Source organism: Parasteatoda tepidariorum, chromosome 9 (assembly GCF_982258835.1).
Source record: "Parasteatoda tepidariorum strain Cologne lab strain chromosome 9, Ptep-v5.0, whole genome shotgun sequence".
Taxonomy (NCBI): domain Eukaryota; kingdom Metazoa; phylum Arthropoda; class Arachnida; order Araneae; family Theridiidae; genus Parasteatoda; species Parasteatoda tepidariorum.
This window is the reverse complement of record NC_141763.1, coordinates 1,381,233-1,525,411: the sequence shown is the minus strand read 5'-3', so window position 1 is coordinate 1,525,411 and position 144,179 is coordinate 1,381,233. Positions and strand designations below refer to the sequence as shown.

Below are 144,179 nucleotides of genomic sequence, written 5' to 3'. Positions count from 1 at the left end.
ACAATGCCCATTCAAATCTCTAAGAACTTCAGAACTATTTGTGCTACTGAAAACTATTATAATTACTATTTTAACTCTTGAAAACTCGAAGGTATTAATTTAGTCGCTTATACTAAAATTCGTTTACAAATTTTAATTATTCCGTTAGGCAGAAATGTTCGGAAAATGATTTTCTTGCATGACTTCAGCATTAGCCATTGCTACAAATAAAATTGTAGACTGTTCTGTTTCAACTTATACTGCACATTCAATTATTTTTTACTAGCTCAAAGATCACAAAGCTTTCTGAAACCCCATGTTTGCTTTTTATATGTTTGTGCTTTTAAAACGCGTTTCTATAAAGCAAAACAATTTTAAATCAATGGTAATTTAAATAATAAAAAATAAACTAAAAATTAAAATAAATAGAAAAAATTTCTTTTTCGTGCAAATCCATAAAACGTTTGATAGTAAAATTATATTATACGATTATATTATAAAATTATATTATAATATTCATCCGAATTTAAAAATAAATAAATGTCCATAACTTTCAAAATTAAAAATAATTAAATAAATAACAACAATTTTGCAAAAACATTAGAGAACAAAAATATTATTCAATAAAATTTTAGGTTCGATTTCCTAGAAATTTACTTTTAAATCGTTACTTTGTTTGTTTAATACCTGTACTTTTACTTGTACTTTTTACTCGCTACTTTTTAAAATAAGAACTTTTACTTTTTACTCGTTACTTTTTTTAAAAATACTTGTACTTTTACTCGTTACTTTTTAAAAGTATCGTTGCCATATATGGTTCTAACATTAGATTCCTAGGAAACCATGATGGAAATTTTCTGATGGCTTCACATGACCAAACTATCAAAACAAGTAACTACTCATATATTAGATCGTCATAAATCAGTCCGAATTCCTACACTGGGGTGATGGTTACTTAAGTTGGATACCATCAAAAATATTCATGATGGAATTATTGATGATTACCATCAAGATTATGTTGTTCCATCAATGGAAAACCATGACATCAAAAATTTTAACTTGGGCACTGACATCAGAACAGAGCTTGTTTCGACAAAACTAGAAAAAAATAAAGCATCGCAGTCCCAGTGGCACCACAATCTCATCATGTGCGCAACTTTTGAACCCCAAGAAGACTTTAACTGTTTAATGGTAAAAGTGTGCTTAACCTTTGACAAATTTCTAACCTCAATACCTTCATTTGATCATTTAAAACTAAAAGAAAAATAAGATTTTGAGCTGTGGTAGAATCGTTCCACGAGTTGAGCGATGCCATTGTAGGAGCTTATTGTGAAATTTTGTCAACAGTTTTGAAAAAAATTTCGCACGGGATTACTATTTGTAATCAAGTGAATCAAAATTATCAGTAAAATAGTTATATAAATCAAGATAAATGCGAACATTATAGAAGTTTTCTTTTTCTTTCAGTGCTTAACCCTTAACGGTTTAGAAGTGCATACAATTTAATTCCCACTATCCACCAAGAATACTTATAATGATTAATTATGAAATTAATTATAGTTATATAATTAATAACAATTAAATTTGTTACGGCTACAATAAATGTGATAAAATGATCTTATTCATCATGTATGTGGACTCATGTATGTGGTTACTCTTTGGGTTTAAAAAATTCCTCTTTTTCTTAGTGTTTGTTTCACAATAAGCTCCACAGGGTTTATAACACGTGATTCGTAACCCCTTTCTTCTTAACTCTTCCTTCCTCCCTTACCAGTTTTAGCATCATAAACTACAAAACATATCACTGATGTACTCTAGTTTAATATTTTTAAAATCCTACATAGTAGTACATGGACATCTAAAACTCCTTATAACATTATTAAATGTTCAGTTAAAGATTAAGGCAACGGAAATTACAAGATAAATGTTAAACTGAAAATATAAGAATCAATTGCGAATGTTCAAGCACCAATGCGACATTATTTACTTCCAATTTATTCATTTGAATATTTTACTACAAGAAAACCATCTCTCAAAATGCAATAAAAATTTGTGTTTTTATGATTAAGTATAATTGTATACATAAAGCGATGCGTAATGAATTGGGTTCATCATAATCCATGCACAATAAAAAAAATATTAATTAGTATATTAATTTTCCAATATTTTTTACGTTAAATGTCGTGAAATCGGCTGGAAAGTTACTAAATCTGAGCTGAAAACTTGGATTTATTTAAAAAGTAGTCGAAAATTCCATAACATTAAGACACTTAGAAGAATTGCCAAAAAGTACTTAAATTGAAAATTATAGGAAATACAGAGGAGAGAGAACTTATAATTATCGATGTATTTGATAAGTATATAGTAAATACAAGTTCTTATTTAAGAACGCAGCTTATCATTGATAAAGTTTTAAAGAAAGATTGTTAAAAATAATTTTTACAAAACTTAATTCCTTAAAATTTCAAAAAGCCATTCGCTCATCTAAAACTAGTTTTTAGCCCTGTGGCAGAATATTTTCGGGCTTTCTGCAACTAACTTCCCAACCACTAATATTTTGCTTTAAGATATTTTTAATTATAACAATTACTAATTTAAAGTAACGGAGACTTTGTGTTTACAGAAGAAAGTATAGAATAAAAATGTATAAATTTTTTTAATTTTGATTGTAATATTTTTTTAAAAATTTTTATATTATAGGCGATGTTCCCGCATTTTGTAGGTAGAAAAATGCATTAATTATTTACTCTTTCGAATTTTGTAAATCACACAAATTAAAATTCGTAAATAAATTAAACGATAATAAATTAAAATTCGTACATAAATTAAAAATGGTAAAATCCTTGCAGTAAATAAAGATCGATGACGAAATCACGTGAATAGGACTCATTATAAAAGAGATACTCAAATAACTGTATGTAAGATATAGTAATCTTTAAAGAAAAATTGAAAGAAAGAATTTCATTTCCAGAGCGAAATATCTTTTTAACGTTTGCGATTTCTAAATTTTTTAATTTTATATTATTAGTTTGAAATTTGAGCTGTAATCAGCCATTACCGATTTTTTTAAAAATCTCAAATGAGAAATTGAAAAATCACGATTATTTCTTTCCTCACTGATGAGCTTTGAAAAAAAATTCTGCACGAAAAAACCATTTTTTGCAAAACTATGCAGAAAAGAAAACCAAAATTTTTTCAATTCCCGAATGAAAAATCTTTCTGCAAAATCTCTAACGTTCTGCGACAATGTCACCGCAATTCTGCCACAGGGTTTTTTTTGATAGAAAATTCGGTGCTTAGAGTTTACTTAATTTTTTTTTTTCTAATTTCAATGTATTAATAATAATGAAGCACCACTGAAAATAATAATTTTAAGTTATTTTCCTGCCACGATGAGTTAGTTGCTGATACGGAACATAATTTTAAACCACTTTTATCTGAATGCAACCGTTTTATTTATGCTTAAAAGGATTTTTTTCATAAGACGTTAAATGTCTCCGTCGCATCTCCGAAAACTTTTTTTTTACTTTGAAAAAAACATGTAAATTTTAAACCAGTAAGGAACAGGATTTCCAACATAGTTATCAAGTTTTGGAAATCAAGTTCTAATCTCAGACGAAACATTCAGTAAAATAATTTCATTTTTGGTGCAATACGCATCGCTTTATTTCAACACTGAATTTAGTTTTAAGCAAAGCTTAAGGGGTTACAAACTTGTTTTCCTTCTCACACCCTGAAAAAATTCCATTTCTCCTTAAATGATGAGATGGAGTTACTCGATCGAAACAATTACAATCGACAACAAAAAATATTTAGACTTTAAATACGATGTAAATTTCCCTAAGCGTGATCGTAAATGTAATATTAATTAAAAATTCATGTCTAGAGTAAATAAAACACAAGAATATATAAGATGAAAAGATCGTGAGAGATAATAGGGAAAAAATTGAAAATGCATAATCGATTAGAGAGTCATTTAACCTTCAATTTAAAAAAATAAAACTGTCTTTTTATTAAAAATGCAAAACCTCTTTACTACGCTGTCTACTTATTACTTTAAAAACTGTCATACAAATACAGTTTCACTACCTCTCATTACAATACATGTCTTATTTTTCTTTCTAAGAAATACACGCACACATTATTCAAAGAATGTAATATTTTATTCAAAAAAGATGCTATTGCATAATACAATATGCTTAATTCAAACCAGTTGTAAGGTGATCACGGAGCTGACTTGACCTCAAGTCAGGAAGTCTCGAGTTCGAATCCCGGTTCTTCTCTTCTCTGCATTATCTGTCCATCCTACTGTGAGAGCAATGTTAGCCCACACAATATGGTACCCTTACGAGAGTGGCCCACAACACTGCCCTACTGATACCGACGAAAGTCAATATTCGGGTGGGTATTAGAAAACAAATACGTTCAATGGAATCTTCTTTTCCACAAAGTAGACACTTTTGTCATTAATCACTGTCTCTTCCATTAGTTTTTTTTCCAAAATGCAGTATTATTCCAATCGACAACCACACAATTCCAGCTTAAAATTTAATAACTCTCATGTAAATATCCAAACTTTTCTTAAGTCGTTCAACATAGCAGAAGTCTGAATTTAGGAATGAGCCAAACCTTACTTCGAGGCACTCGATAGTGTTCTTTTTATTGAGTTCATTAATTCATGATTTTTTTTCACACTTCTGACTTTCTTCACCCATTTGCTATCATTGTATTTGTAGTACAGTTCATTCACCAGGAGTTGGCACTTGGCTCCGCCTTCATCACGTGGTATTCGGCGATACTATTTCGCTATTTTTGAGAAAAGGATGTGAACAATCCTGAACAAGGTTGTTATTTGGAGATCGACTGAGAAAAATATTTATTTCTCTATCTTCATGTGCATTTTTTTAACATTAAATATTTCCTAAATTTGATGATATCTCTCTCTTTTGAGTGGATAGCTTGTACTTTGCGATATTCTTCTGGGAAACCAGCAGTTTTTAAATTTAAATTTTTTTTGATTAGATAGAGTAACGAAAAATATAATAGCAGATGATAAAGCTAAGTAAGTGACCGGACAAGATTTAACTGTTTGCGTTTAGCACACATTACAGGTTGGGTCATTTTCAAGAGCGGAGATGTTTCTCCTCTTACTCCCGCTCTGAAATGAACTCTGCGTCCGAGGAGGTGGATGGAGTCAAGCGCCAACTCCTGGTAAATGAATTATAGGTAGTCTTTCAGTTTCCGTAGATTGAACCTCGGGCCAATAGTGATAAAAAATTTAGTGCTCAATATCTCATTTATTTCGCGAAAGTCAACAAAAGAAAGTCTCTCTAATTATAATGGTACCCTTTCAAAGCTTGATAGTAAGTCGAGTAAAAGCTCATAAAATGGGCTGATCTACAGAACGACGAGGTATTATCTTTCTGACCCAGATATTACTAAATTTCTCAATTCGTCGATGTAGCTTCTATCAAAAGATCACGGGTGCAATCCTTGTGTTCCACATTTCAGTTAAGACTTCCTTTCTTTTGTCTGCTATAGAAGTGATTATCCTTGTTGAAGTATAGTTCTCTGAGATAGTGGCAAAGTTCGATTATAGATATCGATAAATTACAGTTTCCTTTCGCTTCCATAAATTCAGCATGAATTTGAAAGGATGCTTTGAACTTTTGGATATCACTTTTATAAACTTTTTTCCTGATTTAAGTTCTTCGAAAGATGTAAATGTTCAGACAAACCATCTTGATAGTTCTTTGAAAATTATATCGGAAAATTTCTTTCAGTAAGCGATAATTCTGAAGCTTTAATCATAGAAAGTTTTGCTAATTAAGAGCTTGGAATAATATTTCTCTTATTTGAAATAGAAACAGAGTCTACCTCTTAGAAATTCTTCAACGCAGTCTTCATAATTGTTTTCAATAACTCTTTGTGCAGCGCTAGTGTGACGTAAATAAAGTTTCCTTAATAATCAGTTCTGCTCGTAACCTAAATAACAAAGTTTGTCTAAAGTAAGAACTCCCCTAGCCATTCGTCTGGGCCAATGGTGGTGATTATGGTAACGAGCTATAACTATTTTAAGTAGGGGTGGGGGGTTCACTGTTCAGGAAAGGTTTTGGTTCGGGTCGGTGAGGGAAAGGGAATCTTCGGTCTATTTTGGTCTATTCGGTCTATTAATTCTGTCTATTTCGGTCTATTAATTCGGTCTATTAATTCGGTCTATTTCTTCGGTCTATTTCTTCGGTCTATTTCTTCGGTCTATTGTGTCATCCCTAGAGTGAAGAGAAGCTACCCTCCCTGAGATGCGCTATTCTTGTTTCCATAGCAACACACAGCCTCAGACTTTGTGGAGGGGCGGAGGTGTTCTTACTGCAGACAAACTATACGAACTTTCGTCAAAATCACGCCGAACAACTTGCTACAACACTCCTGTTTATGATATAGCTTTCAAATAAACATACTTCTCTACAATTTCCAATTTGAGGAAACGTTCAAAAATGACTTGCCTCTTTTCACGACCAATGTTCAATGCGCGAAATAAAAAAAGATATCACTAGGAATAATTTTTGTTCCATTGATTGGATTTTCAAGAACTAATTTCCAACCATAATCGCTTAAAGGGGTGATTTTAAATTAGGGCTAGCAAATAAATTACAAAATCAGACACAAAAACATAGCTCCTCTGAAAAAACACTTTTCTCGATCGATTTAGATTTCTGACTCTCAAAATATGGGGGTACCCATATTTGGGGGTTTATCTGGCAAATATCATCCAGATAGTCGTCAGGGAAGCGGTTTGAACTTCAGGTCCTTTAATTTACTTACTCTCTTAAAGTGCATTTAGCCATATTTAAGAAAGTTCTTAAGCAAATCTAAAAAATTTTGAGCCCAATTATAAAATAAGTTTATCCATACTGCATATTCTACGTTTTAATTTTTATTTCTTGCTTACATTATTAAAATAAATTTTAAATAATATTTTTTGTTGATTCGGATTTTTTATAAAACAATGTTTCCGTTAACTAAGTAAATTTAAAAAAATTTTGCATTGAAATAAATGGTTTTATTTTGGTCGTTGACAATTCGCTATTAATCAGCTTCGCCAAGCTTCTAGTACAGTTAGAAATGAAAGAGTGAATAGTATTGTTTTCATTTTGCTAAATTTCTTACAAATATTACTTAAAGTTAAAAATATTATGTATTATATTTAAAACTTTGAAGAGTCATTATTAATTTCTTTATCCTTAACACAGTGGCACGGTTCCCAGCAGAACACCGAAATCAAGCATCACTGGCTGCAGTCAGTAAGCTGGTGGGTGACAACTAGGATCAGCCTGTGTAGGGACCGAGAGTGCGTAGTATTGGTCCTCGTTAAACTGTTCTACCATAAATTGTTAAACTTTGAGCGGCTACAAAAGCAGGGGAGCCATCCCCTCTGAGAGGATCAAAATTGCTATGGTATATATTCGGATCATGCTCAGGGATGTTTTCTAGACCTTCTCCAATCGCCCATTGTGTAGCTCCGTTGCGACATAAATAAAGTACCCACCTACCTTAACTCAGTCGATCAATGGGCTCATTGCGATGGATTAGATCGGTTATGCCAAATAATCAGCAATAGCACTTACCAATAAATTTGGCTTACTTTTATTTTAATCACGTTCCTAATTAAACTAATACTTGTCAGGGGTCTGTTTAGAAGAAATTTGGGTCCGTTAAAGGACCCTTCACAAAATATCTTTTCATGAAAACGGAACCTTCACAAAATAATTTATCTTTTAATCGGACCCTGCACAAATTTGTTTATCTTCATTATTATTTTGTTAATCGAATAAACCCTTCCCAGGAGGGGGGGAGAGAAAGACAGATGTAAACGAACTAAATTTTGTCTTCGGTAGACGCTTCTTCCTTTATTCGTCCGAAATTAATGTTCTACGCTCAGCACTATAGGCTAAATACCAAATATTTATATGTTGCATCACTAATTTAGTAGCTGCAATTGCTGTTTATTTTTTAAAATTTAATTTTTTTAAATTATAATATTACAGTTTTGAGCATAATTTTGTATGTCTTTACAATTCAAAAACTCCTTGAAAAAGTTTTTTTGCAATAACGGATCCTATTTGCACAAATTCACGAAAGCGGACCCTGGTTGAAAGAATGTGACTTAATGTTTATTTTATATTCACAAATTACGAGTAATTTTTTCATAATTTTACAAAAAACAGACCTTTCACAAAATGTCTGGACAGACCCCTGCTTGTAATTACTATCTACACTGGTGGACAAAATTAAGAGATGGAAAGCATTTTCGCACATTTCTATGACGCTATATTCGTCTATGACGCACATTTTTATGACGCAATTTGTCGACGGTTATTAATATGGAGGGAACCTGGAACCCGATACCATCCCACCAACATTATCGAAAGGGACCATTATGCAGGTGGAGGACTCGTGGTTTGGGCAGGGATCATGTAAGATACCCGCACACCGCTCCATGTGTTTGACAATGGTTCCGTGAATGCCCAGATGTACAAGCAAGAGGTCCTAGAGCCCTATGTGCGTCTTTTCAGGGGCGCTGCTGGCCCTGAGTTCATTTTTATGGACGACAATGCGCGACCACATAGGGATCTCATGGTTGATGAGTATCTGGAAAGCGAGGATATTCAACGAATGGATTGGTCAGCCAAATTCCCTGACCAGAATCCTATTGAACATGCTTGGGATGCTCTTGGGAGAGCTATTGCGATGCGCCAATCTCCCCCCCAGAACCATTCTGGAGTTAAAAATTGCTCTGGTGGAAGAATGGGAGGGTCTTCCACAAGTCCTCCTTAACTCCCTTATTAACAGCATGCATACTCGTTGTGCATGCTGTCTGTCAGGGGTGACCATACACCATACTAGAGGCAACACACACTGTACAAGCCTCACTTTTACTGTCATCTTTTATCCTTAAGTTCAGACTACATTGGATTTATTGGCAATAGGTCTTGCCAGTGAATGGCACTTTCATTTTTGTTTTGCATACTTTATTATCATGGAATATGCTATATCCATACCAAAGTTCATTTATTTATATTCAGTATTTTTTTAGATATTTGGGAAAATGTCTTCCATCTCTTAATTTTGTCGACCAGTGTATTTTAATTGTTTTTTCTAACATTTACAAATAACACCAAGTAATTCTATATTTCAATAATCACTATTTCAATATGTGAAACTCTATTTAAACCCGATCTATTTCTCTTTGTTACATATGTTCATTCAGAGAAAATGCGTTTTTGTGTCTGATTCGATAAATTAATAGTTAGTACAAATTAGGTAGTTTAGACAGTCGTTTAAACCAATGTAATCGGCATTTAATTCGTGAAAATTCGATCATTTTACCACTAGTTATTCAGAGTGATATCTTTGTGCACTGTACAACAAAGTAAGTGGAGGCAGACTTAACGAACAGCTATACGGGACGTAATAAGATATTGCAGGTACCGCATCTTGCATTCTATTCGAAAAATAAACCGAGATGTATTGAAAATGAGAGGTAGTGTACATAACGTAAATGCAAAAACTAATCACTTTGATATTTCGGGGATAACTTTTTCATATCAAATTTCTGTGACAGAGCGATGAAGAAGATGAAATGGATGAAGAAAAAACTACAGTTTTAACAACAAATTTTAACAAAAATAATTAACAACAGTTCATGTGGTAACCCAGCGCTAAAGAGAATAGAAGGGCTGGTTCACTCCTTTGAAGTAACTCTCGCAGCACCAATCCTCCGATTTTCTCTAGTGACGTCACTTTGGCGCAAAGCTCGCACTTTTACTTCAAGAACGGAGCGTTCAGCCTTACTAGCTCTAACTAATATTGGATCTTTTCTTTTTGCGAAATATTCTAAGACATTTGTTATTTTCTATAATGACTTTCCTCAGTTTTTGCAGTGAATTTACAAGAATTTAAAACTATTATCGAAATGCCAGTTTGCGCGATTGCAACTTGCAAAAATTCTGATAGAAAAACAAAAGGAAAAAATATAATTTTCCGCGTGTTCCCTAAAGTAAATGAACAACTATGTAAGGAATGGATTCCGAAATGACACAGTTAATATAAAACAAGCAATACGTTTATTCTGTCGTTAAGAACTCTTATAAAAATTCATTATATAAATAGAAACCACCTCGTTACTTCAAAAAGAAAGGCAGGTGAAAAGAATTAAAAAATGGATAAAGTCAAAGAAAATTAAAATGTAAATAAAAAGTATAAATAAAATTATAGTATATAGTTAAAATTCTCCTAATTTCATAACATATTCTTTAATGTAGTTATTCCAAATATTTATGATTTTTTTTAAAAATTATATTCTCTTCAATTAAATATCTATAAATTATATAGTAAATTTAAATATCTGTAAACAATTGTAAAATTTCTAATGTCATTATGAACCTATACTATTTTGTTTCAGTAATTAGCGTTTAAGGTTGATGTTTCCTAATAATTAAGTATGAACAAATTGCTATTAACGACATATTTTAAAATCAGGGATTCTAAATTTAACTCAACTTATCGTTATAAAAGAATATGTAGATAAAAAAGTGTCGATATATGCTTTCATTTTTCTTAATAATTAAAGTTAAAACTGAACTTTTTAAAATAAAGTATTTATAGTGTCATTTTCGCCAACTAGTAAAAATTTTTTATAAATTTTAAAATAGCATTTTTTTAAATATAATAACCAAGAAAGTTTTTTTTGAACTATGTTTATGAACGGAAATAATGTGTCAATTACGTAAAGTTTGAAAGCTAATAACCAGAAAAAGTCCAACTTATTTTTACAAAGAGAAAGATGCAAAGTTATCATAATATCTTTGCTTGCGATCTCCGAGATCTTTGGACACAGTGACGTCATGAGGAGGGAAATAGTAGCTTCAACTCTAAGAGCGGAGTGAACTAGCCCTTCTATTCTCTTTAGCCCTGGTGGTAACCAGCACAACTATAAAGAATCGCCAATGACAGAATACTGATTCCTTAAACCGCTTGCGTATTGGCTACACACGAAAAACTCATCAACAGCTTTTTCTAAATGAACCAGAAGGCACCAATTGTAAAGAACATTTAACTGTTATGCATATTTTAATCGAGTGTAGAAAACTTAAAAACCAGAGACTACGTCATTTTGGTAGCTTCCATCAGTCATTGTTTTCATCCATCACTCAGTCTAACATTTTCTCATATCTTAAGGACATTGGTATTTATACATCTAACTAGTTTTAAAACCAAAACAGATTTGTGAACCTAGTTGTAAAATGTCTACCCAGTTGGAGGCGCAATATAGCCAAAACTGGCTCTGGCTCAAAAAACTCAAATCAAATCAACCTCAGTGAAAATTGGTGACAATATAAGAACTCCAAAGTTTCTGTCGGAGCTATTTTCCACGGTGACCTGAATATTTTTATCGAAATGCGCCTTAATGTTTTGTATTCCAAAGAGCTTAATTACAGAGGCTTTACTTCATCACGCTGCTCTCGAGTTTCCTAGCAAGTGGTGGGAACATTTTTCGTATCGCTGATACACCTGCCAAAATTATCACCACGCTTTGGTGACTTCCGGGGAGTAGTTCACAAGACACTTACAAAAAGTACAAAAAAAGAAACCAACTCAAAGAGCCATATATCCGGCAGATCTCTCTATATATTTTTTTAACTTTGAAATACCTTTGGCTCCTTTGCAATCGTAGTTGGCGTGAAAAGGTACCAAAGCGTGAAAGAATCAAGTGATATACTCTAACTCATTCTACGCGAATGATGATAAATGACGGAAGCAATGATAAATCATTTTTGAAAATGTAAAAATGTGTAAAAATGTACTTATCTATTTCCGGCTCAATCCTCTGCTGTGTGAAGTCAGTCTTGCCAGCCCGTCATATGGTTTGGCCTGGGTGTCTTAGGCCATTGTGGCCCCCCATTAAACGTGGTATGATGGAACATGAGATGATATACTTGTGGTCCTTGGATCCTAGAAATGAAGGTGGAAAATTAATACGTGGAGACATTACCCAAATAAACATCATGGTTAAGATTGTACATAGAACTTGAAATAAGAGTATAGGGGAAAAAAACTATAATTCATGAGAGCCATAAATAAAATAATGACGTCTTCGCTAAACGAAATCAACGAATAAATTGCTAATATACAGTCGGACTTCTATTTAACGAACTTCCATTTTGGGAATTTCTCTATTTTGTGACTTTTTTCTTTTGAGGAACAAAGAACATTTTGGAAATTTCTTCGCAAAATAACTTCCAAATAGCGAAGTGTTTTCTATTTAACGAACTTTTCTTTAAGATCCGCTTTCCCTATTTCCCAAAATATTTCAGAACATTTCAAACTTATTAACGTATTTTATGGGGGAAATGACCTTGAATTGATTTTCACAGCCACTTAACTTTCAGAGAAAGCAGTAAGGTCCCTTTCTCCTTTTATTCGCATTTCATACAGGAATATATACGAAAAATCAATTTAAGAGAAAGCATAGCAAAAATTTTTAGAGCATGGAACTACGATGTTACAGATCGTACTATTCATAACAGTTTTGCTAAAGAAGAATTCTTAGTCAGAGTGGAAAATTTAGAAAGTGCGGAGGGCTAAGATGACATTCCTTTAGAAGAACTTTAAAAAAATGCAGGTACTGGTAAGAGAAAACCACGAAATTAACAATGTTGTACTAATTAATGATTTTCTTTTTATTGATTCTGTAGTTGCAACCACAGAAACATTAATTGAATTGGATATTTTAGATAATTTAAAGAACAAAAACAAAACAGCAATAAATTTTGAGGAATAGGAAGATGAAGACGGAAATGATGAAGAAATCACCAAACCTTCCCATGATGAAATCATTTGAAATAATTCGATAGTGGATATTAATTTACACGATAAAGGTGTATCAATTGTTATTTTAATTCTGTATAGTGTTTATGAATTTAAAACATGTTTTGTGTTGTTTAAGTAATTCTAATGGTGATTATTCTATTTAATGAATTTTCTACATAACGAATTTTTGACCGGGATTTAGCAACTTCGTTAAATAGAGGTTCGACTGTAATTTTCATTTCGTATTCAATGTAGATTGAGTCCTCCATAAAATGCATCGCTTATTCAAATATTTGTTCGCCAACAAAATATATCGTCAGTTCAACTTTGGCCGCTTTGTTATTTTGCCATAAACAGTTTCACTATTTACGCACCATTGAGTTTTACTCAAATGGTCATTATTGCATCACTTGTAAAAAAGATTGATCTCAGGGAGAAGTTTTACAATAAGATCATTCTTTTCTTTATAAAAACACAAAATATAACAAAAAATAAATTTACAGAATTAAAAAGACAAACTATTTTTTTTTCAGTATAAATAGGGTTTATATTTGGTTTATTTAAAATACGGATTAAATAATTTACGTCCCAAACTTAAACAGAGTGCGTAGCCAGATTTTTCAACAAAAAATAAGCACCTTTTAAATACTTTTTAAGCACAAAAATTTTTTTAATCACTTTCTGAAAAGAAATTCATAATTAGGATCTGTGCTGCAATAAAAATTATTTTTTTTCTATCGTTTAAAGTTCTTAATTTAATAACATAACATCAATAAAATTCACAAACATTTCACATAAGATTTCTCAAAAAGATTTCAAACATCACAAACTCAGCTAATTGACTAGTTTCTATAATAAATAATAATTTATTTGAAACTATTTTCGATAATAAATAATAGTTTATTAAACTAGTTTCTATAATAAATAATTATTTATTTTAAATTAGTTTCAGTAATAAATAATAATTCATTTTAAACTAGTTTCTATAATAAACAATAATTTATCAAACTAGTTTCTACAATAAACAATAATTTATCAAACTAGTTTCTATAATAAATAATAATTTATTTTAAATTTAGTTTCTATGATAAATAACAACTCGTGTCTGATAAATATTTCAGTGAACATTGCGAAAATCATGCATTTTTTGTAATTTCGAGCGGCAATGAAAACACGGCAAGGAAAAAAACCTTTGTCAAAAGATAAAAAATTAAACACTTTTTACAGACCCTGAATAAAAAAGAACCTTTAAGGGCTTTTAAAAAAAATGTAAATCAAAAATAAGCATCTTTAAGCCCTTTTTCAAAACGCAACACAACCTGATAAATAACTAAACCTTTGCAAAGTTTAATGATCATTAACGACCATTTTCAATAAACAATTCAAAATATTGTCATTTCATGTCAGATCAGGTTTCATCCGTGCCCTTCGATTTTAACAAAATTTAGTAGATGTGAAAACACATAATTAAGTAAGTAATTCCAACGATTTTTAATTATTTTTTTTACTTGAAAATCATCTAAGTAATGAACTCAAGTACAAAGTTCTTTCAAAGCTATAAAATGGCAAACTTTCATAGATATAAATGATTGCAACTTTTTTTCAAGGGAAATACCGAGTACCGAAATATCGTTGGGCCGCGGAAAAAATCGAATCTTCTACCGAACCGGTTCTGGGTACCCGGAAAAATTTTATTTGTAACCGGACCGATTCCGTGTACCTAGTCAAATTTTAATTTATAACTCGATCGGTTCAGGTTACCCGGCTTCTCATGAAAGCATTTATGCATACAATACACATCAATAAAGGGTCGCGGAGGCTCAGGGGATAGAGCACTAGCCTCCCAACGAGGTGAACAGGGTTGAAATCCCAGCGGTGGCTGATAGATACGAATTCCGCACCTGACTCACCCTTACCACAGTGCTAACGTAAAATATCTTGATTGGTAGACTATCATGTATAGACTAGAGTCCCCTTGACGTCAAGCCAACCGTGGGAGTCTTTAGTGGTTTTACTCTCCATGAAACGCAAATGAGGGTTAGTTCCATCAAAAAAATCATACGTTGAAAGCAAATTTCTTCCAATACTTAATCCAGGAGTTCCATTGTTTGGGTTCAAAAGTACAAAGCTAAGGAGTTGAACATTAGTAGTCGTAAACTGTTCAACGACGGTTACAAAATAAAATATAAAAATCGTAGAATTTTCTGTCGAATTAATATTTTTCAAGATGGAGTTCTAAGGAAGTTTATCATGCACGTATATAAAAAGGAAAAAAAAAATTCTTAATTTTTTTAAAAAATTTATTTTAAAAAAAATTTTCTAAAAACATTTGAGATGACTGGATGATAAACCTAAATCTTTGCTTTGAAACAGAGACATTTCTACTTAATGATTACATTTTTAATTAAATTTATTTGAATTTTCAATAGCATTTTTTATGCAGCTTCTGCTAAACGTAGGATATTTTAAAAAATATTTTAATACTATGATGATATATGAAAGGAAAAACGTTTCATTTGTCAGCGTTTAATTTTTATCAAACTATAACATCTTATATACTTATATACCTAACTTAATAACAATCTCTAACTTTTCGCTACTCTGTGAGAAATTATACGTGACCTGATGTTGAACAGAAAATTCCTATTGTAGTTTCATAATTCCCAATGTTGCATAACATAATTCTGTGCCCCATAATTTGAACCCCGTAACTTGAAATCCCATAATTTGAATTTTAAACCCCTAAAAGTTAAATCCCTGATCAAGCAACAAACAAGGGATAAATTTACTTGATTAAAAGCTTCATTCGCATCAAAAATATATGATTTGGAAATATAATAGTCGACGTGCTTCTCAAAAATTGGTGCCCATTTTTAAGACTTTCCAGACGTGAATGAGAAGAAACAAAACTGATCTTTGAACTGACAGAGCGTGGAAATTCATTTTAAACTGAGTTGCCTCTCTCGGTCACTGCGGTTTTTCTTGCTCCGCAGGGGTCTGTTTAGAAGAAATTTGGGTCCGTTAACGGACCCTTCACAAAATATCTTTTCATAAAAACGGACCCTTCACAAAATGATTTTTCTTTTAATCGGGCCCTTCACAAATTTGTTCATCTTCATTATTGTTTTGTTAATCGAATAAACCCTTTCCAGGGCAGAAAACAAGAGTGATAGATGTAAACGAATTAAGTTTTGTCTTCGGCAGACGCTTCTTCCTTTATTCGTACGAAAAGAATATTCTGCGTTCAGCAGTATAGGCTAAATACCAAATATTTATATGTTGCATCACTAATTGAGTAGCTGCAATTGCTCTTTATTTTTTAAAATTTAATTTTTTTAATTATAATTTTACAGTGTTGAGCATAATCTTGTATGCCTTCACAATTTAAAAACTGCTTGAAAACGTTTTTTTTTTTTTGCAATAACGGACCCTATATGCAAAAATTCACAAAAGCAGGACCCAGGTTGAAAGAATGTGACTTAACGTTTATTTTATGTTCACAAATTACGAGTAATTTTTTCACAATTTTACAAAAACGGACCTTTCACGAAATGTCTGGACGGACCCGTTCTCTGTTTTCCTCCTTATTTTCCTAACTCTACCATGGTTTCCTCAGTTCTGTTTTTCACTTTTATTTTTTTACTTTTCTCTGGCAACTTTATATTTTATATTTCAAATTACTTCTCATTCACGTCTTGAAAATGGGCGCAATTTTTGTGAGCTCCGAACATGCGACTATTACTTCCGATTTGTGTATTTTTGAACCAAATGAAGTTTTTAATCAGGTAATGTGCTTCAGCTTCTTGGGATTATTTATTAAGTTTGTTTTCATTAAAAACATTTTGCACGAAACTAACGTAAGGGGATGGTATCTTCAATATAAATGTAAGCAACAAACTATCTCGAGCTCTTGACCTGCTCTACTTCCGGTTAGAAAGCACAGAGCTGCTTACTACAGCTCATTCTGCAAGGCGATATTTTCAAGCAAATAATTTTGTTTTTGATAAAAAGAAATAAATTGTATAATTTCTGAGCTCAAATCAGCAGTATTTCATAAGATATTAATGATATTAAGCAATTCTGGGGAGTTTGAAGTCAAAATTTGTTTTAGTTATTTAGAGATGTATTGTTAAAAAAGATGACATGATTGAAAGATTTAGAAAGAACTAGCCTCTTGGCAGTTCTGATTTGACCACTTTTTACTTGATTTTGACCACTTTTTACTTTGTATTGGGAGAAATTTACCTTCGCGGAGGACATTTTAAAGGAACTAATACGCATTTGCGTTACATGGAGGAAAACCACGAGAAACTCCCACGGTTAGCCTTACGGCAAGGGGACTCTAATCCATAATCCGTCTATTACTGAGGATATTTTTGCGTCAGCACTGTGGTCGGGGAAAGCCGGAGGCGGATTCATATCGGTCAACTGTCGCTGGAATTCGAACTCTGTTCACCTCATTGGAAGGCGAACGCTCTATCCCCTGAGCCATCACGCCTCTAGTTAGTTTATTTTATTTTATTTTACAGCCGGCGTTGAACAGCTGACCCAAATTTTGGGTTTACGACCCCTAACCAGCATTTGCGTTACATGGAGAGGAAAAGCACGAAAACCTCCGATGGATAGTCTGATGGCAAGGGGACTACCCTGGATCCGTCAACCACTGATGGTATTTTACGTCAGCACTGCGGTCTTTGCGAGCTGCGTGCGGAATTTGTATTGACCTGCCATGGCAGAGATTCGAACCCGGCTCAAATCGTTGGAAGGCAAAAGCTCTATCCCCCGAGCTTCCACGGCTCATACCCGTTTGATTTGATTTTATTTTATAACCGTCGTTGAACAGCCCGACCCAATTTTCGGGTTTACGACTACTGTTGCTCAACTCCGTAGCCTTGTAATTTTGAACCCAATCCAGAAGACAAGGGAGCTCCTGGATCGAGTATTGGGAGAAAAAATTTGCCTTCGTGGAGGACCTTTTGATGGACCGATCTCGCATTTGCGTTACCTGGAGAGGAAAACCACGAAAACCCCCCACGATTAGTCTGACGGCAAGGGGAATCTAGCCCGTGATCTGTCTACCACTGAGGTTATTTAACTTCAGAGCAGTGGTCGGTACAAGCAGGATGCGGAATTCGTATCGACCAGACATCACTGTGATTCGAACCAGATTCATCTCATTGGAAGACGAACGCTATGAGTCATTGCGACTCTAGTTCGTTTAGTATTTAATTTTATTTTATTACCGTCGTTAACAGCCGACCCAAAAATAGATGTTTTTAAATGAAAAATCCCCAATATCGAAAAAAAATTAATAAATAAATTTAAAAGTATGGATTTATCTTTCCCAGTACACGGCCTAGTAAAACTTTCAACTTACAAAATCGCATACTTGTCTAAAAAAAAATATAAACTGCCTTTAGATTCCATAGTTAAAATAGCCAAAAAATATTGAATTTTCAGCATTAAATTTAGATGTCAACAGAAACTAAATGTTTGCATTTTTTTAAAAATTCGTTCTATTTTCGTCTTAGTTTTAAGGTCAACTTTAAGCAGTAAACTAAAAATTGAATCGGCTGTTCAACGACTAATATAATACTTCCAAAAAATATCCTAATTCAGTAAATGTTCAGGTATATCCTCGCGTTATTAAAATCCGAAATAAAAATAAATCTTTAACTGAAAAATTATTTAAGCATTCAACAAAGTCAGGAAATATGAGAAAAATAAAAGATTACTTACTTGCAAATGGAAGATAAACTACGGATAAACTACTCCCACAAAACTACGGATAAACTATTCTCATACTCATATGTGATGGTTATCTTAGCATCAGCCCCCCTAGGGGCTCTAACTAATTCATCTGAGTGGTGATAAACTATTCCCACAAAATTACGAATCTTTACTCCTTTGGATTACTCTAGCAGCAACTGAAAAGAAAAAAGATTTTTTTTTTTTCAGAACACGGAACATCCGAAAGATTTAAGAGAGAAAATGCAAATTAAGTTCTTTGCGGGTTTTCGATTCGCTGAGAGTTAGTGACGCAATATAGCCGTCACTCATTAGAAAATGAGACCACCTCCTTCCCCCTACCTACTGCCTTCTTTACAATCGTAGTTGCAAAGAGAATTAAAACGTTAATTTTGAAATACGAATTTTAATACATCTCGCCAAATCTAATTTAAAAGGGAAGCAATCTTACAACTTTTAAACAAAATTTCTTTTAAAATTCTCTTTCTTTGAAAAATTTACAAACTGTTTTTTAAGAACTTTTACTCAACGTGTGTTTCATTAAAGTTTTTTTAAAATAAAAATAGACTTCATTTATTAAATGCTTAACTTATTTATTTTTTCTTTCTATGATAGAATTATAGATTACAACTTTCAAAACTAGACGTGTTTTGTGCTAGAAATTAAAATTTATTTAGACCAATGTTTTAATAAATTTTATGAAGAAACCTATCTTATACAACACTAGCTACTTTTTTAAATGAACAGTTGTACACACAACTTTTTTTTTCAAGTAAAAAATGTATATAATTCATTTTTATTATTCAAATGTAGATAGCATTAAAAGTAAATTGTTTCTTTATTTTAAAGAGACTCGTTAAATTGTTTCTTTCTCTTCTTAATATACAATCGGACTTCTATTTAACGAACTTCCATTTTGCAAATTTCTCTATTATGCTATTTTTTTTTTCTTTTGGAGGAACAAAGAACTTTTTAGAAATTTATTCTAAAAAAAACTTCCCAAATTGCGAAGTGAATAACGAACTTTTCTTTGATATGAACTTTCCCTATTCCCCGAAGTATTTCAAAACATTTTAAACTTGTTAACGGATTTTATGGGGGAAATGACCTTGAATTGTTTCTCGTAGCCATTTGACTTTTAGAGAGACAAGTAAAATCTTTTTCAACCTTTGTTTGCATTTCAAACGATAAAAACAGACAAAACTAGCGGATTTTAACAGTAATAATTAAACTTAAGAATGCATGTGGTAATGAACGTTTAAGATTACTTTCGCAAAAAATGCAGCTTTAATTTTATACATAAATTTAACTTCTTTGCAGATTTCCTTTATGGTTATGATTTAAATAATAAATAGTAGTTACTAAAGATAAAGATGTATCCTTTGTTATCTCACTTATGCCTAGTGTTTATGAATTTAAAACCTGTTTTGTGCTGTTTAAGTATTTCAACAGGTAATTTTCCATGGAACTAATTTTCCATGTAACGAACTTATTATCGGGATTAAGAGACTTCGTTAAATAGAGGTCCGACTGTAGTTATATTACGTTTAGTTTTTTTTTTTTTCATCAGGTTTCAGAACAAAACGGTAACTAAACAAAAAGGCTTTCCTGATAGATTTAATATTTTCAAAGAATAGTTTCGAATATTAGATATTATAACATGATCAGGGACATTCCATAAGTCAGTTATTCAAAACATACTGCGTGTTTAACTATATTAAAACAAACTCTAGATTAACAGTAAATTAATATTCGTATCCTTTTTGGCTCGGTTCTATTAATTTGTTTTTACAACGATTTTCTGAAAAATATTTTTTTTTTACAACGATTACTTATAAAACAAATTTGTTTTACAATTTTTTATAAATAAATCCAGGAGAGAGGGCTTAAAGACGAGACATTCTCCTAAATTTAATAAAATTAGCATAGAAATAATTAAACTAAGTTGTCGCTGAAACATAAGCATGGGAGTGGGGGACATTGGTTAAGAGCAAGTTCCTCCTAAATATTTAACTAACTTTTTCCATATCTTTTCTCAATCCCTCAAAAAAAAAAAAATAATAATAATAATTTTTATTCAATAAAGAAATTAAAAATTCCAGATACTTTATTTACAGTCCCTGGCAAAATTATTAGACGCACTGTAAGATTCTATATAAAATCTTAATTATCAAGTGATACAGCTTTATTGTTTTTACGTGACTAAAACCGGTTTTCACTTATTTACGTCCCTGTATCGTATTGGTTAAATTAGACGATATATAATATAAATTCGACGACTGGATAAACTAGACGATATATTATATAAATAAAGAATATTATATCAGGTATTATACTAATATATTAATAATAATTCGACCAAATCATGAGACACAGTGTAGTTTTTTAATAATGACATGTTTTGCAGTATAGGCAATACTTTTATATTTAAACATACATGCAATGAGTTTTATTCATGAGATTTTTTTTTTTACATACTTCCTTTCTGTATTTGTTTTTAACGTATTGCATTACAATGCTAACCAACTGTTACACGAACGTAAACAAGTGCAAACCGGTTTCAGTCGCTTGAAAACAATAGCACTGTATAGAGTATCACCTGATAATTAAGATTTTACATAGAATCTTACAGGGCGTCTCATAATTTGGCCAGAGACTGTATGAGCAAACAACTGCACACATTGATTAGCTCCATAAAATTGAAAAATGATATGAAAAGTATGTACCGAGGGCAAAAAAGTGAACATCCTGAATAACTTTTGATCCAATAATCAAATTTCAACGTACTATTAGTCACTTATGAATTCGGATCTCAATCTTAAATATGCAAATGAATTCGTGCAGACGATGTTTTTTGTTACGAAACCAGACACAAATAACATACTTTCTCTAAATAAACATGCGATGCGATGGGTAAAATTAAAAAAGTTGAACAAAATCGGTCGAATTGTTCCTAGAAAAACTAATTTAAAAATACGACGTTTTTTTAAATTTAGTTTTTCAGGATCTACTCGACCGATTTCGCTATAAGTTTTGTATTCTGCTAAGAAAAATTTTATTTTTAAAAATAATGTAAAATTTGTATTCTTTTCTCTTCAAAATATTTTTTAACTATTATTAAATAAAATAATAAAAAATATTATATCTTTACTAGCATTTATTTTTTGCATCTTAGAATACCCATTGTGCAGCTCTAGTGCGACGTAAATTAGCAACAACAACAGCATCTTAGAATAAAAGAGGGGGATATCTTGGGATATTGGACATCTTAGGACATTAATATATCTTAGGATAAACAAATTTTTCCGCAAATGCGGATATTTGATCCCGATATTTTTGGGGATATTTTTTTATACATAACGTCGTTGAACTGCCGACCCAATTTAGGTTTTGCGACTACTAATGCTCAACTCCGTAACGTTGTAATTTTGAACCCAATCTGGAAGACAAGGGATCTCCTGGATCAAGAATAGGGAAAAATTTGCTTCGTGGAATACTTTTTGAAAAAACTAACCCGCATTTACGTTATGGGGAGAGAAAAACCACAAAATATTCCAGCCTGACAGCAAGGGGACTTTCACTCATGATCCGTCTACCACTGAGGACATTTTACTTCAACACTGTGGTCAGTGCGAGCCGGGTGCAGAATTCAAACCGACCAGCTATCGTTGGTATCGAACCAGAGTCACCTCATTAGGAAACAAGCGCTCTATCCCCTGAGCCACCATAGCTCAAATGTAAGGGATAGTCACAATTTGGGAAATATTATTCCCATAGTTTAATCAAGAGAGCGATCCAAAGTGTGAATTTTAAAGTAAATTTTAATTTCTGCTTATTTCGTCATATCTCGAGAAGTTTTTAAGCTAATTGAAAACTTTTTGCTCACTATTATAAAATTCTTTTCCATGCTAAAAATAACTTATATTTATTATTCGATATTTACTATTCTTTAACATTTAATTTAATAATAGGAATTGTAATTTAATTTTGAACTATAATTTCAATCAAAACTATTGATATAAACATATACAATTATTAACTTAACCAGTTATAAAATAAAAATAAAATAACAATTTTAGATATATAAACAATTATAAAAATCTATGATAATTGTAACAATGAAAATGGAATCTTACTAGTACATCGCCAGTTTCATCAAAAATTTAAAGCCAACCTTGCAAATGGAATTTTGTCATTTGTGAGATTTAACATATTTATGAACTTACTGATTATCAAATTTTTATGAAATTCCCACGATTACAGTAATAAATCACATAATTATCACGTGAAATAACTGAGATTTAATATCTTTAAACTAGAAACTATCGAAGCTTTTACAATTTACTACTCAACTAGACGAGAGAGAATAATAATTTGTTTTCCTAGGGTTGCTATAATCTAATATCATTTTCTCCTAATTATAGTTATTTCGAATTTTCCGGACGAAAGTCGCCAATTCAAAATTCGCCAACTAAAAAAGTTTGAACTAAATATTACAAAACATATTTTAAAATCTAGATTTTCTTGAAGTATATTACAATAAGTTGCGAAACGCTTTACCATTTTAAAAAATACTGACCTAAATCAGCACTTTATACAATAAAGATATATTTTTCAACACATTTTTATTGTATTGTTGAAAACATAAAGCATTTTTTAGAAACAGATGATCACGATTTTTCTAAATATTGTTCTTTATTTCCAAATTTTAAAACCTTCTTATTGAATGAAATATAATCTGTTCAAATTTCGTTTGACGTTTTTCTTTTAGTCCTTGTTCTTTTAATTTACTTCCTGCTTCATCAGAATTACAAAAACTCTTTCTCGTTAGTAGATTTTTTAAAAATAAATTTTGATATTTTAGAGGGCATCGGCAAGACAGGGTTATATCGGTTAGAGGGCGTTATATCGGTAAACTTGAGTATGAACCCGAGAGAAATTTTTTAAATCATATTTCCATTTAAAAGATTTAATCTATACAACACATCAATGAAGAGTAGTGGTTGCTCAGGGGGTAGAGCGCTAACTTCCCAATGAGGTGAATTAGGTTCGAATATCAGTGGTGGCTGAAATGAATTCTGCATCCAACTCGTACCGAACGCAGTACTGACGGAAAATATTCTCAGTGGTAGACGAATCATAGGTTAGAGTGCCCTTGCCATCAGGCTAACCGTAAGAAGTTTCCATGGTTTTCTTCTCCATGTAACTAAAAGCGGATTACTTCCATCAAAAAGAGTTCCACGAAGGTAAATTTCCCCTGATGCTTATTCCAGGAGTTCTACTATCTTCTGGATTTGTTTCACACTTACGAGGCTACGGAGTTAAATATTAGTAGTCGTAAACTCAAAAATGGGGTCGGCAGTTCAACGACAGTTATAAATAAAATTCATCAACAAATAGCTGTTTTGGATCAGGGAATATAACTTGCCTCCCAATGAGATAACCCGGGTTCCAATCCACAGCCGGTTTGCGCCGCTGACGTAAAATATTCTCAGTGGTTCAAAGAATATCGATAAGTATCCCCTCACTGTCATTATAACACTGGTAAAAGCATACTTAATGTTTATAATAATTATTCTTAATGTTGTTGATAAAAATTACTTTACATGATATTTACTATTTTAGACAATGTATTTGTTAGCAAAAAAAACTGAAATTTCGATTTATGTATAAGATGCATTCCAGTGTAATGTTATTGATGTGTGTGGTTTTAATTTTTTATGTCGATAGAAGTCAATGAAAACTGCATTTATCTAAAAACAGAGAACTTTAAATTCAATTTTTTTAATAATATTTATTCATGCAAATAAATTCTAGTGAAGTTTCATTATATGTGTCCCAATTTCCGTTTTTTATTCTGCGCAACTGTCTCTTATTTCATAACATGTGTACCATAACAATAATTATGCAAATGAAAAGTTCTATTTTTCCCAAGCCACATTAAGTTTTCGGAACACTAAAAGAATAGCAGTCCCATTGGTCTACTAAATTTTTCTCGTTTGGTGTGACACTAAAAACTTACAATACTATAATTTATGCCTGACCAAGTTCTACTAGACAACGGAAAAGTCTGAAGTATCTGAAACAGGCTTCCCCGACCCAGGGGTGACTATTTCCTCCAATCAGATAGCTTATTCTAGTCACTAACTAGGCTTGTTATAAGAGTGGGAAAAGAATAAAAAAAGCTAAAATACACATATCAACTCGTGAAAAAATAATTTTAAAAAAATGTAAAACTAATTTTCATTATTTACATACTTATTTAAAGTTATATTTAATTTGTGCACATTAACAGTCTAACAAACTAAAGATTATCATGATTAAATAGGATTACAGAGTTAGGAAAAAAAAATAATGTAGAAAAAGAAATATTAAGAAAAATAGATACTAGAGAATTTTTTTTAATTCATGAATTTTTTTATAAAGTTTAAAAAGTTTGAAATTTTGTCCAGGGACAAGTCAGATGAATCTCATGCCTGGCTATAAAAGAAATCAGCTATAAAATTGAAATGTGAATTGAGATAATCTTCAATTAGTAACAATCTTTAATAATTAAGAGTTTAAAAAAAAGGTTGGTAGATTTTGACTTGAAAATATTTCGTATTTCATGCAAATTTTGCACTTAATACACAATAGAATTATTTACTTAATGGACAGAAAACATTGAGAAAAATATTATAAAAACTTTAAAATGGCGAGCAAAAATTATTAAATTGATCATTAATTTTTGCAAAAGATAAATTGATCATTAAATTTTGGCTGAAGCAATGTAAGAAAAGCAAAATAACCATTAAATAAATTGTATGTGAAAACTAAAAACTAATCTATAAAAATAAACAGACTTTAAATAAAATAATTTCATCAACAACAAATAATTTGAATGAAATGTTTATTATTTTACAATACTTAGTCAAAAACTATAATTTAAAAGAAAAACAAAAATTTTAAACATGGAAATGTTTAATAAATACAAATTATTATATCTTCCTCTTACAAAGCAAATATCATGTTTAAAAAAAAAGCCACAAAATATAAATAAACAGCAAAAAAAGCAGAAATAATTACACCAGCATAAACCAATATTTTTGGCGAAAAATGTAGACCTCCAACTTATAAAAACACATAAAAGTTAAATAAAATAATTAAATTTATTGTGCCAAGCAAACTGAAAATTTAAGAGTATTAAATACAAAGAATTAAGAGTATTATTTTCAACTGCAAATCTTTGCAAGAAATTTCGACCCAAGACGAAGCTCCTTTTCCTCCAGACCGCATTAAACAGGTATCGACTATGCAGATCCTTTTTATGTGAAGAGTATTAACGGAATGAAAAAAGCTTACATTTTGCTTTTTACCTGCGCTGTCACCAGAGCCGTCCAACTTGAGCTCACTGAAGATCTGACTACAAAAACGTTCCTGCTTGCCTTTAGAAACTATGTATCCCGCAGAGGACTTTGTAGAAAACTGTACTCTGACAACGCAAAAACTTTCAAGAGAGCAAAAGTTGAGATAAATTTATTGTGGAAATTTTTAAAGGACAAAGAAATTTTGCCACCAAAAACATAGAATGGAATTTCATCATTGAAAGAGCTGCCTGATGGTGGGGCGGATTCTGGAAAAGACTGATAAAATCTACAAAAATTTGCCTTAGGAAAATATTGGGAGGAACATCTTTGACGTTTCCGGTATTAGAGACCATAGTTATTGAAGTTGAAGCAATTATAAATTCCAGACCATTGACCTTTGTCTGCAGTGATATTGAGAAACCTGAGCCGCTTACACCTGGACATTTGCTCATAGGCAGAAGGCTCTCCCACAGCTTCGACTCAATCAACTTCTAGCAAATCCAATCTAGAACAGGGATGGAAGCAAAAAAATTCCCCCTTAGAAAGAATATGGAAAAATTGGAATTCTTCGTATCTTCTAGAACTAAGAACGGCCCACCAGTTAAAGAGACAGAAGGAAAATGTTCAACCAACCAAAGACTCAACCGTCCTAGTGTACGACGAGAAACTTACTTCCTCGACTCATGTGGAGAATGGGGATTGTCACCTTTGTCCATCCTGGACGTGATGGAAAGACTCGATCGTGCACAATTAGACTTTTTAATGGAACTAATTTAAAAAGACCAGTTCAACTTCTATATCCTTGTAAACTTGGCTAAGACTCAAAAGGACCGAAAATTGTTTGTCCAATGGTCCTTTGGGGCCGGAGGATGAAACAGATTAACTTTAATGCCAACAGATGGCTCGCAGAATGAATGAATATTAATGTTTTTATTTTGTTTCAGTTTGATTTCTATAGCTTTGATGAAAGATGATCGATTATGTCATGTCCGTCCTTTTTCTATTAAATTTGTTTTATCATTAGAGTTCGTTTTGTTGTAAAGACAAGCGATGCAGTATCGAAGTCTGGTAAAAAGATAAAACCAGGTAGGAAAGAATATTTGAATTATTTCTACTCTATTTCTTCAAGGGGTGCAGAGGTACTGTTTAGGGATGGTTTCGGGTCGGGTCGACAAGAGAATCTTTTTCCACGGTCTATTGTGTTAGTCTTAAAGTGAAGAGAAGCTACCCGGCCTCAGATTTTGTAGCGGGGGAGGGGAGTTCTTACCGTAGACAAACTATAGTAGACTTAAGTTTAAACATTTATTCAGGTTTTTATCTAAATTTGAAAGTGAAGACAATGGATGAAAACTTCCGAACTGAATCACACGGAGGTCATTTCCTGCTCGACGGAGCATCCATATCAGGAAAATTAAAAGTTAAAAAAAATATCGGATAAGTATTTGGTGACATAGATCTGTTTTATTAAAAAAAATAAGTATAAAGTAAGGGGTGGAATACTCCTGAGTCAGTGATCATATGAAGATCATTTAACCCCTCTGGAAGTATCCATAATCGTGATAATGCTTGGAAAGTATTCCTTATGAGAGGGGAGGAATGAGATTATTGGGTTACGATCCCTCATATAACGAGTTGATCTCTATTTAGTATTCCATTAAATCCTGCAGTCTTTTGCCTTACTAAAAAATATGAGGTAAGGACAAAGGATTGTTCATTTATATGAGAGAGATTGTTTCATAATCTGGATTGAAAGCCAGGGCCGGATTACAAATTAGTCCAGACTAGGCCATGGCCTGGGGCCCCCCTTAAAATGGATTGTTTGAAAATAAATTTGAAAAAATTAAGAAAAACAATGATTTTTCAAAATGTTACGATTAATTTTTAGTTCTAATTTAATAAAATAAAGTAAAATTTAATTTATTATTATTTATTTTAATTTCAAATATGCTTTCTTAAATGAAAAGATCTGTAAATACTTTTATATTTGAATAAATAAAAAATATACGAGAATAAAATGTAATCTAAGGGTCCCAAAAATTTGAATGGGCCCCGCGTGCGCTTAATCCGGCTCTGTTGAAGGCTTTTTGGACAATTATAATGTTAGTTTAAATTCTTTAAGACTTTTCATACATTCTGCGAGAGTAAACCTTTTCAAGGAAGTGTTTCTATATTTCTGTGTACATAAAATAAATCTTTCCTATAGTTTGTCTACGGTAAGAACTCTCCCCTCCCCAAAGTCAAGATTCCCTTTCTCTCGCCAACCCGAGTCAAAATATTCCACAAACAATGATCCTCCCCGCCCCTGCTTGAAATAGTTATATCTCGTTACTATAGTCACCGCCGTAGGTCCAGACGAATGGCTAGGGGAATTCTTGCTTTAGATAAACTACACAATATAAAAGAAAACGTTTATTAAATGGGATTTTTCATTCCTTTTATCTACGCAGTATACACCGAAGTGCCATTACTTTATGACCACCCTGCTAATAACATGTAGGACCACCTTTAGCCCTCAAAACTTCTAGCACCCGCCTTGGCATTGATTCCACAAGGTGCTGATAGGTAGTCTGAGTTATCTGGTACCAAGAGCTCACCAACTGGTCCTGCAATTCCCTCATATTGCGAGGGGGAAGCGTGGCAGCACGAATTTGATTTTCCAAGTAGGACCACAAATGCTCTATTGGATTAAGGACATGACTTGAAAGTCACTGGAATGTTCCTCGACGATTCAACCTTTATGACATGGTGCCCTGTTGGTAAACACCATCCCCCGCAGGAAAAACTGTATTATTTAATTTATAAAAAATTTATTAATACTTAAATTGCTTGAAAGATGATATGTTCCCTACTAATGACAACGAAGTTTTTTGTTTTATTCAGTCATTTATTTATATTTATTATGTCCGACAATGTAAAAAAAAAAAAAGAAGTGCACTTTGGGCTTCAGAGGGCTCCAGCCCCGAATAAAACATTCAAAAAAAGAGGGGGGAAAGTAGGATCTGGGCGCCCTTGTCATCTCGGGGCCCCAAGCTACAGCTTATTTAGTTTATACGTAAATCCGGCCTTGAGTGACAATGGCTTTTTACAAATTGAGTATGTCCCGCAGTGGACTGATCGTTAAGACACGGTTCCCAGCAGATCACCGAAGTCAAGCATCACTGGCTGCTGTCAGTGTGCGGGTGGGTGACCACTTGGATCAGTCTGCGTAGGGACCGAGGGTGTGCGGTATTGGTCCTCGTTAAACTGTTCTACCGTAAAGTGCTCGACTTCGCGTGCAGGTCGTCGGGCTACCGAAGCAGGGGTGCCATCCCCTCTGCAGAGGATCAGATCAAAATTGTGATGGCATGTCTTCGGATCATCCTCAGGGATGTTTCCCAGACCGTCGCCAATAGCCCATTGTGCATCTCTAGTGCGACGTAAATTAACAACAACAACAGCAACAACAACAAATTGAGTATTTCCATTTGAACGGGTTAGTAACATGTGCAGAAATAGGCAACCGGATCCTTTACATAATTATGAATTTATGAAATCAGTTCGTAAACAAACAACAGACTCTGATGAACATTTTACTAAGCATACCCTTAATTATTTAATGAAAATAGTTTGAAATATTCCAGTATGTGCATCAGCATTAGTCAATGTCAATTAAGAATGGTGTGAGTTCTTTTTTATTTATTTCTCATAGTAATAAGCGCAATAACGTGCTCTTAATTTTTCAACATAAGAATTATTTATATAAAAGCTCAGCAATTTTGTATTGCACATTTAAATGCAGCTAATATTTTTCGAAGAAAATTTTGTGTAACATTTTTTTTACATTTGGGCCGTGAAAATTTATCAAACCTAGGCAGATAAATGCAGCTGCTTTATCTTTATAATTATACAAGTTCAATGAGTCTAAATTGCTGTAATAATCGTTATTCTATAATCTTTTTAATTCCTTTTTTCTCCCTTTTTAAAATTTGTTAACCGTAGTTTTTGCAACCCTATTAAACTTTTATTTCCTTTATCACTTATTGCAGTAAGTTTATTTTACCTTGCTGTGTCCAGTAGCTCATTATGGGAAGATTTCTGTATCGTGATCTATAGCTGAATAAATGCCAAGTTTTGGCAGCTTTCATGCAGTGGCCCTTGAGAAACTAGAAAAAATAACATAAAAGGGGGCCTACTGAAAGGATATTACTCATAGCCATCCTCAGACAGATTTCTACTTGTTTTATTTATTTTTTTTTAGTTTGCAAATTTGAAATAATTTTGTTACCTTATAGTCGGCATGACAGATCAGGATACGGAAATATTCCCCTCATTATTACTATATAGAAATTTAACTAATGATTGTAAATAAAATTCTGCTTTCTTAGTTAATCTGTGTGAAAATATTACACAATTGTTGAACCTTATGTGAGGGTAAATTAATCAAGGGTAACCAAGTTCATGGCTGTTGGAGTATAACTACCGGTACTTTTTGCTTCACTGGGCGCAAGCGAATAGTCACTAAAAATGTATGCATGTGCTTGTCTTAGTTGTTATTATGTGTTTGTCAGAATATGTACTAAAGACCTAATAAATATTGACCAGATCTGAAAGTGCAAGCATGTAAGAGGCAAAAATTAAATCCACAGTTCCTAAAGCGATTTGAGTTTGTAGTTATATATTGTTTTGATTTTGGATTATAAATCTCAAAATAACTGAAACTCTACTTTTTTAAAAGGTATCTGGTATAAAATCTAAGTAAATATGTGCACTACTTATAAATTCGCTTTTGTTTGGACCAGAGGGGTCATTATATTGAGCGTCAACTGTATTTATATTATTTTATAGAATATAACTCAGCTAGAGACTGAAGCTTTAAGTGGCGTTAAGTGAAAACTCTAATATAACATTTCTTGTTCTTATAAAACAGAATAATCTTTGTCTTTTTAAAATTTCTAATACATGTTTACTAATTTTGCCTATGAATAATTGCAGTCCTTACAATTTAGCAAATTCTTGAAAATATTTAAATTTTTTTTTATAGAATTGTTAAAATTGGAGGTGAGTTTTATCATTGAATAGCTTTTTCTGGAGTCCTAAAGCATGGCAAGGATACCAGTAATGAGTGTATCAGCACCCATTAATAATGATCATGTTGCTGTTATGAATACTTACCGCTCATATGTATCAATGCTCAAAAATCCTGTCGCAAGTGAGTTTAATAATTAGTCATTGGGAATTGAAAAATCAGAATTTATTTTCACTTGAAAATTTCTCATAGCAATTAAGTATTTGAGATTACATAGATATTATATTTAGTACTAAGGATGTACCTAATGAACAACTATATACTTATGGCGCATGTTACTTTGTTGGTAATGTTTACAATTCTCATACATTGATATTCACGAAAAATAAAATAACCAAAGTAATATACTTATAAATAAATCTTACTTATCTACTTAAATCATACTTATTTAAAGATAACTATATACCTATAAATAAATCATTGTATTTATCTGCACCTGATCAAAAATCATACTTAAATATTCTTACTTCTCATTTTTAATTTAATCAAATCCACATTTCTTTTTAAAGCAAAACCTTGATCAAATATATTTTATGCATTTATTGTAGTAACCTGTAATTATAGCTCATTTTATTTTTTGTTTATTTATCTGTCATTAATTCACTTTTCCTATTGATTTTTATATTGCAGAACTTTAATTTTCTCTTTTCTTTTCTTTTATAGAGGATGAAAGTAAATTGAAAGCTTTGCCAGAATTGAGTGGAGAGCTTGAAGTAAGGTTTAAATTTAATATAGTAAAATTCTATATTCAGAATGTCATTGTATGGGGAATTTGAAATTTATTTTTTCAGTTTCAGAAATGACAGTTCATTTTTCATAATTTCGCAGATTATATATGCCACAATTAAAGTCATTGTGCCGTTAAGCCCAGCATTCAATTCAATTTTGACTATCGAATTACAGGAACCTTTTTAAACCCCTCCCTATTTATTTAAATTTGCCTCCTATTTTTTGGTTTCATTTTTCACTTTTTTACCAATTTTTTTTCTTTTACATTAAATGCAATTGGCAGTTTAGTTTCCCATAAATTGATAAAATTTTTTATTTAGAAATTAATGTTTTAGCACCAATTGTATGAAGATCATTGAATTTAATTGAATGGCAATTAAGAATTTAAATTCTAAGAATTGAGGAGCATTCAAGTGATTGGCTCAAAAGCTTTTTAAAAACTGTTTAAGCAAGCTGAGACATAAAAACACTATTTATCCTCCCTCCTATATTAGTATTAATAGACTATTAATGATAAACATGTTATTAGTTTTATTACTCTAATGAAGAAAAAAAAAAAATTTTGTTTTGATACATTACAGTTTGAATTTGAAACCTAAAGACTAGAGGCACACCACTGAAATCAAGCATACAATATTTATAAAAATATTTTTTTAAATAATAAATAAAAATAAAAGAATTTGAATAGATGTTTAACAATGATAAAAAGAATATTTTAATAAAATATTTGTGTTTTAATTTTATAATAAAAGTATCCTTTTATTTTTCAGACTATTGTTAGTAATCCACAATCTCCTTCATTTTTGGATCAGGCTATAAAAATTTTCATCAGAATTTTAGGAAATGAAGAACCACAGTTCATTGCTGAAAAAGCCACTCATGTATGTATTTTCATATCATGCCAATGGGTAATTTTGTATATTTTAATGTACATATTTTTATATATATCCTGTATTATTTTTTATGAAGATAGCCAATCTAAATTTTTTTCATTTACTCTTTTATAATTTTTTTATTCATACATTGTCAATTATTTAGTTTACATAACTGATGAACTTAATGATTACAGTTAATAGTCATTGATATGGGTTTAAGATAACAAAATTTTAACAGTATTTAAAAAATAATCTCATTGTTGCTAATGTCTGTAGGTTATGTAGTGTGTGTATGAAATCAACCTCATTTTAATGTCTTGGCAGAATAATCAGGTTTTTTCTATTTACGCTTGATCTCACTTTGTGTTTATATTCAAGACTGCTGTTTTTAAAAATTAGATTAAATCAGGGTTAGTAATTGTCCTGATGATCTTGATGTTCCTGATTTAAAGTATTTTATCCGTATTTGTCCTGAATTTTTTGTGTGTATTGAATATTCGATTTTCCAGGAATGAAAATGCAGATTTTTGAGAAAGTAGATTTAAAGAATTGAAAAATTTTGATCCAATATCCTTTTTCTTTCTTTTTTAAATGCTTGTCATAATCACAATATTTGATAGTTCCAATATAGGGACTGTCTATTGATTATTTACATGGTTTAGGTATTTGGAGTCTTACCCAGAGGATTCATTGTTTCAACCTCTTTGGGAATTAAGTCATTCAATGGAAAGGAAAATTGATAAGCAATTTTGCAACATCAAATTTTTATGATGTCGATGATATGCTTATTTAATTTTTTCACCAAATGCAATAAAAAATCTTGTAAGATTTCTGTTTCACAAATATTGATTGTTTTCTTTCATGTGATTTCAGTCAACAAGCAGTCATAAAACTTTTAAATGATGAATTGGGGGATTGCTTACTAAAATTAGTGTTCTATATAAATGTAAAGCGGCATATTCATTGCATTTCAGTTTTGAGATTATTGAAACCCTACATTAATTAGATTAAAGAAATCTTCAACTCAATTACTCATTTGAATTATATATTGGTATAAGTAAAATATTGATGAATTGATACTGTTCATTTTTTTAATGCAGTCTCATCAACAGTCTCATCAAATTTTTCCATGTTTTGATTTGGAACTATTATTTGTTGTTCTGTATTGATAAAATTACTCTGGAAACTGTTAAGACTTTTTGCTATGACCAAGTTATTTTTTTGCTGTGAAATTTTATTTTGTTACTATTAAGTAGAGTAAATTATACTTTTCAATTAACTGTTCTAAAAAATGTTCCAAATCTGTTCTAATTTTGTCCTGCTTTTTTATTTTTAAATTGCTGTCCTGATTTGTTCTTTGGCCTGCTACAAAGCTTGCTTAGTGTTTTCAGCTTGGGCAATGTTTGTATTTTATTTAATAATAATGTACATAACCTTTTTTTTTTATTTAAATATATTTGCAGTTTTTTGTCTATTCAAGTTTTTAGAGATTTATTAAATGTTTTTAAATTTACTAGCAAATAGGATATTTCATATTTTCATCATATAATTTCAAAATTAAATTTGAGAACTCTACTTTTTGTTATATAATATTTTAAACATGAAAGTCTGTCTGTTGTCTAATATTTTATTGACAATTTTTTTAAAAGGTAACTAATCGGACCTAATTAGAATTTTAATATTATGATATATTGTCATAAAACATACATATTTCACAGTGTATTACAATATTTTTAAAATTTAACTGTTGACTTAGGTCAAGTTTTTGTTAACCAAACAAAATATAAAATTCAGCTTAATGTTATAATCTATAACTATCAATGTCAATAATACTCCTGATATTATCACATTGTATATTTATCATTTTCAATAAACAGTGCAATTTTTTGATGTTCAAGAACTGTCATTGATAATTGTGTTTTTGATATTTATCATTGTTGAAAATTATAATATACTCAATATGTATTCAAATTTACTCAATATAAATCAAATATTGTTATCACAATAGTTAAGAATTAATGTTTTGTTGCTCAACTCTAGTAACTAATAATGATTCTTGTGAAGTTCATTTGATAAAAGTTTTGAATAGCTGAAAATATTTTTTAAAAACTAAAAATTTTCTTTGCTAACATTTTAAAATTTACTTCTCTACATGTTATAATAATAAATAAAAGATAAACGTTTGTATTTCCTTCATATTGTGGGAAAAGAGTGGTGCTTTTTGTTACAGAATTTACTGTGAAAATAAAATTTGACTTACTGTGCTTCATCTCAAAACTTAATTTTTTATTTTAAATACTTGATGAATTTTTTTTAATTTTTTCAGAAATTGCCTTACTACATTAGATTGATGTTTACATCTGAAAAGATTAGCTAATAAAATGTTGCTATTTATAAACTTAGAATTTTGTTGCTTTCATAAAAACTTAGAGAAACTATGCAGATATTTTTCTCAACTTATATTTCCTCTATATGTTTAATGTTGGAATTTTAAGACTCCTCCTATAATGATTTTATTGATGTTTTATTTTTATTCATATTTTAGGTGGAAAATGAGGAAAACATATTAGTAGTTTTAAGAATAATCATAGAATTTCATAAGACCTTCAGGCCACCATGCAGCTTCGAAGTAAGAATGTGTTATTTATATGATTTATCTTTTTCAATGAATTTGCTTTTGTATTAATATATTTCACAAATGTACAGATTCATGGAAAACTATTTTATTAATCAACTTTTGTAAATTTTTGCATTACATTGATTGGAATGGGTTTCTGTAGGTTTATTAACTTACATTTGCACGGGGAAAAGAATATTGACTTGAGTGGATGTCATTTAATAGGATACATAATACTACTAGTTATTTATCATTTTACACTACTCTGGCTACTGTTTTTTTTTATTATATATCTTATAAGAGATTTTTTTTTTTTAGATTTTTCACTTGTTTGTTTAATTAGTTATTTTGCACTTAAAAGTTTAAATATAGTCTTCCATTACAATGATAAATGCTTCTATGAATAATTCTTCATAAAATGAAAGAAGGAAAGAGAGGACGATAATAGTTCTGCTTTGAATCAATTTACAAATAAAGTTTATAAGCCTGTAATTTGCGATATAAATGTCAATGATCACACAAAGTTAGCTCATTTTAAATTCTCTGTACAGAAATTTCTTGACAAATTGTTCCTAAAATGTTCTTGTTTAAATGTCTCAAGGTTTTTAATAGATATTGGTTAAAAGAATTCCATATTGCTTTCATTTAATGAAAAATTCTGAGGAATATCGATGAGTATTGTTTTCTCAATCCAAATTGCTATGATCCTTAATTATAATTATAACGAGTCTTAATCATAAATTTATTTTTTAAATATTATAAAATGTTATTTTTGCACTTAATTTAAATGAAAGTCTTAATGAAAAAAAAAATGAATATATTGTGGGTTCTTTTTAATTTTAGAATGACTAACTCAAAATATTAGGGGATATGAAAATATCAATGATTCCCCCACAACACAACAGGAAGATTTTATTAGTACTTTGAATTATTTATACTTTTTTGATTATTTTAAAGTCCAGTGTGAAAGAAATCTTTAAAATTTTCATGATTTATTAAGAAGAGAAAAATAAATTAAAAAAAGAATTATGGAGAAATATAGAAATTTTCTCCATTCAGTGTTTATAAGTTTCTCCATTCGTTGGTAATTTGTTCTAAATAAATCTTTTTAAAGTAATTAAAACCTCTTTTTTTTTAAATTTTTTTATTTCCATGGTTTGAATACTTTTTTTTATTCACTTATTTTATATTATTTGTTTTGGTACTCTTCACCTGCATGGCCTGTTAAACTTCAATATACCAAAACATCAAGCATCTTAAAATAAAACTTAAGTGAATCTAAAGGTTGCATTCAGTGATGAGAAAATAATGATATATTTAAAGAAAAATTTGCTATTACTAACACCTCTTCAACTTACAACAAATAAAAAAAAATCATGAAGAATAGTATAATCAACATGTGACTTCAAAGCAAAGAGAAAACATGTGAAATATTAATAATGATATGGTTGTGTTGCTGAAAAATAGGGTTCAACAAATTTAAATCTATGTATTAAAATAAAGTAGATTTCATCATAAATTTTATCACTTGTAAATATTTTAATTCAATACAATTTTCTGTAGTATTTTTTTTTTAAAAAACTGTATATTCTATTTAATTTGTTGAAATTTTATGAAACATTTATGTGTTTTTTTTTCCCTTTAAAATTTTAATTAAAAATGATTGACTGTCGATGCTTTTTTTTTGTTGTGTGTTTATTTAATCAGAATTGGTTTATGACAAACTTTTTATTGAAGACAAAAAAATATGGTGTATAAATATTTAATACTCTGCATTATTCAATATGAATACAGTTTTGTGATATATAAACAAGCTCCACCTTTATTGTGATAACATATGAAATTATAATAATTATATGATTTATTTACCATATTGTATAATTATCATATCATATAACATCATGATATTAATTATGATTATATTAAAAAAGGCAAAATATTTGAAAGAGCATTAATATAATGTATGATTATTATTAATATGATTCTTAATAGCATCGTGAAATCTGTTAGTTACACTATCATGTTACATACCGATTGAAAGAAGAAAATATATTCTAAATTGGAAAAAATAATTAAGCTTTTGTGATTTTCCGATTATTTTTAGATACAGATGTTTCTGCTTTATGTAAAGAATATTTACAAAAATCTGCCTAATTACTTGCATCTTATGTTTGAACCACGGCCTACTCCAAAAGTAAAAAATTTATCAGCAGCTATTTTGGAACTGTTATTGAAAGAAACATTTACCATAACACTGATTCAAATTGAGAAAAGTTAAAAAAGGGGCCCAAATTCAACTACTCAGATCAGAACTTTTTATTAGTTACTAAAATAATTATTAGTTTATATTATATGAAAATTTCAAGTCTTGTGTTTAAAAGTCTTTTTAAATGCATGTAGATAAGATTATTGTATTTTTTCTCTTTCATTTCTTGAGTAAGCAATAAAAATAGTTATTTGGCTAAACCATTATAAAATTTAAACTATTTGTCGTAACCTTTGTAATATTTAAAAATTAGCTTATTCACAAGTATGAAAGGGTTTCCATTCCTAAAAAAGCCTTAAATTTAAATATGGTTTTAGGAGCCCATTAAAAGGTCTGTTTCTCTTTCTAAACCTTCTTAAAGCTCATTCATATTTTAATTTTGAAGACTTCAATTGCAATTTATAATTGATTTCATTATTATTCTTGATGCTATTGAATTTAAAAATGATATTCAAGTAAAATTAAAAAAAGTTATAAAGTAACTTCATTAAAAAATTTAATGAGAGGAGCATTTTTTCGCAATTTAATTCTAAAACGTGCTTGGAATCTTTTTTCTTGCTTAATTTATTCGAACTTTAGGTCAATTTTTAGTGGTATTTACTTTAACATCTCTTGAAAAAAAAATTCATGTATGCATACTTTTAATCAATTATTAGTTGTATTAACTTTAACATCTCTTGAAAAATCTTCTCTTGAATCTGTATAAGCCTTCAAAGTTAGAGAAAATTTTAATCCTTATAATAAGGGTGCACTATCTTTTGAAGTGAAGGGCCACATGCACAGCAGATTGACTTATGAAGGGTTGCATGCCCAAGAATTTAGACAGGCATGTTAACAGCAATTATAGGTAGTAATTGTTTTATAAACATCATTGCTCTCGGCACTAAATTCTTTTTATCGGGTAACCTTATAATATGTTTGCGTAAAATTAAATAATTTTAAATGTTAAAAATTAAAAACTGATTACCCAGGGAAAAAAAAAACAATCAGAAAATCAGAATCAATTTATGAGAAAAGAACAGATTAATAGAAATAAATTTTTAAAAAAATGGGGAAATTCATATTTTTTTTATCACATTACATAATGCAAAAGTCCATTTAAACATTAAAATTTTAACGTTCATAGAATTAAATTAAAAATAAATAAATAAATATTCTAGTTAATAAAACAAATGCAGGTTAAATTCTTTTGTTTATAGAGAGTTTGTAGGGTTAAAAATGATTAAAATTAAAACAAAACCCTTTCAGTGCAAAATAAGATTCTGCATTTAGTAGGGAATATACTCCAACTTTAAAACATTAATTTTAAATAAATTACAAGAGCAGGGGCTGGAAGAGAAAAGAAAAAGAAAACATTATTTTTTTAATTTTGATCTTAAGAATCTATTTTTTAATTATTATTAATTAGTATCAATTTAATCTATGGATTTATCAACTTAATTACATGAACTTACGGAGCTACCTATGATTGTAATCATACTAACTTGTAATTATACTATTTTGGAATAATTAGATATAGTACAAACCTTAGAAATTAAACTTTTTAAAATGTTTTATTTAAGAGTTTTAATCCTTTGTTTGATGTCCTATCCCACAGTTTTGAATTACATCTGCTTATTTAGCTTTTTTTGTTGCATTTTTAATACACAGTTTTTAAGAGTAAACTTTTTCTAAATTAAGCTGAAAATATTTTAATTTTAATGATAACAATATTATAATAATATTTTAATTTTTAGGAAAATTAAAGTATTGTTTAGAAAGTCAGGCATTGTTAATCTTTCACAGTATAAATATTAAATTAAATAAATGTGAAAGATTTACATACAATTTCTTTTGACTACAGATTGCATAAAAACATACATTGTGTGGTTTTTACATTTATGATATTTTATAAAAAAAATTTTTGAACATGCAGCTGACTTAGCTATCTTTAATTACATATTCAAGCTAAAAAAAAAAGAAGTTAAATTTAGAAATAGGAAATTTACTTTTCAAGCTAAGTTTTTATTATGTTTCAATTTGAAAGACTTACAAAAATTGAAAAATAACCTTGTTAAGTCACTGAAAAGACACTGTACTAGTGTAATATTTATTTAACTTACAGCATTACCTGTGTCCTTTTACATTGGGTTAGTTCTCTGCCTTGGAGATTTTAGAACTTGCTCTTAAATATTCTAGCTATATACTTCAAAAACCGAATATTTTTTTTATTTGCTTTAATTTTGAGATAAAGAGTAGAGTTATTATATTTTTTTTAATAACAAACAATTTTCTATTGAATTAAAATATTTTAAAAATAAATTTTATTTTTTATGCAAGTATTTTCAATGTTACACAGACAGTTTTTTATTTTGTCCTTTTCAAGAAAATAAAAATTCATATGAAACTTAGAATTTGAAAATTTGATTGATGCATTTTAAACAGAAGGATCAATCAGTAAGAATGTTCCTTAGGTTTCCAAAAATCGTGATTTGTATTTTTTAAAATTTTGACTGTTTTTCTTGTTGTTTGTTTTTCTTGATAGAATTGTTTAAAATATTGTTAAAAAAATTATTAGATTAAGAAAAATGATGTCATGTGAAAAATATGTACTGGATCATTCAAAAACTCATCTTTCAAATTATTGTTTACTTTTCAGAAACCGAAGGGACTTTGAGCAAGCTCCAAAAGCTCCCTGTCCCTGAACTCACCCATCCTTTTATAAATGTCATACTTTGTTGCTTATAATGCATAATGAAGGCATAACAATTTATTGTATCAATAAAGTTTAACTGGTAGTTCTCTTAACCAAATTAATAGCATGGTTCTCCAGTTTTATGTGTGTTTAAAGAAAAATGTTAAACTGAAAATTACAAAATTACTTTCTTCTATACTTTCTAGCATTAAAAATTGTTACTTTGTGATTTTTCTTTTTTTTTATATTTTTCATATATTTGATTTCTTTTACAGGTTTATTTAATCCCAAGAGCTACTATGTCCTTAAAGGCACTGGCAGAGCTACCTATAATTGTTGTCTTGATGTACCAGCAATATAAAATGAGTGTTCATAAAGATGTCGAAGAATTTGTGCCATTGATAATGACAACTAATACTTTACAACCCACAGCTCAACAGAGGTAACTTAATTTTAACATTACTCAAATATTATTTTCCATAGAAAGTTTAATATTAGTGACTGTACTTCAATGTTGAAATAGTCTATGAAGTGATAAATGTTTTAGTAAATGTCTCTTTGTTTGCCAAATTACTCTTAGATGATAATATATCTATATTTGATAACTAAGAAATCTCTGGAAGTATTAAAAATGTTGCACTTTAGATTACAGAAGTTGGAAGCAGTTTTCAGTTGATAATGATCATAGTCAGTATTTACATAACTTTTGATTTATCTAGCATTGATTCTCATATTTGCTATAATAGTATTTGTTTTATTAAAATTTTCTTGTGTCTAAATGAAAACTAATTTAAATTTAGCAATGTGAATTATCACAAAAATATATAATTTTGATTAATTTCAGAACAGTCATGAAGAAATAATTTCTAATTTTATAGAAAAAGTCATACATCCAATAAAATTTCAATTAATTCGCAACATGTCCTATATAAGATAACGATAAAGTATTCTCTTTGATGAAATGCATCTGAATGTGGATATGTAATTTTCTAATTCTTATTCTGTTTGGATCAAATCATCTAAACTTAGAATATAATTTTTTTTTAAATATCTTACAACCAGCTCGTAATTTAATTACAAAATAGTTAGCCTGAGAAATATTTGTCAATATCACAAAAAATTTGATATTTTGTAATCTTTTTCAAAAATAAAAGCTTGCTAATATTTTTTTAATTAAAACAAATGTTGTATCCAAATGAAATCAGATTTATTTTATTGGTCTCAGTTTTTATTCTTATCCTTGATTGAAATTCTTATCCTTGATCCTTGATTGAAGCTGGGATGTCTTTTCTTTTTCTTAGAAAAGGTTTGCAGCAAAAATATTGCAAAGTGTGAGTAAGTTTTTCTCTAAATATCTTAAAACAATGTCATATATTCAACTAAAAAAATAGTCTAAGGAATATTGATGATATCGTGTATAACGTATTTTATTACTTTGTTACACTTATTAAAAATAAAGCTTTCTTAATTGAAACAAACATTTTACTATTGAGTTCAATGTAACTTATTAAGTTGATCAGCCCACTAGGTATACCAAGACTATAATTAACACCACTCTTGTATCACCTTTTAATATACTGACCACTTCTCTAACTAGGCCATCAAATTGGTACATTACAAATGGTCAACTTGCATGATTTTTGCTGTAAAATCTATTTTACTGATTTTGATCTTGATTGTTGTTTTATCCTTGACTCCCTTGTCATTTTAATTTTATTTTTATAATGTTTGCAGTCAAAATATAGCAGAAAATATAGAGAGAAACTTATTAAATTAACTACTTGCATGTAGGATATACCTTAAATGTCTTTCTTTTTGACTTATTTTATATTTCATACCAAATGATCAAGTCAGAGTGGTTTTATACAACTCTTCAGTATTGTTTTTTACTTATTCAATTGTATTCTGTGAAAGAATTTTATGTTCAATGACTCTGTGGGACAAAGTTAAACATTAAATTTTATACATTTAATTTGTTCTTTGGGAAAAAAGCAGACAAAATACAGAACGTTTACAGAAATTTTATTTTTTGTTTTGTTTTATTTTAGGAGCAATCCATCTCTGCACAAAGAAGTTTATGTTGACTTTATGCCTGCACAGATAAAAACATTATCTTTTCTGGCATTTCTGGCTTACCTAGTTAGAATATATCAAGTGAGTGGGTTAATGACTAATATATTAAGAATCATTCTTTATTTTTTTTTAATAAATATTTTTTATCCTGTATTTTTAAGGAAATCCCTTTGCTGCTTAGAAGTACTATAATGTGGTATAACAATGTTGAGCACTCTACTAACAAATTTTAAATGAAGAAAAATGTGACAAAATTTTGTAATGCTTTTGTTTAAAAGAATGAAAAACATTGCTTTTTCTTGTTTGAATGATTAGAATTTTCTATATTCTCAAGTTTTGAATACATATAAATAATAAATTTTTATCTGTTCTCTGTGAACAAAGTTATTGGTGTTGATTGCATTTTGTGTTGAAATTGGAGGGCAAAAGTTTAAAAAATTAGGAAAAAGGGAGTCTAAAGGAATCCAAAAGAAAACTGTTAATGTACTAAGAAAAATTGTAAAATGCCTATCATTCAATGTCATGGATCCTCAATCATTCAATAAGGTAAATCTAACTTCAATTGATTTCAGAAGAACTCTTGATTTATTAAAATGAACTCTACAAAATAGAAAAGGATATTTAATGTTTTAGAAACTCTTACTATATGCTTTCAAACTATAGTGAATATTTAATTTGAAATTTTACTTATCAAATATAATATTTTAAAACCCTCCTAAGTTAAAAAATGTAGCTCATGTTAATGTCAAATGTGGGTTTTATTTTAATAAAACATGCATGTAGTAATCAATTTAGTTTTTAATCAACTTAATTTAGTTTAAAATTCAACTTCGAAATGATTTTTTCCTACATTTTGGTTTTTAAAATTTGTCGCTTTTTAAAATCGAGTGTTCTCAAAACGGATGTGATTTTAATACGCAGCATGCACTGTAATTATGTTTATCTGAGTAATATTATCCTAAATTAGTTGCAAATTTAATTTTAATTCAAATTTTGATAATAATTTAACCCAGCTGTGATTTTAATTTGATTATCTCTTTGTAGTATGTTGTGAATGAACATTCCTGATAGTTTGCTGAAGGAATGATAGAATTGTTGTATCTATGTCCTCAAGAAGTGGCCCACTTGTGCAAAGAATTGCTCGTAGCAGCCCGTCATATTTTAGCCACAGAGCTAAGAGATAGTAAATGCTCTTTTTTTATTACTTAAATATGTCTTGTTTTTTTCCCTTTATTCTGAAACGTGTTTTTTTTCTCTTTATTTTTAAATAAATGACTCATTTTTTTAAAAAAATGTTTACTTTAGATACCATTTGGAAAATATTTCTGTTTAAAATGCTCTCTGTATGTACAAGCTCTCCTTATTTTTGAGAAATTCTTTAATTTTTGTGCCATTTTTCAGAATTGTGCATATCCTACTAATTATATCTGAAAATTCATGACTCTAAGAAAAGGAAATTTGTAGAAGTGTTTGTAATAGCAGGATTTTTTAAAAAAAGAATAGCAAAATTATATTTTGAAACAGCTTTTCTCAGCCTAAAACAATTCATAATTTAAATACTATTTTTTTAAAAATAAACTATGTTATTATATATCTTTCATTTGCTAAGATGGAGTAAAATACTTTTCATAACTATGAGCAAACAACTAAAAAAAGATTTTACTCAATGGCATAATTGCTATTAATGTTTAAATTAAAAAATATAATATAAAAAATGTTTCATTTGAAAAAATATCCTTGTATAGTTCTTACGATATTCCATATGTTCAATAATGTAAAAGTCTTACAAATTTTTCAACATTGATAACTATTTCTTTATATATTTATACAATGTGAATTTAGTTTTCCTCAAAAAAAGTCTTACATGTCTAATTAGAACAGTAAAAAAAAATTCATTTTCTAAGTGAGTCAAGTTAATAAACCTTAAATATCTTATAAAGAATACTAGATTAAATATGTATTATGTAATTAATAAAAAATTTAAAACTTTTTTGTTTCTTCTTTTTGCTTTTAGTTTATTTTGGTTTGTGGAAGTTGGAATTCAAATATTTAATTATTAGTAGTTATAGATCAACTGCATTTACCAAAAAAAAGGGGAGGTGAATGCATTATTAACATTAATTTATTCTAGCTTTAATATTTAATTGGTTTTTAAACGTTTTCAAGAATGTTCTTAGCCGACCAAAGGTTGAGCCTCTCGGATAAATATACCGAAATTTCCTTTCTACCCACTTTTCTCTTGAATAACAGGGAGAAAACTGATTTTATGATGATTTTATTATTTTCAGCTTACAATTCAAAAACAGACTAATGCTCAAAGATGCTTTGAAAATCACTAGTGTTTAGAAACAAAGATTTTTCAACACTAACAACAAGATTTTGTATTTTGCTTGAAAATTAGGGGTCTTCATGAACTGCTAGTTGCTATTTAGAGCATCTCATTTCCTTGGAGCTGAGCTTACCAAACTCACAGATTTCTCCTATTCTTAAGTTTCACTTTAAACATAATTTCAACACAATTTACTATTGTTTTAAAGAAAATCATTCTCTAAAAGAGTTTACGATGACAAATGATATTTATTTTAGAATATTGAGTCTTGTTTATCATCCTGTTTTACTGTTGAAAATATACAGTTGTTACAGTTACTTCTTAGAGTTTTTGAAAAAGATTGCTAGCCTTAATTTAACGAATTCCCATTTGTTATCTGGAATTTTTTTTTTTAAATGTTTGGTTTATTGTTATAAAAATTTATATAAAACTTCAGTTTATTTTGAGAAAAACTTGAGTTCAAACTAAATATTTTCATAAGTTTTTTGAAAGGCAAAAAAAAAAAAAAAAACTGTATGCTCTTTCCAAAAATCTAAACTCATTTCCTCTAGTTATTTTATCAAGCACTTTTTAAATCATATATCAATTAACAGGTTTGTTTCTGCCATGTCAAGTACAGTATCTATATTTTAAATGGGGGGGGGGGGGAGTTACAAAAAAAAATTTTTTAATTCATTTTAACCATATTTTCAAGTAAAGTTAACAGTTTTCTATTTTCAGAATTTGTGCCATCCCTTGAAGAGCTTTTTGATGAAAATGTATTAATTGGAACTGGATGGACATCTTATGAGTCATTAAGGTGATAGTTTTGATTCTTGTGGCATTAAATTGCATTCTTTACACCATTCCATTCTCTAACTATTCAGAAGAGTAGAATAAGAAAATTATATTGAAATTGAAAGTTTCTCGAATCTTAAAACCAATTTTTATGATTTTAATTGTGAAACTAGTAATATATTATATTAATACAATATGTTCACTTTTTCTTCCTTTATGTAAGCCTAAGAAATTTTTAGGATTATTTATTAACATTTCTGTTTCACAAGAATTGCATCACTTAAAAAAATCATACCTTATGTCAAATTTAGATTTTTTATTAACAAGTAAATATCTTCTTTTTTTTTTGTTGTTGAGATCTCTGAAAGCGGGGAGCTGTGTGTTTGATTCTGGTGTCCATCCAAAAATCTAGTAAGTATAGATAGCAACTAATATGTTATGACTAAAGATCCTTCTAATTTTGTAAATATTTGGAAAAGGGGGTGCCAGCTCTATCACTGATTATCCTTCACTCTACAAAATTCTGTAAAACTTTTACCAAGGCTGTTACAAAGCACTTAAAAAGGTCCAAGTTTTTTGGCTATTTTTAGATTTGTGGTTAAAATGGTAATTATGATAATTTCAAATTTAACCAGAAGACCTTTTAGGCAAACATGTTGAATCAATAAATTCAAATACAGTCAAACCCCGTTAACGCGAAATCGCTTATCACGAAATTTCGCTTAACGCGAAATAATTGTTAGGTCCCGTCGATCGAGTCTGAAGAATAATGTTAATTAATTCTTTTAACGCGAAACCCAAATCGCAAAATACCGCTTAAGACGAAAAGAATTTTTTTCACTCCAAGTCAAAATTTCTTCTTTTACAAGAGTTTGGAATTAGTGTTTTGAAATTTCTACTCCTACCCTCGAATCGAGGTCCCATCCTTCCATAATTATCTCTTTTGATTGGTTGCTGCTATTCTGTTTCGGAATGTTCTTTGCACGTGCGTGGAAGGGGGTGGAAAGTAGTGCATAAGCACACATGATCGTGGTAGAGTCCGACTGTCAGTTGCCCTTGAAATTTCGTAAAAATGAGTCGAAAACAGCAATCCTTGTCCTTAGAGACTAAACAAAAAATTTTGAATGAAGTTTGTGATGGAATATTAAAGAAAACAGAGATCGCGACGAAATATGGAATTCCCAACAGCACGCTATCTATGATTATAAAAAATCGTGAAAAAATTGAAGTCGCATATGTTATCAATCAATTTGAGCCAGCTAGAAAGCGAATGAGAACAGGGGGAAATGAGGAGATCGAAGTAGCGCTTTTGCGATGGGTGCGTGAAGCAAGGAGTCAGAATCTGCCTTTAGCGGGTCATGTATTGCAAGAAAAAGCAAAAGTTTTTGCGGATGCTCTCGGCGTGACAAATTTCGCATCTTCAAACGGTTGGTTAACACGATTCAAAAAGCGTCATGGAATTGTGTGTCATAAAATCTGTGGCGAAGAAGCAACTGTAGATAAGGAGACTGTGGAATCATTTTTGTCTGAAAAGTGGCCTGCTCTTAGGAAAAATTACGCGCCACGTGACATTTTCAATGCTGATGAAACGGGACTCTTTTTCAAAGCATTGCCCTCCCGTACATTGAGCATTAAAGGAGAAAAATGCTCCGGCGGAAAATGCTCTAAAGAGAGAATTACTGTTTTGGTCGCTTGTAATATGGATGGGACCGAAAAATTGCCCTTGTTTGTCGTAGGTAAATCAGCGAACCCACGTTGTTTTAAGAACTTAAAAACTTTACCAGTTGTATATGCTTCAAATAAGAAAGCCTGGATGAATAAAATGCTTTTTAAGAAATGGTTAACAGACTTGGACAGGAAACTATTTCGGGAAAAAAGAAATATTTGTTTGATGCTTGACAATTGTAGTGCTCATAATGATATTCACGGACTAAAAGCGATTAAATGTGTTTTTTTACCTCCTAACACCACAGCAAAACTTCAGCCGTGCGATCAAGGTATCATTCATAGCTTGAAGGTGCAATACAGAAAAGAAATGGTACGCAAGATGATCCATTGCTTTGATAATAAAATTACATTTTCTGTAAATCTATTAGACGCAATGAGATACTTAAAATGTGCTTGGAACAATGTTTCTTCTGAAACAATTATAAACAGTTTCAAGTGCGGTGGGTTCACAGATGGAAAAGAAATGAATCTTCAAGAAATAAGTGAAGCAGAACCAGAAACGTTGACTAATTTGATCGAAGAAGCGGAAAAACGCGGGATTCTATCAGCCCCTTTGTTCAAAGACTACACCACTATAGACGAAGATTTGCTAACATCGGATATAACCACCGATCAAGACATAATCGCTGAACTATCGGCGAAAAATGATAATGTCGACATGGATACAACTGATGAAGAGTCCGATATTGAACAAGAAAATCCAGTTACTTTAAATGAGGCGACATGTGCAATGAAAGTAATTAATCGTTTCCTCATGCAACAAGAAAATGCTATGGATGCATTAGATAACTTAGAACATATAAATGACTTTATTAATAAGTGTTATCTTAAGAAATTAAAACAGAAGTCAATAACTGACTTTTTTCAACCTTGATTCCGTAACGGATAAATAAATTCGTAATTTGGCGTTCAATTCACTTCATTATTTCTTCTCCAAATTTCAAGTTATTTTTAAATGTTCATTGTTTTTAGTATTTTTAATTTTATGTTAAATTCACTTAAATTTGCAATATGTCTTCATTAGTAACTTTTAAGAACTGTAATATATAAGTAATTGTTTAGTAGTTCAATAATTGTTGACTAGATGCCGCCACTACCTAAACGGTTAACACGAAATTCGGTTAACACGAAAAATTTCGGTGGTCCCGACGATTTCGAGTTAACGGGGTTTGACTGTAATACATGGTTCATAACATTTTTAAAAGGTACTTAAAGGTACTTATTTTCGATTTTCATTTTTAAAAGCCCTTAAAGGTGCTTTTTTCATGAGGTGTTCTTGAAAAGTGCTTAATTTTCCCTTTTCGAAAATTATAATTTTTTCTTTACAATGTCGATTTTCACCACATATTATGCAAAAAAGTGGTTTTCATATTGTTCTAACGTTTTTAACAATTCATTTGACCACAATCCATTTTGGCTTACATTCGATCCGTAGCGTTTAAAAGCGCCAATCGTTTTACATGTTCGATAAAATACTTTAAATTCCACAAGTGCGTCTACTGAGCTTGGTCAGGTGAGATTATAGCCCTCGCATGTGCAACGCTGCTGCATTTTGCAAGATATTTTCAATTTAAGGCTTCAATTTCCACCCTCTGAAATCGAATCAATAAATATCTCGATATTTTTATGGTGGCTAATATAATCAGGAAAAGAGTTCTTTATTTGTCTGAACTAGTTATTTTATCATGATCATGTAATCTGTTTGAAAATTATTTTGCATTTTGTTAATGTATATAGTGCTAAAAAATATTTCTTGAGTGCTTAAAAAATATTTAAAAGGTGCTTATTTTTGGTTGAAAGATTAGGCTACGCACCCTGTATTATATAAATCGATAAATTCAATTTTCCTTGTTGCCCAAAATCTATTAGATTATATAATATAGTTATAAATTCAATAGCAAGAGGGTGATAATTAATTTTAATATAGGTTCCTAAGTTTCTAATTCTAACATATTGGTGTTTCGTTAAAAATTTATATAAAATTAAGGTATAATCAGTTCATTTTTTATTTATTTTACTGCTGTTTGAAATGGATAAATCATAATATACAGAGATGCTAAAAATATCTACAATATAACAGCATGAAAAAATTACAAAAAAGTTTAATTAAAAAGATTGTGTCTTTTTTATTCTGTTTTTGCTTTACTTAAAGTGCCAATATTTAATGAATTGTTTTATTGCTAAATGCTAATTTGTCAATTATGTTATTTTTAATTAAGTGTTCTATTATGTTTACTTGGCATCTAATTTTATAATCTTCTAAGCCTCTGCTTCAAATGTTGCATTGCAAGTTATCTGAAATAATTTTCTTTGTACAAACTTTTTTATTTTCCTATCAAATTGTTTTAAACTGAATGTGATAATTCAGTGAGACACAAAAACATCATCTGTTTCTTGTGCTGAAAAACCTTAAGAGTTCACAGTTGTCCTAATATTCCAGATTGACGGGATGAAAAAAAATTTGTTCTTGTTTTTAACTTTTTGATCTAATATTCCCAATTTTTTTTGTGTATTTTCTGATCCTCCTATTTTCTACAAGCATGAACTTTAAAAGATTTGGTTTGTAGAATAAAAGGATTTTTATTTTCAAATTTTTTATTTTATTTATTTTAATATAAATTGATAATGCTATTAAAATTTCAAAATTTAGTAGTTCCAACTCAGAGACTGTCTATCAACTACATATATTAAAGATATTTTATTGTGTGGTCTGTGGGCTAATAATAGCACTTAGATTTTAGTTGCTCTTTGAATTATCTAATTTTGTTTAAAATACTAATAAACTGCTTGGAAAGAGAAAAGGTTTATAGTATTGCAATTTTTGTATTGTAATGTAAGTGTTTTTCCTTTCTTTTTGCAAAATAGTGTATTTAGTATCTAAGTATCATAGTAATTTTGCCTATGCATTAATTGATTCTACTCTAACTTTATGTGAATTTTTCACAACCAACACTTAGTAACATTTAGTGAACTTTGTTTTAGTAGAGAAAAATACACCTTTTTACTTTGTCTTTTGTATTTTTCAAAATTAGTTTAACCCTGTATACTGTTCCAAAAAATATCTTGATTTTTTTTTTTTTAATTGTTTGAGTTTTTCTTTTTTTCATTATGAGGCTTGGAAAATATATTCTAAATTAAAATTTCTTGTCAAATGTATTATATTTCACAACTCTTTAATTGCCTTTACTGACTGTGGTATTACTTATTTTAATGTCAGAATCTTGTACATTTTTAGGCCTTTTGCTTATAGTACTTTAGCTGATCTTGTGCATCATATGAGACAATATTTATAGTTGAAGGTTCTGGCTAAGGCTGTAAATGTGTTCTCAAGAAATTTTCATGATGAATCTTTAGTAACTACAATTCAAACAATGTCTTGCATGAATTTAGTTGAATGCATTAGAATATGATCTGATCAAGAAAATGTCAATGTAAGTACTTTTTTTCTCATTAATTAAAATATAAATTTTAGGTCACAGATTAAATTTATTGTAATGCAAGGCAATAATGCTTTTAAATTGTGAAGAATTTTTATTGGGTGAATAATAGTTGCATTTTAATAAAATCATGAGAGTTGCTTGTGCAGTTAAATTTGTTTTGTTACACTTTTTATGTCTATAAAAATATGATGTCAATAACCATGAGAATCTGGCAGCATATCAAAGCCTTGTACTTTCAGCCTTTGAATAAATTGTATTTTTCACATTATATTCTTCTAGCTAAGAATTTCAACCATTTTTGCACCTTAACTATTCTTAAAGTGAATTTCAGTTCAGATTATTTCATGGTATTATAACTAGTTTATAATTCATGGTATTATAACTAGTTTTGTTGTTCTGGCAATGAAAATTGTTCTTTGCTAACTATTAAGTCTATTGTAGAAATTTTCCAAGTTTTTTTTTTCTTTTGAAAATTAGTAATTTCCATAAGAATAATATTTGTAGCAACAGTAGCTCTGGTATAATATGTAAGAAGCAGTAAAAAGTCATCTATGATGTTTATTATATTTTGAAAAAAATTTATGCTTTATTTATAGCCGTGAGTTGTTAATGAGGATGCTTGAAGTTTTAGTTTTAAAACTACTGCAAAGCTGCAACTGCCTGTTCTGCAGAAAAAAGCGTAAGCATACATTTACTTTCTGTTAAATTTATATAGTTGCTTATAGTGCTTGTATTCACAGTAAAACTTGAAAATGTAATAACTCCTTGAAGAAAATAATAATATCCACTGTTTTTAACATCTTTTGACTAGTATTAATCATTTAGAGTAGGAAAAAAAACTTGAAGGATATTTTCAATTGTCTTAAAGAATACTAATTTTAATATTGTCTATATAATATATATTGTCTAATATATATTATATAAATATTGTCTTAAAGAATTTGTATCTGTTCAGTGCGGATAACTGCAAATGCATTTTAGAAATCATTCTTGTCACACATATTTATAATTGAAACACAAAGAATGAAACTTTTATTTTACTAAAAGGCATCCACTTTATTTTTTTATTTTTTAATGCAAATAAATATCTATCTACATATAAGCAATCTATCTATCTATCTACATACAGCAAATAAGAAGGATGGCTTTAATACCGAGCGCTTCCGGATGATCCCGAACTACCCCGAAAACTTCCGAATAGCTCTCGAGCGTTTTTATTTGCTTTAAAGACACACTTTTGGAGAAAACCAAAATTTTTACAATTTTCCGGAGCGATGCCGGACTATCAGGCATTCCGGACTGTTGGATGCCGGACTAATGGACTTCTACTGTATATCATTGCCAACAGACAAAGTTCAAACATAACAAGCAATTTCAATGTTAAACACCTAGTCACCAAGCTTTTTTTTTTTTTCGTTCTAGAAATGAATTTTATACATATCAATCTTTAAATTCTTGACAAATTTTTGAATTTATTTAGTAAGATTAAAAAAATAAGTGGTGTACAAATATCTATTTTCATTTATTATTTTTCCCCCATAAAGAATTTTCATACATTACAATTACCTTAACCTTCGGTAAAATAATTTTTTTTATAGTCACTATTAGTTAGTTAAAACTAAAGATTCTCAAAAACTGTTCCTTTTACTCCTCTCTCATCAAGTTTTGTGATTGGGAAAACTATCTCTGTTAGTACATATCTGTACTGTTTTTACTTAAAAACTCTCTTAGGGTATTTTGCATATTTTCAAAGCACAAATATGCTGTGCTATAATAAAATGGTCTTTTTTCTAGATTTAAAATTCTAACTCTGATGAATTAGATATTTAGTAAATACTTGTCCTATATTGTGTCATAGGATTTTAAACTCATTTACTACTTGTTTAAAGTTACATTTATTAAAATAAAAATATTCTAAAAACATTGAACAATTTTTGAAGTTAATACCTGAAATTTTTGAAAACATTAAAATGTTTAATTTTGTTATATTCTTCTTAATTTTAGTTCTCAACCTTTAAAACCTCAAACCTTGGCTATTCCTGCCTCATACTCTGCCATAGTTGCCTCTTCAAGTTCTTCCCTTTCAAATGTAACACCTTTCGTATCTGCAGCTCAGCATATCACCACACCACATGTTAATCCACTTAGTTTTGCTCCTGGAGTCCTCCTCGGTGGAGTTAAAGTAAAGACTGAAGTTCCATTCAGGTGGTCTATTAGACCGATGAGATAAAAAAGTAAGATTTGAGAAAGCAGTCATGTTTACGCATTTTAAGGTTTTTATCATTACTGTTACAGTTACTTTTTTTATAAAAAAAAAAACAGGGTTCCCACGGTCCTTGAGAGTCCTTGAAAGTCCTTGAATTTTTTTTTGCTAAATTTAGGTCCTTGAAAGTGCTTGAAAAACGTCTTAGGTCCTTGAAAAACTTGATAGGTCCTTGAATTTGTCCAATACTGGCGGCGGCCCTTTTTATAAAAAAACACCCGCGGATCTTTCTCGTTCTTTCTGTTTTGTTCCCGAGCTCTCTCACGTGGTTTTTAACGCCACCGTTTCTAACCGAGCCTAGCGTCTTGGTGTCTGCTAAGCGCGCGGAGCACAGCAGACAATCAATGCGTTCGGGGCGAGACTCCACTTCATCTTCTGTCGCATATGCTTAGATCTTCTTTTTTCTTATCGAAACTGGAATACTCTCGAATTTCGTAACAATATGTACCTTGTAGTTTTCAATAAATTTGACGTTTTACCATCCGCACTTGTCCTTACGTTTGCGTCATTTCAAAACTTTATTGTAAAGCGTATTCGCAAAGGCACAGCTTCGTATTTGGGTTATGTAGTTTAGACTAGTTATGCCTGGGAAGTGCTATTTTAATCCCCAATGGATGAATAATCAAGCTTATAAAGAATGGATTTTATCGATGCCCAAAAAGAAGTTCAGAGCCAAGTGCCGATTATGCATGAAGGAGATCGATATCGCAAAAATGGACGAATCTGCTCTGAAATCACACATGAAAGAAAGGTAAAACAAAAAAGCAGTCTCATGCCCTGAGTTCTCTTTTTCCAAAGACATCAACATCTAATTCATCTGGTGTAAATACTCCTTCAATATCGTGTGCCCCAAGTGAAACAGAAACTTTAGTGGCCGAGGTAACATTGTCTTCTTATCTGATCAAAAGGAATGGGCTTGATGCAGAAATTCTCTGGAGTCAGAACTGCATCACTAGTAATTATTCATGTAACTCCTGTGAAGGGATTAGTAAATTGTTCTCCAAAATGTTTGCTGATAGCTGTATAGCGAGACAATTTTTTTGTAGTGCCACAAAGTGAGCCTATTTGGGCTCCTTTGGATTGGCACTATACTTCAAAGAGATTCTTATAAATGAGCTGAAGAATGTTGATTGCTACACTGTACTCTTTGATGAGACGTTAAATCAGTCTCTACAATCTAAAATGGACATTATGGTAAGGAATTGATAATAAAATTTGCACTAAGTATCTTACCTCCCAATTTATGGGTCATGGAACTGCAGAAAATATTTCTGTCCTCTTTTTACAAATGCATGGATGATGGTTAAAAGCTCTCTAAATTACTTCAATTATCCATGGATGGACCCTATGTCAATTGGAAATTCTATTAGAAGCTTCAGTGTGAATTTAGAGAGAAATATTCCCACCAGGTCATATTCATTGGCAGTTGTGGATTACACATAACGAATAATGCTTTTAAACATGGTGAAAATGGGATATGTTCCTTCTAATTTTTATTTTCAGAAAGAATTGTTGCTGCATAACATTTAGAGAAGGTTGTGTAAATTATGGATGAATAATTTCAGAAACGATGTTTAATAGAGGAGAGGAGGGGGTTATGGAATAGTCATGGAATATGGAATACCTAAGATTTAGCTCTGTCTTTCATGCAGCCTTCACATGGAAATACACAGGATTAAAGGATTTCACCATTAACACCTCATTACCATTTGTTATAGATTGTGCTGAAAATGATTTTGTGAATTAATATCTAAAACCAGTAGGGTTGTTTTTAAAAAAATATAAATTTTAGTCCATAATACATATACTCTCTTCTCTCTATATAGGAAAAGCATTTAGGTATTATATTTGAAATTAATTATTGCCACAACAAGCATTGTTGCTTCTAGTAAAATAGAAGAGAATAATTTTTAAAATTGGTCTTAGATTAAGGCAGTGGCGTAGCGAGGGGTGGGCAAGGGGGGGCATCATGCCCCGGGCGCTACTCACAAAGGGGCGCCAAATGGTCCGCAAAACAAAAAATTTCTGGATAATTTTTTTTTTATTATAATTGATTTCTGGAAAATATATTTTAAATTAGTGCCAGTGTAATATAATAAATGTTAATTCATAAATATTATTCATAATATTTAATTCATATTATATTAAATTCATATTAAATATATTTCAATATTTAATTCACGTCCTTGTCATCGCGCTCTGCTTAGAATAAAAATGAAATGTTTTTAAATGTTGTATATAAGTTTAATGTCAGCATAAATTATATTGTTTATTTCACTATGTTATTACCTTTCAAGTTCAAAGCATTCTTGGTAAGTAATAAATCAAATAAGATTACTTACTACATCTATTCGACGATTCTATTATTAAGTGAATAGAGTATGAAAAAATTTGTTAACAGGAAAATTTGTTGTTCTCATATTTGTCACCACAAATGAATTCATTCATCTTCTGGCGTCCCGCAGAGGACTGATCGTTAAGACACGGTTCCCAGCAGATCACCGATGTCAAGCATCACTGGCTGCGGTCAGTGTGCGGGTGGGTGATCCACTTGGGTCAGTCTGCGCAGGGACCGAGGGTGTGCGGTATTGGTCCTCGTTAAACTGTGCTACCGTAAAGTGCTCGACTTCGCGTGCAGGTCGTTGGGCTACCGAAGCGGGGTGCCATCCCCTCCGCAGAGGATCAAAATTGTGATGGCATGTCTTCGGATCATCCTCAGGGATGTTTCCCAGACCGTCGCCAATAGCCCATTGTGCAGCTCTAGTGCGACGTAAATGAACTACAACAACAACATCATCTTCTGGCATCTACAGTTCGAAATCAACTAATAAACGATATCAAACGAAATAAATATTATGGACTTTTGTTTGATTCAACTCCTGATCTCTCTCATCGAGAACAAATGTCCCAAGTCGCTAGGCCGATGCTGATTTTATCAATAAGAAATTTTCCATCAAAGAATCTTTTTGAGTTTTATTGAAATACATGCTAAAGATGCAGCCTCGATCGAAAATACAATTTTCGAGAAATTAAATTACGATGAAATTTCATTAACAAACTGCAGATCACAATGTTGCGATAATGCTGCCATGATGGCAGGTCACACATCTGAAACGCGATGGAGCGCCACCGGAGCGGTTATCGTTATCATCTATGGGCTATAGAATATAAAAGAACTAATAGAAAAATTAGCAGAGCACACTACCACTACAAGTGACAACAGAAGTGAAGCTACAATTCTGTTGTAAAATATACTAACCTTTAGTTTTGTAACTTTAGTTCATTTCTGGTACGAAATCATAAGAAGGATTGATCGTGTGCAGCTCAGATTACAAGATCCTAGAATGAATTTTAGAGAAGTGTTCCATGATCTTGAATCATTAGCGACTGAAATTTGAGACGAGCTCTGTAAGGAGGCAATAGAAAAAGCAGTCTCTTTGTGAAAAATGGGATATGGATACAACAATACGTGCCTGGAGAATTGGCTATGATGGTCATTCAGCAGAAAGTGAAATTTCCCCGCGTTATGGAAGGAAAGCACTTTTGATCGTCTCCATCAAGAAATGTGTAAACGATTAAGTGACTTTAATTTCAAATTTGGATTTCTACAAGACGTTGAAAATTTATTAAACAAGGATAATGTTGATAACGACATTGAAAAAAAATTGTAAAAATCCGGGTGAATTTTATAATACAGATTTCAATGTAATAGAACTTTTTATCAAAATATATGACAGCAAAATGTTACTCCGCAGTTGAAAAGAAATTAAACCTAAAACTCCATTAGAATTTCTTACTTTTATAATCAATCTCGAAAGAAGATGTTTTTCCAAATCTGAGAGCGGCATTTCAAATACTCCTGACTATCTCAGTACCAATTGCTAGCTGCGAACGTTCATTCAGCAAATTAAAATTAATTTTGACAGATAGCCTAAGTGACCTAGCATTTCTTCATCAAAAACACGGAAAATTTAGACATAGTAATTAGTTTTATTAATGTATTATAATCATATGATTATTAAATATATGTATCTCCTTAGAGATAATAAATATTTAATTTTTTATTGTTTTAAACTGCGTGTTTCTAAAATATTTCTTTATAAATATGTAAAATAAATACAGTACAGAACCCGTTATCCGGAAATCAGAAAACCGGAAAACCAAAAAACCGGAACGAAATTCGATAAATTTTCCCACCATTATAAAAACAAAAAAAATTTTTTCCTTATAAAATTTTAGGATTTGTCGTTCTTTTTTGAAAGATGTTTACCTTACCATCATTTTGGAAATAATCATTAGTGTATTGCTCCATCGTTTTTTCTTCTTTTTAAGATTATTTCCAAAAAAAAATTTTTTTTAGTTGTGTTTAACAATAAAAAAAAACGGCTTTTTGTAGCGATTCAGAAAACCGGAAAAATCAGTTATCCGGAATGGCGAAGGTCCCGATCGTTCCGGATAATCGGTTCCCTACTGTAATAGATATCTTTTGAACTAATTCTAGATGATCATATACATTTCAAAATCTAGTCTTGTTCTCTCAACTACATTTTTTGTCTCAAATTTAAAGCCTAGCTTGAGTCTATAACTTTATTTATTTTACTTTGTTTATTTATTTATTTGCGAGTATATTTACATATAATATTATATGGTTTTCGAATGGGAGGGGGGGGGGGGCGCTAAAAGGGTATTGTACCCCGGGCGCGAGTTAAGCTCGCTACGCCACTGGATTAAGGTCCTTGAAAATTTTGTTGAGGTCCTTGAAAAGTCCTGGAAAGTCCTTGAATTTCAATCTCATTATAGAGTGGGAACCCTGAAAAAAAATCAGAATTGTATTTTCATATAATTAATACAGTTGAACCCTGCTACGAGAACAATTGACTTGATATTTGCGACTGCGACATTGTTTTCCTCACACTGTTGCTACACAGCCTTGATCACACACAACAGCACCCACACACACTCGACTGCTAATTTCAAGGCGACAGCGACCGCTCTAACAACCGGGATTTTAATACAACTCTACTGGACTCTGGCAAAACAGCAAGGAATCAACTATTGGTATCGGTTTATTGAATTCTATCACAGATAAAATTCTGGTGAGGAGTATTGTAGCATAGCCACCACTACAATCATTCACTAATATATATGACATGCTAACTCAATTCCATCTAGAGGTACCTTTAGATAGATGACAGTTGACATGGTCGGTAGCTTATCCCCTCACTGGATTAAGTTTTAAATGAATTATAATACAAAAATGATAACAGTCATCAATGAACCCAAGGTCAGTCTTCTAGTGTTAAAGGTCTTTGTCAGACAGAAAAAGGATTTCATGTCAACGTCAGAGAATTATATAAATGTAATTTCTGAATTTATTTTAAATATCGAATCAATATTTTGGAATATCTTTTTTATTATTCATTGAAAAAATAGTTATGATCAAATTAGTTAAGGTGAAGGTAATTAAGGTTCCGTTGAATATAATTACCTTCAGTTGCAAGTCAGTTTTTGCTACAATTAAATAAAATTAAGCAAAAATTATACCAAAATATTTTTTAGTTATTTAATAAATGGGGAAATTGTGTTCAAAATAATTATCCTTTATTTAACAATAAATGAAGTACTCTTTTCCTATGTGAAAATGACCCAAATAAGGTACTGCCTGGAATGTTATTTATTCCTATTTATCTCTTAGATAATAAAAATTAAAATGTGGTGATACTAATAACTATAAATTTTTCTAATAACAATAAATTTTTCTAAATATTAGCTTAGTCCACTTGCTTCCCTATCTGTTTTTGGTACAGTTCTTAAAGTGTATCAGAAACTCAGCGATAGTTTTTTTTAAAAAGAAATTAAATAGATATAAATTATTTTTAAGTATCACATTTTAAGGTATATAGGCATATATACCTTTAAAGGTGTTTGGCATATAGCCTTTTCATGTTTTTTAGATTCACTTAAATTTTTTTTCTTGTGTCCAGAAGTTATTAAGCTGTTAAATTTATTTATTAATTGATATTCAGAGAATATTTTAGTAAAGTAAATACAAGTGTAGCTTTTCTTGGATGCCTTCTTTTTAAAGTTGAGCATAATTTTAGATTAAGATATTTAACATTTTGCATTACATCACAAATTTTTATGAATTATTTGACTTTTTGAAACAACAAATAAGTGTTGATGAATTTTTTTCTTAATTTTCCTATTAATTTTATTATCAATACATAAAATGTATATTGAACTTTCAAATTGCATGGCAGTTTCAAAAGCAGTAATTTATTTTTATCTTAATTTATTGTCATAGTTAAACTTTCTATTTTATATATATTTTCAAAAAAAAAATATTTGGGGGAAATTTTAAGTTAGCTTATATTCTGTGTGATGTGAATTTAAAATCAGAAATAGTGCTTAAAAATAGATTTTTTTTTTAAGTTAAATATTTTTTTCAGGTGATTTTTATGGCTTTTTTTTTAATTTTATGATTCTGTTTATCATGAAATGCATGTTATGTTTAACAGAATTGTTTCTTAATTTCTTATAATTTTTTTTTAAAATTTCAAGTTGATTTTTAATATTTAAGAAACAAAATTATTCTCATTGATGAATATAAACCTTTACATGTAATTTTCTTCATATTTTTAGGCTATATTTGACTTATTTTAATGCTTTAAAAAAATAATATTAATTTTAATACTAAAGGGATATTTCAAACTGTTTTACATATTCCTCAATGTACATGCTTTATTGGAATTGCATTAAAGCATAGTTTATCGAAACTATTTAAACAAATTATTTTAAAAAAGTAGTTTTTTAATTTTTGTTAATTACACTGAAAAAAATATGGTCAGAATCATTCCTTTTTCTATATTAATACCATTAAAATTGCATGTCTCTATGATTATATCAAAATATCACTTTGATTAGTTTTTTTCCCCTTTGCTGTTCGCTGTTGTAACTCATAAAAAATGCAGCGTATAACTAGTGGCATACTTTCTTAATCTTTTTGTGCTATGTTGCAATGCTTCTGCAGTCACCATAGGGTGTAAGTATAAAATTTGATAGTAAGATATTCGTCTGGTAAAAATTATATAGTTTTCAAAATTATAAAAGAGTTTCTAAGGTTACATTCTTCTCAAAGAAAAAGTGAATGTTGTTCGTATTTCTACTATCATGCTATTCTCATAAAATTTGAGTTATTTCTTTTATCATTATAAAAATTAAAAAAAACAAAAAACTGCATTATTTTTTGTGTTTTATGCTATTTTTTTACAAATTAAATACTATTTTTACCTGAATATTTGACTTTGCTATTACTATTTTTTTAATATGTGTTCCCTATCAAATTATACATTTAATTTTGTTCCTTTATTTAAATTGTTTCAGATTCAAACACTAATCCAAGTAAGCAGTACCAACATAAAGAAACTCTAGTTTTTATTAGATTGATGTATGCTCTACAATCTTTGGATATTTATACATTAACAGTCCCTACTCCTGGACAAGTTGTTCAGCAGCGACCAATGACGTAAGCATTGTGTCAATTTGAATGCTTCTCTTATTTTAAATTAATTTTTCTCCCATAAAATTTAGACCATCAATAGCTCTGCTCATAGAATAACCTCATTCTTACTTATTATCTTATCTTATTACTTATGTGCTTTTATTTATTTTTATTTGATTATTATTGTATTATTGTTATTATTATATTTTTTTGGTACTTTTTCATTTCACCGGCTCAAGTAAATTTGATTATTTTTTTAATTTGTTTATTTATTTATTTGATTTTTTTTTTTTTAAAAGCTGTAAAATAAAAAGAAGAGAAAATTGTTTTAAAAAAACAGTGAAAGAAAAAGTATATATATGTATATATATATATAGCATAATAAATAAAAACAAAAAAAACACAAAGAATATTAAGAAAAACAAAAAGTTTCATTTATTGTGCATAAGCTGCGAGTAAATAGAACTTATAAAATAAGTTCAAAATGTAGAGAAAACAAGGGAAAAATTACAGAACAATGAAAAAAGGGGAAAAAAAAAGAAAAATAATAATAAAAATAAAAATAACAAAACCTGGGTTTAAAATTTTTATGAATATATTTTTTAAATTGTTGCAGTATTTTTTTTTAAAACCAGTTAGCTGCTGACAGCCTCTTTACTTTTACGCAAAGTTTTTTTCATATGTTACTTATGCAAGCAATGTGCTATTCAATTGAAGAATTAGTAGTATGGTAGCTAATCAGTATAAGAATTAAAAATCATAATTAACATCTAGTTTAATATAAAACCTCTTAGTGTCATTTAATAGGGAGTTTGAAATGGCTCAAAAATTTGAACGGTTGATTTTTTACAAAGAGAAGTGTAGTTTTCTAATAATTGCTCTTCTGTTAATGGCCTGAATTCTTACTTTTGGCTTGCCATTTTTATCTTACTTTACTCTCTGAAAACAGCAACAACAGTGTAAAAGTGGGTACCATGAAAATTTATTCTAAATGAATGTCTTCATTTTTTTTCCATTGTCCATTGTGTTTTTATTCTGTGGATCTGTGAGAGAGGAGAAAAAAGGTTTTTTTACTTACCGTATATTCCGGCGCATAACGCGTACTCGTAATTTCTAATACTTTTTTTAAATTTTAAGATATACTCTTCCCAAATTTAGTTTTCCAAAAGGTATTTTTGTTCATGTTTACGAAAAAGGCTGGATGGACGAAAATGGTGTTAAATTGTGGGTAAAAAATGTCTGGCAAATCCGTCCTGGTTGTGTAAGAAAACCAGAAAGCCTTTTAGAGTGGGACATGTTTAGGTCTCACCCTACAGATAATACAAAAAAATGGTTGAAGGAATGTAACACCGATATGGCAGTTATTCCGGGCGGAATGGCACCACTAGTTCAGCCATTGGACCTCTGCTTAAACAAACCATTTAAAGCCAATTTAAAAAAACAGTGGAACACTTGGATGTTGGAGGGCGAGAAAACCTTTACGAAAGTAGGACTTATGCGTCATGCAAGTTTGGAAACAGTGTGCGAATGGATATTAAAAGCATGGGATGAAATTAAGCCTGAGATGGTTAGAAAATCATTCAAAAAATGCAACATTTAAAATAATCTGGACGGATCAGAAGATGACTGTTTATTTATGGATGAGGGTAACACAGATGATGAAGACGAAACAGATTGTGATGACGTGCCTGAAGAAATAACGGAAGACGAATATAATGAACTATTTATGTAATAACGAAAATCAATAAAGTATATAGGTAAAGGTATGTTATTTCTTTAAAATAAAAGTATTTTTCTACATTTAAATCCTTTTAATCTATAAGTTTTTATATTCGGCGTATACCACGCACCAGTAAATTCCAATGTTACTTTATGTATTAAAAGTGCGCGTTATACGCCGGAATATGCGGTAATTGTTATATTTGAAACTGTCGGGACAAAGTTTATGGCAGATTTTTTTCCATGGTAATAAAGATTCAAATGTTAATTCGATTTATTGAGCTTAGCATTCTTCAAGGAATGTACAGAGAAAATAGACTCCTTTGCTAGTGACATGAAGTTTTTAGAAATTGACGAATCTCAGGTGAGCGATAGAACTGTGTTTGTCGAACCTCCTGAGCCCATTGGCCTACCTTCTGGCCTAGAGTACAGGTACAAACAATTTGGTACTCTGAAACCTCAGTTGTTTCATAAAAATCCAATGAAATCTGTCCTAAAGCTAGTCCGATGCCAAATAGTCCAACGGCGCGGCGAAGCAAACAAGAAATCAGAAGTGCACAAATTCTCTTTTTCCTACATTACTTATTTAAAGTGTAAAAAAAGTGAATTCAAACAAACGTAGAGTAAGCCTTAAATATCGAATTACTGAGAAGAAAAATTTAAAATATACAAATTAAATAAATTATAAGATGATAACTTAGTATCATGCAACGGAGAAGTTCTCTTCTAATAATTTGTTTGCATTTTAATATTTTGAGCATTCGGTATGACACTCTGTGGTATGGCATCCTCATAATGAAATAAAAACTTCAAGTTTGTCTGAACTTTTTATTTCGATTAAATTTTAAATAAGTACTGAAGGAGAAAGAGAATTCGCAATGAACATTTTCTTCTGCGGTATGGCATCCTAATAATGAAATGTTACATTTAAATAAAAATAATTTAGCACAATTTTTTTTCTATTTTTATTGTTCAAAAGCAGAAGAATCAAGGAGTTTATCACAATATTTGAAAATGGTTGACTGAGGGATCGTCCAGAAATAGCTTTGTTAAAAGAAATAATAATTAGTGTTGGTTTACATTCAAAATTATTAAAACATTTCTTTAATTAAGAACAGTTTGTTTTGATTAAGAAGTATTAAACCAAAGTACAATTTTTAATAGTTGAAAAGGTTTTCCACAGTATTAGTTTCGGTTCAAGGTTTTTAAAAGTCCTTAATTTTCAGTATCCCTTAAGTTAATAGGAATAATTGTTTAGTCTTGTTAAAATATTTAAAACAAAATATCGTTTTTGTATCACTTAGAACAGGGATGGGGAACCTTTATACACCAACGTGCCATTTTTTCCAAAAAATTGTTTAATGAGGTCACAGACGTGCCGTCAAATAATTTTCCCTTCGTGATTATTGGGAAAATAATAATGCTAAATACTGTGAACTCAAAACTCTTTAATTACATTGAGGAAAAAAATATTTTACAATGTCTCAGTTATACGCGTAATTCAACTTAAAGTAACATCAGTGTGACTTCTGTTGTTGCAGATTAGATGACAAATAACTTATATTAGGTTGTAAGATGTTAGTTTAAGCAGGACTGTTTATTTTTTTTTTGTTATTCATTTATTGTTAGCTTGTTTTTTATGGTTATTAATTGCTTTTTTAGCATTAATTGTTAATTTTTTTCATTAATAATTGTTTATTATTTTGCGTGTTTTTTGTGAATTTTAATTTAATTGTTACATATGCTTCATAGTGTAATAGCATTTGAGTAATAACAATTCATAGTGTAATAACAAATGTGATCGGTGGCATGCCCAAAATATTGTGTTGGGTGCGATAAATGGCACACGTGCCATTGGTTCGCCATCCCTGACCTAGAATGAGACCATGTAGGGTTGAGCATACATGAAGGGACGTGTGTGAGAGGGCGAGGGGAAGAAATCGTGTCCTTCCTTCATTAATATATTGACACTTTCATTAATATTTTCTTCCTTTTGTTTAGAATGGTACCTCATGATGTAAGTGGAGCGTTCTAAAAGTAAAGAATAGTATTGGTTGAGGTCGGTAGTTTTCAGGTATTTAAGTAGAAGACCCACACTGACCTTCGAAATTGACAGAGTTCCAGAAATTCAGTTCTATTGGTAGTGCTTATGTTTATAGGATGAAGTAAAACCCTAAGAAAAGAAGTAATACAAAAAAAATTGAATTCAAATCCATAAGGAAAACTAAGCAGATTGTTACATGAAGCTCTTTGTATGCAGATTTCTTAGAGAAATGACTTTTTAACACTCTTGACTCCATCGTAAATCTGTGTTACAATCTTTTTTTCTTTCTTTTACTGTCAATTTAGTTAATTTTCTCAGGTTTTTTTAAAATTTTGATATAATTACGATGCCTAACATTGGAACATATGGATCTGGCTTTTTTTGGCAGTTATTACTGTTGATTGATTTTTGAAAATTCTGATAATATTATAATACAGAATATTCAAATCTCAAACCTAAGTATTCTTTATTTGATGCATTAATTCTATCGTTTTCTTAATAAATATTTCCACTGATATTATTATTGATTGATTTCCGTATTTATTACAACGCATGAATCTCGAAACGTAAATTTAATTAACCCCTTTTTGATGCATCCATGTTCACGATATTATCATCTGTCTTCATGATTTCACATTTTTTAATTTTTCTTTTCTTCTAAACGACTTGTAAAGTGTATAAAAGAAGGAATGCGTAAGTTTTTTCAATGTATATATTCTTTTGTGTGTTGATGAGAAAAAATTTATTAGCATCTGCAGTTTATTTTTTGTCTTAATTTTATTTTTAGAAAGCAAACAAGAAAATGGGAGAAATCCATGAGAGACTCCCTTTTAAAGCATCTCTAAATCAGTTTCTAATAAAAGTTATAAAATTTCTCAATTTATAAATTGAGAGAATCTTGCAAACAAAAAAAAATTAACGAACTTGTTTTCAGTTCCTTGATTACCTATGCAGGGATTTATTCCATATTTTTAATATCATTGTATAAAATTCAAGTTTGTTACGAATATATTAATTTTGCAGTTATAAACTTTAACTTTAGTCACTAACTGATAAAAACGTTTATCAGAAAAATGACTACAGTAGTAACTATAAACTACTTTTGAAATGGAGTCACTACTTTTTTTCAAACTTTGTTGGAAAACTTAAATAACACCTGTGTTCAAAATGGTTTTGAATAAAAAATTGACTTATTTTAACATAAAAAATTATTAAGAAATATTTATTTGCACTTACGTGAGCCAGTTTCATACAAAACATTTTTTACACATTTGTTCTTTTTACCATTCTTTAATTTTGTATGTTGATCATGTTGTTACTCATTAGTGCTCAAACTTTTTAATATTTACTTGCTTTTTTAGATTGATAGAAAACATTCTGAAACTCCTACGATGTGGATTAAGTAATTATTTACTTTATGCAATTTAAATATTCTTAAATTTATTCACTAAGGACTAAATATAATATATATTAACTAATGTTTTCTTTATCAATTATTATCTATGCATATAATATATTGACAATACAGAGAGATCCCTGATCCTAATATATAATTTTTGAATCCTCGTCAGAAGTGGAAAAAAAATTGCAATTTAACGCAATCAAATTAATATTCAAATTATTGATTGCAAAAAAATTTTTTTTTAATTATTTGAACTAGTAAAAAAGAAACAATTCGATTGTAATTAGCTAATCATTGGCTGGTAAAGATATATTAAAAATATATAACCTGTTTGATTATCAAAGAAAAATCAGAGAAAGTGAAACAAAAGTATCAGAAACACCTCAATGTTTTTGCCTTGCCCCATAGTTTTTAATCCAATTGTCTTAAATGGTGATCCATCATATCCTGATAACATTTTGTTTCTTTTTTTTAAAATATTAATTTATGTCACCTAACATGCATAATTCTTTTTAAAATAATTTTTGACAAAAATTTTAATAATGTATATTCAGGGTGGTAATAACTGAGTATCCTACTTATTAATTAGTTTATATTTGTAAAACTATTATAAAAATACAATTATTGAGTTTTCATTATTTACTATGAAAGCTATCAAAAGTGGTACTGCAGTAGCTTCTAAAACTTGAAATCAAATAAACTTTATTTCACCATTGTTATCCAGTTCAACATTTTAATCATTTTGAAAGGCACAATATCGAAGTGTGTATCTACTGTTCTCCCTAAGAGTTTTTAAACAGACGACCTGCCTCCCTGTACCCTATAAATGCTCTCTTTTTCTAAGAGTAAGCCGCCTTCTCTTAAAACACTGCCTTTTTATTCATATTCCATTTTGAAAAGAATTATTTCACTATTTAAATAGTAATTAAACACTGGTAAAATTATTTGTTTATAGTTTTAATTTTGATTTTTATTTCAAATATTTACTTTGTTAAGATTATTTTCAACTTACTAAATTTTTAAAGGTATCTTCTTTTTTTCGGGTTTGGTATATTAATAAATTTTTTAAGTAATTTTTACATTATTTTTTTAAGTAAATACCTTTTAATACCTGTACATTTAAATATTTATTTCCTCATAATTTCAGTTGAAGTTATGGAAAAAAGCTTTCAAGTTAATCAATTAGCAATTTTTTTGAAAAAAATTTATGCGCAGAGGTTGTCTCTTAGCCTCAGAGAATGCCTCTAATTATTTTTACAAACTACACATTTTGATAATAAGAGAAATTATATTTTGAAATCTACACATAAAATAGTATAAGCGGGATTGTTGAGGATCAGATTCAGTTATTACATAATATTACACATTTTGATAAATTTTTACGTTGCTAAGTGATGCCAGGGAGTATTCTGGTGTATCCTATCAAAAAGGATAGCATATAATATATTTGTGCAACATATGAAGTGATAAATAGTAATATTAATAATATAGTCTTTAATAATAGTCTTAGTAATATTAATAATAGTTTTTAATTAAATTAGTAATAGTCTTTTGTGTTTCTATAGGTGCCTGGTGAATTACTGCTTTAGTTTATGGTTTATTCATTTATTACTAAGAAACTCACCATCCAAAAGCAGTGCACTTAGACTTTCATTTGACGTTCTGGCTCAAATTCAAAAATATAAAATTTGCCAACTAGATGAGGTATTTTAATTTCTTTTAGAATTATTCCAATTTATCATCATTATTTATTTGATTTCATTTTTTTTCTCCCATATTTAATCATGTTGTTCTTTAACTATATTGTTGTTTTTATTTTGGAAAATAAGGGCTCTTAAAAGTACTTAATTTTGGTACAAGGTTTTTAAAAGTCCTTAATTTTTTAGCATCACTATAGTTGATAGAAAAAATATTTCAATTCAATTTTTTAAAACAAAATGTCCTTTTATCACTTAGAATTAGACCATGCATTACATTTACACAAAGAATTAGACCATGCATTACAGGTAAAACATTTTAGAGTTATAAAACTTAATGTGTGTAGGGGGAAACTATAGGTAAGGGGAAGAAAGTATGTCCAGTTATTAATATATTGGTTCTTTCATTAATATATTCTACCTTTTTGCCCAGAATGATACTCTATGAGGAGAGTGAAGCATTCTAAAAGAAAAGAATAGTGTGAACAAGGATAATACTTCACATGGAAAAGATAGTGCTTTTTTGGGGGGGGGAGCAGTTTTAAGGTACCTAAGTGAAAGACTCACACTAACCTTCAAAATTGACAGAATTCAAGAAATTCAGTTCTACTGGTAACGCATCTGCTTGTAAGGATTAAGTAAAACTCTAAGAAAAGAAGTATGACAAAAATTTTTGAACAAGAATCCATAACTAAAACTATTTCCTAAAATCTTGAAGAATTAAATAAATTTGTATAATAATTCAATGTGTAATAAGTAAACGTAAATTTACAGAAAGCATAATATATTGCATGTATAATCCTAAGCATATATAATCCTAAAGTCTTGAAGAATTAAATAAATTTGTATAATAATTCAATGTGTAATAAGTAAACATAAATTTACAGAAAGCATAATGTTTTTTTAAAATTCATGATTGTACTAATAAGTAAACAGATCTGTAAGAAACAGGGTTTGAAAAATCCAAGCCCACCTAGATTTTTCATAAAAAACATGGAGTTCTTTGGGGTTTTTGATGAAAATCGCAAGTTTTTTTTTAAAATTTTAGATTGTTACGCTATTTTTATTCCTTAACGATAAGCAAATTGTTACATAAAATATAAATCTACTCAACGGAATGATCCTTAGATTTTAATAATAATTTTATGCAGTTAACATTGCAACTTAATATACTGTTTTTAATTTTTGTTCAATTTTAGGTTGCTTTAAAAAATTTTCCTGTTTTTCGCCAGAATATTTAGTAACATTAAAGTTAATTCTTAATAACTGGTTTGGCTGGAAATAATTTTGTTAAAGTTCATCATAAAAGTAAATCTGACACATTTGCTGACCTAGTAGCGGAATATAAAAACTTGTTGTTATAATTATTTCAATGTTCTTGCCAAATTTTGTTACTTACTCTTTTTTTTTAATATGCATGAAAAAAATTTCAAATCTTAAATTCTGCACTTAATTTTACAATTAAATTTCAATGAAATCATTAAAAATGGAATACAGGTTAGTTTCGTATGTTAACTTTTACAATCTGAAAGGCGTTAACTTTTAACTGTCTGAAAATGTTTTATAAAAAATCTGACCCAAGTTTGCAAAAATTACCTAGTACTTCTTTGGCAAGCCCTATAAATTAATACAATTATATCAGTTCTTAAATTATAATAAAATAGTTTTTTTATTATTTTTTTATTTATTGATATTTTTAAAAAGGTAAATAATTTGCACTCACTGGTGACATATGTATATTCGATGATAAACAATCATACTATCTTTAAAGTCCTTAATTTTTTTAAAATCAGTGCTTTATTTTTTCAAAATATGGTCCTTAAAAGTGCTTAATTTTTGCTTTGTTAAAAGAGTAGGAACCCTGCAGTAGAAGTTACAAACTTCTTCAAAATATGCACGTAATCAAAAAAGGAATCTTAAGTTTTTTTGTGTCAATAAGTATCTCTTTAATGCTTCCCTATTGACCAAGGCTTGTGAAGCTGTGGGTAAGTTTTCTTCTGAACATTCTTCATCGCCGCTGCTGTCAAGAAGCGATTTTTCTTTGTTTTCTTGAATGATAAGAACAATATCATGTTCTGTCAATGTTCCACATCTTCTAACATCATCGTCCGCAGTAACATGAGTGGGTTGGGTTTAGTCTTTACAGAGTGGCTCTTTCCGAATGATTCGTCTTTTTTGACATGTCCCTTAAATATCTGAAACTTTTTATTTTGAAGATGCAAAAATATTTGAATTCTGCGAACATTGTTTGAAGTATGGAAAAGTGTTTTGATCATGCGATAAAATGAGACTAGTTGCTTATTTTCACCTTTGTTAAATTGAATTACCCATTTTATAAAATCAGTATTTTTAATCAATGTTTTCTATGGAGATTTGGAAAATATTCGATACATAAAAATTTTCGCTTAAACAGGATTTGACTAAAAGGACAAACTCTGGAACCAAAGGACGTCTCATACAGTCTCCAGAACTCGCAAAGTTCAATCTCGAAACTTTTGGAAATATTTAGTACTGCCATATACAAGACAACAAAATCGAACAAAAATTTTTTGATATTTAATATAATTCAATGATAAGAACTGCAATGAGGAAGAATTATTTTAATGTTATTTCTCTTCATTTATCTCAGAGAAAAGAACTACTTTTTTTCATTTGAACTGACAAAACTGTAATACTTTTCCCATATATACCCGATATATTATAAGGCCATTATATATAAAATCATTATGATATTTTCATGTATTCCATTGGTAATTACTGTAGATTTAATAATTTTTGTTTTTGTCACAGGTTTGCTATAGAGTGTTGATGTTGTTATGTGGATAGTCAGCCAACCTTGGCTGTGAAAATTTTATTTGAAATGAAGCAATATGGTGTACAGCCGAGTGCAATAACTTATGGTTATTATAACAAAGTATGATTTAGATTTTTGTTAAAATGCTGCCTGTTTTTTGTTAAATGCCTGTTTTTGTCTTTGACATTAAGTCTACTGATAAAATAAGTTTGCCTTGTTAAATTCGAAATTAGTTTGTAGTTTCCAGGTGCCCAGATACCCTGAACAGAGGTACACAACCTATGACTGCTTGTTAATATTATTATTTCCAATATGCTTACAGGACTGTAGGATGCATGAAGCCAAGATGTAGAAACAATGCACAAACAACCAATTAAGCACATAGGTATGTGCAATACGACAATATTGCCATCATGAATGATAACAATGCATATCGAATATTTGATTTTTTTACTCCATATTCTGAAAAGTATTTCTCCACAAAATTTTTTGGGGATTTAAATTTGAATAGATTTAATGAAGAATAATGTAAAATCTCTTTTTTTTACTATGTATTAAGAGAAATAGTTTTAACATATAATTAAGTTCTGGATCTTGTAGTTTATATTCTGAAATACAAATAGAAAAGCAAAATTTGAAGAATTACCAGATATTCGGCCAAATCACGACTTGTTACATCCCTAATTCTGCAAATAACTATCATCCTTCTTTGCTTTAGTATTTCTATCAGCAAAGTAGTTTCACAGAATTTGAAATGACTTAAAGTAGGTTTTACCTATCTGAACAATGACTTTGAGTTTATGCAAAAAAGAAAGAAGGAAATTCTTTAGAGCCTTCTTTTGTAGTAGAGCAAAACAGAATATCATTTGAATAACGGTTAAATTACTTTAAATTTTGCATTTTTATTTGCTTCAGCATTTTTTTAACACACCAGTTTTATAAAAAAATGAAATAACTTAAGAACCAATCCCATAACATTTGATTGAAGCAGATTCTCTAACATTTAGTTTTAAAACATTTACACATGCGTTACATGTATGGAAACCAAATGCAACAAAAGAGGCCACTTGAAGGTAGCATATCTTTCTGAACAATAAATTTGTATTTGGGCAAAAAAGAATAGGATGATTTCTGCATCAGTATCTACGCTAAAACAATCATCAAGTTTTGGTCACTTACAAGCAGTAGCCAATGAAGAATTAAAAAAAGAAGAGCACCCCAGAAGATGACCAACTCAACTCGAAAGGTATACCTCTTAGCCACAACTGGGTATGCCTCAACATATATATATATATTATTTTGCGCAACTTTAAATTTTTTTTTTTGGTGCCTGGGTGATTGTAATTGGCATAATTAGAAAATATCTCACTTTCTCCCAAAAAGATTTCAAATCATAAATTATTTAAAACCCTATTATGGAGTACCGCTTTGCAAAACATAATTTTGAATGAATTTCATGTATTATTTACTCAACAGCTAGCAATATTTTTGTTACAAAGCTGATTTCATGAGATTCTTAATTATTTCAATTAAAGTAATAAATGTATTATGAATTATTAGCTCGTCTAATCAGACTGAAAAGTAGAATAGGCAAAATTTGAATAATAGTTAAATCACTTAAACATTTCTTTTTTTTCGTAAGCTATTTTTACACGAATTTAAATGACTTATGGAAGGTAGCGTATTATCCTTCTGAACAATAACTTTGAGTTTATGCAATCGCTTTATAGCCTTTCTTGCATACTTCACATCCTCTTCCCTTACGTTAACAAAGCTTTCCTTATCGTAATATAGTTTTCTGTACTGATGCGCTCGACTTGAAATTCTGAAATGTTTGTTTAGAATAAACTTTGTGCAACTCGACCAAGTGAACTTAACAGTGGTCGGATGAATGTTGTTTTCCTTTCCCATAATAAGATCAACTTGTTTATGTGCAAGTTGATTCAACACTATTTCGGCTGCGACTCTGCATTCCGATTTGAATTTCTCGCTAATCGACCGATGACACACCTCGGTCAGTCTCTCCCTGACCCTCGTCCGAAATTCAGTTTCAGAGAGCGACGTGAAATCACTTTTCAAGACTTGAAAGATTTCGCTTAAATCGAATCTGACATTGTGCGATTGAATATTATTAATGGTGGCATTTTACCTTAAGAGTTTTTTTTAAACTGTATTTTTATAGTGTTCTGTTTGTAAATTAAAGTTTTAATAAAATAATTAAGTTCAGAATAAATATCTTTTTAAGTTTCTCAATATTTGTCTTTAATCAAATGCAGGTTAAGAAAAAGACAGTGTCTTGCTGGTTAATATCTTTCTCTTTTATTAATAAACAATAAATGTATTAATATATTGTTTTTTTATATTAATTATTTAAAAAAATTATTTCTTTTTTTCTTTATGAATTTTTAAAAATTTATTATTTTAGCATTCAATTTCTAAAAATAGGGAAAAGTAAAATTAATATCATTTTTAAAAGTATTTAAATCTTACCTCATAATAAATGATGAATTATCATGTATCAATATTCAGTATAGCTGATTTTGACTTATAAAGCATTCAAAATAACATAAGGTCTCTCTTTTTCACCCTAAATGAAATGCAGGCTAAAGAGAAAAAGAAAACTATGCCTGGAAAGTTAATAAACTTTTATCATTAAACCATATTTTTGTTAATATTGGTGGGATGCTTTAGTTATTTTTTGATGATTTATTTTTTCTCCTTTAAGGTTAACATTGTTCTTGTATCAGAAAGTTAAGTTAGTTGCTTATGTTAATTTTTTAAAAAGTCAGTTATTTCAGCCATCAGTCTGTGAAATTGTCTGTTCTAAAAGATCAGAATAAAGAATTAAGTTTGTAAGTTGTGAGATATAAGAGCAGTCTAAAAGAAATATGGATTTTCTTGTTTAATGTTCTATTTAAATTTTACTTAATGATGTAGTAAACTCTCTTTAGCATAATTCACAACACAAATATTTATCCTATTTTTAGATAAACTTCAGTTACAGAGTTTGGTCATAGTTATCCAGTTGCGCATTTTATTACTAGCAGTTTAGATTCAGAAACCATTTAGTATTTCTTTCTCTTAAATCTAAAATTCCAAACCTAAATTGTAATTGACCTTAATGACTAATAATAAAGTTCAGGTAAGCCATTCAATACGATTTTTGAAAAGATTTCACATTTGCTATGTAGATGGCACATTCACAGGACCTGGCAAGGACAATTATCAGCTAAGGTTTACGATGTATATTTACAACATGAACTATACACAGGTTTATTATCTCTTACAAAAGCGAAATCTTTCATCATTTTTAAATAAACTTCAGCTGTTTATACAAAAGCACAAAATTGTTACTGTTATTTTGTACAAAATTATTGCTCACCACAGTTCTGCAACTAGTTTCTACGGTAGGCAGTGCACCTTCCAATCAAGCAGTTGGCCGTGTCATATGTACATTTATGTCATATGTAAAGAAAATAAATTTTAAAAAATCTGTGCTGTGACTAACTATTAAATGTTGTGATGTAATATCCTGTGATTGTCTTGTTCTTTAAATGCTGTTATTTATGTCTAAACTCTGATGGATTCTACAATAGAAATAATAAATAAGATTAATCAGACACTACCCCTCTCTTTTAGACGTAAGTAACCTGACTAAATTAGAGACTTGCAAAAGAATTGAAAATAAGAAACCGAGCAGCAAACCTGTTATAACAATAGTTTATTTAATTTTAACAATTTAACTCTCAATGTAACTTTGTAACCCAGTAACCTGTCAACACTTAGTTCTCATTGTTACAATTTTAAGTTATATCTATCTTCCTTTAATTTTTACTTCTTTTACTAGACTGTAACTATGGGATTCAAAAATTCATTTTTGCAAAACCCATTATAACTATAATACTTGAGTGAACACCTGAATGCTAGAAGATTGAGTTGAGAGAATTAGTTCAACTTCATGACAAGTTAAACATGTATGGAGGAATTGGGCCAATTTTTTATTGTTAATAAAAGCTTTTTGGTAGACTAGCAAAGCACGAGAGCGATTGCCTAATTGTGGATGTGTGCTCCAATGTTCTGTTAACTGCATCAACATGCCTTCAGATATTAACACCCTTTTCAACTCCTTTTTTATGTTTTGATTTTTTAAGGGACGAATGCACCAAATCCCAAAGTATGAGTTGGAGTAGTGCTTCCACCCAAAAGAGTAGTGAAACTACTCTGACGGTGTCGCAAGTAGTCCCGGAAGATGTTGGATGAGCCAGATTTAATAAATCGTGGGCTTTTTTTATTTTATATATAATTGTATGTGTGCATGCTTATAATACTTTCCTGGTTATTAAAAATTTTCTCTTAAAATGTATACTTCCGTGTTAAATGATCCTCTTTCACTCTGTTACTCAAGTTGATTCGAAGTAATGTTTTCAATCCTTTTTAGATTTACAATTTAAAAAACTGTGCTTTAAGTTATATACTTAGCCATCGATTGAAATTTTCACAAGGTATCTTGAGTGCAATACTAATTTGAAGCAACTTGTTCTCTTCTAGCTTTTACCTGGATTATATAAGGAATTATTCTTTAAATATTTAATATAATTTGATTTTTAATAAAAAATTGTTTTTAGTATTTACATTACTGTTCGTTCTACTGATGATTTACATTTGTCCCGGAGAATAATCTCACAGCATTGTCTGCTTAAAGCTTTTCTGTGAGATATGTTTACCAGGACTTCATGTTTCTACTATGATTTATACAGATACTCATTCGCTTTGAAGAATATCTCTGTGCCATAACAAGTCAAAATTTAGTCATTAATTTTGTTATATGTATTAGATATAATTGTAAATTTTTTAAATTCATAAAAAATAATTAAGATCTTTATTATTTGGCATAGTTGTCAGATATTAATATAATTTATGTCTTAGATTAGATTCTGACTTACTGCAGAACTTTAAGGTAACATGATTTCAATTTTTTTATCAAGAAAAATGCTTCTATTTTACAGTTGAATAAGCAGACAAGACTTTTAGCTGCTCCTTTTCTCAGGATGTTGCCACTAGTAGCTGCCATAAACCTTATGTGATTGCACCATCATAGAGTGAAGCTGTCTACCAATACTCTTTGTCGATTGTATGAGAACGGAAAAAAATAGACATGCTTCAATGTGTCCTATTTTGTGCTTTTTACATATATGCTGTACTCTTACTTACCACTAAAAAATAATTAAAAAGGTAAAAATAAAAATTATCAAAAGAAAATGTATCTCATTTATATATCATTTCTTGAAGATACATATTAAGGGAATGCTGCTATTTTATAGAATATCTATCCAAGATACTTAGTTCACTTTATATACAAGCTTACTACTGTTTCACTGCAACTGTTTCAGTTTAAATAAATTTCAATTTAGAATTTAATGCCACTGTATTTAATTAAAAACTTTTTAAATTTAGAAAATATGTCCAATAGTACGTTAGTAGAAGTCATTTGATTGATACACTGGTAAGTATTGAACAATAGAAGCTAGCACTTGACTTGAAGAAAAGCCACAGTTTTCGGAAACTAACTTTTATTGAAGAACACAACGATTTTGTGTCACTTTGATGATTGTTCTCTCTCTAAAAATTAAATATTGTGCCCTCTTTCCCTGCCTAAGACCTGTTTTCATCCTTCCTCTCGGCAACGACGTTATATATATAAAAGAGTGCATCAACGTGACACATAAAAAAAAAAAAAGCAGGATACTAAAAGAAAGAGACAGAACAGATTTAAAAAGACATATTGTTAGCTCAAAAGACATAATATAAAATTTATCATTTAATTCAGTCACTTGAGCATAAAAATATTATACAATTGTATAAACTTAAAATACAATATTCTGTTAATCTTTAAAGACATTCTAATTTATAAAATTTGAAACACTAAAAAGATTTTTTTTTTTAAAGTAGCTGACTCAATTTTAACTGTTAGTCTTTAAGATGACTTTGATGTGCAAGACATTCCAAAGATTAATATTTTTCAGAAATATTATTTCAATGCCCACCACTTTTGGCAACATATGGCACGTAACAGGCACTATTGTTTATTTCTGTTTTGTGGGTCCCATTAAGGTGGATCAACGTCACCCTTAAAAGGACAGATAGATTACACCTATGCATTAAGCGGGATTCGAATCCAGAACCTTCCAGGTACAAGACCAATTACAGCGTGATCAACACTTTAAAAAACATAAAACACCATATTTGAATTAATTTATTAACACAGAAACTGTTCTACACGAACAGTTTCTGTGTTAATAAATTCGATTAAATACACAGTGTGTTAATAAAATCGATAAAAAACACAATAAAATTGGACATATATCCAAATTTTAGTACAGTATTTATTTCAAATCAATGCTTGAAATTGGTTAGTATCAGTGACTTTGATTTTGTCCCAATATGAAATTTAAACATAAAATGCCAATTCTATACATGCAATTATATTCTTCTCAACAAAAATTACAAATTCAATAGTATACAAATCTTACTTTCTGTCTTAAATTAATTATAATAAAAAAAAAGTTGTGTTACCTGCCATAGTAGGCAAAAAAGAAACGAAACTTGATTTGCAGCATTTTTGAAAACAATGTACCAAAACAGCTCCTTTTTTTAAATTAACTTTTATTGAGTACACACTTAAGTACATTAATATTGATCAAAATGATTCAGAAATTAAGCATTCAATGTACTTTTTATTCCCATTTAAAATATAATTGATTTATTCTAAGAAGAAAGAATACAGTTTTCCACTTTATTAAAAAAAACAAAGCACTATTAATTCAGGTTATAAAGTAGCAGTAAAGCATAAGCAAACACAAATAATTCATATAATGAGTATTAAACGGTTCAACTCTATTTAAGTTGATTTGAAATGAGGTCAGGAATCTCCAAAGACAGTATTTGCCCGCTTTTAATCAAATAGTTAAGGAATAGAATATAAATGCCCTTTTAACACAAAAAAGACAGTCTTACAGTAACAATATTTTATGAAATCAGACACAAAAATGCACTTTCTCTGAGTAAACCAGCATTTTTTCTTTTTAGTGATGTAGATGTCTGACCCCCAAGATATTGGGGGCAGCCGGAACTCTGGAAATACGGTTCCAATAGTTTGGGCAGAAGAAAATTCCAAAATTTGGATCTCTTCATTAAAAATTTTTTTTCGTTGACTACTTTTTAAACGAATTGAAAGATTTTTGTTCACAATTGTAAAATTCGTTTATTTAAATTTAATTCCACTCAAAATATATCTTTTAGTAAATGATCATTGTTTTTTTGTTTAATATAACTCTTAAAATTTTTGAATTGTATAGTAGAAAATTTTTTTACATCATTTTAAGGAATGCAATTTTAAATAGCAAAATTTCAGTGAAATCGGTCAATAGGTGAAAAGTTAAATTTTGAAAAAAATTTCTACCTTGCTGTTAAATTTTTCGACTATTATTAAATAAAATAATTACCATTTACTATAAGATATATTTTGCATAGAATTTTCATTCGGATAAACGAATTTTATAACTGAGAGCAAAAATGTTTCAAATTCTTTTTATAATTTTTCGAGATATGGTGAAATACACAAAAAGTAAAATTAACATTAATTGTTCTAAACTTTTGACAGCTCTCTTGACGAAACTATTGGGACATTACATCCCAGAAATACAACGTACTGATGTGCTAGTTTTGGAGCTCCGTCTTTCGATAGCGCTATGCATACTCTCCAGAAAAACTTTAGTTACATAGCAGATAAATGAGAACGATAAAGTGTAAGCTCGGTCACATTTTCATTATTTATTCATTTTGTACACGAAGCTAGCGTTAGGGTAATATATTAAACTTTTTTAAATGAAAATGTATAATCCGATCCAAAAAGCAGAAGGGGGCTCTTTATGAGCAATTTCAAAGAAAAATTTTTACTTTTGAATAATTTTTATTTTTAAGAAAGTAAAACATTGATATATTATTATAAAAGCTTTAAATACATTATTTTCAACAAAAGTTTAAGGTAGCAATACTTTTTGCGCGTTTTCAGGGGTGAAGCCTTCTATCACATTGCTAAAATCAATTTCCAGTACATCATTTTCAATGCTCATAATGACTCATTCTTTCTAAAGTCATTTTTTAGTTCATTTTTAGTCAAGTTCAGTATGGAGAATAAACATGCGCCACTACATCTAGCTATCAAGAGTGACAATTGTCCAATGTCACGCTTGAAAAAAATATGACAAACGTCAATGTAAGGAAAAGTGTTTTCGAGATTGTTGTTTTTTACTATTTTATGCATCTATTCCAAATTTATCTAACTTATTGTCCTAGGCCGAATCATGCTTGAAATGTTTTCATTATAGCTCTAGTTCTTTTCGTGTATATCACTGGCATAAAATGTTCAAAATTTGTAACGGTGAAGCGTTACTTCCTTGGACTTTATTTTTTATTCCATTATGCGATCTTTCACTAAGAAAGACCCTTGATTTTAAACACAGATCACATTTCGCATGCTAAACTATCGTGAAAGTATTGTAAAAGGAGTTTAAAAAAATAATATAATACAAATAAACTAATTTTCCTGGATTTTTCCAGTTTTTAAGCATTATTTGAAATTTACCGAATAATAAAAAAATTATTTTTTACATATAGGATCCATTAATATATCGAACAACACATTAAATAAATAATATAATATAAAAAAAACAAAATAATTTTTCTTTAAAGTTTACCACAGCCGGGTTTCGAACCCTCGCTTAAGGCGTAAGTCACTAGCACGCGGTCTTAGCCGTTGAACCACGTTTATACGGTGATCGGGCTACTACATAGCTTCAAGTACCCTCTCCCGATGAGCTAAGCAAAAGACCTAAGGGACGTTTGCAGCCCCCCTAATAGGTCTATAAAAAATTTTCTTTGGGGGTTGGTTCGGCTCATAGAGGATAACTTTGCGTCCGAGTTTGAAAATTATAGCTTAATATTAAAGAGAGTAAGACGGACTTGAAATTTGAACCTTTTTCCCGTCATTTTATTTTATTTTATTATTTATTCCTTTATGCGTTCTTTCACCAAGAAAGACACTTGATTTTAAACATAGAAAACTTTTCAGAGGCTAAATTTTCGTGAAAATATTGTAAAAGGAGTAAAAAAAAATATTCTAATATAAATAAACTAATTTTCCGGGATTTTTCCAGTTTGTAAGCATTATTTGAAATTTCTCGAAAAAAAAAATATTTTTTACATGTAGGATCCTTTAAAAACACATTGAATAAATAATATAAAGAAGAAAAAAATATATATATAAAGCTTCGGAGTCGAAATTTATCCGTTTTGAAGCTAATATTCCCTCTTTCCCAAAAAGAATAGTTATTTTTATATATAGAACGCTTTATTCATGCTGAAATGTCGAAAAAAAGGTTTCAAAAAAATAAAATAAAATAAATAGAAAAAAAATAAAAAGTAATCCGTGACCAGCTACGAACCCCTGACCACCGGGTCAACAAATTTCTCTACCGGCGACGCTAACAACTACGCCATGGCTCACACGTTGCTTTCACGAATATATAGCTTAAAGAACTTCCTTCCGGTTAATTAACAAAATCCATTTTGGCCCATTCTGTGCCCCCTAATTAATGTATAAAAAATATCCTTTTTTACGATTGTTTGGTATATAAAACTCTAATTTCTGGCAGAGTTTGAAAATTTTAAGTTAATATTAAAGGGAGTTACGGAGTGAGTCGTGTGCGTAGCTCCGGAGTTGAAATTTATCCGTTTTTCAGCTAATATTCCCTTTTTCCCAAAGAAAAATAATTATTTTTATATATAGAATACTTTATTCATGCTGAAATGTCGAAAAATTAGTTTCAAAAAAATAAAGAAATAGAAAAAAATAATTAAAAATTAACCCGAGACCAGGACCGAACCCTTGACCACCGGGTCAACAAACTTCTTCACCGGCGACGCTAACAACTACGCCACGGCTCACACGTTGCTTCCACGAATATATAGCTTAAAGAACTTCCTTCCGGTTAATTAATAAAATCTATTTTGGCCCATTACGTGCCCCCTAATTAATGTATAAAAATATCCTTTGGTACGATTGTTTGGTATATAAAACTCTAATTTCTGACAGAGTTTGAAAATTATGGTTTAATATTAAAGGGAGTTACGGAGTGAGTCGTGTGCGTAGCTCCAGAGACGAAATTTATCCGTTTTGAAGCTAATATTCCCTCTTTCCTAAAAAGAATAGTTATTTTTATATATAGAACACTTTATTCATGCTAAAATGTCGAAAAAAAGGTTTCAAAAAAATAAAACAAAATAAATAAATAAATAAAAAAATAATCCGTGACCAGCACCGAACCCCTGACCATCGGGTCAACAAACTTCTTCACCGGCGGCGCTAACAACCACACCACGGCTCACACGTTGCTTCCACGAATATATAGCTTAAAGAACTTCCTTCCGGTTAATTAACAAAATCTATTTTGGCCCATCATGACCCCACTAAGTAATGTATAAAAATATTCTTTGGTACGATTGTTTGGTATATAAAACTCTAACTTCTGGCAGAGTTTGAAAATTATAAGTTAATATTAAAGGGAGTTACGGAGTGAGTCATGCGCGTAGCTCCGGAGTCGAAATTTATCCGTTTTGAAGCTAATATTCGCTCTTTCCCAAAAAGAACAGTTATTTTTATATATAGAACGCTTTATTCATGCTAAAATGTTGAAAGCAAGGTTTCAAAAAATAAAATAAAATAAATAGAAAAAAAAATAAAAGTTAATCCGTGACCACCTACGAACCCCTGACCACCGGGTCAACAAACTTCTCTACCGGCGACGCTAACAACTACGCCATGGCTCACACGTTGCTTCCACGAATATATAGTTTAAAGAACTTACTTCCGGTTAATTAACAAAATCTATTTTGGCCCATTATGTGCCCCCTAATTAATGTATAAAAATATCCTTTGGTACGATTGTTTGGTATATAAAACTCTAATTTCTGACAGAGTTTGAAAATTATAGGGTAATATTAAAGGGAGTTACGGAGTGAGTCGTGTGCGTAGCTCCAGAGTCGAAATTTATCCGTTTTGAAGCTAATATTCCCTCTTTCCCAAAAAGAATAGTTATTCTTATATATAGAACACTTTATTCATTCTAAAATGTCGAAAAAAAGGTTTCAAAAAAAAATAAAACAAAATAAATAAATAAAAAAATAAAATAAAAAATTAATCCGTGACCAGCACCGAACCCCTGACCATCGGGTCATCAAACTTCTTCACCGGCGGCGCTAACAACCACACCACGGCTCACACGTTGCTTCCACGAATATGTAGCTTAAAGAGCTTCCTTCCGGTTAATTAACAAAATCTATTTTGGCCCATTATGTGCCCCCTAATTAATGTATAAAAATATCCTTTGGTACGATTGTTTGGCATATAAAATTCTAATTTCTGGCAGAGTTTGAAAATTATAAGTTAATATTGAAGGGAGTTACGGAGTGAGTCGTGTGCGTAGCTCCGGAGTCGAAATTTATCCGTTTTTCAGCTAATATTCCCTCTTTCCCAAAGAAAAATAATTATTTTTATATATAGAATACTTTATTCATGCTGAAATGTCGAAAAATTAGTTTCAAAAAAATAAAGAAATAGAAAAAAATAATTAAAAATTAACCCGAGACCAGGACCGAACCCTTGACCACCGGGTCAACAAACTTCTTCACCGGCGACGCTAACAACTACGCCACGGCTCACACGTTGCTTCCACGAATATATAGCTTAAAGAACTTCCTTCCGGTTAATTACTAAAATCTATTTTGACCCATTACGTGCCCCCTAATTAATGTATAAAAATATCCTTTGGTACGATTGTTTGGTATAAAGAATTCTAATTTCTGACAGAGTTTGAAAATTATGGGGTAATATTAAAGGGAGTTACGGAGTGAGTCGTGTGCGTAGCTCCAGAGTCGAAATTTATCCGTTTTGAAGCTAATATTCCCTCTTTCCTAAAAAGAATAGTTATTTTTATATATAGAACACTTTATTCACGCTAAAATGTCGAAAAAAAGGTTTCAAAAAATAAAACAAAATAAATAAATAAATAAAAAAATAATCCGTGACCAGCACCGCACCCCTGACCATCGGGTCAACAAACTTCTTCACCGGCGGCGCTAACTACCACACCACGGCTCACACGTTGCTTCCACGAATATATAGCTTAAAGAACTTCCTTCCGGTTAATTAACAAAATCTATTTTGGCCCATCATGTGCCCACTAATTAATGCATAAAAATATTCTTTGGTACGATTGTTTGGTATATAAAACTCTAACTTCTGGCAGAATTTGAAAATTATAAGTTAATATTAAAGGGAGTTAAGGAGTGAGTCGTGCGCGTAGCTCCGGAGTCGAAATTTATCCGTTTTGAAGCTAATTTTCGCTCTTTCCCAAAAAGAACAGTTATTTTTATATAGAGAACACTTTATTCATGCTAAAATGTTGAAAACAAGGTTTCAAAAAAATAAAATAAAATAAATAGAAAAAAAAATAAAAGTTAATCCGTGACCACCTACGAACCCCTGACCACCGGGTCAACAAACTTCTCTACCGGCGACGCTAACAACTACGCCATGGCTCACACGTTGCTTCCACGAATATATAGTTTAAAGAACTTACTTCCGGTTAATTAACAAAATCTATTTTGGCCCATTATGTGCCCCCTAATTAATGTATAAAAATATCCTTTGGTACGATTGTTTGGTATATAAAACTCTAATTTCTGACAGAGTTTGAAAATTATAGGGTAATATTAAAGGGAGTTACGGAGTGAGTCGTGTGCGTAGCTCCAGAGTCGAAATTTATCCGTTTTGAAGCTAATATTCCCTCTTTCCCAAAAAGAATAGTTATTCTTATATATAGAACACTTTATTCATTCTAAAATGTCGAAAAAAAGGTTTCAAAAAAAAAATAAAACAAAATAAATAGAAAAAAAAAATTAATCCGTGACCAGCACCGAACCCCTGACCACCGGGTCAACAAACTTCATCACCGGCGGCGCTAACAACTACGCCAAGGCTCACACGTTGCTTCCACGAATATATAGCTTAAAGAACTTCCTTCCGGTTAATTAACAAAATCTATTTTGGCCCATTATGTGCCCCCTAATTAATGTATAAAAAAATTCTTTGGTACGATTTTTTGGTATATAAAACTCTAATTTCTGGCAGAGTTTGAAAATTATAAGTTAATATTAAAGGGAGTTACGGAGTGAGTCGTGTGCATAGCTAAGGAGTCGAAATTTATCCGTTTTGAAGCTAATATTCCCTCTTTCCCAAAAAGAATAGTTATTTTTATATAGAGAACACTTTATTCATGCTAAAATGTCGAAAAAAAGGTTTCAAAAGAAAATAATAAATAAAATAAATAAATAAAAATAAATAAATTAATTAATCCGTGACCAGCACCGAACCCCTGACCATCGGGTCAACAAACTTCTCTACCGGTGACGCTAACAACGACGCCACGGCTCACACGTTGCTTCCACGAATATATAGCTTAAAGAACTTCCATTCGGCTAATTAACAAAATCTATTTTGGCCCATTATGTGCCCCCTAATTAATGTATAAAAATATCCTTTGGTACGATTGTTTGGAATATAAAATTCTAATTTCTGGCAGAGTTTGAAAATTATAAGTTAATATTGAAAGGAGTTACGGAGTGAGTCGTGTGCGTAGCTCCGGAGTCGAAATTTATCCGTTTTTCAGCTAATATTCCCTCTTTCCCAAAGAAAAATAATTATTTTTATATATAGAATACTTTATTCATGCTGAAATGTCGAAAAATTAGTTTCAAAAAAATAAAGAAATAGAAAAAAATAATTAAAAATTAACCCGAGACCAGGACCGAACCCTTGACCACCGGGTCAACAAACTTCTTCACCGGCGACGCTAACAACTACGCCACGGCTCACACGTTGCTTCCACGAATATATAGCTTAAAGAACTTCCTTCCGGTTAATTACTAAAATCTATTTTGACCCATTACGTGCCCCCTAATTAATGTATAAAAATATCCTTTGGTACGATTGTTTGGTATAAAGAATTCTAATTTCTGACAGAGTTTGAAAATTATGGGGTAATATTAAAGGGAGTTACGGAGTGAGTCGTGTGCGTAGCTCCAGAGTCGAAATTTATCCGTTTTGAAGCTAATATTCCCTCTTTCCTAAAAAGAATAGTTATGTTTATATATAGAACACTTTATTCATGCTAAAATGTCGAAAAAAAGGTTTCAAAAAATAAAACAAAATAAATAAATAAATAAAAAAATAATCCGTGACCAGCACCGAACCCCTGACCATCGGGTCAACAAACTTCTTCACCGGCGGCGCTAACTACCACACCACGGCTCACACGTTGCTTCCACGAATATATAGCTTAAAGAACTTCCTTCCGGTTAATTAACAAAATCTATTTTGGCCCATCATGTGCCCACTAATTAATGCATAAAAATATTCTTTGGTACGATTGTTTGGTATATAAAACTCTAACTTCTGGCAGAATTTGAAAATTATAAGTTAATATTAAAGGGAGTTAAGGAGTGAGTCGTGCGCGTAGCTCCGGAGTCGAAATTTATCCGTTTTGAAGCTAATTTTCGCTCTTTCCCAAAAAGAACAGTTATTTTTATATAGAGAACACTTTATTCATGCTAAAATGTTGAAAACAAGGTTTCAAAAAAATAAAATAAAATAAATAGAAAAAAAAATAAAAGTTAATCCGTGACCACCTACGAACCCCTGACCACCGGGTCAACAAACTTCATCACCGGCGGCGCTAACAACTACGCCAAGGCTCACACGTTGCTTCCACGAATATATAGCTTAAAGAACTTCCTTCCGGTTAATTAACAAAATCTATTTTGGCCCATTATGTGCCCCCTAATTAATGTATAAAAAAATTCTTTGGTACGATTTTTTGGTATATAAAACTCTAATTTCTGGCAGAGTTTGAAAATTATAAGTTAATATTAAAGGGAGATACGGAGTGAGTCGTGTGCATAGCTGAGGAGTCGAAATTTATCCGTTTTGAAGCTAATATTCCCTCTTTCCCAAAAAGAATAGTTATTTTTATATAGAGAACACTTTATTCATGCTAAAATGTCGAAAAAAAGGTTTCAAAAGAAAATAATAAATAAAATAAATAAATAAAAATAAATAAATAAATTAATCCGTGACCAGCACCGAACCCCTGACCATCGGGTCAACAAACTTCTCTACCGGTGACGCTAACAACGACGCCACGGCTCACACGTTGCTTCCACGAATATATAGCTTAAAGAACTTCCATTCGGCTAATTAACAAAATCTATTTTGGCCCATTATGTGCCCCCTAATTAATGTATAAAAATATCCTTTGGTAAGATTGTTTGGAATATAAAATTCTAATTTCTGGCAGAGTTTGAAAATTATAAGTTAATATTGAAAGGAGTTACGGAGTGAGTCGTGTGCGTAGCTCCGGAGTCGAAATTTATCCGTTTTTCAGCTAATATTCCCTCTTTCCCAAAGAAAAATAATTATTTTTATATATAGAATACTTTATTCATGCTGAAATGTCGAAAAATTAGTTTCAAAAAAATAAAGAAATAGAAAAAAATAATTAAAAATTAACCCGAGACCAGGACCGAACCCTTGACCACCGGGTCAACAAACTTCTTCACCGGCGACGCTAACAACTACGCCACGGCTCACACGTTGCTTCCACGAATATATAGCTTAAAGAACTTCCTTCCGGTTAATTACTAAAATCTATTTTGACCCATTACGTGCCCCCTAATTAATGTATAAAAATATCCTTTGGTACGATTGTTTGGTATAAAGAATTCTAATTTCTGACAGAGTTTGAAAATTATGGGGTAATATTAAAGGGAGTTACGGAGTGAGTCGTGTGCGTAGCTCCAGAGTCGAAATTTATCCGTTTTGAAGCTAATATTCCCTCTTTCCTAAAAAGAATAGTTATTTTTATATATAGAACACTTTATTCATGCTAAAATGTCGAAAAAAAGGTTTCAAAAAATAAAACAAAATAAATAAATAAATAAAAAAATAATCCGTGACCAGCACCGAACCCCTGACCATCGGGTCAACAAACTTCTTCACCGGCGGCGCTAACTACCACACCACGGCTCACACGTTGCTTCCACGAATATATAGCTTAAAGAACTTCCTTCCGGTTAATTAACAAAATCTATTTTGGCCCATCATGTGCCCACTAATTAATGCATAAAAATATTCTTTGGTACGATTGTTTGGTATATAAAACTCTAACTTCTGGCAGAATTTGAAAATTATAAGTTAATATTAAAGGGAGTTAAGGAGTGAGTCGTGCGCGTAGCTCCGGAGTCGAAATTTATCCGTTTTGAAGCTAATTTTCGCTCTTTCCCAAAAAGAACAGTTATTTTTATATAGAGAACACTTTATTCATGCTAAAATGTTGAAAACAAGGTTTCAAAAAAATAAAATAAAATAAATAGAAAAAAAAATAAAAGTTAATCCGTGACCACCTACGAACCCCTGACCACCGGGTCAACAAACTTCATCACCGGCGGCGCTAACAACTACGCCAAGGCTCACACGTTGCTTCCACGAATATATAGCTTAAAGAACTTCCTTCCGGTTAATTAACAAAATCTATTTTGGCCCATTATGTGCCCCCTAATTAATGTATAAAAAAATTCTTTGGTACGATTTTTTGGTATATAAAACTCTAATTTCTGGCAGAGTTTGAAAATTATAAGTTAATATTAAAGGGAGATACAGAGTGAGTCGTGTGCATAGCTGAGGAGTCGAAATTTATCCGTTTTGAAGCTAATATTCCCTCTTTCCCAAAAAGAATAGTTATTTTTATATAGAGAACACTTTATTCATGCTAAAATGTCGAAAAAAAGGTTTCAAAAGAAAATAATAAATAAAATAAATAAATAAAAATAAATAAATAAATTAATCCGTGACCAGCACCGAACCCCTGACCATCGGGTCAACAAACTTCTCTACCGGTGACGCTAACAACGACGCCACGGCTCACACGTTGCTTCCACGAATATATAGCTTAAAGAACTTCCATTCGGCTAATTAACAAAATCTATTTTGGCCCATTATGTGCCCCCTAATTAATGTATAAAAATATCCTTTGGTAAGATTGTTTGGAATATAAAATTCTAATTTCTGGCAGAGTTTGAAAATTATAAGTTAATATTGAAAGGAGTTACGGAGTGAGTCGTGTGCGTAGCTCCGGAGTCGAAATTTATCCGTTTTTCAGCTAATATTCCCTCTTTCCCAAAGAAAAATAATTATTTTTATATATAGAATACTTTATTCATGCTGAAATGTCGAAAAATTAGTTTAAAAAAAATAAAGAAATAGAAAAAAATAATTAAAAATTAACCCGAGACCAGGACCGAACCCTTGACCACCGGGTCAACAAACTTCTTCACCGGCGACGCTAACAACTACGCCACGGCTCACACGTTGCTTCCACGAATATATAGCTTAAAGAACTTCCTTCCGGTTAATTACTAAAATCTATTTTGACCCATTACGTGCCCCCTAATTAATGTATAAAAATATCCTTTGGTACGATTGTTTGGTATAAAGAATTCTAATTTCTGACAGAGTTTGAAAATTATGGGGTAATATTAAAGGGAGTTACGGAGTGAGTCGTGTGCGTAGCTCCAGAGTCGAAATTTATCCGTTTTGAAGCTAATATTCCCTCTTTCCTAAAAAGAATAGTTATTTTTATATATAGAACACTTTATTCATGCTAAAATGTCGAAAAAAAGGTTTCAAAAAATAAAACAAAATAAATAAATAAATAAAAAAATAATCCGTGACCAGCACCGAACCCCTGACCATCGGGTCAACAAACTTCTTCACCGGCGGCGCTAACTACCACACCACGGCTCACACGTTGCTTCCACGAATATATAGCTTAAAGAACTTCCTTCCGGTTAATTAACAAAATCTATTTTGGCCCATCATGTGCCCACTAATTAATGCATAAAAATATTCTTTGGTACGATTGTTTGGTATATAAAACTCTAACTTCTGGCAGAATTTGAAAATTATAAGTTAATATTAAAGGGAGTTAAGGAGTGAGTCGTGCGCGTAGTTCCGGAGTCGAAATTTATCCGTTTTGAAGCTAATTTTCGCTCTTTCCCAAAAAGAACAGTTATTTTTATATAGAGAACACTTTATTCATGCTAAAATGTTGAAAACAAGGTTTCAAAAAAATAAAATAAAATAAATAGAAAAAAAAATAAAAGTTAATCCGTGACCACCTACGAACCCCTGACCACCGGGTCAACAAACTTCATCACCGGCGGCGCTAACAACTACGCCAAGGCTCACACGTTGCTTCCACGAATATATAGCTTAAAGAACTTCCTTCCGGTTAATTAACAAAATCTATTTTGGCCCATTATGTGCCCCCTAATTAATGTATAAAAAAATTCTTTGGTACGATTTTTTGGTATATAAAACTCTAATTTCTGGCAAAGTTTGAAAATTATAAGTTAATATTAAAGGGAGTTACGGAGTGAGTCGTGTGCATAGCTAAGGAGTCGAAATTTATCCGTTTTGAAGCTAATATTCCCTCTTTCCCAAAAAGAATAGTTATTTTTATATAGAGAACACTTTATTCATGCTAAAATGTCGAAAAAAAGGTTTCAAAAGAAAATAATAAATAAAATAAATAAATAAAAATAAATAAATAAATTAATCCGTGACCAGCACCGAACCCCTGACCATCGGGTCAACAAACTTCTCTACCGGTGACGCTAACAACGACGCCACGGCTCACACGTTGCTTCCACGAATATATAGCTTAAAGAACTTCCATTCGGCTAATTAACAAAATCTATTTTGGCCCATTATGTGCCCCCTAATTAATGTATAAAAATATCCTTTGGTACGATTGTTTGGAATATAAAATTCTAATTTCTGGCAGAGTTTGAAAATTATAAGTTAATATTGAAAGGAGTTACGGAGTGAGTCGTGTGCGTAGCTCCGGAGTCGAAATTTATCCGTTTTTCAGCTAATATTCCCTCTTTCCCAAAGAAAAATAATTATTTTTATATATAGAATACTTTATTCATGCTGAAATGTCGAAAAATTAGTTTCAAAAAAATAAAGAAATAGAAAAAAATAATTAAAAATTAACCCGAGACCAGGACCGAACCCTTGACCACCGGGTCAACAAACTTCTTCACCGGCGACGCTAACAACTACGCCACGGCTCACACGTTGCTTCCACGAATATATAGCTTAAAGAACTTCCTTCCGGTTAATTACTAAAATCTATTTTGACCCATTACGTGCCCCCTAATTAATGTATAAAAATATCCTTTGGTACGATTGTTTGGTATAAAGAATTCTAATTTCTGACAGAGTTTGAAAATTATGGGGTAATATTAAAGGGAGTTACGGAGTGAGTCGTGTGCGTAACTCCAGAGTCGAAATTTATCCGTTTTGAAGCTAATATTCCCTCTTTCCTAAAAAGAATAGTTATTTTTATATATAGAACACTTTATTCATGCTAAAATGTCGAAAAAAAGGTTTCAAAAAATAAAACAAAATAAATAAATAAATAAAAAAATAATCCGTGACCAGCACCGAACCCCTGACCATCGGGTCAACAAACTTCTTCACCGGCGGCGCTAACTACCACACCACGGCTCACACATTGCTTCCACGAATATATAGCTTAAAGAACTTCCTTCCGGTTAATTAACAAAATCTATTTTGGCCCATCATGTGCCCACTAATTAATGCATAAAAATATTCTTTGGTACGATTGTTTGGTATATAAAACTCTAACTTCTGGCAGAATTTGAAAATTATAAGTTAATATTAAAGGGAGTTAAGGAGTGAGTCGTGCGCGTAGCTCCGGAGTCGAAATTTATCCGTTTTGAAGCTAATTTTCGCTCTTTCCCAAAAAGAACAGTTATTTTTATATAGAGAACACTTTATTCATGCTAAAATGTTGAAAACAAGGTTTCAAAAAAATAAAATAAAATAAATAGAAAAAAAAATAAAAGTTAATCCGTGACCACCTACGAACCCCTGACCACCGGGTCAACAAACTTCATCACCGGCGGCGCTAACAACTACGCCAAGGCTCACACGTTGCTTCCACGAATATATAGCTTAAAGAACTTCCTTCCGGTTAATTAACAAAATCTATTTTGGCCCATTATGTGCCCCCTAATTAATGTATAAAAAAATTCTTTGGTACGATTTTTTGGTATATAAAACTCTAATTTCTGGCAAAGTTTGAAAATTATAAGTTAATATTAAAGGGAGTTACGGAGTGAGTCGTGTGCATAGCTAAGGAGTCGAAATTTATCCGTTTTGAAGCTAATATTCCCTCTTTCCCAAAAAGAATAGTTATTTTTATATAGAGAACACTTTATTCATGCTAAAATGTCGAAAAAAAGGTTTCAAAAGAAAATAATAAATAAAATAAATAAATAAAAATAAATAAATAAATTAATCCGTGACCAGCACCGAACCCCTGACCATCGGGTCAACAAACTTCTCTACCGGTGACGCTAACAACGACGCCACGGCTCACACGTTGCTTCCACGAATATATAGCTTAAAGAACTTCCATTCGGCTAATTAACAAAATCTATTTTGGCCCATTATGTGCCCCCTAATTAATGTATAAAAATATCCTTTGGTACGATTGTTTGGAATATAAAATTCTAATTTCTGGCAGAGTTTGAAAATTATAAGTTAATATTGAAAGGAGTTACGGAGTGAGTCGTGTGCGTAGCTCCGGAGTCGAAATTTATCCGTTTTTCAGCTAATATTCCCTCTTTCCCAAAGAAAAATAATTATTTTTATATATAGAATACTTTATTCATGCTGAAATGTCGAAAAATTAGTTTAAAAAAAATAAAGAAATAGAAAAAAATAATTAAAAATTAACCCGAGACCAGGACCGAACCCTTGACCACCGGGTCAACAAACTTCTTCACCGGCGACGCTAACAACTACGCCACGGCTCACACGTTGGTTCCACGAATATATAGCTTAAAGAACTTCCTTCCGGTTAATTACTAAAATCTATATTGACCCATTACGTGCCCCCTAATTAATGTATAAAAATATCCTTTGGTACGATTGTTTGGTATAAAGAATTCTAATTTCTGACAGAGTTTGAAAATTATGGGGTAATATTAAAGGGAGTTACGGAGTGAGTCGTGTGCGTAGCTCCAGAGTCGAAATTTATCCGTTTTGAAGCTAATATTCCCTCTTTCCTAAAAAGAATAGTTATTTTTATATATAGAACACTTTATTCATGCTAAAATGTCGAAAAAAAGGTTTCAAAAAATAAAACAAAATAAATAAATAAATAAAAAAATAATCCGTGACCAGCACCGCACCCCTGACCATCGGGTCAACAAACTTCTTCACCGGCGGCGCTAACTACCACACCACGGCTCACACGTTGCTTCCACGAATATATAGCTTAAAGAACTTCCTTCCGGTTAATTAACAAAATCTATTTTGGCCCATCATGTGCCCACTAATTAATGCATAAAAATATTCTTTGGTACGATTGTTTGGTATATAAAACTCTAACTTCTGGCTGAATTTGAAAATTATAAGTTAATATTAAAGGGAGTTAAGGAGTGAGTCGTGCGCGTAGCTCCGGAGTCGAAATTTATCCGTTTTGAAGCTAATTTTCGCTCTTTCCCAAAAAGAACAGTTATTTTTATATAGAGAACACTTTATTCATGCTAAAATGTTGAAAACAAGGTTTCAAAAAAATAAAATAAAATAAATAGAAAAAAAAATAAAAGTTAATCCGTGACCACCTACGAACCCCTGACCATCGGGTCAACAAACTTCTCTACCGGCGGCGCTAACAACTACGCCAAGGCTCACACGTTGCTTCCACGAATATATAGCTTAAAGAACTTCCTTCCGGTTAATTAACAAAATCTATTTTGGCCCATTATGTGCCCCCTAATTAATGTATAAAAAAATTCTTTGGTACGATTTTTTGGTATATAAAACTCTAATTTCTGGCAAAGTTTGAAAATTATAAGTTAATATTAAAGGGAGTTACGGAGTGAGTCGTGTGCATAGCTAAGGAGTCGAAATTTATCCGTTTTGAAGCTAATATTCCCTCTTTCCCAAAAAGAATAGTTATTTTTATATAGAGAACACTTTATTCATGCTAAAATGTCGAAAAGAAGGTTTCAAAAGAAAATAATAAATAAAATAAATAAATAAAAATAAATAAATAAATTAATCCGTGACCAGCACCGAACCCCTGACCATCGGGTCAACAAACTTCTCTACCGGTGACGCTAACAACGACGCCACGGCTCACACGTTGCTTCCACGAATATATAGCTTAAAGAACTTCCATTCGGCTAATTAACAAAATCTATTTTGGCCCATTATGTGCCCCCTAATTAATGTATAAAAATATCCTTTGGTACGATTGTTTGGAATATAAAATTCTAATTTCTGGCAGAGTTTGAAAATTATAAGTTAATATTGAAAGGAGTTACGGAGTGAGTCGTGTGCGTAGCTCCGGAGTCGAAATTTATCCGTTTTTCAGCTAATATTCCCTCTTTCCCAAAGAAAAATAATTATTTTTATATATAGAATACTTTATTCATGCTGAAATGTCGAAAAATTAGTTTCAAAAAAATAAAGAAATAGAAAAAAATAATTAAAAATTAACCCGAGACCAGGACCGAACCCTTGACCACCGGGTCAACAAACTTCTTCACCGGCGACGCTAACAACTACGCCACGGCTCACACGTTGCTTCCACGAATATATAGCTTAAAGAACTTCCTTCCGGTTAATTACTAAAATCTATTTTGACCCATTACGTGCCCCCTAATTAATGTATAAAAATATCCTTTGGTACGATTGTTTGGTATAAAGAATTCTAATTTCTGACAGAGTTTGAAAATTATGGGGTAATATTAAAGGGAGTTACGGAGTGAGTCGTGTGCGTAACTCCAGAGTCGAAATTTATCCGTTTTGAAGCTAATATTCCCTCTTTCCTAAAAAGAATAGTTATTTTTATATATAGAACACTTTATTCATGCTAAAATGTCGAAAAAAAGGTTTCAAAAAATAAAACAAAATAAATAAATAAATAAAAAAATAATCCGTGACCAGCACCGAACCCCTGACCATCGGGTCAACAAACTTCTTCACCGGCGGCGCTAACTACCACACCACGGCTCACACGTTGCTTCCACGAATATATAGCTTAAAGAACTTCCTTCCGGTTAATTAACAAAATCTATTTTGGCCCATCATGTGCCCACTAATTAATGCATAAAAATATTCTTTGGTACGATTGTTTGGTATATAAAACTCTAACTTCTGGCAGAATTTGAAAATTATAAGTTAATATTAAAGGGAGTTAAGGAGTGAGTCGTGCGCGTAGCTCCGGAGTCGAAATTTATCCGTTTTGAAGCTAATTTTCGCTCTTTCCCAAAAAGAACAGTTATTTTTATATAGAGAACACTTTATTCATGCTAAAATGTTGAAAACAAGGTTTCAAAAAAATAAAATAAAATAAATAGAAAAAAAAATAAAAGTTAATCCGTGACCACCTACGAACCCCTGACCACCGGGTCAACAAACTTCATCACCGGCGGCGCTAACAACTACGCCAAGGCTCACACGTTGCTTCCACGAATATATAGCTTAAAGAACTTCCTTCCGGTTAATTAACAAAATCTATTTTGGCCCATTATGTGCCCCCTAATTAATGTATAAAAAAATTCTTTGGTACGATTTTTTGGTATATAAAACTCTAATTTCTGGCAAAGTTTGAAAATTATAAGTTAATATTAAAGGGAGTTACGGAGTGAGTCGTGTGCATAGCTAAGGAGTCGAAATTTATCCGTTTTGAAGCTAATATTCCCTCTTTCCCAAAAAGAATAGTTATTTTTATATAGAGAACACTTTATTCATGCTAAAATGTCGAAAAAAAGGTTTCAAAAGAAAATAATAAATAAAATAAATAAATAAAAATAAATAAATAAATTAATCCGTGACCAGCACCGAACCCCTGACCATCGGGTCAACAAACTTCTCTACCGGTGACGCTAACAACGACGCCACGGCTCACACGTTGCTTCCACGAATATATAGCTTAAAGAACTTCCATTCGGCTAATTAACAAAATCTATTTTGGCCCATTATGTGCCCCCTAATTAATGTATAAAAATATCCTTTGGTACGATTGTTTGGAATATAAAATTCTAATTTCTGGCAGAGTTTGAAAATTATAAGTTAATATTGAAAGGAGTTACGGAGTGAGTCGTGTGCGTAGCTCCGGAGTCGAAATTTATCCGTTTTTCAGCTAATATTCCCTCTTTCCCAAAGAAAAATAATTATTTTTATATATAGAATACTTTATTCATGCTGAAATGTCGAAAAATTAGTTTAAAAAAAATAAAGAAATAGAAAAAAATAATTAAAAATTAACCCGAGACCAGGACCGAACCCTTGACCACCGGGTCAACAAACTTCTTCACCGGCGACGCTAACAACTACGCCACGGCTCACACGTTGGTTCCACGAATATATAGCTTAAAGAACTTCCTTCCGGTTAATTACTAAAATCTATTTTGACCCATTACGTGCCCCCTAATTAATGTATAAAAATATCCTTTGGTACGATTGTTTGGTATAAAGAATTCTAATTTCTGACAGAGTTTGAAAATTATGGGGTAATATTAAAGGGAGTTACGGAGTGAGTCGTGTGCGTAGCTCCAGAGTCGAAATTTATCCGTTTTGAAGCTAATATTCCCTCTTTCCTAAAAAGAATAGTTATTTTTATATATAGAACACTTTATTCATGCTAAAATGTCGAAAAAAAGGTTTCAAAAAATAAAACAAAATAAATAAATAAATAAAAAAATAATCCGTGACCAGCACCGCACCCCTGACCATCGGGTCAACAAACTTCTTCACCGGCGGCGCTAACTACCACACCACGGCTCACACGTTGCTTCCACGAATATATAGCTTAAAGAACTTCCTTCCGGTTAATTAACAAAATCTATTTTGGCCCATCATGTGCCCACTAATTAATGCATAAAAATATTCTTTGGTACGATTGTTTGGTATATAAAACTCTAACTTCTGGCTGAATTTGAAAATTATAAGTTAATATTAAAGGGAGTTAAGGAGTGAGTCGTGCGCGTAGCTCCGGAGTCGAAATTTATCCGTTTTGAAGCTAATTTTCGCTCTTTCCCAAAAAGAACAGTTATTTTTATATAGAGAACACTTTATTCATGCTAAAATGTTGAAAACAAGGTTTCAAAAAAATAAAATAAAATAAATAGAAAAAAAAATAAAAGTTAATCCGTGACCACCTACGAACCCCTGACCACCGGGTCAACAAACTTCTCTACCGGCGACGCTAACAACTACGCCATGGCTCACACGTTGCTTCCACGAATATATAGTTTAAAGAACTTACTTCCGGTTAATTAACAAAATCTATTTTGGCCCATTATGTGCCCCCTAATTAATGTATAAAAATATCCTTTGGTACGATTGTTTGGTATATAAAACTCTAATTTCTGACAGAGTTTGAAAATTATAGGGTAATATTAAAGGGAGTTACGGAGTGAGTCGTGTGCGTAGCTCCAGAGTCGAAATTTATCCGTTTTGAAGCTAATATTCCCTCTTTCCCAAAAAGAATAGTTATTTTTATATAGAGAACACTTTATTCATGCTAAAATGTCGAAAAAAAGGTTTCAAAAGAAAATAATAAATAAAAATAAATAAATTAATTAATCCGTGACCAGCACCGAACCCCTGACCATCGGGTCAACAAACTTCTCTACCGGTGACGCTAACAACGACGCCACGGCTCACACGTTGCTTCCACGAATATATAGCTTAAAGAACTTCCATTCGGCTAATTAACAAAATCTATTTTGGCCCATTATGTGCCCCCTAATTAATGTATAAAAATATCCTTTGGTACGATTGTTTGGAATATAAAATTCTAATTTCTGGCAGAGTTTGAAAATTATAAGTTAATATTGAAAGGAGTTACGGAGTGAGTCGTGTGCGTAGCTCCGGAGTCGAAATTTATCCGTTTTTCAGCTAATATTCCCTCTTTCCCAAAGAAAAATAATTATTTTTATATATAGAATACTTTATTCATGCTGAAATGTCGAAAAATTAGTTTCAAAAAAATAAAGAAATAGAAAAAAATAATTAAAAATTAACCCGAGACCAGGACCGAACCCTTGACCACCAGGTCAACAAACTTCTTCACCGGCGACGCTAACAACTACGCCACGGCTCACACGTTGCTTCCACGAATATATAGCTTAAAGAACTTCCTTCCGGTTAATTACTAAAATCTATTTTGGCCCATTACGTGCCCCCTAATTAATGTATAAAAATATCCTTTGGTACGATTGTTTGGTATATAAAACTCTAATTTCTGACAGAGTTTGAAAATTATGGGGTAATATTAAAGGGAGTTACGGAGTGAGTCGTGTGCGTAGCTCCAGAGTCGAAATTTATCCGTTTTGAAGCTAATATTCCCTCTTTCCTAAAAAGAATAGTTATTTTTATATATAGAACACTTTATTCATGCTAAAATGTCGAAAAAAAGGTTTCAAAAAATAAAACAAAATAAATAAATAAATAAAAAAATAATCCGTGACCAGCACCGAACCCCTGACCATCGGGTCAACAAACTTCTTCACCGGCGGCGCTAACTACCACACCACGGCTCACACGTTGCTTCCACGAATATATAGCTTAAAGAACTTCCTTCCGGTTAATTAACAAAATCTATTTTGGCCCATCATGACCCCACTAATTAATGTATAAAAATATTCTTTGGTACGATTGTTTGGTATATAAAACTCTAACTTCTGGCAGAATTTGAAAATTATAAGTTAATATTAAAGGGAGTTAAGGAGTGAGTCGTGCGCGTAGCTCCGGAGTCGAAATTTATCCGTTTTGAAGCTAATATTCGCTCTTTCCCAAAAAGAACAGTTATTTTTATATATAGAACACTTTATTCATGCTAAAATGTTGAAAACAAGGTTTCAAAAAAATAAAATAAAATAAATAGAAAAAAAAATAAAAGTTAATCCGTGACCACCTACGAACCCCTGACCACCGGGTCAACAAACTTCTCTACCGGCGACGCTAACAACTACGCCATGGCTCACACGTTGCTTCCACGAATATATAGTTTAAAGAACGTACTTCCGGTTAATTAACAAAATCTATTTTGGCCCATTATGTGCCCCCTAATTAATGTATAAAAATATCCTTTGGTACGATTGTTTGGTATATAAAACTCTAATTTCTGACAGAGTTTGAAAATTATAGGGTAATATTAAAGGGAGTTACGGAGTGAGTCGTGTGCGTAGCTCCAGAGTCGAAATTTATCCGTTTTGAAGCTAATATTCCCTCTTTCCCAAAAAGAATAGTTATTCTTATATATAGAACACTTTATTCATGCTGAAATGTCGAAAAATAAGTTTCAAAAAAATAAAATAAAGAAATAGAAAAAAAAATAATAATTAATCCGTGACCAGCACCGAACCCCTGACCACCGGGTCAACAAACTTCTTCACCGGCGGCACTAACAACTACGCCACGGCTCACACGTTGCTTCCACGAATATATAGCTTAAAGAACTTCCTTCCGGTTAATTAACAAAATCTATTTTGGCCCATCATGTGCCCACTAATTAATGTATAAAAATATTCTGTGGTACGATTGTTTGGTATATAAAACTCTAATTTCTGGCAGAGTTTGAAAATTACAAGTTAATATTAAAGGGAGTTACGGAGTGAGTCGAGTGCGTAGCACCGGAGTCGAAATTTATCCGTTTTGAAGCTAATATTCCCTCTTTCCCAAAAAGAATAGTTATTTTTATATATAGAACACTTTTTTCATGCAAAATGCCGAAAAAAAGGTTTCAAAAAAATAAAATAAATTAAATAGAAAAAAAAAATTAATCCGTGACCAGCACCGAACCCCTGACCACCGGGTCAACAAACTTCATCTCCGGCGGCGCTAACAACTACGCCAAGGCTCACACGTTGCTTCCACGAATATATAGCTTAAAGAACTTCCTTCCGGTTAATTAACAAAATCTATTTTGGCCCATTATGTGCCCCCTAATTAATGTATAAAAAAATTATTTGGTACGATTTTTTGGTATATAAAACTCTAATTTCTGGCAGAGTTTGAAAATTATAAGTTAATATTAAAGGGAGTTACGGAGTGAGTCGTGTGCATAGCTAAGGAGTCGAAATTTATCCGTTTTGAAGCTAATATTCCCTCTTTCCCAAAAAGAATAGTTATTTTTATATAGAGAACACTTTATTCATGCTAAAATGTCGAAAAAAAGGTTTCAAAAGAAAATAATAAATAAAATAAATAAATAAATTAATCCGTGACCAGCACCGAAACCCTGACCATCGGGTCAACAAACTTCTCTACCGGTGACGCTAACAACGACGCCACGGCTCACACGTTGCTTCCACGAATATATAGCTTAAAGATCTTCCATTCGGTTAATTAACAAAATCTATTTTGGCCCATTATGTGCCCCCTAATTAATGTATAAAAATATTCTTTGGTACGATTGTTTGGTATATAAAACTCTAATTTCTGGCAGAGTTTGAAAATTATAAGTTAATATTAAAGGGAGTAACGGAGTGAGTCGTGCGCGTAGCTCCGGAGTCGAAATTTATCCGTTTTGAAGCTAATATTCCCTCTTTCCCAAAAGGAACAGTTATTTTTATATATAGAACACTTTATTCATGCTAAAATGTTGAAAACAAGGTTTCAAAAAAATAAAATAAAATAAATTGAAAAAAAAATAGAAGTTAACCCGTGACCAGCTACGAACCCCTGACCACCGGGTTAACAAACTTCTCTACCGGCGACGCTAACAACTACGCCATGGCTCACACGTTGCTTCCACGAATATATAGTTTAAAGAACTTCCTTCCGGTTAATTAACAAAATCTATTTTGGCCCATTATGTGCCCCCTAATTAATGTATAAAAATATACTTTGGTACGATTGTTTGGTATATAAAACTCTAATTTCTGGCTGAGTTTGAAAATTATAAGTTAATATTAAAGGGAGTTACGGAGTGAGTCGAGTGCGTAGCTCCGGAGTCAAAATTTATCCGTTTTGAAGCTAATATTCCCTCTTTCCAAAAAAGAATAGTTATTTTTATATATAGAACACTTTTTTCATGCAAAATGCCGAAAAAAAGGTTTCAAAAAAATAAAATAAAATAAATAGAAAAAAAAATTAATCCGTGACCAGCACCGAACCCCTGACCACCGGGTCAACAAACTTCTTCACCGGCGGCGCTAACAACTACGCCAAGGCTCACACGTTGCTTCCACGAATATATAGCTTAAAGAACTTCCTTCCGGTTAATTAACAAAATCTATTTTGGCCCATCATGTGCCCACTAATTAATGTATAAAAATATTCTTTGGTACGATTTTTTGGTATATAAAACTCTAATTTCTGGCAGAGTTTGAAAATTATAAGTTAATATTAAAGGGAGTTACGGAGTAAGTCGTGTGCATAGCTAAGGAGTCGAAAATTTATCCATTTTGAAGCTAATATTCCCTTTTTCCCAAAAAGAATAGTTATTTTTATATAGAGAACACTTTATTCATGCTAAAATGTCGAAAAAAAGGTTTCAAAAGAAAAAAATAAATAAAATAAATAAATAAATTAATTAATCCGAGACCAGCACCGAACCCCTGACCATCGGGTCAACAAACTTCTCTACCGGTGACGCTAACAACTACGCCACGGCTCACACGTTGCTTCCACGAATATATAGTTTAAAGAACTTCCTTCCGGTTAATTAACAAAATCTATTTTGGCCCATTATGTGCCCCCTAATTAATGTATAAAAATATTCTTTGGTACGATTGTTTGGTATATAAAACTCTAATTTCTGGCAGAGTTTGAAAATTATAAGTTAATATTAAAAGGAGTAACGGAGTGAGTCGAGTGCGTAGCTCCGGAGTCGAAATTTATCCGTTTTGAAGCTAATACTCCCTCTTTCCCAAAAAGAATAGTTATTTTTATATAGAGAACACGTTATTCATGCTAAAATGTCGAAAAAAAGGTTTCAAAAAATAAAATAAAATAAATAGAAAAAAAAATTTCATCCGTGACCAGCATAGAATCCCTGTCCACCGGGTGAACAAACTTCTCTACCGGCGACGCTAACAACTACGCCACGGCTCACACGTTGCTTCCACGAATATATAGCTTAAAGAACTTCTTTCCGGTTAATTAACAAAATCCATTTTGGCCCATTCTGTGCCCCCTAATTAATGCATAAAAAATATCCTTTTTTACGATTGTTTGGTATATAAAACTCTAATTTCTGACAGAGTTTGAAAATTATAGGGTAATATTAAAGGGAGTTACGGAGTGAGTCGTGTGCGTAGCTCCAGAGTCGAAATTTATCCGTTTTGAAGCTAATATTCCCTCTTTCCTAAAAAGAATAGTTATTTTTATATATAGAACACTTTATTCATGCTAAAATGTCGAAAAAAAGGTTTCAAAAAATAAAACAAAATAAATAAATAAATAAAAAAATAATCCGTGACCAGCACCGAACCCCTGACCATCGGGTCAACAAACTTCTTCACCGGCGGCGCTAACTACCACACCAAGGCTCACACGTTGCTTCCACGAATATATAGCTTAAAGAACTTCCTTCCGGTTAATTAACAAAATCTATTTTGGCCCATCATGACCCCACTAATTAATGTATAAAAATATTCTTTGGTACGATTGTTTGGTATATAAAACTCTAACTTCTGGCAGAATTTGAAAATTATAAGTTAATATTAAAGGGAGTTAAGGAGTGAGTCGTGCGCGTAGCTCCGGAGTCGAAATTTATCCGTTTTGAAGCTAATATTCGCTCTTTCCCAAAAAGAACAGTTATTTTTATATATAGATCACTTTATTCATGCTAAAATGTTGAAAACAAGGTTTCAAAAAAATAAAATAAAATAAATAGAAAAAAAAATAAAAGTTAATCCGTGACCACCTACGAACCCCTGACCACCGGGTCAACAAACTTCTCTACCGGCGACGCTAACAACTACGCCATGGCTCACACGTTGCTTCCACGAATATATAGTTTAAAGAACGTACTTCCGGTTAATTAACAAAATCTATTTTGGCCCATTATGTGCCCCCTAATTAATGTATAAAAATATCCTTTGGTACGATTGTTTGGTATATAAAACTCTAATTTCTGACAGAGTTTGAAAATTATAGGGTAATATTAAAGGGAGTTACGGAGTGAGTCGTGTGCGTAGCTCCAGAGTCGAAATTTATCCGTTTTGAAGCTAATATTCCCTCTTTCCCAAAAAGAATAGTTATTCTTATATATAGAACACTTTATTCATGCTGAAATGTCGAAAAATAAGTTTCAAAAAAATAAAATAAAGAAATAGAAAAAAAAATAATAATTAATCCGTGACCAGCACCGAACCCCTGACCACCGGGTCAACAAACTTCTTCACCGGCGGCACTAACAACTACGCCACGGCTCACACGTTGCTTCCACGAATATATAGCTTAAAGAACTTCCTTCCGGTTAATTAACAAAATCTATTTTGGCCCATCATGTGCCCACTAATTAATGTATAAAAATATTCTGTGGTACGATTGTTTGGTATATAAAACTCTAATTTCTGGCAGAGTTTGAAAATTACAAGTTAATATTAAAGGGAGTTACGGAGTGAGTCGAGTGCGTAGCACCGGAGTCGAAATTTATCCGTTTTGAAGCTAATATTCCCTCTTTCCCAAAAAGAATAGTTATTTTTATATATAGAACACTTTTTTCATGCAAAATGCCGAAAAAAAGGTTTCAAAAAAATAAAATAAATTAAATAGAAAAAAAAAATTAATCCGTGACCAGCACCGAACCCCTGACCACCGGGTCAACAAACTTCATCTCCGGCGGCGCTAACAACTACGCCAAGGCTCACACGTTGCTTCCACGAATATATAGCTTAAAGAACTTCCTTCCGGTTAATTAACAAAATCTATTTTGGCCCATTATGTGCCCCCTAATTAATGTATAAAAAAATTCTTTGGTACGATTTTTTGGTATATAAAACTCTAATTTCTGGCAGAGTTTGAAAATTATAAGTTAATATTAAAGGGAGTTACGGAGTGAGTCGTGTGCATAGCTAAGGAGTCGAAATTTATCCGTTTTGAAGCTAATATTCCCTCTTTCCCAAAAAGAACAGTTATTTTTATATATAGAACACTTTATTCATGCTAAAATGTTGAAAACAAGGTTTCAAAAAAATAAAATAAAATAAATTGAAAAAAAAATAGAAGTTAACCCGTGACCAGCTACGAACCCCTGACCACCGGGTCAACAAACTTCTCTACCGGCGACGCTAACAACTACGCCATGGCTCACACGTTGCTTCCACGAATATATAGTTTAAAGAACTTCCTTCCGGTTAATTAACAAAATCTATTTTGGCCCATTATGTGCCCCCTAATTAATGTATAAAAATATACTTTGGTACGATTGTTTGGTATATAAAACTCTAATTTCTGGCTGAGTTTGAAAATTATAAGTTAATATTAAAGGGAGTTACGGAGTGAGTCGAATGCGTAGCTCCGGAGTCGAAATTTATCCGTTTTGAAGCTAATATTCCCTCTTTCCAAAAAAGAATAGTTATTTTTATATATAGAACACTTTTTTCATGCAAAATGCCGAAAAAAAGGTTTCAAAAAAATAAAATAAAATAAATAGAAAAAAAAAATTAATCCGTGACCAGCACCGAACCCCTGACCACCGGGTCAACAAACTTCTTCACCGGCGGCGCTAACAACTACGCCAAGGCTCACACGTTGCTTCCACGAATATATAGCTTAAAGAACTTCCTTCCGGTTAATTAACAAAATCTATTTTGGCCCATCATGTGCCCACTAATTAATGTATAAAAATATTCTTTGGTACGATTTTTTGGTATATAAAACTCTAATTTCTGGCAGAGTTTGAAAATTATAAGTTAATATTAAAGGGAGTTACGGAGTAAGTCGTGTGCATAGCTAAGGAGTCGAAAATTTATCCATTTTGAAGCTAATATTCCCTTTTTCCCAAAAAGAATAGTTATTTTTATATAGAGAACACTTTATTCATGCTAAAATGTCGAAAAAAAGGTTTCAAAAGAAAAAAATAAATAAAATAAATAAATTAATTAATTAATCCGAGACCAGCACCGAACCCCTGACCATCGGGTCAACAAACTTCTCTACCGGTGACGCTAACAACTACGCCACGGCTCACACGTTGCTTCCACGAATATATAGTTTAAAGAACTTCCTTCCGGTTAATTAACAAAATCTATTTTGGCCCATTATGTGCCCCCTAATTAATGTATAAAAATATTCTTTGGTACGATTGTTTGGTATATAAAACTCTAATTTCTGGCAGAGTTTGAAAATTATAAGTTAATATTAAAAGGAGTAACGGAGTGAGTCGAGTGCGTAGCTCCGGAGTCGAAATTTATCCGTTTTGAAGCTAATACTCCCTCTTTCCCAAAAAGAATAGTTATTTTTATATAGAGAACACGTTATTCATGCTAAAATGTCGAAAAAAAGGTTTCAAAAAATAAAATAAAATAAATAGAAAAAAAAATTTCATCCGTGACCAGCATAGAATCCCTGTCCACCGGGTGAACAAACTTCTCTACCGGCGACGCTAACAACTACGCCACGGCTCACACGTTGCTTCCACGAATATATAGCTTAAAGAACTTCTTTCCGGTTAATTAACAAAATCCATTTTGGCCCATTCTGTGCCCCCTAATTAATGCATAAAAAATATCCTTTTTTACGATTGTTTGGTATATAAAACTCTAATTTCTGGCAGAGTTAGAAAATTATAAGTTAATATTGAAAGGAGTTACGGAGTGAGTCGTGTGCGTAGCTCCGGAGTCGAAATTTATCCGTTTTTCAGCTAATATTCCCTCTTTCCCAAAGAAAAATAATTATTTTTATATATAGAACACTTTATTCATGCTGAAATGTCGAAAAATAAGTTTAAAAAAAATAAAGAAATTGAAAAAAATAATTAAAAAATAACCCGAGACCAGGACCGAACCCTTGACCACCGGGTCAACAAACTTCTTCACCGGCGACGCTAACAACTACGCCACGGCTCACACATTGCTTCCACGAATATATAGCTTAAAGAACTTCCTTCCGGTTAATTAATAAAATCTATTTTTGCCCATTATGTGCCTCCTAATTAATGTATAAAAATACCTTTGGTTCGATTGTTTGGTATATAAAACTCTAATTTCTGGCAGAGTTTGAAAATTATAAGTTAATATTAAAGGGAGTTACGGAGTGAGTCAAGTGCGTAGCTCCGGAGTCGAAATTTATCCGTTTTGAAGCTAATATTCCCTCTTTCCCCAAAAGAATAGTTATTTTCATATATAGAACACTTTTTTCATGCAAAATGCCGAAAAAAAGGTTTCAAAAAAATAAAATAAAATAATAAGAAAAAAAAATAAAATTTAATCCGTGACCAGCACCGAACCCCTGACCACCGGGTCAACAAACTTCTCTACCGGCGACGCTAACAAGTACGCCACGGCTCACACGTTGCTTCCACGAATATATAGCTTAAAGAACTTCCTTCCGGTTAATTAACAAAATCTATTTTGGCCCTTTATGTGCCCCCTAATTAATGTATAAAAATATCCTTTGGTACGATTGTTTGGTATATAAAACTCTAATTTCTGACAGAGTTTGAAAATTATAGGGTAATATTAAAGGGAGTTACGGAGTGAGTCGTGTGCGTAGCTCCAGAGTCGAAATTTATCCGTTTTGAAGCTAATATTCCCTCTTTCCCAAAAAGAATAGTTATTTTTATATATAGAACACTTTATTCATGTTGAAATGTCGAAAAAAAGGTTTCAAAAAAATGAAATAAAATAAATAGAAAAAAAAATTTCATCCGTGACCAGCATAGAATCCCTGTCCACCGGGTGAACAAACTTCTCTACCGGCGACGCTAACAACTACGCGACGGCTCACACGTTGCTTCCACGAATATACAGCTGAAAGAACTTCCTTCCGGTTAATTAATAAAATCTAATTTGGCCCATTATGTGCCCCCTAATTAATGTATAAAAATATCCTTTGGTACGATTGTTTGGTATATGAAACTCTAATTTCTGGCAGAGTTTGAAAATCATAAGTTAATATTAAAAGGAGTTACGGAGTGAGTCGTGTGCGTTGCTCCGGAGTGGAAATTTATCCGTTTTTCAGCTAATATTCCCTCTTTCCCAAAGAAAAATAATTATTTTTATATATAGAATACTTTATTCATGCTGAAATGTCGAAAAATAAGTTTCAAAAAAATAAAATAAAGAAATAGAAAAAAATAATTAAAAAATAACCCGAGACCAGGACCGAACCCTTGACCACCGGGTCAACAAACTTCTTCTCCGGCGACGCTAACAACTACGCCACGGCTCACGCGTTGCTTCCGCGAATATATAGCTTAAAGAACTTCCTTCCTGTTAATTAATAAAATCTATTTTGGCCCATTATGTGCCTTCTAATTAATGTATAAAAATATCTTTTGGTACGATTGTTTGGTATATAAAACTCTAATTTCTGGCAGAGTTTGAAAATTGTAAGTTAATATTAAAGGGAGTTACGGAGTGAGTGGTGTGCGTAGCTCCAGAGTCGAAATTTATCCGTTTTGAAGCTAATATTCCCTCTTTCCCAAAAAGAATAGTTATTTTTATATATAGAACACTTTATTCATGTTGAAATTTCGAAAAAAAGGTTTCAAAAAATAAAATAAAATAAATAGAAAAAGAAATAAAAATTAATCCGTGACCAGCACTGAACCTCTGACCACCGGGTCAACAACCTTCTCTACTGGCGACGCTAACAACTACGCCATGGCTCACACGTTGCTTCCACGAATATATAGTTTAAAGAACTTCCTTCCGGTTAATTAACAAAATCTATTTTGGCATATTATGTGCCCCCTAATTAATGTATAAAAATATACTTTGGTACGATTTTTTGTTATATAAAACTCTAATTTCTGGCAGAGTTTGACAATTATAAGTTAATATTAAAGGGAGTTACGGAGTGGGTCGTGTGCATAGCTCAGGAGTCGAAATTTATCCGTTTTGAAGCTAATATTCCCTCATTTCCAAAAAGAATAGTTATTTTTATATATAGAACACTTTATTCATGCTAAAATGTCGAAAAAAAGGTTTAAAAAAATATAAAATAAAATAAATAAATAAAAAAGAAAAAAAAATTAACCCGTGACCAGCACCGAACCCCTGACCATCGGGTCCACAAACTTCTCTACCGGTGACGCTAACAACTACGCCACGGCTCACACGTTGCTTCCACGAATATATAGCTTAAAGAACTTCCTTCCGGTTTATTAACAAAATCTATTTTGGCCCATTATGTGCCCCCTAATTAATGTATAAAAATATTCTTTGGTACTATTGTTTGGTATATAAAACTCTAATTTCTGGCAGAGTTTGAAAATTATAAGTTAATATTAAAAGGAGTTACGGAGTGAGTCGTGTGCGTAGCTCCGGAGTCGAAATTTATCCGTTTTTCCGCTAATATTCCCTTTTTCCCAAAGAAAAATAATTATTTCTATATATAGAATACTTTATTCATGCTGAAATGTCGAAAAATAAGTTTCAAAAAAATAAAATAAAGAAATAGAAAAAAATAATTAAAAAACAACCCGAGACCAGGACTGAACCCCTGACCACCGGGTCAACAAACTTCTTCACCGTCGGCGCTAACAACCACACCACGGCTCACACGTTGCTTCTACGAATATATAGTCTAAAGAACTTTCTTCCGGTTAATTAACAAAATCTATGATGGCTCATTATGTGCTCCCTAATTAGTCTATAAAGATTCCCTTTGGTAGGATTGCTTGGTATATAAAATTGTAATTTCTGGCAAAGTTTGAAAATTATAAGTTAATATTAAAGGAAGTTACGGAGCGAGTCGTGTGCGCAGTTCCGGAGACGAAATTTTTCCGTTTGTAGCTAATATTCTCTCTTTCCCAAAAAAGAATAGTTATTTTTATATATAGAACACTTTATTCATGCTGAAATGTCGAAAAATAAGTTTCAAAAAAATAAAATAATATAAATAGAAAAAAAATTTAAAATTAACCCGTGACCAGCAACGAACCCCTGACCATCGGGTCTACAAAATTCTTTAACCATGGAGCTAACAACCACACCACGACTCACACGTTGCTACCCCGAATATATAGTTTAAAAAGTGCTTATTTTTTGTTGAAAAATCTGGCTACGCGCCCGGACTCTTGTGAATAAAAATAAAAGTTTACCAGGCGTATTTCCATGTTAGTAGTACAAAAAATAGTGGATTTAGTTCCAAATAAAATTATGGATACGCGTTTGCGAATTCCAGAGTCATTTAATCTTGCGGATCCTAATTTCAATATCCCAGGAACAGTCGACATTATTGTTTTCATCAGAGTATTTTAATGACGTGATAAAACCAGCGAAAATAATAGCTGAAAGTGAAAAAAAAAACTATTATAAACTCAGTGTTAGTTTACATATAGTGTCTCCAGATTCTATTAACTTAATTCTAGTTATAGCGCTCTAATATGAGGGGCTGATGAATTAAATTCGAATTTGAAAAAATTTTGGAGGATCGATGAGATGGGAAATGAATTTGCTAAATGTAAGGAAAATTCTACATGCGAAGAACATTACGTGTTAACGCGTAAGAGAGATAAGACGAAAAAATATATAGCTTCCATACCATTTCGGAAGCATTGGTCAGTTTTTGTGAGATTCGAGGTACATAGCTCTTAAGAGACTTGAATCGCTGTGGATTCGTTTGTCTCGTGACCACAAAACTACCTAAAATTATATTTAGACTTTTTGAATGAATGTGAAGAATGAGGACATATGACTGAAGTATGCCAGAGTATTGAACCCAAAGTTTCGTATTATATGCCCCATTATGACATTTATAAGGCTCAAAAGAGCACAACAAAACTACGAATGGTATATAATGCATCGACCTTAACTACCTGATCGAAATTCTCTTAGCTCCATTCGATACATTAGTGGAGTTATTCAGGATGAGATCTTTTTTCGTCGCCAGTGAGATTTAGAAAGCACAGATGTGCGTTCACGGCAGACATTCGTCGTATGCACCGCCTTATTGACATTGAAGAGAATCACAGAAAATAAAAAAGAAATTTGTGGGAAGAGGAGATTGACAAACCCATTAAGGTGTAGCAGCTAAACACAGTCTCATACGGAACTGTTAGTGCCCCATATTTAGCAATGAGGACTATTAAACGAATTTCCATCCACGAGGGTAAAAATCTTGCATTGGCCGCATAAGTTTTGTGTAATGACCCATACATGGATGACATATTGACTGGAGCTCCAACATTCGAGACTTAGCAACACCAACTTATAGAGATTCTTAAGACTGCTCAGAAATATTGCACAACGGGTGTCTGACCACGGTTTGCCTGACAGCAAGGGAGCTCAAACCTATGATACGTCTACCACTAAGGATATTTTACATCAGCATTGTGGTCGTTGCAAACCGGGTGCGGTATTCGTATCCACCAGCCATGTCTGGGATTCGCACCCAGTTCACCCTCATTGGAAGGCGAATACTCTATCCCTTGAGCCCCCAAAGCTCATTGCAGGTTATTTTATACTTTATAGCCGTCGTTGAACAGCAGACCCAAATTTGATTTTACGGCTACCAATGTTCAACTCCTTAGCCTTGTAATTTAGAACTCAATCCAGAAGACAAGAAAACTCCTGAATACAGTGATGGGAGAAATTTGCTTTCGTGGAGAACTTTTTGATGGAACTACCCCGCATCTGCGTTAGATGGGGAGGAAAACCACGAAAACGTCCCATAGTTAGCCTGACTCCAACCCATGATCCATCTACCACTGAGGATAAATTACGTAACATTACAGGTTATTAGGGAGAACACAATTACCATATTAAAATCGGAAGGAGAAAAAACTACATAACTATAAAGAACCTTACTATATGCATATTTTCATAGTAGTTTATTGACGTCACGCTTTAGATGAAATAAGCTTTCGAAAAGATTAAACGTGGTTTGATTTACAGATAAATTCATGAAATTTAAAAAATTAACTGAATGTTTAACTTATGCATGCTTCTAATGTAGCGTACTTTTTTTGTTTATTGCATTTCGAAGTTTTTTTTATATACATATTTGGCAAAATGATTTTAATAGAAAATCAGCATTCTTTTTTTTTTCACCCGTGAGTATTTTGACAGTTAAATTAAAATGACAATAGAATTAATTCCCTAAATGACAAAATAATTTCAGTTTTTTCCCCCTTATGCAACACCTGGCAGATTGCCAAACTAAGTTTGGTTCATCCTTTGATTTTTCTCCTTAGTTTAACCTTCAGTTTAAAATTTAGTGATATTGAGTGAAATTTAAAACTGAGTTAAAATTGATATATTTTTGAAATTGCTACATAATAAATTTAATCTTTTGAGTGTATTTTGTAATTCTAAGCTCATAAATTTTAAATAGCATGTGTTGGAATTTTAAATCGGTCAATGAGTTTAACAAAATAGCGACTTTGTAAAGAGGAGTTTTTCAAATATATTTATAATTTCAAGATATAACTGTAACAAAATATGAATAATTCTGTTTTTTTCTTTTTAAAAACGCTGCCCATAAGAATTTCAAATACGCTTAACAAGTTAAGAAAGCTGCCATTTAAAATTCGTGGTTTTCTGTTCTGAATAACCTTCAATATTTGAAAAATTTAATTTGTGAATTAAAAGCTACAAAGTTTAAATAATTTCATTCTTAGATGATGTTTTAGACTTTGTTAATCAAGTAAATAAATTAGATAGTGTGGGGGAAAAAATGGCCTTTTCAATGAATTTTTTTCTTCCTATAATCCTAGAATAATCCTTTCCTATAACTAAATTTTTTTTCCTCTATAATTCTAAAATGTGTGCTCAATTTTAGAATTTTTGTTAAATATGATGTAAAAAAATATGCATCTTGTGGGCCACAAATTAATATTTAGGTTAGAAGATCATTCATAAATGATGTCTCACACATTTTTTCCCAAGTATTTTTCATCCACCCTTTTATCACAAAATGTCACACTCACCCCTACCTCCTCTTGTCACTTACTACATAAAAATATATTTGTATAAAGCATTATTTTATAGATTGTGTTTCCTATTTTATTTTTAAACAACTATGTGTAACAATAACGTTTCAACACAATCAACATAAAGAAAATATGATGAACATATGCAGGTGATTAACATTTTGAAAATCTTTATTAACATATTTTTACACAAATACACACATATTTTCAAAGTCGTCTTCTATATACACATTATTTTTATAATTTGTGTTTCCACCATTTTCTTCATTTCTCTGAATGACGAATGACAAAATCTAAAGAAATGCAAATTAAATAATAAAAGAAATATAAAATAACTTTTCATAAAACTAAGTATAGGTGAACATAGAGCAAGAAATTATATGGAATTGAACTTAACCGGCAATTTACCATACATTACAGTTCTAAGTTTGATATTAAAAATCTTAGCTTGGTAATGCTTACAAAAACTACTTTAAGTATAATTTTAACCTTTTTTTCAAAGAACTTTTTACATAAAAAAACCACGTTACAAAATGCGAAAACACGGATGGCTCATTTTAAAAAACAAACAATTCATTTTTCTGACACCACTTTTGAAAATTTCTGAATCTTAAAATGATTTTTTTTTTTGAATATTCAATACAAAATACATTTTTTTTATTTCAGTTGTTTAAAAAAATTATGTGGCAAATATAAAGTAAGATAAAAAAAAATTAGACATACAAATATCTTACATTTCTAAATAAATGTTCAATTTTAAAAACGATCTGAAAACGATAGGAAAGTCCTTAACCTTCATCTTTGAAGAGTAGCACATGTTTTACAAAAGCCAGAACTCCATTATCTTCTAAATTACCAGGTTCACAAAATGCCTTTTTGAGCTTCTTCTTAACAGTAGAGAGATTATCCAATAAGTCTATTTCTGAATCTTCTAAAGAGGAACTCATTTTACCACCAGTAAGTCCAGGCACTAATATTAAAACAATGTAATACATTTATAAGAGAGCAAATCTACAATTAAATGAATTTCGCAAAAATAAAGCATACTTGAAACAACTTATTTATTCATGAAAAGAAGGTTAAAGGATAGCAGAAATATTTTAAGAAAAATTCGTTAAATAAACTTCTGTTAAGATAACCAAAAAAATTTGCATATGAACAAAACTTAATTGCATAAATTTCAATCTTAAAATATTTTTTAATCATTTCTCTCATTTTACTTTATTGATTTTGATTTATTAAAATTAATTTTGATTTATTCTTAGATGAGAATCATGAAAAATTTACATTCTTTATATGGATAATGAATGCATACATTTTCAATATTTTTCATTCCAAAATGGAAAACAGTGCAATATTGATGCCCCCTGAACAAACAATATTGACAAAATTAAACAAGTATACTTATTTAGGGCCCCCAACATTTCTAAGACAAAGAATTTAGTTATTTCTAGTTTAAAGGGAACTTTGGATGAATATTTATAATTAAAAAATTTCAAATATCACAATATTTTTTATATAAACATAAAAAAAATTAGATAAACAAAATTCATTTCAATACAGGATCCAAATAACAAGATGGAAATTTAACAGTAAGTTTTTATTAATTTAGTAACTGCTCTCTTGGTTGGCATCTTGAGTTTTATAAGACTTGAAGCCTAACTGAGGTAAGATTAGATGAATCTGATACTTGTGTAAGAATGGTCGACGTCCGTACCACCAAAGTTTTCAATGCCAGGCCAGTTGACACACGAAAAAAAAAGCAGGCCGAATTTGAGATGGATAGATAGCCTAGGGAAAGATCTTTTGGCCCTAAAAACAAAAAATTGCAAAACACTAGCAAAAAAAAAAGGTTAGCCTGGAAAAAAAACTTCTTGAGAAGGCCAAGGCCCACCCTGGGCTGTCGAGCTATTGATGATGATGATGACTTGTGTAAATTCTTCAAACATGTTTAAAATTTTACATATTTAATACTTGCTACAGATATTATGCTATTATTAAAAAAAGGAGGGGGAAAAACTGTTATGAGAGAAATTTTTTGAATTTTTTTTAAAGAGAATCCACAATTTTACATTTGCAATTCCCATCTAATCCAAATTCAAAAGGTTCACTTTGCAGACTTCATCACATCTGTATAATTTTTGCCTCTAACACATACCCAATATTGAGTTTCCTTCAGTCTCTTTTTCATTAGATTAAACTATTGCCTGATCTCAATTCATAAATATGCGTTGTGAACTAAACAGACATTAAACACCTAATTAAAATCATATTGCTTTTATAAATTAGTGAATGGCATTAATAAACTTTCATAAATTATCAATTGGATTCCATCATAATAATCATAAAGATAAAATATGCAAAAATTACTGTTTATTTTTAAATATTTTTATTATGAGTAGTCAAATAGTTGGTAGATAAAATCATTTAAGATATGTAAAGAAAAAGAAGTTATTTTAAAAAGAAAAGATATGTAAGTAAAAGAGATGAAAAGAAACTATTAATTTAACCATGATATTACTGCAAGCATTTCATTAAAATAAAGTATAACATGCATTTCAAAAATTATTCATACCCATTGGATTCATTAGATGAATTCTTTTAGCATAACCCAATTGAGGTAAATACTGAAACATATCATAAAAATACTTAAAAATATTACAATTAAAAAATGAAATTAATGCAAAAAATGAAAATTTAAGTATATTTTATATGAAACAGTTCATAAAAACAAACCATTTCAGCGAAAGTGAAAATCTTTCTTTGGTCAACGCCACCAAACTGAGCATCTACTTTAAGGTATTCTTCATCTAAGGCCTGTTGAAAAATGAAACTATTGCATTCAGATTATTGCATTTATAGTTTTATAGCTAAATAGTTCATTACAAATAATTTTTTGATTATTTTCTAATGTAGTATACTTTTAAGTAAAAAAATACATCAAAAAGTAATAAAAAAATTTAATACAATAAAAATTATCATTATTAAAAAAAAAATCTTATAATTTTATTCCCATAAGCTGTAAGCTATAATTTTTACAGCTTATATTAACTGTTATTTATTACCATGCCATATTCATGACAGGGTAATAAATAACAGTTCATGAAATTAGAAGATTTTACGAGTGAGAACAGAATAAAATGCCTTGCTAAAAGCTTTTTACAACCAAAGAAAAAAAAGTAAAATAACAATGAGTAAGAAAGAAAAAAAGAAAAAGAATTGAGGAACTAATTTTATGTCCAACAAATTTAACACTTTTTAATAATGAATAACATAATTAATCTTATATTTTTATCTTTTAAAATTCTTAACAGAAAAATGAAATTATATCAAGTAGCTCAGTTGGTCAGAAAATATAGGAATTGTAAAACATTCAAGTTATATGGAATGATAAAATTCTGGTTAAATAAATAACATTATATTACATTAAAATAAAACTATTAGTATAAATATGAAAGATCTAGGAAGAAAAATTGGCCATACAAAAATCAATTTATGAAAGATCTAGGAAGAAAAATTGGCCATACAAAAATCAATTTAATTGTCAAAACTTATAACTTCACAAAAATTAAAAATTTATTATAAACTGTTTTCCTAATATGCTGCAAGGAAAATTCCAAATTGCCAGTACCTAACCTCAAACACTATCAGTCCATAGATTTAAAATTTTATTAGATTAGTTTTTAATACTTGTGGAAAAATGGTTAGTTAAAAAAATTTCAAAACTGAGAATAAAAAAAAAATGATAAAATAAATTAAATATCATAGATTTGAGTAAATATCTTGCCATTATAGATTGGAATTATGCTAAAAGGTATAAACCAAAAAACTAATTATAATCCTAAAAACTTTAAGAAATGCACGATTTTCAGAAAACATATGTAATTTGATTTAGAGGACAAATGATATGATTAACAGATCATTAATGTAGCAATAAAAAAACAAAATTGTTATATTACTACTTTCTTAAATAAATTGTGCAGTCAATTTACAGCCTGATTAATGGATTTACTGATAGAAAAAACCTTTATCACTTAAATAAGCTTTTTAATTTAAATTTAAAAATTTTCCTTTTAAGCTTTTAATGAAAGTTAAGTACGTTCACTTATTAAAACCGTATAATGTCAATAGAGTTTTACAAATTACCCTGAAACACAATTAGATACACATTATAACAGAGAACCTTTTAATCAACACACTTTTTAAACATAAATATGACATGCTATATCAGAATTGCGTATACTAACTTGCATTCCTGGATACGTTAAACTGATTAGGAAAGGATGATCTACTTGCTTAATAACTTCAGCTTTTTTTGCATCATGCTCCGTCACTAAAGATTATAATCTGTACACATCTAAAGTATATTCTCTAAAAATATAAACTTTGCTTAGTTAAAATAAGACAGCTTATTGCATACAGAGACATTATTATATAAAGAGAAATCTGATTGGTTTTATAAACAAGCTTTTGTAATGGTGAAAAAAAAAGACATAAAAATTAGACTAACAAGGGAAGTACACATCTCAAAAATTCCTATCAAAACAAAATTAGACACCTAATTTGCCCCATTAAAATTTCAGTTCATTTATTTTTAAACTAACGAAGTTTCCAGACTTATCTCAATGGTGGTATAGTGATTAGGCTCTATGCCTTTTACCAGAGAGGTCTTGAGTTGGGGGTCCTGATCTCAGTTGGCACGATTGAATTTTATTTCCAATTTTCTATTCTAAAGAAGATTGATAACTATCTAATATGCTTTATTCAATTTATAAATTATTATTTTTTAGTTTAAATTTATTTTTTAAAAAATTAAATTTTTAAAAACAAAAAAATTTAAAATATATTTATTTTTTAATTAAAATGTATGGATTACTTAAAAAAGAAATATACAATTTTAATTTAAATTTTGAACTGCAAATTTTTTAAATAATCCATACATTTTAAATAAAAAATAAAATTTTTATTAGATTGTAATTTTAAAAAGATACAAAATGTTATTTTAAATTTTAAAATTTTTTTCTCAATGACCTAGATATTTTAATCAAAAAAAAAATATTTTAAATTTCTATTAATTTAGTTGTTCTTAAAAATTTAAGTTCTAAATAAATAAAAAATTTATTAAATGAATAAAATATTAAATAGTTATGAATCTTTTTTAGAAAAGGAAATTAGAGATATAGTTCAACCTTTCCAGCTGGGATTTAATCTTAGGACATCATTTCTATTAGTTTAAAAATAAATGAACAGAAACTTTAATGGAGCATATTTTACCCTAGTTAGACAGCTAATATAAACCCTATCCAAGGTTTTTAAAAATGCTCTTAAATTTAGGTTTAACTTTGCTTATATAGGAATTTTTAAGCTATCCACTTCCCTTGTAAGCAGGATTGTTCTGATTTTACCCAACCTGAGAAAAACCACTTGAAAAAAACTCACGTTTTTTCATAATTGCATTTTATTATTAACAAATCAGCTCAAGATATTAAGTTTATAATAGAACAAAATATAAACTACATACATTGAAATATTTATATTTCCATTACTTCTATATTCTGTTCATTAAATTTTAATTAAATATGTATTATTAGAAAGTGGAAATAATGTACTAAGGTATTCTCACAAAAATTTGAGATACTAATTCACAAGATAATTAAAACCAGTTATAACAAGATACAATATAAAATATGATTAGAATCACTATTCAATGAAATAGGAAAATATTTTTTTTAAAAAGTGTATTTTAAATACTATTTTCCTAAACAGTGAGTCTAATTACATAGTTTAAAATGATACTTTTAAAAAATAGCCCCTTTTAACTGGTAAAATACTTGTACAAAATTCCTGTTCTGATGTAATCCTTGTTGTTGAAATAGTAGAGCTTATTCTAGAAGCCCGCTTTGACTATACATAAAAAAGGACACAACACTGTTAGAAAAGTAATGTAATGCACAATTGCATAAATACATTCCCCACGTTAAGAATTTACTTTGAAAATTGACTTTCAATTGAATTAAAATAAATAACTTATTTCTTCACTTAAACATTTAGTAGTTTTTTTAAATCTATCCTAAAACAGAATATGTAAATCCTACAAAAGGTAATTGAACCCTATAACTCTTATTAAAAAATTATTGCTAATTTATCAATGTAAATGATATTAATAATAAAATGTATTAATATCTATTTTAATATTAATAAAATTAATGGTGTTCATTCATGCAGCAAGACTTATTCTAAGACTTTAATGAATAAAAGAGATGATGAAAAAATCCAATTTAACCCTGACAAAATAATTTTTTTTCCAATCCTGCTTGTAAGTGCAATAGGACATATATTGTATCATTACTAGTAATCGTTAATCCTTTAAGGGATTACACATCAGGCAAAATTGTACTGAAATTGCCCTCCTACACACTACTTTTTCGTAGAACAATACGAAGAAAACTTTTCACTTGTTAAAATCAAAATGATCAACAATAATAAATAAATAAAAAAAAACCGACAAGCTCACCAAAGTTGGTAATTTGACACTGAAATTAATGAAAAATACTTAGATCCTGTTCATATTAATAATAAACATGTAAATTATTTTCAATTTTAAATTACTTTACATTTGGTTTAAAGAACACAAATAAACTATTTTATGATCCATAACAATAAATAATCATTCCCTCTTATTATTCCAATTAATAAATTTTATTTTTATATCACTGCAAAAAATTTTCGGCAAAAATATTAATTATTTCTCAGAGTTGCTACTCAAATCTAGGAAAAAAAATCCCCTGTGTTTTCCCTGTTCATATTATATACAATATATTAAGAGGAAACAACAATTACTGTGCTTTTGTGTGGACTATATTGGACTAACTATATTTATTAGTTTCAATTGCTGGAAAAAAATATACTTATTTCTGACGGAGCGAAAGATCGAACTGAAGGGTCATCCGCCGTACAGCCCTGATTTGGCAACCAATGACTTCTTCTTATTCCCACACATCAAAAATAAATTACGTGGACAACGATTTTCGTCCCCCGAAGAAGCGGTTGATGCATTCAAAACGCATGTTTTGAAGTTACCTCAATCGGACTGGAAAAAGTGCTTTGAAAATTGGTTCAAACGCATGCAAAAGTGTAGTATTGATCATCATGGAGAATATTTTGAAAAACAATAAAACCAATTTCGATCCTACATATTTGTTTTTTCATTATTAGGCCAGAAATATAAATAGCAACCCTCGTATTAGAATTATGAGTTAGCGAAAATTAAAAGAAATATAACTGCAAATTTACTAATATTTACTATTCACTTATGTCATACATAACTTAAAGGCATTTTGTAAATAAATAACAAGTAAATTTGGTTTAAAGTTACAACAAGTAGAGATTCCCTGATGTCCAGATCAGGCCCTGATAACACAATCATCAGTCATTAATTTTAAGTCGCACTTTGATAAACATTCGATATAAATACCTGTAAAATAGTGAGTGAAACAATGAATGTACAATATATAAAATAACCTGAAAAATAATCACTGCAGTATGAAATAAATGCTTAGAAATATTAATACACAATATTTGGGAATCTATGTTAAATATATCTGATGCTATAAATGCCTCTGAGAATATTAGCAAATTTTGTTATGAAATGTTTGAGAAATTTTTATATAGTGCTTAAAACTAGGTTTACTTATAAGTAATTACAGAGTACTCAGTCTTTTAAGAAATCAGCTTACGTAACAATTTGACAGATACAAATAATTTATGTACAAAAAACTGATTTATAAATAAATAAATATCAAATAGAATGAACAATAAATCTAATTTAGTTTTTCGAATTGTTAACGATTTGCATAGTTAGGATTGAATAAGTTTAAAAAAACTGATAAAAGTATTTATAAAATATTATTACCACAGTTGTAAGTATTTAAAGAAGAATCATTTATCGGATTCAGAATTTATTCCATATAGAATCCACAAAAATAATAACAAAAACTACTAAAATTTTATTAAATACCAGATTTTAAGAGCTTTTTTTACTTGGCCTTATAGTAGAAAATTTGCTTTTGTTTTTAGTAAATAAGGTGTAGTCATGACACTGTATAAAATTGCCTTTTTATATTTTAAATTACAATACTACTACTAGAGAATTAGAAAATTGAAATCAACCCTGAATGGTGATTTAAGAAAGACATAATGAAAATGAATAACAATGAATGATTTCAAGGTTTAAAAAAAAAGAAATCTGTCAGTTTAATGAATGAAGATTATCACCTCAAATACTCAAATATAAATATCTATTAAAAGTGATATTTTTAATGAATGTAATCTTTTATGACATAAATACATACAAGTATGAACATTAAAATGTATTTTTTCGTACTTTAGCAGACGCAGATAGTCAATTGTTTAACTGATAGAAATTATTACTTAAGAACTCTCTTGTGTCTTTGTAGATCTTAAATAGGTTTTCGTAGCTTTTACTTTGCTAAAAGAACGGTGCAAAACATGTAATGGGGTTGTTAACAAAATACTTAAATTATCCACAAGTTTGGCAAAATATCTTTTAACTTGTTGCAATCGAGCACTCTACAGTAGAACAGTTCAACGAGGACCGATGCCGCACACCCTCGGTCCCTCCACGGGCTGTTGTCACCCCCCTCTCACTAACCTCTGCCAGGAATGCAAGACTTCGGTGATCTACTGGATGCTGGATATTGGGGTTATCTCGGCGTTTGGCGCCACTAACCGATTCATCGATTCTGTTTTGTCGTATTCTAGGAGGTCCTAAATATCTTTGAAGTTGTAGTATGTTGTAACGACAAATCAAGTCCTTAATGAAGTAAATCTTTAGTTTTGAAGTGAAAATCATCTTTGGAATGGGGAGATCCCCTTGAGTAGAGTTGTATGATAAAGTGAATAGTATTTTGATAGTATGCAGTCTGAGCATAAAAAGGCGGTAATTGGGCTGAAATTCGAATTATCACGGATTATATCAATATCGAACTACTTATTGAAATCTGATGTGGTGCAAGTTTTTGCGTCGCTGTAAAATTTTGTGGTCAATTTGGCTATAAAACAATTGATATCATCAATGTTTAAGTCTTTTCTGAGTAATCTATTGCTAATCGCCCTTGGGGCGCCAGTCATTGTGCGTAAAAATTTACCTTCAGTTGTAGATAGCTTCTTTCTTAGGTTGTTGCTTATAGTAGTGAGGGTCGTAAGAATTGGTCGAATCGCTTGTGTATAGATAGTTCTTTTATTTGCTAGATCAAGCTTTGAATTCTTATGCAGGAGGACTTTGAGCACAAAAAACGCTCCTCTGGCTCTTTTAATTATGTCGTTTAAGTGAGTACTCCAGCTCAAATTATATGAGATCGTGACGCCGAGGTATTTAACGTGTTTCACTGGTTTGATCTCAGTATTAAAGAGATAAATGTGGGGAGTATTTTGTTGTTTTTTCTTACTATTTATGATTAAGACTTCGGTGATCTACTGGGAACCGTGTCTTACAAGCATTACCACTATAAGACAAATAAAACATGCAGAGATAGACTCAGAACATATCCCGGTGTGTCCAGTTAACTTGCGACCTCATGTAACATTAGTTTCTTTTGAGGAAACAGTATACTAAATTTTTTGTAATTCATTTACGTCGCACTGGAGCTGCACAATGGGCTATTGGCGACTGTATGGAAAACCATTTTGATCATCTGCAGAGGGGATGGCACCTCCGCGTCGGTATCCCGACGACCTGCACGCGAAGTCGAGAACTTTACGATAGAGCAGTTCAACGAGGACCCATACCGCACACCCTTTGTCCCTACGCAGACTGATCCATGTGGTCACCCACCCGCAAACTGACTGCAGCCAGTGATGCTTGACTGCGGTGATCTACTGGGAGCCGCGTCTCAAAGATCAGTCCACTGCGGGGCAATTTTTTTTGTCTTCGTTTCCTGAAAAATATATATATACAAATGAATAAATTGTAATAAGGCAATAAAAAAATTTAAATTTTAAGTATTTTAAATGCTTTGAAAAAAATTACAATCTAACATTTAAAAATTTTTGGTGTTTTAAAATTTCATGTTTCCAATTTCTTTTATTTCTATGTATTTTTATTTCTTTATATGCATCACACGTCACCCTGTTGGAGTTGTGTTCACCGACCTTCAGAGGGTGTGCCACTTCCTCCGTTGTACCGATAAGAGATAGTGGATACAAGTAATGATCAAATCATAGCAGAAACCAGTATTGAACCAATGATAGCGAGTTCGAGAACTGGTAAAAATCACTGGATTCTAGTACCGATTAAAAAAAATGAGTTCGAATACTGATTAATTGATAGAGGGTTCAAGTACCGATAAAAAAGATTGCGGGTTGGAGAATTGTTCAAAAGAGAGTGGGCCTGAAAGCTCTTCAAATGATATCCGATTCGAGTACTGATAAAAAAGGGAGTGGGTTCGAATATTGAAAACAAAAGGAAGTTGGTTGGAAAAATATTCGATAGATCGATAGAAAATATTCGATAGATAGAATAATGTTCAAACAGTCGAATTGTGGTAGAATATTTTAAGAAAACCTTAATTTTAAATTTTAATTTTTCAAAAAATATATTCGAATATTTAAATTTTAATTTTTCAAAAAATATATTCGAATATTTAAATTTTAATTTGTCAAAAAATATTGTTTGAAATTTCGCGTTTTGACATCTAAAATTACTTAATTCAAAATTTTATAAAATTTTTTATATTATATAGTGATGCATCAATTTTGAACGGATCACTGTATTAATACTGTTGTTGTTCATTTACGAATAGTACGAATAGTACACATTAGGACATTGCAGAGACACCAGGTTTACGGTGAGACTTGAACCCGCTATCTCTACGTAACAGATCCCCCTCTGTCACGGAGTTCAGTTGGTGAAGAGGATCTATATGGTTCTCAATTTTATCCTCTGAATCTTGAGAGAGATGAGTTTAAATTATAGATACATAGCGAAAGTAGCAGAACAGAGAAAAATTCAGTGATAAAGGATAAAAAAAAGTGATTTAATGCCTGGTTTTCAATGGCCAAATATGGTGTACCAGTACCAACACCTTTGGAGAGCATCAAACATTCTAAGGTACTCATTAGATGAAAATACCTTTAGAGATAAGTAAGTAAGTAGGTCACCGGTGGCTGGGTGTTAGGGCTTCGCGCTCTCGTGGCACAGGTCCTGCGTTCGAGGTGAGGTTGACTCAGCCTTTCATCCCTTCAGTGGGTCGATAAATGAGTAACAAGCATGTTTAGGAGCTAAACACTGGAGGTTCCGCGTTTAACTGAGCACCTAAACAGAACATCTACTCCTGTACCCCAAAGCCCAAGGTCAAGAAAACTGAGATGTGCACAGTAGGCCTTGGCCCTCTATGGGCTGTGGGGCCACTGAGTTTAGTTTAGTAGGTATTTATTTTCGTCGCACTAGAGCTGGCCAATGGCTATAGGCGGGGGTTTGAGAAGCATCCCTGAGGATGATCCGATGACATGCCATCACAATTTTTCTTAAGGCAGACATAGATTTGAAGAGGACGGACATTTCTCCAAATCCCTGTACCCACGGTACTGCTCGGTGACCCACCACAGGATTTTAGATTCCACAGATTTTACAAGTAAGTATAACGCATTTATTTGATGGGTCTTAGCGGCATCCAGGATCGAGCACCGGCCCTTCCGGACCAGAGTCCGATTCTCTAAACACTGAGCTACCACGGTCCCTATCAGAGATAGTTGTAGTTCTAGTTCATTTACGTTGCACTGGAGCTGCACAATGGGCTATTAGCAACGGTCTGGGAAACATCCCTGAGCATGATCCGAAGACATGCTATCACTATTTTGATCTTCTGCAGCAGGGATGGCGACTCCGCTTCGGTAGCTTGGCAGCCTACGTGTGGAGTTGAGCACGCTACGGCAGAGCATACTAATGAGGACCCATACCACACGCCCTCGGAACTTGCGCAGACTGATCGAAGTATTCACCCATCCACACACAGCCAGTGATGCTTGAATTCGGTGATATTCTGGGACACTGTGAGAAGCCACCAGTGATCAATCCTTTCCTGTCAAGCAAGCAGCTGAAGAGAAAAATGGTTTTTGTGACAAAAATGAACAGTCGGATGCGATCCCAAGCATTCACCCTTTCATATAAAGAGAGCAACACTCGCTCGTTCTTTACTCACGTATCTGTGGTTCGTGCAAAGTTGAAATTGTGGGATATACCGTCTGTTTTTGCTTCAATATTCACAGGTAAGTTTACTTTAATTTTGGTATAACCAGCAATATTTTTTGTATGAAATTATTTTAAGATAAAAAAAGTTCATATTCATATCAACTTTATAGTCGTGGAAAAAGTCTTAGTAACTCTAAAATAAATAATTTAATTTCAAATGAAACAAGCTTCACTAAATTTTTAATTCTCGGAAAATAAGATTTTGATGAACTAGGATTTTTAAATAGCGTTTAGATGCTTAAAGCATCTACGCACGCTATATAAAAAATTTACGTAATATTCGATTGGTTAACCTTTTCCTGTGGAGTTGTTGAATTCGTACAAATTCTTGTTACTAGATACAACTCTGAATTTTTATTCCAGAGTTTTTACAGAGAACTAAAATCAATTGTTCTTATTATTGAAACTCTTACTTATAACTCGTATAATTTATTTTTTATGCAGTTTTTTTTGTTGCAGAGTTTCGAATCCTTATTTTACATACAACATGCTTTGAAACTTCTCTGACGATATATTGAGTACTTCTAATTAAAGTGGATAATACAAAGTAGACCTTTTGATCACTTTTTAATTAGTTTCTATTAACTTTCATATTTGGAATCTTAAAATTGAAACTCCAACAGTTTCAGACCCGTTTGTGAGTTTATTCGATAAATTCCTGGTTATAAGGATCTCCGATATAATGCCTAAACGATAGTCTGTTGTAAATTCCGGCCGCTTTCAGATTGACATTCAAATTTTTAATCGCAGCTCTGCTGTGCTTTCTGGCTATCATCGTTTCATGTTTTTCTCAATAATATAAGCAAAATACATAGCAATTATATAACCCCAAAAAATGTATCTTGTTGGACACTTTCAAACTTGCTAGGGTACTCAAATAATAAATACACCTTTGACTTGGACAAAGTTTCCTAACCATTATCATGGTTGGCCAGACAGCCCAATGAGGGCCAATGCCTTCATCTGAAGATTTCTCCATAATGACTTCCGATTTATCTCCTATTCTTTTCATAAATTGAAAGAAAGTCTGACTCCACAGAGTCAGCCCATCTTAACAGCGGCCTTCCCAGCTTTCTCGTTCCAATGGGTTTAAAAAGCAGCATATTTTTTATTGTATTTTCATCACTCATTCGAATCACGTGGGCCATCCAATTCATTCTATTTATTTTTATATTTTTAATAATATCGGGTTGTTTATAAATCTTGTTCCAGTGGGTTAACAAGGCAGTATCTTTTTTAGATTCCTGACCACTATGAATAAAATTTGTTGCCCAAAAGATACAGATCCCTATTAAATTTGCAATCTACTTAAATTTCTCGTAAACTTTATGCAAAGTTCATATGCATTTCTCCATTACGATTATCCAATATATTTTATAATCAATGTATATTATATATTTGACTAGTTTCTTTTAAAAGTAAAGTTACTCTTTGTTGCTTCATTCAGGATTTCTGACTGGATTTGTCTAATTACGAATGGAGTTTCTTTTTCCTGATTATAAAGCTACCAATGCTTGTGGAATCTCTATGAAAGCAAAAGTGAGCATTTTTATTTTCTTGTGTTTCTATTAATGAAGATTTGTTTTAATCTTTAAATATTTCTTTACTCTTTGAGACTAAGCATTTGTAAACGTTAAACTTTAAGAAGAATTTCCTCTCAAAAACACAATTTGTTTTGGTTGGGAACACAAAGAAATAAAAGAAATCAGCGTACAGTGTAAAAACTGCACTATTTTTCTAAATTAAATGTTAAAAACATAAACAATCTTATAAAGAAACTTTTTCACAATAATACCGAATCTAGCTTTCAGGAATTTATAGGCTCTAATAATCTAAATGTTTATAAATCTGAAATTTTTATAATGGTAGAAGCTTACACTAGTCTCTCGCTCATTCACACCATACATTAAATACTCTTTCCCTTTTTTTTTTTCGAACGTCGATACACTTTGGGTGAAAACTATAGATTGCATGTTGGTTGTCTTCAACACTGCTATGAATTTAGATAGAAACTAATATTCGCCGCTAAAAAGTATTTTTAGTTGTAAAATCAGGATTTGTTTTTTCGTTTTGAGACTTAAGAACTTTCAAATTTTGTTTCTGGTCTGAATTTTCTTTTTATGCATCGGGAGATCCATTCAAAAACGGTGACTCACTCATTGATGAAGCTTATTTAACCGAAGATAATTCCCAGCAAATTTTTTATTTTGTAGTCTAAAATTTCGAATTGTAAGACAAAGTAACATCCAAAACTGATAAAATTTAAGCAACAGCAATCAAATAGTTAGTCAGAAGTGAAAAATTAACCTTTTTCATAAATTTTATTATTCAAACCGATTCTGTCATTGAAAATCGCATGATTTAAAGAGTCAAAATTATTCTGTATATTATGTTCGTCCAGCAAACTCCTATCCGTATTGTCATACTCTTGGTTCAGTAAAATTATTCACAAATGATTCTATCGGAGAAACAACCGAGCGGTCTTGGTCTAAACTGACAGAATTAAAACTGAGATTTAGTGTAATTTGGAGTAAGAAAGGACAGTTAAATAGCAATTTATTATACTGAATATTTTTAAGTACATCAAAAACAAATTAATAACTCTTCGACAAAAGTTACATTTTTCTAGTTTTCGATTTTTGCGAGTGTCTTAAGTTTCATTCTTGTTTTAGACAGACTCGCTTAATTTTAAGTTACTTCCAAATTCATTATTTTCTAGTTTGCAGTCTAGGATTTTAAGTTAGAAACGATGTTTTTAATGTTTCCACCTTTTGTTTTATGATAGTAATTTTCTGCAAACTATATTCTCACCAGTATTTCATTGAAATTCAAAAGTAATGGTAAAGGGTTTCTATTATTTGGTAGATTTTTAACTTTAAATTTCCACTGGATTCTTTTAACCACGCTGAAAACTGGTGTACTAACTCTCCGAACTTGATGTTGAAAAACTAAAAATAGTGCGAAGAACACCAAACTGAGCCTTAACCAAATCGAGCCTTCAGACAAAATTTAAACGGTGTTAATCGAAAAAGGGGAAAACTTTAGTTTTCGGTTCTGTTAAACTTATTTCGAAATAATCTTAATATTCTCTTTACACAACGCCTTTGTATGATTTTTCAAACAAATGTTATTTAAAGAGTCACTATTTATATGAAATCTAAATTGAATGTTTTTCACTTTAATCAGATTGTCTCTTAAAGTAACTTTATTGAATCCTGTGTGTACTTATTTTACTGTAAATATAAATGTTTGCTCTACCGAGTACCAAAAGTGGTGGCAGATACTTTACACAAAGTAATTCATTAAAAACTTGTTGTTTCACAATGTTCTGGAACTGTTCTTTGTTCTACAACACTTTTTATTAAGCGGTTGTCGCCATTTTTTGGATTACGCGCAAACTTTTTGTCGTGCCATTAAATGAGGAATTCAATTTTACAAATCTCCCACAGGAAGTCTATTTGAAGCAATGAATTTTGTAAAATAAGTCAGGGTAAATGGTCCCGTAAATTTTATAAAAACAAACTATAAAATTTTTAATAAATTAAATTCTATTTCAGCAAAGGTTATTAATAGAAACTAGTAAAATTGTCAAATAAAATTCATAAGATACAATACGATAGTAATTAGTAGGGGTGTTACTAGCCGTGCTAATTATGTGCTTTATTTCTCCGCTAATCAACGCTTCAAGTCTTCAATGTCTCTGCTTTCGTATGTAGTTGGTTTCGGGTCGTGACTTTTATTGCACCCATCAATCCTCAATACTTAGCAGTTCTATCTACTATAAATGAAATTTCGATAGAAATACAGAGTTCTGATGATTTAAAAGCAATTTTTTATTTTACACGAGAATACTACGATTCGAATGTAAAAAGAGTATCTTTTGTAGATTTCGAGAAAATTGCCTTGACAACTATTTTCTATTACAGAACCCTAAAATAGAATTTGAAAAACTGGTAAAACTAAATTTAATTTCTAAATTTGATTTTCATTTGCAGGCTTCGCCTCCCAAACACCCGTTATTAACAAGAGAATTTCAATTTATTAAAATTAAAAGATCAAAGGTTTTTAATGTATCCACTGATTTAGTTCCTGATTCTGTTTGGGATATCAGTCTTTTAGCTCAACATGCAAGACTTTTTAAATTCCTATTAAATTTTCGGGTAGATTATTTGGTACTAAGTAGTGCTACTAGTCAAAAATGTCTCACTTTTGTCATTATTTTAACAGCATGTTTTGAAAGTTTTAAATAACTTACCAAAAATGTAAATATCGTAATCGACTATTTAAAAATCGTAAAACTGATATTTATAAATATTTTTATGAAATGTTTAGTATGCTAATATAAAATTACTTAATAAAGGATCATAACTTTAACGAAGTGTTTAAGCGCAGAGCATTTCAAAACACTATTAAGTAAAGATTATACATAGATTGAAACAGAATAACAAGTAATTTACAGATAATTTTTATTTAATTATGCTCTTGCTAACTAAAGAAATCTTGAGATAAAATACAGTGATTTTTCTGGCTAATAAGAATAAGCAGACAATGCGAAGTTTTTAGAACATTGTGTAATAAAGAGCAACTTATGGGATCAAAAAATGAGTTGGGTTTCGTGAATTTTATGATCTTATTAATTCTTTGCTTAAAATTTATATCATTTGAAAAGCTTCTGTGAATTGAGATTTTCTGCAGTGTTTAAGGAAAGCTTTATTAACTTGTTAAATGGCAAAATTTGTAAAATTCGTCTCCAATGATAAGTAATGGATCAGCCACCTGGTTGCTAAACTGAATTGTCAAACAAAAATTCCCTTTAACTGTGTCGTTTTTTTTTTCGTGTAATATTAAATGAATCTGAAGTTTAAAAAACAATTTGATTGAAAAATATTTTTTAAGCAGCTTCATTTTTTCTTCCAATCAAAATGGTTTAATTTAGTGCGTTGGCTGTAAGAAATCTGTACACATTTTACCGTAACATTTTGAACTGAAATTTTTTTTAAAAATCACTTCGAAAGTATTCATTTACTAATGTAAGTGGTTTACGGTCCAGTAATTAGTTAATATTTAATTGCAGCCTGACTATTGCTCACCGGATGCCTGAATTTCACAGCATGAGATGAATTTGCAGCCTGACTTTTGCTCACCGGATGCCTGAATTTCACAGTAAGAGATGAATTTGCAGCCTGACTATTGCTCACCGGATGCCTGAATTTCACAACATGGAAAGAACTAGCAACATTTTCTTGATTAACAGAAGTAACCAGAAATGAATTCTGGCTTTAAGGACATCGAAACAAGGTGTGTATGTAAGCTGTAGTAAGCTGTGCAATTTGAGATTCTCAAAAATTGCTTGCATGAGTCTTAAAAAATTAAATAAAGCTTGCCATAAAATTTATCTTAAAAAAAACTTTTACTAGAAATTTTTGCGTATTCTAAAATATATATTTTAAACTATGTAATAAAACTACGTAGTTTTTGAATTTATTAAATTTAAGACACTAATCTATATTTGAAAGTGGAAGTCAGTTTTTTTCTTTGCTATTTACGGAAATCTGACTTTTAAGATTGTTTTAATGAAAGTTAAACAAAATCTGGCTAAAGACAAGTTTTTACAACTGTCTTGTGCACGCAAAACCTTTTTGCTTTACCTTTTACTCTACCATCGTGTATATGAAACCACGATAGCCCAGATACAAATTCTTATTCTGTTCAAATTCTGTTTGACTATGTCTTCGGAATTTCGAGTTTCTGTTAGTAATTTTTTTAAAGTATTATAATATATAATACAATATTTTAAATCTAGTTACGTCTCAAACTTTAACTGTTAAACTTGTGTTAAATTTAAATATTTGTTTTTTCTAAGCACTATATCTTAGTTTCAAATGAATATTAGTTATTGAACTTGAATTTCATGTCAGTTGAAAAAATTTTCTCACTAAAACATAAATTTAAATCAATTTACATTGACGGGTTAATTCCAGAGCCATTTCAGTTTCAGTTTAAAATTTCATTTTTAAGATTAGTTTGCAACGAAAGTTTTAAACTGCTACCACTCCAGTAATTTTTTAAAGAAATTTGTCAAAGTATTTACACTCATTTTATCTCTAATTATGAAAGTGATGATTTGTTTTTGTTTTTTCAGAATTATTACCGTCCTCACTTCTATTGGAATGAACACTCATAGTTCACTGCATGAAGATGAACGTCGAATGCAAACAATGAAAGCAATTCTGAAAACAATTAATTCAATTAATAATTAAATTTAAAATGTCAAGCAATTCTCAAAGTTTTTGCTGGAAATTTTGGTATTTTTATAGATGCACAAAACAGACTAAAAATACTTTTAAAGTTATATTTAATAATTCAGAAGTATCTGATTTTGAATATCAGAAACTGGACTTATATTTACGTCGTTCGGTACCAAGTTTATAGAACGAATTTTTAATTGAACAGTTTTAGGGCATTTATAAAGCATACAATTTGTCTGCTTTCACAGTAAACCTGCTTTTCAGTTAGGAAAAAAATGGACTTATGACTTTATTTTACTAAATTCTAAAAACCCTAAGGCGGAAGTGAGGGGGGGGGACTATATGAATGTAAAAACCTAAATAGGATTTTTACTTTTAAGCTTAATTATATAATTAAAAGTTTTTAATAGTCTACGTGCTCTAATTAAAATGAGTTGAGAAAACAAATTCAGAAATAAGTACTTCTGAAGAATTGTTCTTGCGTGATTTAGCTTAAATCTAAAGATTTTATAATATTGGTGTAATTGCAGTTGGAAAATTTTTAATAATTTTTTTTCCCATAAAAATGCTTACTTGTCTCAAGAATTTTCAACGTAGTTCAAAACTAATATCAAAATATTATTCTAGCAAGTGGCTAATATTGAAAAAGTAATAAGCTATTTAGTCCAGTCAAATTAATAGTAAATATAAGATAAATTACATTTAAAGTCTATCACAAATTTGAGTTTTAATGATTCTTATTTGCTGCTGGAGTAGTCAGATAATGACTAACTGTTCAATAATCACGTAACATACATTAACCATAACACTAATTCGCTGCTTCAGTAGTAGAATAAGAATAGAGTAAAAGACTAAACATCTTTTTGAATAAAAGTAAAATTATAATTGGGATTGGACTGAATAGAAACTGAGCTGAAAAATTCATAACTTAACCGGAAATTTTATTTTTTAATAAAAATCAAAGTTTTGAATTACTAAATTTTGAATTTTTGTTTCAAGGATCACCGCAAGTTCTTTAAAGTAAAAACTAACTTTCAAACACTATAAAAAGGTCCTTTTAATGGCAATTATTATAAATTTACAGCTTACGAATTGCGCTTATTACATTTGAGAGAACTTTATAACTATAGCTTCATTCAAACCTTCAAGTCCATTTTACCTAGAAAACCAGGTTTCCATTTAGTTCTAGCCAGACTTAATTTTCTACTAGTTTTGTTTTTGACATGAATATTTTATAGAATCTGAATGTAAAAGAAACTCTTTCGAAAAAATTGCTTTAAATAGAAAGTAAATATGAAGAGATTTGCTTTCAATGACAGCCCCAGATTTGTCTAAAATTACATAAACTTTAAGACAAAAGTCATGTAAAAAGTTGCTCAATTAACATATAGTTTTGCGTCTGCAGCCCCTCAAATCTCATAATACGAGCTTTCGTGCCAATACAAAACTATTTGTAACGAAATCAAAGCTCCAGTCAATATGCGCAATACTTTTAAACCAAAGGTTTAAATAGAATTCGATTATTAACTAAACCCTTTTTAATTTTTCCAGTTTAAGAAATTTTAACTTGAGTAGACGGAGCTTTTTATAAAACCGAAGTGCTTAAATTAAAAAATTTCAAATATAAAAATTTTCAGAAATTATTTGTTCGTAAACATATTAAAACAACTCTAGAGGGGGAAATCTGGATGCCTGAAGTGTTTTATAGTTATAAGAGGGCAAATGTGTGTTGAGATTTTTAATAAAGGTAAGTCTCCCAAGTTTATAATAAAACTACTGATAATTTGATTTAGAGTTGAAGTAACATTGAAGGAAAAATAAGGATTTAATCTTTTACTTTAATATTACTATTAAACGTGAACTTTGACAGAGACTCCGAGGAACTCTAGCACTTACAGCCGAACAACATAGAAACTCTTAAACTAGGTCATGAATAAAATTTTAAAGGGTTTGGTGGAGTACAGTAAGGTCCTGGACTGCAATTTTAGTTTCGCAGGTTCGTGCCCTGAAAAATCCCCCAGCGCTTTAAAAGTGTTTATTAGAACTAGACAACTCATTGAGATAAAGACAGTAATATAATCTCTTAAAAATATTTTCAAAAAAAAAAAGGGATCTAAGCGTTATGTGGATGAGGGCTGCCTTTGATGGAAGATCTTAAAATAAACGTTAAACTTTGTATCGATCTGAATTTAAAACTTAGAATTGTTAGATCTTAGATTTCCGATCGATGTAAAGATGAAAATTTTTATACCAAAATTTAAAATGCAGCTCTAACTTTCCAAGTCTTAAAATATATAAACTACAGAAGCGAACATTTATAGTTGCCATTTTCAACATTTATTTCGATGCAGATAAGTTTCGACTTTGACTTTTATTAATCTTTAAGTGCTAATAATCGATAAACAAATTTCTGGAGTGTCGTAGGGCAAAACTTTTCTAAATTTGGAGTAATTTAACAGTATTTGCATTTAATAATTTTCTGAATTTTCAATTCTACGTAAGTCTTTCAAATAAATAAAAGGTTTAAATGTAAGCAAATTTTATACGAATTTTTTATGAGCCAAAATTTAATTGAAATGTTTAACACTAAATTTACCTTTTCCATGTATTAAAAGTACAATTTACCAATAAATTTAAAAATTTTTATTCGCTTTAAACTTGTGTTAAAAGTAACTAAATTTGAATTGAAATTATGTTTTGAAATCTTAATTCTTGTTACCCTAAAGCTAAATGTTTTTCTTAAATATCTTGTATCAGTTATCACATGACTCAAACTGTCTTCTTAAATTAGTTTTACTTTAAGACAATGTGTATTTAGTAACAAATGTATTGTATTACAATAGTATGAAATTCAATTTATATTTAATGTTGATGTCAACGATATTATTGTGTGTATATATAAGTATTTGGTGAGTAATGAGTCTTGAATATTAGTTTTAAAGCACTCTTTTTGTACACATTTCGCCACTAAAAATGCTCTTAGTATAAATCATTTTTTAAAAAATGAATACTAGCTAATCCAGTAGTTTGTTTCGTATTAAACCAAAGGTTGCTGAACAAGTTTATAATCTTTTTAAAATTTTCAAAGATACTAAATTTTGAACCAATTGTCAAAATATAATAAATTTAAATTTTCTAAATTAATGATTTTTTTTTCTGGATTACTAAATTTTCCGATATATATTAATTATAAATTTAAAATTGTGTATGACAATGCAATTTTATTTATTCTGTAACTTTCTATATTTGAAAACTGGAACTTTTTTAACAGTAATAGTAAAACACTCTTATAAATTAACGTAGTGAGTATAATTTTTATCTTTCTTAAATTTATTTCAGTTTAAAATTCTAAATTTTATAGTAGCTTAAGCCTATGGTTGAATCTGTCATTTTGTAAAAGGGTCTTCTTCAATTTGGATCCATTGAAGAAACCCCTTTTTCAAAATGATTCCTTCAATTTTGGCTTTCATTAAATGAGATTAGATAAAAATTCAAAACTGCGAAATAAAATTTAAACTTTTAGCTAAACTTAACTGAACAAAATTTTAAAAGTGAACTGTCATAAATTTTTTAAGTTTTGTTATTTAAAAATGTTGCAATCACATGTTCAAAAATTTTATTACAATAGTTTCAGAGAAAATAGTTAAATAAACAATTACGTTAACTTATATAATTAGCCATTTATAAATCTCCAACTGTGTAGAAACAAAATAGTAAATGTAATATTGGTTTAATTTTTTTATTAAATAGATTTAGTGGCGAATGTTTTTAGTGTTTTGTATTGAATTATTGTTTTGATTTCTTTAAAATGCTAAATTTTGTAAAAGTTTGTAATTTGTCTTGGACAGAAATAAAACTTACGTTTAGTTTATTTTTGGTCTTTTATTAAATAAGAACAAATTTTTGTTGCGTTATGTTATGGGATCGCGATAACAGATGATCTTTTATAGATACTTAAGCACAAACTCTTATTTCGGTAAGAAACCTAAATAAAAAATTTTGAAGAAAAATTACAAAGATTTACTTAAAATCCACTTAAAACCAGTATACTCGGCATGGTAGAGAACAAGTTTTATGGCGCTTAATATGATCTGGTTTACTAATGCTAAATGTTCTTTATATTAAAAAGCAAAGTATATCAGCATATGTTAATTCCATTATATTGTAAGTACATTTAAAAAGTGAATAGTGTTTTAAGTGTATTTTACATTGCATTATTAATTCAAATGTAAAGATTTAAAAATTTATTTATTTTAGCAGCAAACCTAATTGTTTGATAAAAATATTAAACGTTATAAATGCAAACAGAGGTTAGAAATTTTTCTTTCGTGAAAAATGCTATTACACTTTGTATTTAGGATTTTGAAACATTTTCTCTGATTTTTGAAAATTCGATGCTTTAAGACTGAAATTCATTTTTGAATTATTATGAATCTGAATTTTTTGAAGTATATTTAACTATTCCTTAGTGCTAAAAATCGTGTTAAATTATGCTAAATTAAATGAAGCAGCCTTAACGGTAATTTCGTAGATTTTGTGTGAAACAAAGCTTTTAATAATTTACTCTTTTTAGTATTGTTCTGACGCTAAATCTTTTAACTTCTTCGAGAATAGTTTATGTTTTTAAAGAATACGAAAATAGTGTTTAAAAACCATTAAATTGAAATGATTTCGTGCTATTTCACTTTATGGAACCTAGTTTCTTTTAACTTATGAAAATATTGGCTTTTTAAATTTTTCCCGTAGATTTTACTATTTTAGTTTGAGTATTATTTGGAAGAATTAAGGATTTTATATAACTTTTTGCAAGTAAGTTTTATATGCAAATAACTTTTTGGATGACTTTTGTCGAATACATAATATTCTACAGATACTAAGAGAATGTAGTTTGCTTTATTATACGCTTTAATAATCTTAGTGTTTTTAAGAACGGGTTTATTGAAATTGCTTATAACATGCTGAAATGGGCCTAATCTCTCAGAAAAATAAAATTTCAAAAATTATAAGTGTTTTGAGTTTTCAAATCCTGTAAATTTACAGAATATTTATAAGGTTTATCTTTGGTTTAGATCGCAGTAAATTTTATATAAAATCAAAAGAATTTTTAAAGTTAATTTCAATATCCTTTAAAACTGATGTTAATCGTGAATTTAAATGTATAAAATGTCCTAAAAGTTCTATAAAGATATGTCTACGTGTCGCATTTGTTTTTATTCGCTTATTACATTTACTTCGAATTATTGAAAATAACGAAGGAAGTTTAGGTGCCCTATTTTCAAAAATGTAATAAATAAAAAATCGAACGCTGTCTGAAATGTTTTGAATATAAACTATTAAAAGTAACGAGAGTTCTAGGCAGCTATTGGAATATAAATTAGTCTAGTATAAATTATTAATGTTTAATATTGTATATGGTATAAATTATAATGTTAAATGTTATCTCCATATAATATAGTATAAATTAAAGCTAAATTTCTCATCAAGTTGGAAATAAAATTGGACCTATGATTTTTTACAAAGTTTATACACTTTCGCGTCTTGATCAAATCACTGAGGAAACGCGACCCGTTGAAAACCCATCAATAGCTGTGAAGAAAATAAATGAGTAAAGCTCATATGCTAATCTGGGAATTGCGACGACAACTTTAATATTTTTCATGGCGAAACTTTCAATGTCAGAAAAATCAAGTGGCCTGTGCACAGATGGTCCTTTTTAAAATTATTTGTCCTGAAACTTTTCCAAGCAATTTTCTTTTCACTAAGAATAACGTAATCATTTAAGTTTTGTCTCACCCCCTCTTTTCCTTCTCTTTTTCAAACAAAAAAAAAAGAGATTAATTTCAGTTCGCCACGTTTTCGAAATCCAGTTAGGACAATTTTTTAGTCACTTACTGAAAAAAAAATTCGTAATTTATTTATCACTTCCTTTGTACAACAAATACCTTTTCACGTTAAAATCATTGGAATCTTCAGCTCTCGTTCCTTTTTATTCGTTTTTAAAATAAAAATCTTTATAATTGAGCACATTTTTTTCTAAAACCTTTCTGGAAAATAGAACTTCCCAAGATTTTGCAACATATTCCGATTAAAAAAAATTAGGAAATAAGTTTTCCAAACTTCATATTATTTAGTAAAATGAGGACACTTGGGCAGTTCTTAAATGGTTCAAAGATTCCATAATTATACTTAACTGTACTGTGATTTAATAAAATATAATTTATACTTTTCATAGCTATATACCTTTGTAAAGAGAATTTAATGGGTATCCTCTATCAGTTTTAATATTTTTAACCCTTCTAAACTTTATGAAACTGAGATACAATAGTGAATGAATCCATTATTTATAACACTTCAATTATAGAATATCGTGCTATTCTTATTAAAAATGTATAAATTATTAAAAGCTCCTTTATAACTTGAAATAAAACATTGTACAAGGACTCCTTCTTTTAGAAATAACGAACGATTGAATATATTTATGGATTCTTTTTAGATTCAGGTACAGTCCGAAAAAAAAAACGAATCACCCTGAATAGCTTTCGTTCTAATGATCGGATTTTCACGAACTAAGTGTCAATCTTAATGGTTTCTGGGGGTGACCTCAAATATGCTAATTAATTAGTGCTAACTATTAATTAATATATGAAATCAGACACAAAAACGTACTTTCTCTGAATAAACATGTAATTTTTTTTACATATTTGGAATCTAGACACTTAAATTAGGGGGGGGGGTAGACAGAATTAAAAAAAAATTGGATCGTAAATTGGGTCACAATAAAGGTTTATATATTTGGCAATAGTCCAGAAAATCGCCAAAAAAAGTCGCCTGCGCAAATGAATATTTTAAGATTACCCATTGACTAATTCAAAAGAGGAATGCTTAATTTTACTAGGTTGCTAGGCAACCATGCCATAACTGTAAAAAAATTGAAATAATTTTTTGTGATTGCTCAGAGAGGTTTAATTCATTGTAAATAGAAAATATCTCGAAGTTTCTAGGCAATAGATAATTTTTAAGCTGATTTCTGTCTGAAAAGCAAAAAAAAAAATTATTTTAATGTCCTTTGAAAAGAAAATTTGAATCGATTTATAAATTATTTATGATATTCTAAGTTTTTAGAATTTAAATACATGAACTTTTTATCTGATATTGTTTAGATTATGCTGTTTTTGCTAAATTTGTTAGAGGATTTCATACTAAAATCAAATTAACATAACTTATTGCAGCTATATACAATATTTTAGGAATGATCATTTTTACAGCTTTAATCCCTTGGGGACGGGTGATTCACGAAAGCATTCGTACAAAATCAGAATCAGGATGTAAATTAATAAAAAACGATAGCTTAAATGCAGGCGTTGCTAATTTCACAGACTTACTTTGCCTTGAACTTAATTATTGTTAGTTTAAACATATATATAATCAATGTTAGTTCAAAGTATAACTAAATAATTTTATTTTGAACTAAGTAATGGTGAATTAAATAAATCAAACAATTATAACCCAGCCCACAAATAAACTGCTAAAGAATTACTTTGATTACCAGTTTTATCTTTTCAACCTGATTGATACTATTTTATGCTGTCACGTATTTGTGACAGTCGGCACGAAAGGGTTAATCGAGTCTTCTAGGCAAGAAAGTTTGAGGGGGAAAAAGTGCTTGAAAAATAAAATGTAGATTGTATAGTAATTCTAATGCACATTCACAAGGTTTTCTGTAATTTACGATATTTCTTTTTTCTATAACTCAAGGAATTGCTGAATGTTTAGTGGCATTTTAAAAACATTGAAACATGTTATGTTTAAGAATAAGATATTGAAATAATATGCTGCATATTGTATGATTCGTTGTTTATAAAATCGCTTCATTCTGCTAGATATTTAGGTTACATGGTTTTCTTTGGATAAAGATGATTAGCAAATAGCATCCTCATGTTTCGATGCATTCTGAAACTTACGTTCGCAATTTCACCATACAATGTCGCACAGCATATTCTTCAATTACGATAAGCTACATTTACCACCAAATACTGCTACTATGATTATTTATGTTTTCTTATATATATCTGATACTCTTCTTTTAAACAGAGCTAGTAAGATCCTTAAGATACTGAAATGGGGCCCAAAAACTCAAAAGATAAAATATTTAATTTTAGTAACTCAAAATATCCGGTCTCAAAATTTTAATTTTTAAGTTAAATATAACTTTTACAATATTGATGCTCTTACGTTTTTAAAGACCACATGAATCCTGTTAAAATATTAAAATGCATATGTTTACTTTAACGAGTGTAAATTCCTTATCAAAATAATGATCAAAACCCAAATGTAAAACAGTATAATTGACGATAAAAACTCAACTGGCTTCAAAACATATGAAGAGGGAAGTAAAAGTCGACATGCTTCGAGCGTTCAAATATAATCGCCCATTCTCAAGACTTGTCAGTCTTGAATAACTTGTGACTTTCATTATTGGACGCTCAAGACATGTATACTTTTATTATCATGTATTATTTTTTTTAAATCAATCAAGTTTTTATATTTTTGATTCAGTTTCTTGGGATTATCCATTTAGTTACAAAACATATTAAATTATTTCACTCGATATTAAAATAAGTTTTGAAAAGGTATTTTTTTATGTATCGATGCCAAAGTTTATTCTACAAATATTTTAGGGTATGCTTTCGGAGTATTTTGATCGAGTTTATTTTTACACCCATATTTGCTTTAAATTATTAAATAATTTGCTTAAAATAAATTATTCAAGCTACATGATCTAATGCATTTATAGTACAATAGTAAACAGGGCTTCCATCGCCTATTTTTAACCTTAGTACCGTTATCATTAAATAAATAGAATAAGCTTAGATAAATAATAAAAGCTAATTTCTTCCTTGTTTTAATTTTCAAGGAATAATATATTTCGATCAAACAGATTTCATTCTGAAAATAGCGAAATTATTGAGTTGGTCCCTTGGAGTAATATTATTCTTATCCTCTTTTGACGAAATATAGGAAAAATTAGTTTTCAGTTTCTGGAAAAAGTATGTTAGCCTTCTTGACACGTTTTTTTCTTTTTTTATTAAAATAAGTTCGGAAATTGCGTATTTTTTAGAGCATTTTTTTGAAATCAGATGACTCTAAAATTGGCGCGGCTTCGGGATCTTCTTACAAATTTCAATTTTTAGTATTTCCTACTTAACAAAATAAGGCATTTTACTGATAACAAATTATACTACAATAATATTTTGGGAATCCTGCTAAAGTAAAAAATGAAACAAAATAGTTTAGTATATTATCAGGAAAAAAATCTACTTGGTATCATAAAGAAAGAGTAAAAGATATAATGAAATAATTAGTGAATCACACGTGATCAGATAATTAAAAATTTAATTTCACAACTAAGATGTTAGGACGACATTTAAGATACTGAGATATTTTAAGACGCTTACAAAATTTGGCTACGTATTCGACAGCTTTTTATGTTCTGGATCTTTATACTCTTTGTAGTGACTTATAAAACATCAAAACTATTTTAGATAATCTATGTTGAAGTCACGAGAAACAAAAAAAGTACAATCAATAATTTATACGCTTTTTTTAAAAAAAATAGTGTGCTTAGTAAATAATCAGCTGTTTTGCATTAAATAATTTTAATCAGCGGAATGTTTGTAATTTCTTAACAAGGTTTTATTCTTAGCTAGCAGACAATAATTCTTTTTAAGAAAACTTGACTATAATTTAAAAAGGAACTTTATTTTAAAGAAAAACTAAATTAAAGAACTAAAAAAATTGATTAGTATATTAATGAAGAAATAATAAACGTAAAAGGGTAAAGAATAAGATTCTTAAAAATGTCAAAATTTACTTAAATAATTGGTAAAATAGTTCTGCGACACACTTGTGAAACACTTCCGGAAATTTATTTTGAGATTAAGACGATATAGGGTAAACCAACCAGTGATGGAACACACCCCAGTAAAAGAACATTTCATAGATATTTCTTAAAAATAAGATTTTAAACGTTTTAATTTAGATTGATTGGTAACAGTAGCTTACTACCTAACAATAGGAAGTCATCTAACAATGCATTGAGTTACCTGGTCTTAGAGTCTTCTCTGGAAAAAGTTTTGAATTTGTTAGTATCTGTTCAACGCCTTGTTTCCTTGACACAATTATATGGTCAGTGGTGGTAGTTATCCGTTTAAAGTACAATTAATTGCGTATAATAATGCTTTTTTTCTCATTATGAAAAAGAGAATTCAAAATATAGTTATTGAAGTTACGTTTTATTTATTTCAAGAATCATAACATAAGCAAGTACTGAGATTAGGGGGTGCTTATTAATTCGATTACCAAACGATGAAAAACCAATGAATAAACAAGTGTTCCTTTATTGGGATTTTTTCAAGTTAATGAAAATAAAAGAAAAATTTTAATTTTTCTGTACTTTTAGTCATATTATACATCAAAATTATGTTAAAAGTACAAAAAACAACTTCTAACCAGTGAAGGAACAGGCATGTTTCTTCACTGGGAATAGATTTCCCAGTGAATGAACAGTATGTGTGAAATATGATTTTACATAGATAATTAATAGTTCTGCGATATAGAGGACACCTAAAATTCAGTTAAATGTTGTTTAAATAGTTCCTATAACAATTTCATTTCAAAATGCAAATTTAATTGCTAAATTTATTTGCAGAATTATAATAATAATTTATTAATTATTTATCGTTATAAATGTAGTGATTAGTTATTACATCATACCTTAGACACCTTAATTAGCTATGTTTACCCACTAAATATAATAATAAAAGCTTGAATAGAAAATTTCTTCGCAGGCCTTTGTGCTAATAATTAGCTAAGTTATTATCTTATTGCGATCTTTAACGTCCAGACGGGAACTGGTAGGAAAAATCCATTTAAAAACAATCATCTAGGTGAAAAATGGGTGAAGTTTTTTTTTAAGGGGACATCCACCGATAACTCAGTGCAATGCGAAGATAATTTCAAAAGGCAAAACTTCCCTTAGAGAATAATATTCGAAATACTGGTTTTAAGAACTTTAGATGAATCTTTAGGAGGGAAGTAGCTCTGGCATCCTTTTAGAAAGTGATTGCATTTACAATGCGAACGAAAAGAGAGTTGAATACTGCCCTTCGGGAAAAATCCTTGGCCCTAAAAATTATAAGGATTTATATTCTTAAGTACCTAGGGAAGAAAAAGTACCTCCATTGGTAGTTTTTCCTTACTGAAGAACTCTTTGAGATATTACAGAATAAGTCCCTGCTATATATTTCATTGGAAAAAGCGATTCATGAAATGAAACAATGACCGCAGCAACATTTTACAAATATATTGCAAATGCTTCTACCCTTGGCTAATTAAAAATGCTATCAAATTCCCTATTTTGCTTGTTTTGGATAGTATAAATCACATATCAATTTGAAACTGACTAAGTTATGTTCATCAAAGCAAATTTTCTGGTTTAAATTTCTACCTAATTCAGGGAAATCTCCCGTTAGATCTTAAGAGAATTGTAAAGCAATATGTCGAGAAAATTTTACAGCCATTTTTAAATAAGATTTTTAGGCATCAACTGATGAAGTTAAAATGCTTTTATGAAATGCGATATTTTTCCATTCGATGTAAAAAACGTTGACTTTAACAAATGCATGCAAAACAGACACCTAGAGTTAATGAGCAAGACAACTTATCAACAAAATACATGCTTCGAGAGTAACGATGCACTATTTCTTCAGAAGCTTGAGAAGGAAGTCTCACAAGTTATGTTGCAAATTTTTAAAGGAACATTGAAGACGGAAAAGTTTAATCTCCCAAATATCCAATAGCCTGTGCTTTTCTCAATATTAAAGAATTAATTTCAAACAGAACATTTAGTTAATCAAATTTTGGCACTGCAGCTGATACAACTAACATTGATAATGAAAGTATCTTGAAAACTGATTTTGATATAAGTCCTCTTGAGGCATTGTTAGACAAATAGACCCACTAGATATAAGTCAATGAGAGATGGATTTTACTCAAACTTCGAAACTCCTTTTTCTCATTTATTATCCAGTGAGGAATTCTAGAAATGGTACTGGAAAATCAAAAGAAATTTCGAAGATACATTTACATTGGCCAAAAATTTGGAAAAAAGAGGAAGGTTAAATCAAAGGAAAACTATTACTTTTTTGCATTAACTTCAGAAAAAGAACGAAAATTTAAAGAGATTGAAAGAGCTGAAAAAAAAGTTAAAGCAGAAAATATGACGAAGAGAAAAAAAATACTTAAAGAGATTAAAAAATAGCTTAAAAAAATATGGGGAAAAGAGTAAACAAAAAAGTGATCTAATTATAATAATAATAAAAACATCATCGGATTACGCAACGATAAACATTCATAATTTAGAACGGACTATTAAACTGTGAGAAAAAAAAAATGAAAAACATTTTTTTTTTTTGAATTATGTATTCAAACACATTTTACTTTCCATTCCATGACTGAAAAAAAAGTAACATTTTCCACGTTAACTGTGATTATAAGTTGTAATTCCAAAATAAATCTTGTTTTTACACATTTGTGTGGCCTATGGATTCCTAACGAGCATCAAACATTCTCTAAATTAAGTGTTCATTCCCTGGAAAATTTAGTGTTTATTCACTGGTAAGAACTGTTCCTTCACTTGGTTATCTTACTACTTATTATTTAAACCACCAAAAGCTTAAAACAATATTATGTAAGCTATCTAAATTTTTTTACATAATTTGTATTTAATAGCAAATATGTCGCCACCATCATTTAGTTAAAATTACAAATTTTGAAATTTTTATGATTTTTTCTTAAAGGCAAGCTAAGCTTAAGTGTTCCTTCATTCGTTAATTTACCTTATAAGATGTTGAGAAATTTGCGATGTTGTGAGAGATGCTTAAAAATGTTGACTACGTATTTCTATTAATATTTATAAAATATATATTCAAGAAATTGATAAATATATTATTCCAAATCTATGCATACGTATGTATATTATTGAAATTGTATCAGTTATTGAAAAACAAAATCAAAAAATAAAAAATAATCACATTAAATAAGCACAATCTGGTGTATAATCATATTATATCAGAAGATCATATCATATCCTATTTTATAAAACTAGACATTCCTTGAATAAAGTGTTTTTTATTCAAAATGTTTTATTCAAATTTCTTTACTTAATTGCAAATAAATTATTAAGCGACTAAAAAGGAAGCATTTTATTTTAAAGTTAGAAAGAAATAAAAATAAAAAGATTTGCAAACGATTATTAGCGAAAAAAATATGAATGAAATTTTACACTACGCGCGCGAAATCAAGTTCCTCGCAAGTTTATCACATTTTAATATTAATCGCCCTATTTAATCATTTATTTATTGTCGCCAAATTATTTTTTTAAAAATAATTAATTTTAATTTTTTTCAGCTTCTAGTAAATAAAAACAGTTGAAACTTTAGATTTGTCAATTGAAAAATATGTAGATTAATATAGTATAAAAAAATTCATAGCTTATAATTCAAAATGTTTTCATCCTCAATTTAATTAAATAATAAAAAATAATTAATAATTATTAAATATTATTTTTTTCATGAAATTATCTTTGGCTAAATGAGTTTAATGAGTGGGTGCAATTTTCTTTAAATTGCTTTATTAGTTTTGAAAATATGACTAAAAACGTAAAAAGTGAAATTAACATTAAGGGGTACGAACTTTGAATCGCTCTCCTAACCAAACTATGGGGACCATATTTCCCAGATTGCGGCTACACCCTATATTTTGAAGGTTAAAAATCCAAATATGTAAAAAAAAATGTATGTTTATTCAGAGAAAGTACGTTTTTGTGTCCGATTTCGTAACTTAATTACTAGTTAGCACTATTTAATTAGCATATTTGAGGTCACCACCAGGAACCATTAAGATTGACACTTAGTTCGTGAAAATCCGATCATTAGAACGAAAGTTATTCAGGGTGATTCGTTTTTTTTTTTTTTTTTGCGGACTGTACATATTAACAACAGATATTAAATTCAAAAAAAAACGCAAGGTGCGATCAGACGATTATTGGCAAGCCATTTTTTCATTTAAGCTAAAAAATCTTCTTTCATTGTGTCTTAAAATAAATAATTAGATTGATGACAATAAAAAACTCTTTACTTGTATCAGGAACTGGATAGTTGTAATATAGCAAATAATATTGATCTTAAAGTATTAATGGTACCATATTTTTAGCAAAATAAACTAATAGTTTCAATAATTTTTAATATATTTTTATTGATGCTATAAAATATAAATCATCATTATAGCAATAAATAAAATATTGTGCTTCATTTAACTTTGAATAAAATGTCCCCAATGACAAAAAAGCTTTTTGACAGTTATTGAGTCCGGGTACAGATTTTGTCAAATTTCGAAAGTTAATGACAGGTTTTTGATATGCTATTTCAAAAACAAATTTTTGACATCAAAAGCCCTGACCTTAATGGTACCCATAAAGACTAAATTCACATTAATAAACATATTTCCCCTGTAAAAAGGTCAAAGAAGTTAGCACTTACGATGTTTTATATTCAAAATATGGAAGTTAAAATAATAATAAATAATTTACAAAAGAAAATAATAATTAAATGAAGTAAAAATAATCACAGGTTACCCGAGGACAAAATGGTAGTTGTCAAATTTTTTTTTCAGGTTGAACTGTAGATTAGAATTTATGATTCCTAATTGAAACAAAAATATCTCTCAAATGATTAAATTCTCTTTTATTTACAACTCAAGAAATATTTATGGGATCTCTCTGGTCCCATATCTTAAAAATAAACTTACCACCTTAATGCATAAAAAAATTAAAAGTGAAAAAAAAAAAGAATTAATCGTTATGTCAACGCATGCAACGACGACACATGCGAACTGTTTACTATTACTCTTGAACACAGTTGAAAAGCGTGATGACGTCCAAATAAGGGACTCACATCATCAAACCCAGAACAACACTCATTTTGGCAATGGGTAAAAAAATTCTTATTGTATTTCAGACAATAGAGTACGAATTTTAAAACTGAAGAAGTCACCTAAAAATTCTCCCATTACAACGTCGTAATTATATATTTATGTATAAACTAAGTGAAAGATTGGATGTGAATTTTAAAGTATGATGAAGAAGAGTGTTTAGTTTAGAATAATAAATTAAGAAAAAGATTTAGATAAAGGAATAACATAAAAGGATTATATATATATATATATATATGTGTGTGTGTGTGTGTTGTTAATTTGCTTCGCACTAGAGCTGCACAATGGGCTATTGGCGACGGCCTGGGAAACATCCCGGAGGATGATCCGAAGACATGC

General features: G+C 30.4%; 3 protein-coding genes and 1 long non-coding RNA gene across 28 annotated transcripts; 3 read left to right on the top strand and 1 right to left on the bottom strand.

Moving 5' to 3' along the window:
• The first annotated feature begins 29,430 nt into the window (after positions 1-29,430).
• On the top strand, positions 29,431-52,576 carry LOC107440875 (transcription-associated protein 1). Of its 9 annotated transcripts, none has more exons than XM_087150622.1 (14): positions 29,433-29,602; positions 30,964-31,131; positions 31,672-31,721; positions 32,508-32,618; positions 35,158-35,241; positions 40,445-40,611; positions 41,471-41,500; positions 42,218-42,323; positions 43,287-43,425; positions 45,292-45,370; positions 45,706-45,759; positions 50,312-50,507; positions 51,113-51,195; positions 52,521-52,576. In XM_087150622.1, exons 2-9 carry the CDS (start codon positions 31,023-31,025, stop codon positions 43,308-43,310), a joined length of 681 nt encoding a protein of 226 aa, XP_087006748.1. In that variant the 5' UTR covers positions 29,433-29,602; positions 30,964-31,022; the 3' UTR covers positions 43,311-43,425; positions 45,292-45,370; positions 45,706-45,759; positions 50,312-50,507; positions 51,113-51,195; positions 52,521-52,576. The 9 variants fall into 9 exon arrangements, with proteins under 9 accessions (XP_087006753.1, XP_087006746.1, XP_087006748.1 ...); XM_087150623.1 differs by having other exon boundaries at positions 45,278-45,370; XM_087150624.1 differs by lacking the exon at positions 45,706-45,759.
• Positions 52,577-60,163: 7,587 nt separating this feature from the next.
• On the top strand, positions 60,164-75,195 carry LOC147803234 (DENN domain-containing protein 4B-like). The gene is made up of 5 exons (XM_087150629.1): positions 60,164-60,304; positions 65,405-65,445; positions 67,011-67,149; positions 69,933-70,056; positions 74,943-75,195. Exons 2-4 carry the CDS (start codon positions 65,435-65,437, stop codon positions 69,966-69,968), a joined length of 186 nt encoding a protein of 61 aa, XP_087006755.1. The 5' UTR covers positions 60,164-60,304; positions 65,405-65,434; the 3' UTR covers positions 69,969-70,056; positions 74,943-75,195.
• Positions 75,196-110,429: 35,234 nt separating this feature from the next.
• On the bottom strand, positions 110,430-119,467 carry LOC122272518 (tyrosine--tRNA ligase, cytoplasmic). 16 transcript variants are annotated; one of them, XR_015428929.1, is made up of 7 exons: positions 118,660-119,227; positions 117,652-117,750; positions 114,524-114,647; positions 113,013-113,093; positions 112,852-112,903; positions 111,011-111,246; positions 110,430-110,569 (listed from the first exon to the last, which is right to left on the bottom strand). XR_015428929.1 is itself a non-coding variant. In XM_087150614.1 (7 exons), the coding sequence occupies exons 3-7, from the start codon at positions 114,527-114,529 to the stop codon at positions 110,541-110,543; spliced, it is 345 nt and encodes a 114-aa protein (XP_087006740.1). In that variant the 5' UTR covers positions 114,530-114,647; positions 117,652-117,750; positions 118,660-119,227; the 3' UTR covers positions 110,430-110,540. The 16 variants fall into 16 exon arrangements, 9 of the variants coding, with proteins under 9 accessions (XP_087006740.1, XP_087006744.1, XP_087006737.1 ...); XM_087150614.1 differs by having other exon boundaries at positions 111,070-111,246; XR_015428930.1 differs by lacking the exon at positions 117,652-117,750 and having other exon boundaries at positions 118,948-119,229.
• A 1,590-nt stretch (positions 119,468-121,057) lies between these two features.
• On the top strand, positions 121,058-132,663 carry LOC147803233 (uncharacterized). 2 transcript variants are annotated; one of them, XR_015428924.1, is made up of 4 exons: positions 121,058-122,561; positions 123,992-124,083; positions 127,673-127,842; positions 128,687-132,663. It is a non-coding gene; the product is annotated as an uncharacterized LOC147803233 (long non-coding RNA). The 2 variants fall into 2 exon arrangements; XR_015428923.1 differs by having other exon boundaries at positions 121,838-122,561; positions 127,619-127,842.
• Positions 132,664-144,179: the final 11,516 nt, after the last annotated feature.

What these genes read in the sequence shown, in the direction of transcription:
- LOC107440875 (XM_087150620.1), top strand. Translation starts at nt 31,023, where the DNA reads ATGGCAAGGATACCAGTAATGAGTGTATCAGCACCCATTAATAATGAT. An exon ending in AATTGAGTGGAGAGCTTGAA is followed by an intron (nt 31,722 to 32,507) that starts GTAAGGTTTAAA and finishes TTTATTTTTCAG; the next exon opens with ACTATTGTTAGTAATCCACA. An exon ending in ACCTAGTTAGAATATATCAA is followed by an intron (nt 42,324 to 42,403) that starts GTGAGTGGGTTA and finishes TGTATTTTTAAG; the next exon opens with GAAATCCCTTTGCTGCTTAG.
- LOC122272518 (XM_087150610.1), bottom strand. An exon ending in TTTTCACTTTCGCTGAAATG is followed by an intron (nt 112,904 to 113,012) that starts GTTTGTTTTTAT and finishes GATATGTTTCAG; the next exon opens with TATTTACCTCAATTGGGTTA. An exon ending in GCTACTCTTCAAAGATGAAG is followed by an intron (nt 110,570 to 111,069) that starts GTTAAGGACTTT and finishes GCATTTCTTTAG; the next exon opens with ATTTTGTCATTCGTCATTCA.
- LOC147803234 (XM_087150629.1), top strand. An exon ending in AAATTTGCCAACTAGATGAG is followed by an intron (nt 67,150 to 69,932) that starts GTATTTTAATTT and finishes TTTTTGTCACAG; the next exon opens with GTTTGCTATAGAGTGTTGAT.